The sequence below is a fragment of the Triticum aestivum genome, chromosome 5D (assembly GCF_018294505.1).
Source record: "Triticum aestivum cultivar Chinese Spring chromosome 5D, IWGSC CS RefSeq v2.1, whole genome shotgun sequence".
In the NCBI taxonomy this organism is placed as follows: domain Eukaryota; kingdom Viridiplantae; phylum Streptophyta; class Magnoliopsida; order Poales; family Poaceae; genus Triticum; species Triticum aestivum.
In genome coordinates this window covers 380,791,560-380,935,738 of record NC_057808.1, presented here as the reverse complement: position 1 = coordinate 380,935,738, position 144,179 = coordinate 380,791,560, and the positions used below count along the sequence as shown (strand labels likewise).

General features: G+C 45.2%; 4 protein-coding genes and 1 non-coding gene across 5 annotated transcripts; 1 reads left to right on the top strand and 4 right to left on the bottom strand.

The window, feature by feature from the left end:
• The first annotated feature begins 39,169 nt into the window (after nt 1–39,169).
• Nucleotides 39,170–56,213, top strand: LOC123121941 (protein PIN-LIKES 1). The gene is made up of 9 exons (XM_044542040.1): nt 39,170–39,391; nt 40,045–40,183; nt 40,352–40,431; nt 40,674–40,798; nt 42,090–42,211; nt 55,006–55,106; nt 55,254–55,306; nt 55,405–55,593; nt 55,688–56,213. The coding sequence occupies exons 2-9, from the start codon at nt 40,049–40,051 to the stop codon at nt 55,810–55,812; spliced, it is 930 nt and encodes a 309-aa protein (XP_044397975.1). The 5' UTR covers nt 39,170–39,391; nt 40,045–40,048; the 3' UTR covers nt 55,813–56,213.
• Nucleotides 43,403–43,476, bottom strand: TRNAD-GUC (transfer RNA aspartic acid (anticodon GUC)). The gene has a single exon. It is a non-coding gene; the product is annotated as a tRNA-Asp (tRNA).
• LOC123121942 (cytochrome c oxidase subunit 2) lies at nt 44,145–47,135 on the bottom strand. The gene is made up of 2 exons (XM_044542041.1): nt 46,136–47,135; nt 44,145–44,917 (listed from the first exon to the last, which is right to left on the bottom strand). The coding sequence occupies exons 1-2, from the start codon at nt 46,521–46,523 to the stop codon at nt 44,523–44,525; spliced, it is 783 nt and encodes a 260-aa protein (XP_044397976.1). The 5' UTR covers nt 46,524–47,135; the 3' UTR covers nt 44,145–44,522.
• Nucleotides 56,214–61,288: 5,075 nt separating the features above from the next.
• Nucleotides 61,289–74,602, bottom strand: LOC123120676 (uncharacterized). The gene is made up of 5 exons (XM_044540666.1): nt 74,504–74,602; nt 71,042–71,203; nt 70,907–70,960; nt 70,690–70,836; nt 61,289–61,666 (listed from the first exon to the last, which is right to left on the bottom strand). Exons 1-5 carry the CDS (start codon nt 74,600–74,602, stop codon nt 61,289–61,291), a joined length of 840 nt encoding a protein of 279 aa, XP_044396601.1.
• A 35,063-nt stretch (nt 74,603–109,665) lies between these two features.
• LOC123121940 (DNA-directed RNA polymerases II, IV and V subunit 11) lies at nt 109,666–114,177 on the bottom strand. The gene is made up of 6 exons (XM_044542039.1): nt 114,025–114,177; nt 112,795–112,885; nt 112,603–112,692; nt 112,433–112,511; nt 112,253–112,348; nt 109,666–109,911 (listed from the first exon to the last, which is right to left on the bottom strand). Exons 2-6 carry the CDS (start codon nt 112,845–112,847, stop codon nt 109,867–109,869), a joined length of 363 nt encoding a protein of 120 aa, XP_044397974.1. The 5' UTR covers nt 112,848–112,885; nt 114,025–114,177; the 3' UTR covers nt 109,666–109,866.
• Between the last annotated feature and the right edge of the window lie 30,002 nt (nt 114,178–144,179).

Genomic DNA, 144,179 nt, shown 5'->3' with positions numbered 1-144,179 from the left:
TTACTCATATAAATAGAACAACCATTATTCTCTGATTTAAATGAATAACCGTCTCGCATCAAACAAGATCCAGATATAATGTTCATGCTTAACGCTGGCACCAAATAACAATTATTCAGGTCTAAAACTAATCCCGAAGGTAGATGTAGAGGTAGCGTGCCGACCGCGATCACATCGACTTTGGAACCATTTCTCACGCGCATCGTCACCTCGTCCTTAGCCAATCTTCGCTTAATCCGTAGTCCCTGTTTCGAGTTGCAAATATTAGCAACAGAACCAGTATCAAATACCCAGGTGCTACTGCGAGCATTAGTAAGGTACACATCAATAACATGTATATCACATATACCTTTGTTCACCTTGCCATCCTTCTTATCCGCCAAATACTTGGGGTAGTTCCGCTTCCAGTGACCAGTTTGTTTGCAGTAGAAGCACTCAGTCTCAGGCTTAGGTCCAGACTTGGGTTTCTTCTCCTGAGCAGCAACTTGCTTGCTGTTCTTCTTGAAGTTCCCCTTCTTCTTCCCTTTGCCCTTTTTCTTGAAACTGGTGGTCTTGTTGACCATCAACACTTGATGCTCCTTTTTGATTTCTACCTCCGCAGCCTTTAGCATTGCGAAGAGCTCAGGAATCGTCTTATCCATCCCTTGCATGTTATAGTTCATCACGAAGCTCTTGTAGCTTGGTGGCAGTGATTGAAGAATTCTGTCAGTGACGCTATCATCCGGAAGATTAACTCCCAGTTGAATCAGGTGATTGTTATACCCAGACATTCTGAGTATATGCTCACTGACAGAACTATTCTCCTCCATCTTGCAGCTATAGAACTTATTGGAGACTTCATATCTCTCAATCCGGATATTTGCTTAAAATATTAACTTCAACTCCTGGAACATCTCATATGCTCCATGACGTTCAAAACGTCGTTGAAGTCCCGGTTCTAAGCCGTAAATCATGGCACACTGAACTATCGAGTAGTCATCAGCTTTGCTCTGCCAGACGTTCATAACATCTGGTGTTGCTCCTGCAGCAGGTCTGGCACCTAGCGGTGCTTCCAGGACGTAATTCTTTCGTGTAGCAATGATGATAATCCTCAAGTTACGGACCCAGTCCATGTAATTGCTACCATCATCTTTCAACTTTGCTTTCTCAAGGAACGCATTAAATTGAACGGAACAACAGCACGAGCCATCTATCTACAATCAACATAGACAAGCAAAATACTATCAGGTACTAAGTTCATGATAAATTTAAGTTCAATTAATCATATTACTTAAGAACTCCCACTTAGATAGACATCCCTCTAATCATATAAGTGATCACATGATCCAAATCAACTAAACCATGTCCGATCATCACGTGAGATGGAGTAGTTTTAAATGGTGAACATCACTATGTTGATCATATCTACTATATGATTCACGCTTGACCTTTCGGTCTCAGTGTTCCGAGGCCATATCTGCATATGCTAGGCTCGTCAAGTTTAACCTGAGTATTCCGCTGTGCAACTGTTTTGCACCCGTTGTATTTGAACGTAGAGCCTATCACACCCGATCATCACGTGGTGTCTCAGCACGAAGAACTTTCGCAACGGTGCATACTCAGGGAGAACACTTATACCTTGAAATTTAGTGAGAGATCATCTTATAATGCTACCGTCAATCAAAGCAAGATAAGATGCATAAAAGATAAACATCACATGCAATCAATATAAGTGATATGATATGGCCATCATCATCTTGTGCTTGTGATCTCCATCTCCGAAGCACCGTCATGATCACCATCGTCACCGGCGCGACACCTTGATCTTCATCGTAGCATCGTTGTCGTCTTGCCAACTTATGCTTCTACGACTATCGCTACCGCTTAGTGATAAAGTAAAGCATTACAGGGCGGTTGCATTGCATACAATAAAGCGACAACCATATGGCTCCTGCCAGTTGCCGATAACTCCGTTACAAAACATGATCATCTCATACAATAAAATTTAGCATCATGCCTTGACCATATCACATCACAACATGCCCTGCAAAAACAAGTTAGACGTCCTCTACTTTGTTGTTGCAAATTTTACGTGGCTGCTATGGGCTGAGCAAGAACCGTTCATACCTACGCATCAAAACCACAACGATAGTTCGTCAAGTTAGTGCTGTTTTAACCTTCTCAAGGACCGGGCGTAGCCACACTCGGTTCAACTAAAGTTGGAGAAACTGACACCCGCCAGCCACCTGTGTGCAAAGCACGTCGGTAGAACCAGTCTCGCATAAGCGTACGCGTAATGTCGGTCCGGGCCGCTTCATCCAACAATACCACCGAACCAAAGTATGACATGCTGGTAAGCAGTATGACTTGTATCGCCCACAAGGCACTTGTGTTCTACTCGTGCATATAACATCTAGGCATAAAACCTGGCTCGGATGCCACTGTTGAGGAACGTAGTTATTTCAAAAAAATTCCTACGCACACACAGGATCATGGTGATGCATAGCAACGAGGGGGGAGAGTGTTGTCCACGTACCCTCGTAGACCAAAAGCGGAAGCGTTAGCACAATGCGGTTGATGTAGACGTACGTCTTCACGATCCGACCGATCCAAGTACCGAACGTACGGCACCTCCGAGTTCAGCACACGTTCAGCTCGATGACGTCCCGCGAACTCCGATCCAGCAGAGCTTCACGAGAGAGTTTCGTCAGCACGACGGCGTGGTGGCGGTGATGATGTTGCTACTGATGCAGGGCTTCGCCTAAGCACCACTACGATATGACCGAGGTGGAATATGGTGGAGGGGGCACCACACACGGCTGGAATAGATCAACAGATCAACTTGTGTGTCTAGAGGTGCCCCCCTGCCCCCGTATATAAAGGAGCAAGAGGAGGAGGCAGCCGGCCAGGAGGAGGGCGCGCCAGGGAGGAGTCCTACTCCCATCGGGAGTAGGACTCCCTTTTTTCCTAGTTGGAGTAGGAGGGGAAAAGGAAGGGAAGGAGAGAGGGGGAAGGAAAGGGGGCGCCGCCCCCCCTCCTTGTCCAATTCGGACTAGAGGGGGAGGGGGCGCGCGGCCAGCCCTAGCCGCCCTCCTCTTCTCCACTAAGGTCCAATAGGCCCATTACTTTCCCGGGGGGGGGGGGTCCGGTAACCCCCGGTACTCCGGTAAAATCCCGATTTCACCCGGAACACTTCCGACATCCAAATATAGGCTTCCAATATATCAATCTTTATGTCTCGACCATTTCGAGACTCCTCTTCATGTCCGTGATCATATCCGGAACTCCGAACTACCTTCGGTACATCAAAACACAAAACTCATAATACCGATCGTCATCTAACTTTAAGCGTGCAGTCCCTACGGGTTCGAGAACTATGTAGACATGACCGAGACACGTCTCCCGTCAATAACCAATAGTGGAACCTGGATGCTCATATTGGCTCCTACATATTCTACGAAGATCTTTATCGGACAAACCGCATAACAACATACGTTGTTCCCTTTGTCATCGGTATGTTACTTGCCCAAGATTCGATCATCGGTATCTCAATACCTAGTTCAATCTCGTTACCGGCAAGTCTCTTTACTCGTTATGTAATACATCATCCCGCAACTAACTTATTAGTCACATTGCTTGCAAGGCTTATAGTGATGTGCATTACTGAGAGGGCCCAGAGACACCTCTCCGACAATCGGAGTGACAAATCCTAATCTCGAAATACGCCAACCCAACAAGTACCTTTGGAGACACCTGTAGAGCACCTTTATAATCACCCAGTTACGCTGTGACGTTTGGTAGCACACAAAGTGTTCCTCCGGTAAACGGGAGTTGCATAATGTCATAGTCATAGGAACATGTAAGTCATGAAGAAAGCAATAGCAGAATACTAAATGATCAAGTGCTAAGCTAACGGAATGGGTCAAGTCAATCACATCATTCTCCTAATGATGTAGTCCCGTTAATCAAATGACAACTCATGTCTATGGCTAGGAAACATAATCATCTTTGATCAACGAGCTAGTCAAGTAGAGGCATACTAGTGACACTCTGTTTGTCTATGTATTCACACAAGTATTATGTTTCCGGTTAGTACAATTCTAGCATGAATAATAAACATTTATCATGATATAAGGAAATAAATAATAACTTTATTATTGCCTCTAGGGCATATTTCCTTCAGTATGCCGATCTCACAGAGAAAGTACCTGACCGGGTATAATTCCAACCGATGAAATCCTCGCCCATCTGAAGATTTAGTGGTATTCTAAGAATTCTTTCAACATCCATAGGAGAGAACACATCACGTATAAGATTCTCATCCCGTTGTCCAGTATGCGGATCAATTAAGTCTTCAACTTTTAACAACATGGTTCCTCCTCTCGGAGAGATAACTCGTCGTGATGGACTTGAAGGAATCCATGGATCTTGCCAAATGTTCACTTTGGAACCCGTTCCAATACGCCACATACACCCCCTCTAAAAGGTTTGTATGCCTGCAACAATACTTTGCCAAGTATAGGACGAGCCCTTCTTAGGACCTGCTTTTAGAACATCACCATGAGGATAATATTTTGCACTCAGAACTTGCGCGCACAAAGAATCAGGGTTCTGGATTAGTCGCCAACATTGCTTTGCTAACATAGCAAGATTAAAGCTGTGAAGGTCCCTAAAGCCCAATTCCCCCTTTTTCTTTGGAATGCACAACTTCCACCATGCAAACTAATGCATTTTCCTTTTCTCCTCATTGTCTCCCCACCAAAAACTAGAAATTTCATCTGTGATAGCCTTGCAAACTCCCTTTGGCAATTTAAAAACAGACATAGCGTATGATGGAATTGCTTGTGCTACTGATTTCACTAGGATCTCTTTACCTTGCATGGATAGGGTTTTTTCTTTCCATCCTTTCAGCCTCTGGCAAACTCTATCAATCAAATGCTGGAAGCTATCACTTCTGTCCACACCCACCATTGTAGGGAGGCCCAGATAAGTATCTGATAGAGCCTCGATCACAATATTCAGCTCCCTGCAAATATGTTTCCTCACACCGACATCAGTATTCGGGCTGAAAAATATACTTGATTTTGCAGTACTTACTAACTATCCAGAACTACCACAATAAACATCCAACACCTTCTTAAGAGTGCTTGCATTATGGGCATCTGCTTTCATCAGTACCAATGAGTCATCAGCAAATAATAGGTGTGAAATAGAAGGTGCACTGCAGCACACCTTAATCCCCTCCAGCCCTCTAGTTTCCTCCTCATTGGCTAACATGCTAGATAGGCCTTCCGAGCATAACAAAAATAAATAGGGAGACAAGGGGTCTCCCTGTCTCAGGCCCCTGGTGGATATAAATTCATCTGTCTCTGTATTATTAAAGCTCACTCTGTAGGTGACAGAAGACACACAGTCCATAATCAGTTGTACCCATTGCACATGAAATCCCATCTTAAGCATCATTTTCTCTAGGAAACGCCACTCAACACGATCATAGGCCTTATTCATACCAAGTTTAACAGCACAAAATCCAGTAGACCCATTGGTCCTTTTTTTATTGCATGAAAGCACTCATACGCCACCAACACATTATCTGTGATCAACCTCCCAGGCACAAACGCGCTCTGTGTTGGGGAAATGACTTCTGGGAGTATTCTTTTCAATCTATTAGCAAGCATCTTTGATATAATCTTGTAAACAACATTACAAAGACTGATGGGCCTGTATTGAGTGATTACCTCCGGGCTCTCAACCTTTGGGAGAAGCACAATATTTGTTGAATTCCAACCCGTGGGGATTTTTCGGTTGTTAATTGCATCAAGAACCTCATCAGTTAGCTCTCCCCCTAATATATGCCAGAATCGCTTGAAAAAAACAGCATGGAGGCCATCCGGGCCGGGTGCCTTCATATCGCCTATTTGGAATAGTGCTTTACGCACCTCCTCCCTGGTGTACTCCGCAATAAGCATATTATTCATGTCGTTGGTAACAAGGGTCTTTACAGAATTAAGCAAGGAGGGATCAATCTCCTCTACCTCGGAAGAAAATAGCTTACTAAAAGAGCCACCAATCAATGGTTTTAAATCTTCATTGCCTTCTACCCATCCATTCGCATGATTCTTTAGCTTCTTTATTAGATTCCGCCTTCTCCTAGTAGATGCAAATTGATGGAAATATGTTGTATTCGGTCGCCACGTCTCAGCCAGCTAACTTTACCTCTTTGGGCCCAATAAATTTCATCTTGTTCAAGTAGGTTTTCAATGAATAATGCAAGCTCTTTCTGCTTCATCCGCACTTCAACAGTCGGCGGGCTTCGCATTAGATCATCTAGCTCATGCTGTGCCTTGCGAAGCCGGGCCCTGGGTTCTTTCAAAACATGTCTGTCCCAAGTATGCAGCTCTTGATGTACTGCAGCCAACTTCACGGTCGTCTGGGTAGGTAGACCGAGCAGCGAAGCTTTTTGCCATGCAGTTTTTACTATCTCTTCTACTGTCTCCTCAGACAACCAACGAGCTTCGAATTTTCTCCCATAAGTAGGTTTATTCTCTGCAACTCCTACTAGATAATTAGTATCTAGGCAGATCGGTCTATGATCAGACTTGCCCATCTCAAGGTTACTCAGACCAGCAAATGGATGAATAAGCATCCACCTCGCACATGTTACATCTCTGTCCAATCTCTCTCTAAGGCCACCACGGAACCAGGTATATTTGTCACCAACATATCCCATATCCTCAAGAGAGCAATCTGACAATGCATCCTGAAAAGCTTGCATGCGTGACTGTTGCCTTGGGGCACCCCCATCCTTTTCAGACGAGATAAGAATCTCGTTAAAGTCACCAATAACAGCCCAAGGCAGCCGAGACTGCTCATGTAGGTCCCTAAGGAGATGATAAGTGCGTGCCTTAAGGTCCCAATTAGGCTCTCCATAAAATCCGGTTAGTCTCCATTCCTCCCCGTTCTCTTCAACCACAGTATTTCTTGTGAACCTTTATAATATATTTGGATCATTTAAAATTTGTAAAAACAAAAAGGGTGTTCGACCGTTGTTTGTAGGAAGTCACATGTTTGTTTGGAAAAATTAGTGATAGTGGATGTGAGGTTAAGGGGCATGAGGTCAGCTTTGAACCCGGTGATTACGTATACCTACGAGTATCTCCTATGCGAGGCCTACAACGGTTCAAAATTAAGGGGAAGCTAGCCCCAAGATTTATTGGACCATTCTGTGTGATTGCGCGAAGAGGCACAGTAGCCTACCAGCTAGACCTACCCAAGGAGCTGTCAGACGTCCACGACGTGTTCCACGTCTCACAGTTGAGGAAATGTGTGAGTAACCCGAAAAAGCATGTATCTCATGAGAGCATTGATGTGCAACCAGATCTCACGTACAGAGAACGGCCAGTAAAGATATTGGAAGAGTCTGAAAGGAGGACCCGACAGAAAACAACTAAATTTTTCAAGGTTCAGTGGAGCAACCACTCTGAGGATGAAGCTACATGGGAAAGGGAAGACTTTCTTCAGGCAGAATACCCACATCTATTTGAGGATCAGCATAAATCTCGGGGACGAGATTTTTCCTAAGGGGGTAGGTGTTGTGACACCCAAAATTTTATTTGGCTTTTTCAAACTTTTATTTGATTTGAGGGATGTTATTTAAAATTTTCTGAAGTACTCTCCCTCTCAAAATAATTTTCTTTTGTGACAAATATTTTGTTTGGATTCACCCAAGACTTGATTGATTGGTCTTGGAGGTTTTTTATCTCATGTTGGCTCAAGGGTTTTTCATTTGGAAAAATTTCTTTTAAAAATAGCCCTATGGCATTTGGAGTGTTTATCTCCTCCTTTCAAAAATCCCTCTTGCCATGACCCAAGTGGAAATCCCCTCCCAAAAGCCTTTCCCCATCTACGGATCATGATATACTTCAAATCCAGCAGTTTGAACCTCCCCATAATTTCTCTTTCATTTATTTCTCATCAAAAATATTTTCTGCCCTCTATTCTAGCTCTTGGAGATTTACAAAGGAGCTACCCTTTCTACTTTGAGTTCTGCCTCCAAACATTTTCCCTAGCTAGTCCTTAGGGCCCTCAACCAAGATCCATGAAGATCCACTGGTCTCCAGTTCAAATATTTCAAATTGTACTTGCTGCAAGTTTGGACCTTATTTGCCAAATTTGATGAAATTCATTTGAATTCTCCTCCTAAAAATCTGAGAAAAATCAGGCAGCCTCTGGGTGCATTGAGAGGTCACCTCACCAAGTCCTAGCTCCAGAAAAAAATTCTTCATGCCAAATCATTTCGTCGAACACCTTGAGAGCACTGTTCCTGTCAAGTTCAGTCTTCAGATCAACAGTTTCAGTAAACTACTGTCATTTTCTTCAGAGCCCGATGTCGATCTCGCCAGTACCGCGGTGGCGCCTTGCTCCCTGTCCCCTCCTTCTTATCCCTGCGCCGCATGATCTCCTGGAGCTTAGCGGGCGTCGGCGACGAGCAGGCGGAGGTGCGCCACCCCGTGAGCGACGGCAGCGGCGGCTTTGCGGCTGCCAGAGAGAGGCGCAGCGTGAACGGCGCCGCCCAGTGCCGCCCAAGCCACCCGAGGCCGCCGCGTGGCCCTCCACTCCCCCGTGCACGCTGGCACCCTTCGTCGTGAACTGCTAGGCGCGGAGCGCGCTCTCTGCCGCCGCCGTGCCCGTACGGCCGCCCCGTCGAGGATCGGCGCATTATGCCAAGCCCGACCGAGGTTTAGCGGAGGAACGGCACCAGTGAACCTCCTTGATGTTGCCTGGCCACTTAAACTCCCTGCCCAACCACTGCCTCACCGTAATCGCTCGCCGGAGCAATCCCGTTCACGGCCACCCCCTCGGATCGCCTATAAATAGAGGCCCCGAGCTCGAACTCGAACCCACACCACCTCTACACATCCCCAATACCACGTCAAGCCACTGGAAGAGCCCCGAGGGAGCCTTCTTCCCCAACTCCGGCCGCCTCGACCCGCCACGGGACCCAGCTCGATTCGCTCCCGTGCGTGCACCCCTAACCCCCATCTCTTGCCAGTAGCTTCCTTATGCATCCACTCTGCCGACCCACGCTTCAATTTGGAGTTTGCAGCACCCACCGGAGTTCTCCACCATCGCCCGAACCACCGTCCGCCGGAGAAAGTGTCGCCGTCGACGTGGTGCTCTCCGACGGCCAAGTCCACCACCCACCGACGCGGAAGAACACACTGAACCTCTTGGTACCCTCCGATCTCCCTGCCTCGCCGTGGTTCGACGCCGGCGACCACCGCAGCCTTCGGGCGCCGGCGAAGTTTAAACCTGACGGGTGGACCCCCCGTCAGCCTCTCTTCTTTCTCCCCCTCGAACCGTTTTCTGTTGGTGCCTTTGGGCAAATACGCTTTCTCCTTGGGCTGGCGCCTTTTATTCCGAACCATTTTCTGTTTTCTCAGTTAAGTCCCTGGTTCTTTTCTGTTTCATCACAGATTAGTCCCTGGACTAAAACCCTTATAACTTTTTAATAAAAGATGATTTTTGATTGATTCTTTTTCTTACAATCTTGTATTTTTGTCTAGTTTTTTATAGTATTTATTTGGAAAAAAATTGGAACAATTTTTATGCACGCGATGATTTTTACGTTAGTGTACGTTTTCGCTATACCGTAGGTTCCGGAGGAGGTGACGGAGCCGCGAACTTCGCCGAGCTAGACTCCGACTTCTCCGAACCAGGCAAGCATGTTTGAACCTTCGATATGTAGGTGTTTTGCATGTTTGCTTGAATGGTTTGTGCATGGCATATGAGCATCGGTGAGTATCTCGTTGCATGTAAGGCAACTATCCGTGTGCTCCGAAGTTACTGTGATCTCTGATGAGAGATGACCTGATCATGTGGTGACATGAAAGGTAGTGAGGTGGTATTGTTGTAGCAAGCCAGCCTTACGTCATCTGTTAAACTCCGACGTTAACGTGGACTAAGTCACGTTACCGTTCTTCCCCTTTCGTGCTGCCACATGTTTTCTGCAAAGAATACGGTTTAGTAAGTTGGTAACCTCTTTCCGTGTACACACCAAATAGAGGGGCCGGGATGAGGGTTCCATGGCCCTGGATTAAAGCCAGTCATTCGGTCAGGGGCATGGGTGTTTCCGGTTGGGACCGAGAGGGGGGCACCCCTTAGAGCGCGTGTATATAAATTTGATCCCATGCTACGCGAGGTTGTAGCCTCCCCGTCTCAAGGTTTTTCTTGAACGTTGCCGAGGGTGATTCCTGGCTTCGGAATGTTGAATGGGTGTGTACTGGTTAGATGTGTTTCTCCTAAAACACCGTAAACGGAACTAGTCCCTTATGACTACTGAAATCCGTTGGCTGTGGTTAAAGTACAAACTCTGCAGAGTCAAATCCTTCCGAGTCATCGTGTCCGTGATCAAGGACCATGGCCAGTATATCCATATCTATGTCAGTCCTCGTGGTAAATCCCCGGTGAACAAGCTGAAGTGGTATACCCGTTTGAATTGTTATTCCTGTGGATGGACTAACCTTTATTTTATCTCGTACTTGAATGTTCCCGTGAAATGAATTAAATTCATGAGCTACTGAATTAATAAGTTGTGAAATATAAGCCCTTTATGTGATGTCGCTCAGACGTCCGACTGTGGCACTCTTGTTATTTACTTTTGATATAAGCCCTTTATGTGATGTCGCTCAGACGTCCGACCGTGGCACTCTTGTTATTTATTTTTGATATAAGCCCTTTATGTGATGTCGCTCAGACGTCCGACTGTGGCATGTCCGTTATTTACTTTTGATATAAGCCCTTTATGTGATGTCGCTCAGACGTCCGGCTGTGGCATTCTTGTCATTTACTTTCAATATAAGCCCTTTATGTGATGTCGCTCAGACGTCCGACCGTGGCACGCACTGTCTTTTATATTCTATTATAAGCCTTTTATGAGGTGTCGCCTTGACGCCCGACTGTGGCATTGTTATTTCATTTGTACCCTTCCGAGGAGTCATTCAGACACTCGATTGGCCTTCAGTTTTACGTTGGGATTTCGGGAGGACTACCGCCCGACTTCCTTTTTATTTCTCATGCACAGTTATATTATTATCCGAGTGCGCATTATTAATCTGTTCATATGCATCATGTTTACATTTGTTATATCTTATGTCCGAACTGTCTTGCGAGTAATTTCATAGTACTCACCTGGCTTGTTGATTTGGCCAGATGTTGACGAAGGCGATCTCATGGATGAAGAGTTTGATAGTGAGTCCGACGCCTAGAGGAGTCCCAGTCAGTCTCGTGCGATCCTGGATATTGGTCACTTGTATTATATTTCGCTTCCGCCACCCACAATAAGTATCCTCGAGCCTCACTCCGACGCTCGAAGAGTTGTTAGATTCAGGAGTCATGTCACCCACTTCGCTGTGACATTTCCACCACCGCTTTTATCGTGAGTTAGTAGTTATGCCACCCTATCCGCCTTTATGTATTATTGGCGTGCTTGTAATAAATTGTTGAGCAGTCTCCGCTCAACCTTGTATTATATTCAGTACTCCTGGTTTTTCTTCTGTGATCAAGATTTTGTCTACCAGTGAGAAGAATTCTTCTCTACTGGTCCGTAAAAGGGATCGATTTCTCAATAAATATTTTTATTGGAAAACCGGTCGTGAGAAGCTTGGTATCAGAGCCAGGCTGACTGTAGGAAGCCACTAGGTGCGATCGCTAATCGGTTATTAGCGTCTTTAGTGCTTTTTCAGCATTTTGCAAATGTAGCTATTTTCTGTTGGTCATCATAAATTTATGATTTGACTACTCAGAATTTTTGCCTACTTTTGTAGATGGCTGGCAACGACTGCGAGACTCGGGTTTTCACTAACGTGCCCGAGGGGTTTGTCAAACTCCTCGTCTCCATCACCAAGCTCGCGATCGGGCCAGCGACTCGTCCGGAGTTCACGCTTTATCAGCACAAGCTCAGCGATGACGTGTCTATGCACCAAGCCGTGGTGCAATTCAAGGGAGGACGTTCTGCGTCTCGCCACTTCCGTTTTGTGGGAAGGGCCATGCCTACGGAGAGGCATGCCATGCAGATGGCCGCCCGTGAGGCGATAGCTCGCCTTCGGGATATCCTTCCTATGATGAAGACTCATCGCTACCGCTACCTCCCATGCCATGTGCCATATACTTGTCACTATGCATTCGCCTGCCATAGGGGAGAGCGGGATGAAGCTATCGAGATGCTTGTCGAGTACCTCAAAGCTCTGGAGGAATCTTTCGACAACCTTGTGGACGATCTTGTGGTTGCCCGCATGGACTTAGTTCGGGGCGGTCCTGCCAGCAGGAAGGAGCTTCTCCACATGGCACCGCCACTGACTTATGTCTCGTCCTCAGCATCTTATTCACCGGCCATTTTGGCCACTGCTCGCCGTCTGCCTACCACTGAGGAGTTCGACCGAGTCATCGCTCCTACTCCAGTCAGAGCTGCACCGCTCGCCGCACCCGCACTACCGCCTGTCGCTCCCGCGCCATCACCTCAGCGCAGTGCTACGCGCCTGGAGCCTACGAGGGAGGAGGTGGAGGTTGAGTCTCCTGCACCGCTGGGTCTTACCCTCGGCAAGGGGAAGGAAATCTTCACCATCTCCGACTGAGTGCACCGAGTAGCCGCGCGTTGTGTCTGCATCTATGTTATGTTTTATGTACTTAAGTTTGTAGTAGTTGTGTGCGCTGCATTCCGGAGGAGTGTGCTAGTCTAAATAACATGTCAGGAATGTGTACGCACATCCTGAGTGCTGTACCATATGTTTGCGTATCGCATGTAAGATATGTGCTAAGCAGTCCTTCTCCGTGCGAAATCGTTTATGTTCTTGAAAAATCTTGAGGTCTTTTAAATTTTTGCCCTTGCAAGATTTTCCTTGTGCCACACAGCTCTTCTCATGATTTTTGCAAAATAATACCCCAGAGTGGAAAATGTCTCGTCCGTGGACTCGTCCATGCCCAATCAACCAGAAGAAGTTTATGGAACACAAACGAGCAACAACTTCACTCAGGGACAGTCTAGTCAACAAGACAGCGAAGCAGCCTTATCTCAAGTATGCCGTCTCTTCGAACAAAGCCAGCAACAGCACCAAGAGATGATGAATCACGTCATCAATATGGGAAACCACCGTGAGCCATATCAACCACACTCCAAGTTGTCTGAATTACAGAAGACTCGCCCTCCAACGTTTGCTCACACTGATAGGCCACTTGAAGCTGATGATTGGCTTCGAGACATCGAAAGAAAGCTGATTATTGCGCAGTGTTCAGATCATGAGAAGGTGCTTTATGCACCCCACTACCTCACTGGAGCAGCTGCAGCATGGTGGGAGAACTTCCTACACATGCATCCCAGTGAACACAACATCACCTGGGAGGAGTTTAAGGAAGGCTTTCGTGGGGCACACATCCCTAGGAGCATCATAAAAATCAAGAAAAGAGAATTTGATGACCTCAAGTAAAGAGGCATGTCAGTGACAGAATACAACGGTCAGTTTACCCAGCTATCTCGTTATGCCTACGATGAACATATGACTGAGAACAAAAGGATGGAAAAGTTTTTGGATGGCCTGGCGCCAGCATTAAGATGCCAACTGGTCGTACACACTTTCCCAGATTTCAAAACTCTGGTTGACAAGGCCATTACCTTGGAGAATGAGCGCCGTAGTCTGGAGGATATCCATAAGCGGAAAAGGGACAAGACGACTCTTGCTCGCAACAATCGAAGCAAGACTGAGGTTCCGAGGAATGAAGCAAGAAAATCCACGACTACTGATCTAAGGCCAACCAGGCAGTTTCATTCAAGGGACAAGGACTTCACGTACCGTCCAGGGGTCACTTGCTATGCTTGTGGTGAAGAAGGGCACTATGCCAAACAATGCCCAAAACCAAGGAACTCGGCCCCCAAGCCGAACAATGGTGGGAACAATCCAGCCCCCAAGCGCAACAATTTCAATCCCAACAACAATCACAGGAAGGGTCACCTGAACCATGTGACCAGGGAAGAAGCGCAGAATGCCCCAAACATCGTGCTCGGTATGTTCCCTGTCAACACAGTACCTGCCACGGTTTTGTTTGATTCTGGAGCTTCTCACTCGTTCATTTCGAAGAGTTTTGTTTCGCAACATGGTTTTCCGATTCTCCCTTTGGAAAAATCTATGATCATCAAGTCCCCCGGAAATAAGCAGATCGCTCAGAGTTACTGCCAAGGAGTGATCATTGAATTCAAAGGACTAAAGTTTCAGGCTGATCTCATTGTGTTGGAAAATAAAGGACTGGATGTCATCCTAGGGATGGACTAGTTGACCACCAACAAAGGATTTATTGACTGTTTCAATCGGACCGTGATTCTCACTCACCATCACGGCAAGACAATAAAAGTTACAGCTCAAGAGAGACCACGGTCACGACAACCAAAGCTGAACAAAGTGGACATTTCAGAATTGAGAAAAGTTCCAGTGGTGTGCGAGTTTCCAGACGTATTTCCTGAAGAACTACCAGGCATGCCACCAGACCGAGAGATAGAGTTCAGCATTGAACTAGCACCTGGCACCGCTCCCATCTATAAGAAACCTTATAGAATGGCACCCTCAGAGTTGGTAGAATTGAAGAAACAAATAAAGGAATTACTGGACAAAGGATTTATTCGAGCCAGCTCCTCACCTTGGGGATCGCCAGTATTATTCGCCAAGAAAAAGGATGGGACACTGAGATTGTGCATAGACTATCGAGCTCTCAATATGGTCACCATCAAAAACAAATATCCGATGCCACGGATAAATGATTTGTTTGATCAGCTCGCGCAAGCCAAGGTGTTCTCAAAAATTGATTTGAGATCGGGATATCATCAATTGAAAGTACGGACAGAAGATATCCCTAAGACAGCATTCACCTCCAGATACGGATTATATGAGTTCACAGTGATGCCTTTTGGACTGACGAACGCCCCCGCATATTTCGTCCACCTCATGAACAAAGTGTTTATGAAATTCATGGACAAATTTGTTGTGGTGTTCATTGAAGACATTCTGGTATATTCAAGGACACCAGAAGAGCATGCTGAACATCTCAGAATTGTTTTGGGAGAATTAAGGAAACATCAATTATACGCCAAATTTAGCAAATGTGAATTTTGGCTAAGGCAAGTTGGTTTCCTAGGCCATATATTAAACCAAGAAGGCGTGGCCGTAGACCCAAAAAAAGTCAAAGCCATACTTGACTGGAAACCACCAGCCAACGTGACAGATGTGCGAAGTTTCCTTGGAATGGCTGGATATTACCGGAGATTTATTGAAGGATTCTCCACTATGGCAAAACCGATGACCCAGTTGCTCAAGAAAGACAAGAAGTTTGTATGGACGGAAGCGTGCGAGAAAAGCTTCCAAGAACTCAAGAAGAAACTAACGACAGCACCAGTTTTGACCGTGCCAGACATACACAAGAGTTTTGAAGTGTATTGTGACGCATCCCGGAAGGGCCTCGGATGCGTACTGATGCAAGATGGCAAAGTTGTCGCGTATGCTTCCAGGCAACTGCGGAAGCATGAGGAAAATTATCCTACTCATGACTTGGAGCTAGCAGCCGTCATCCATGCACTCAAAGAATGGAGGCACTTTCTGTTGGGAAACCATTGTGAAATATATACGGACCATAAGAGCCTTAAATATATTTTCACGCAACCAGAGCTAAATTTACGCCAACGACGCTGGTTGGAATTGGTCAAGGACTATGATGTCGGCATTCACTATCATCCAGGGAAGGCCAATGTAGTGGCAGATGCTCTTAGTCGGAACCCCAGCCCGGGCAACGACAGTCCACAGGACTTGAGACCTGAGTTTCAGCAGGAGTTCGCTAGACTCAACATGGTGTTAGTCTCTAAGGGCACCGTATCAAATCTGGAGATACCTCCCACCCTAATGGAACAAATTAAGAAGGCTCAGCATGGACATCCCAGCATCGAAGGTATAAAGAGGAAGATGAGCCTTGGCAAGGCTTCAGAGTTCGTCACAGACAATGAAGGAATATTATGGTACGGGGACAGACTTTGCGTACCAAACATTGAGGAACTCAAGCAACAAATCCTAACCGAAAGCCACACCGCTCCATACTCGATCCACCCTGGAGGAACCAAAATGTACAAAGACATTCAGGAAAGATTTTGGTGGCACGGTATGAAAAGGGATATAGCCGCATTTATTGCTTGTTGCGATTCATGTCAGCGCATTAAAGCCGAGCATCAAAAGCCAGCAGGGCTACTCCAGCCAAACTGGATACCTGAGTAGAAATGGGATGAAATTGGAATGGACTTCATCGTCGGACTACCTCGATCGCAACGCGGAAATGACGCCATATGGGTCATCACAGATAGGCTAACCAAGGTTGCTCATTTCATTCCCGTGAAGACGACCTACTCCACTCAAAGGCTAGCCAAGCTATATCTCTCCCGTATAGTTTGTTTGCATGGAGTCCCAAAGACTATAATATCCGACCGAGGCACTCAATTTGTCTCTAAATTCTGGGATCACTTACAACAAGCTCTGGGCACGCAACTAGCATTCAGTACAGCATACCACCCTCAGACTGATGGACAAACGGAACGCGTGAACCAAATCCTAGAGGACATGCTGAGAGCCTGTGTGCTCACCTATGGATCCAGTTGGGAAGAAAGTTTGCCATATGCCGAGTTTGCTTACAACAACAGTTACCAAGCCAGCTTACAAATGGCACCCTTTGAAGCATTATACGGACGGAGGTGTCGTACCCCACTGAATTGGTCAGAAACGGGTGACAGTCGTATCTTCGGCCCAGACATGCTCAAGGAGGCCGAGGAGAAGGTTAAACAGATCAGGGACAGACTCAAGACAGCCCAAAGCCGGCAGAAGAGCTATTACGATCAGAAACATCGTGAGGTCAGCTTTGAACCCGGTGATTACATATACCTACGAGTATCTCCTATGCGAGGCCTACAACGGTTCAAAATTAAGGGGAAGCTAGCCCCAAGATTTATTGGACCATTCTATGTGATTACGCGAAGAGGCACAGTAGCCTACCAGCTAGACCTACCCAAGGAGCTGTCAGACGTCCACGACGTGTTCCACGTCTCACAGTTGAGGAAATGTGTGAGTAACCCGGAAAAGCATGTATCTCATGAGAGCATTGATGTGCAACCAGATCTCACGTATAGAGAACGGCCAGTAAAGATATTGGAAGAGTCTGAAAGGAGGACCCGACAGAAAACAACTAAATTTTTCAAGGTTCAGTGGAGCAACCACATTGAGGATGAAGCTACATGGGAAAGGGAAGACTTTCTTCAGGCAGAATACCCACATCTATTTGAGGATCAGCATAAATCTCGGGGACAAGATTTTTCCTAAGGGGGTAGGTGTTGTGACACCCAAAATTTTATTTGGCTTTTTCAAACTTTTATTTGATTTGAGGGATGTTATTTAAAATTTTCTGAAGTACTCTCCCTCTCAAAATAATTTTCTTTTGTGACAAATATTTTGTTTGGATTCACCCAAGACTTGATTGATTGGTCTTGGAGGTTTTTTATCTCATGTTGGCTCAAGGGTTTTTCATTTGGAAAAATTTCTTTTAAAAATCTTTTAAAAATAGCCCTATGGCATTTGGAGTGTTTATCTCCCCCTTTCAAAAATCCCTCTTGCCATGACCCAAGTGGAAATCCCCTCCCAAAAGCCTTTCCCCATCTATGGATCATGATATACTTCAAATCCAGCAGTTTGAACCTCCCCATAATTTCTCTTTCATTTATTTCTCATCAAAAATATTTTCTGCCCTCTATTCTAGCTCTTGGAGATTTACAAAGGAGCTACCCTTTCTACTTTGAGTTCTGCCTCCAAACCATTTTCCCTAGCTAGTCCTTAGGGCCCTCAACCAAGATCCATGAAGATCCACTGGTCTCCAGTTCAAATATTTCAAATTGTACTTGCTGCAAGTTTGGACCTTATTTGCCAAATTTGATGAAATTCATTTGAATTCTCCTCCTAAAAATCTGAGAAAAATCAGGCAGCCTCTGGGTGCATTGAGAGGTCACCTCACCAAGTCCCAGCTCCAGAAAAAAAATTCTTCATGCCAAATCATTTCGTCGAACACCTTCAGAGCACTGTTCCTGTCAAGTTCAGTCTTCAGAGCAACAGTTTCAGTAAACTACTGTCGTTTTCTTCAGAGCCCGATGTCGATCTCGCCAGTAGCGCGGTGGCGCCTTGCTCCCTGTCCCCTCCTTCTTATCCCTGCGCCGCATGATCTCCTGGAGCTTAGCGGGCGTCGGCGACGAGCAGGCGGAGGTGCGCCACCTCGTGAGCGACGGCAGCGGCGGCTTTGCGGCTGCCAGAGAGAGGCGCAGCGTGAACGGCGCCGCCCAGCGCCGCCCAAGCCACCCGAGGCCGCTGCGTGGCCCTCCACTCCCCCGTGCGCGCTACCACCCTTCGTCATGAACTGCTAGGCGCGGAGCGCGCTCTCTGCCGCCGCCGTGCCCGTACGGCCACCCCGTCGAGGATCGGCACATTACGCCAAGCCCGGCCGAGGTTTAGCGGAGGAACGGCACCAGTGAACCTCCCTGATGTTGCCTGGCCACATAAACTCCCTGCCCAACCACTGCCTCGCTGTAATCGCTCGCCGGAGCAATCCCGTTCACGGCCACCCCCTCGGATCGCCTATAAATAGAGGCCCCGAGCTCGAACTCGAACCCACACCACCTCTACACATCCCCAATACCACGCCAAGCCACTGGAAGAGCCCCGAGGGAGCCTTCTTCCCCAACTCCGGCCGCCTCGACCCGCCACGGGACCCAGCTCGATTCGCTCCCGTGCGTGCACCCCTAACCCCCATCTCTTGCCAGTAGCTTCCTTATGCATCCACTCTGCTGACCCGCGCTTCAATTTGGAGTTTGCAGCACCCACCGGAGTTCTCCACCATCGCCCGAACCACCGTTCGCCAGAGAAAGTGTCGCCGTCGACGTGGTGCTCTCCGACGGCCAAGTCCACCACCCACCGACGCGGAAGAACACACTGAACCTCTTGGTACCCTCCGATCTCCCTGCCTCGCCGTGGTTCGACGCCGGCGACCACCGCAGCCTTCGGGCGCCGGCGAAGTTTAAACCTGACGGGTGGACCCCCCCCCCCCGTCAGCCTCTCTTCTTTCTCCCCCTCGAACCGTTTTCTGTTGGCGCCTTCGAGCAAATACGCTTTCTCCTTGGGCTGGCGCCTTTTATTCCGAACCGTTTTCTGTTTTCTCAGTTAAGTCCCTGGTTCTTTTCTGTTTCATCACAGATTAGTCCCTGGACTAAAACCCTTATAACTTTTTAATAAAAGATGATTTTTGATTGATTCTTTTTTTGACAATCTTGTATTTTCGTCTAGTTTTTTATAGTATTTATTTGGAAAAAATTTGGAACAATTTTTATGCACGCGATGATTTTTACGTTAGTGTACGTTTTTGCTATACCGTAGGTTCCGGAGGAGGTGACGGAGCCGCGAACTTCGCCGAGCTAGACTCCGACTTCTCCGAACCAGGCAAGCATGTTTGAACCTTCGATATGTAGGTGTTTTGCATGTTTGCTTGAATGGTTTGTGCATGGCATATGAGCATCGGTGAGTATCTCGTTGCATGTAAGGCAACTATCCGTGTGCTCCGAAGTTACTGTGATCTCTGATGAGAGATGACCTGATCATGTGGTGACATGAAAGGTAGTGAGGTGGTATTGTTGTAGCAAGCCAGCCTTACGTCATCCGTTAAACTCCGACGTTAACGTGGACTGAGTCACGTTACCGTTCTTCCCCTTTCATGCTGCCACATGTTTTCTGCAAAGAATACGGTTTAGTAAGTTGGTAACCTCTTTCCGTGTACACACCAAATAGAGGGGCCGGGATGAGGGTTCCATGGCCCTGGATTAAAGCCAGTCATCCGGTCAGGGGGCATGGGTGTTTCCGGTTGGGACCGAGAGGGGGGCACCCCTTAGAGCGCGCGTATATAAATTTGATCCCATGCTACGCGAAGTTGTAGCCTCCCCGTCTCAAGGTTTTTCTTGAACGTTGCCGAGGGTGATTCCTGGCTTCGGAATGTTGAATGGGTGTGTACTGGTTAGATGTGTTTCTCCTAAAACACCGTAAACGGAACTAGTCCCTTATGACTACTGAAATCCGTTGGCTGTGGTTAAAGTACAAACTCTGCAGAGTCAAATCCTTCCGAGTCATCGTGTCCGTGATCAAGGACCATGGCCAGTATATCCATATCTATGTCAGTCCTCGTGGTAAATCCCCGGTGAACAAGCTGAAGTGGTATACCCGTTTGAATTGTTATTCCTGTGGATGGACTAACCTTTATTTTATCTCGTACTTGAATGTTCCCGTGAAATGAATTAAATTCATGAGCTACTGAATTAATAAGTTGTGAAATATAAGCCCTTTATGTGATGTCGCTCAGACGTCCGACTGTGGCACTCTTGTTATTTACTTTTGATATAAGCCCTTTATGTGATGTCGCTCAGACGTCCGACCGTGGCACTCTTGTTATTTATTTTTGATATAAGCCCTTTATGTGATGTCGCTCAGACGTCCGACTGTGGCATGTCCGTTATTTACTTTTGATATAAGCCCTTTATGTGATGTCGCTCAGACGTCCGACTGTGGCATTCTTGTCATTTACTTTCATTATAAGCCCTTTATGTGATGTCGCTCAGACGTCCGACTGTGGCACGCACTGTCTTTTATATTCTATTATAAGCCCTTTATGAGGTGTCACCTTGACGCCCAACTGTGGCATTGTTATTTCATTTGTACCCTTCCGAGGAGTCATTCAGACACTTGATTGGCCTTCAGTTTTACGTTGGGATTTCGGGAGGACTACCGCCCGACTTCCTTTTTATTTCTCATGCACAGTTATATTATTATCTGAGTGCGCATTATTAATCTGTTCGTATGCATCATGTTTACATTTGTTATATCTTATGTCCGAACTGTCTTGCGAGTACTTTCATAGTACTCACCTGGCTTGTTGATTTGGCCAGATGTTGACGAAGGCGATCTCATGGATGAAGAGTTTGATAGTGAGTCCGACGCCTAGAGGAGTCCCAGTCAGTCTCGTGCGATCCCGGATATTGGTCACTTGTATTATATTTCGCTTCCGCCACCCACAATAAGTATCCTCGAGCCTCACTCCGACGCTCGAAGAGTTGTTAGATTCAGGAGTCATGTCACCCACTTCGCTGTGACATTTTCACCACCACTTTTATCGTGAGTTAGTAGTTATGCCACCCTATCCGCCTTTATGTATTATTGGCGTGCTTGTAATAAATTGTTGAGCAGTCTCCGCTCAACCTTGTATTATATTCAGTACTCCTGGTTTTTCTTCTGTGATCAAGATTTTGTCTACCAGTGAGAAGAATTCTTCTCTACTGGTCCGTAAAAGGGATCGATTTCTCAATAAATATTTTTATTGGAAAACCGGTCGTGACATCATGCCATTAAATACCTACCTCTCAAGCTTAATGGGCCAGCTCGGTACTGGCTAAACAGTTTGCCAGAAAATTCTATTAGCAACTGGGAATATTTGGAAGACGCCTTTCGAGACAACTTCCAAGGAACATATGTCTGGCCACTAGATACCGATGACTTAAGTCATATTGTCCAGGAGCCCGGCGAGTCAGCCAGGGAGCTCTGGACTAGGTTCTTAGTCAAAAAGAACCAAATTGTCGACTGTCCGGATGCAGAAGCCCTCGCGGCCTTCAAACATAGCTTCCGGGATGAATGGCTAGCACGTCACCTCGGCCAGGAAGGACCGAAATCCATGACAGCCCTTACCGCTCTAATGACTCGCTTTTGTGCGGGAGAAGACAACTGGCTCACTCGTAAAATCAACAATGCCAACGACCCGGGCACTTCCAAAATCCGAGACGGCAACGGTAAGCCACGACGAACTGAACACAACAGTCACAATAATACTGAAAGATTACGCGACACAGCGGTCAACGTCGGATTTCACAATCCGAAACCCGGTCAACGGAAGAAGCCACTAAAGGCAAACCAAGATGGACCATCCACCCTCGACAGGATATTGGACCGACCTTGTCAGATTCACGGTCACCCTGATAAGCCAGCTAATCATACCAACAGAAACTGTTGGGTCCTCAAGCAGGCAAGCAAGCTTAACGCCGATCACAAGGGGAGGAGGCCACCAGGTGATAAAGACGACGGAGCGGCTCGCCAGGCGAATGATACATCTCCGTCGTATCTATAATTTTTGATTGTTCCATGCCAATATTATACAACTTTCATATACTTTTGGCAACTTTTTATACTATTTTTGGGACTAACATATTGATCTAGTGCCCAGTGCCAGTTCCTGTTTGTTGCATGTTTTTGGTTTCGCAGACTATCCATATCAAATGGAATCCAAACGGGATAAAAACGGACAGAGCTTATTTTTGGAATATTTGGAAAATTCTGGAAGAAAAATCCACGCGAGACGGTGCCCGAGGTGGCCACGAGGCAGGGGGCGCGCTCCTGACCCTCGTGGGCCACCCGTAAGGGGGTTGATGCCCTTCTTTGTCCGCAAGAAAGCTAATTTTTGGTAAAAAATCACGGCGAAGGTTTCAGCCAATCGGAGTTACGGATCTCCATATATACATGAAACAGTGAAAGGGCAGCAGATGAGAATGCAGAAATAGAGAGAAACAGAGAGATAGATCCAATCTCAGAGGGGCTCTCGCCCCTCCCACGCCATGGAGGCCAAGGACCAGAGGGGAAACCCTTCTCCCATCTAGGGAGGAGGTCAAGGAAGAAGAAGACGAAGGGGCCCCCTCTCCCCTTCTCTCCCGGTGGCGCCGGAACTCTGCCGTGGCCATCATCATCACCGCAATCTTCACCAACAACTTCACCGCCATCATCACCAACTCTTCCCCCCTCTATGCAGCGGTGTAACCTCTCTCTTACTCGCTGTAATCTCTACTTAAACATGGTGCTCAACGCTATATATTATTTCCCAATGATGTATGGCTATCCTATGATGTTTGAGTATATTCGTTTTGTCCTATGGGCTATTTGATGATCAAGATTGGTTTGAGTTGCATGTTTTATTATTGGTGCTGTCCTATGGTGCTCTCCGTGTCGCGCAAGCGTGAGGGATTCCCGCTGTAGCGTTTGCAATATGTTCATGATTTGCTTATGGTGGGTGGCGTGAGTGACAGAAGCACATACCCGAGTAAGTAGGTTGTTTGCGTATGGGATAAAGGGGACTTGATACTTTAATGCTATGGTTGGGTTTTACCTTAATAATCTTTAGTAGTTGCGGATGCTTGCTAGAGTTCCAATCATAAGTGCATATGATCCAAGTAGAGAAAGTATGTTAGCTTATGCATCTCCCTCAAATAAAATTGCAATAATGATTACTGGTCTAGTTATCGATTGCCTAGGGACAAATAACTTTCTCGTGAAAAAAAGCTCTTTACTAAAACTAACTTAGTTGTGTCTTCATCTAAACAGCCCCTAGCTTTTATTTACGTGCTCTTTATATTCTTGCAAACCTATCCAAAAACACCTACAAAGTACTTCTAGTTTCATACTTGTTCTAGGTAAAGCGAACGTCAAGCGTGCGTAGAGTTGTATCGGTGGTCGATAGAACTTGAGGGAATATTTGTTCTACCTTTAGCTCCTCGTTGGGTTCGACACTCTTACTTATAGAAAACTGTTGCGATCCCCTATACGCGTGGGTTATCAAGACCTTTTTCTGGCGCCGTTGCCGGGGAGCAATAGCGTGGGGTGAATATTCTCGTGTGTGCTTGTTTGCTTTATCACTAAGTAATTTTTATTTGATGTTCTTAGTTGTTCTCTATCTTTTTTTATGGATATGGAACACGAAATACCAAAAACAATAGGTGTACTTGCTGCTCATGGAGATGGGGAACCTCCTAAAACCCTCAATGCTGGTTATGTGAAAGATATTATGTACTACTTTGATAATCCTGAGAAAACCCGATTCAACTATGTAATGGGAGTAACGTTGGATCAACGTGAATACTTTAGGGATTATCGCTTGACTCAAAAAGGGAAACTATTATGGGATCAAATTCATATATTGAAGTGGTATGCTAGGCAACTATGCTTGAGTTATGATTATACTTGTTGCTCTAGGATGAAGGCTCCACACCTTCCCTTTTCATGCAAATTTAATGATAATAAAACCTTTGCTTCTTATGCTAATGGTATATATATGATTACTATGATGTGGAACAAATAGAAGAATTTGTTGCTTTTATGGGTGCTTATGAAATTGAATCTATGTTTAAAGAGTTTGAAGATTTTGATGATGCTGGTTATAGACCTGAAAATTTAGCTATCCTCAAATATTGCTATGAGAATTATGAATACAATTCCGATATTAATGCACTTATTGAGAAAGTCTCCGCTGTCCAAGAAGAGACTAATATTTTGCAGGAATCTATGGAAGAAGAAATTGATGAAACTGTGAGCTCATTGGATGAAAAAGATGAGGAGGAGAGCGAAGAACAAAAGGAGGAAGAGCGGATTAGCTACCCGTGCCCACCTTCTAATGAGAGTAACCCTCCAACTCATACATTGTTTAATTTCCTTCGTGCTTACCGAAGGATAATTGCTATGATCTCGTTGATTCTCTTGAAATATCCCTTTTTGATGATGCTTGCTATGCTTGTGGCCAAGATGTCAATATGAATTATGCTTATGGATATGAGCTTGCTATAGTTCCTTATGTTAAACATGAAATTGTTGCTATTGCACCCACACATGATAGTCCTATTATCTTTTTGAATTCTCCAAACTACACTATATCGGAGAAGTTTGCACTTATTAAGGATTACATTGATGGGTTGCCTTTTACCGTTGCACATGATGATTTTGATAGGTATAATATGCATGTGATTGCTGCTCCTACTTGCAATTATTATGAGAGAGGAACTATATCTCCACCTCTCTATGTTTCCAACATGATAAAATTGCAAGAAACTGTTTATACTATGCATTGGCCTTTACTAGGTGTGCATGAATTGTTATTTTATGACATGCCGATGCATAGGAAGAGATTTAGACTTCGTCATTGCGTGATATATGTTACTTTGTGCTCACTACTAAATTACAAATCAGTGTTAATTAAAATTGGCTTTGATATACCTTGGGATCTGGGTGGATCCATTATTTGAGCACTATATGCCTAGCTTAATGGCTTTAAAGAAAGCGTTGCCAGGGAGACAACCCGGAAGTTTTAGAGAGTCATTTATTTCTGTTGAGTGCTTTCATATAGTTTAAAAACAACAAAAATAAAGAGTGGAACCCAAAAAAATTTCAAAAAGGAAAGTGAAAGTGAGAAAGACAAGCATTGTTGAAGTGGGAGAGCTCCTTGAACTTTGTTCATGCTCACGGAAACTTTGTGAATCTTGATTACAGAAAATTTTCAACAAAAATAATTATCCCCTTGTACAATTCCATTGTATTATAAAAATAATGTGCCAACCCTTAGGATGTTTACAATGCTTGTTGGTTTGTACGGTGCAGGACAGAAACTTTGGCTGTAGTGCGCGATTTTTAATTTTTTACTGGAACGTAAAATGGTTCTGATTCATTTTGAACTGTCTTTCTATACAAATTATTTATTTTTCCTAATTTTTTCAGAATTTTTCAAGTATCATAAGTATGGTGAATGTTCAGATTATTACAGACTGTTCTGTTTTAGACAGATTCTGTTTTTGATGCATAGTTTGCTTGTTTTGATGAAACTATCAATTTATATCAGTGGATTAAGCCATGAAAAAGATATATTACAGTAGACACAATGCAAAAATAAAATATGAATTGGTTTGCAACAGTACTTAGAGTGGTGATTTGCTTTATTATACTAACGGATCTTACTGAGTTTTCTGTTGAAGTTTTTGTGTGGATGAAGTGTTCGATGATCGAGAAGGTTTCGATGTGAGAAGAAGGAAGAGAGGCAAGAGCTCAAGCTTGGGGATGCCCGAGGCACCCCAAGTAAATATTCAAGGAGACTCAAGTGTCTAAGCTTGGGGATGCCCCGGAAGGCATCCTCTCTTTCTTCAACAAGTATCGGTATGTTTTCGGATTCGTTTCGTTCATGCGATATGTGTAAATCTTGGAGCGTCTTTTGCATTTAGTTTTCTTTTTTCTTTTATGCACCATGCTGGTATGAGATATTCCTTGGTTGATTTATAGAATGCTCTTTGCACTTCACTTATATCTTTTGAGTATGGCTTTATAGAATGCTTCATGTGCTTCACTTATATCATTTGAAGTTTGGATTGCCTGTTTCTCTTCACTTAGACAACCGCCATTTGTAGAATGCTCTTTTGCTTCACTTATATTTGTTAGAGAGTGGGCATATCTTTTGTAGAAAGAATTAAAACTCTCTTGCTTCACTTATATCTATTTAGAGAGATGACAGGAACTGGTCATTCACATGGTTAGTCATAAAATCCTACATAAAACTTGTAGATCACTGAATATGATATGTTTGATTCCTTGCAATAGTTTTGCGATATAAAGATGGTGATATTAGAGTCATGCTAGTGGGTAGTTGTGGATTGTAGAAATACTTGTGTTGAGGTTTGTGATTCCCGTAGCATGCACGTATGGTGAACCGTTATGTAATGAAGTCGGAGCATGATTTATTTATTGATTGTCTTCCTTATGAGTGGCGGTCAGGGACGAGCGATGGTCTTTTCCTACCAATCTATCCCCCTAGGGGCATGCGTAGTAGTGCTTTGCTTAGAGGGCTAATAAACTTTTGCAATAAGTATATGAGTTCTTTATGACTAATGTGAGTCCATGGATTATACGCACTCTCACCCTTCCATCATTGCTAGCCTCTTCGGTACCGTGCATTGCCCTTTCTCACCTCGAGAGTTGGTGCAAACTTCGTCGGTGCATCCAAACCCCGTGATACGATACGCTCTGTCACACATAAACCTCATTATATCTTCCTCAAAACAGCCACCATACCTACCTATCCTGACATTTTCATAGCCATTCCGAGATATATTGCCATGCAACTTCCATCATCATCATATACATGACTTGAGCATTTATTGTCATATTGCTTTGCATGATCGTAAGATAGCTAGCATGATGTTTTCATGGCTTGTCCCTTTTTTGATGTCATTGCTACGCTAGATCATTGCACATCCCGGTACACCGCCGGAGGCATTCATATAGAGTCATATCTTTGTTCTAGTAACGAGTTGTAATATTGAGTTGTAAGTAAATAATAGTGTGATGATCATCATTATTAGAGCATTGCCCCATTCAAAAAAAAGAGAGGCCAAAGAAGCCTAAATAAAAAAAAGGGGGCCAAAGAAGCCCGCAAAAAAAGAAGAAAAAGGGGCAATGTTACTATCCTTTTACCACACTTGTGCTTCAAAGTAGCACCATGTTCTTCATATAGAGAGTTTCTTGAGTTATCACTTTCATATACTAGTGGGAATTTTCATTATAGAACTTGGCTTGTATATTCCAACGATGGGCTTCCTCAAATGCCCTAGGTCTTCATGAGCAAGCAAGTTGGATGCATACCCACTTAGTTTCAGTTTGAGCTTTCATATACTTATAGCTCTAGTGCATCTGTTGCGTGGCAATCCCTACTCCTCTCATTGACATCAATTGATGGGCATCTCCATAGCCCGTTGATTAACCGCATCGATGTGAGACTTTCTCCTTTTTGTCTTCTCCACATAACCCCCATCATCATATTCTATTCCACCTATAGTGCTATGTCCATGGCTTGTGCTTATGTATTGCGTGAGGGTTGAAAAAGCTGAAGCGCGTTAAAAAGTATGAACCAATTGCTCGGCTTGTCATCGGGGTTGTGCATGATGTGAATATTTTGTGTGGTGAAGATGGAACATAGCCAGACTATATGATTTTGTAGGGATAACTTTCTTTGGCCATGTTATTTTGAGAAGACATGATTGCTTTATTAGTAGGCTTGAAGTATTATTGTTTTTATGTAAAATGATAGACTATTGCTTTGAATCACTCGTGTCTTAATATTCATGCCATGATTAGACATATGATCAAGATTATGCTAGGTAGCATTCCACATCAAAAATTATTTTTTTATCATTTACCTACTCGAGGACGAGCATGAATTAAGCTTGGGGATGCTGATACGTCTCCGTCGTATCTATAATTTTTGATTGTTCCATGCCAATATTATACAACTTTCATATACTTTTGGCAACTTTTTATACTATTTTTGGGACTAACATATTGATCCAGTGCCCAGTGCCAGTTCCTGTTTGTTGCATGTTTTTGGTTTCGGAGAATATCCATATCAAACGGAATCCAAACGGGATAAAAACAGACGGAGCTTATTTTTGGAATATTTGGAAAATTCCGGAAGAAAAATCCACGCGAGACGGTGCCCGAGGTGGCCACGAGGCAGGGGGCGCCTGCCCCCCTGGGCGCGCCCCTGACCCTCGTGGGCCACCCGTAAGGCAGTTGATGCCCTTCTTCGGCCGCAAGTAAGCTAATTTTTGGTAAAAAATCACGGCGAAGGTTTCAGTCCAATTGGAGTTAAGGATCTCCATATATACACAAAACGGTGAAAGGGCAGCAGATGAGAATGCAGAAACAGAGAGAAACAGAGAGATAGATCCAATCTCGGAGGGGCTCTCGCCCCTCCCACGCCATGGAGGCCAAGGACCAGAGGGGAAACCCTTCTCCCATCTAGGGAGGAGGTCAAGGAAGAAGAAGACGAAGGGGCCCCCTCTCCCCTTCTCTTCCGGTGGCGCCGGAACGCTGCCGTGGCCATCATCATCACCGCAATCTCCACCAACAACTTCACGGCCATCATCACCAACTCTTCCCTCCTCTATGCAGCGGTGTAACCTCTCTCTTACCCACTGTAATCTCTACTTAAACATGGTGCTCAACGCTATATATTATTTCCCAATGATGTATGGCTATCCTATGATGTTTGAGTAGATCCGTTTTGTCCTATGGGCTATTTGATGATCAAGATTGGTTTGAGTTGCATGTTTTATTATTGGTGCTGTCCTATGGTGCTCTCCGTGTCGCGCAAGCATGAGGGATTCCCGCTGTAGGGTTTGCAATATGTTCATGATTTGCTTATGGTGGGTGGCGTGAGTGACAGAAGCACAGACCCGAGTAAGTAGGTTGTTTGCGTATGGGATAAAGGGGACTTGATACTTTAATGCTATGGTTGGGTTTTACCTTAATGATCTTTAGTAGTTGCGGATGCTTGCTAGAGTTCCAATCATAAGTGCATATGATCCAAGTAGAGAAAGTATGTTAGCTTATGCCTCTCCCTCAAATAAAATTGCAATAATGATTACCGGTCTAGTTATCGATTGCCTAGGGACAAATAACTTTCTCGTGACAAAAAGCTCTTTACTAAAACTAACTTAGTTGTGTCTTCATCTAAACAGCCCCTAGCTTTTATTTACGTGATCTTTATATTCTTGCAAACCTATCCAAAAACACCTACAAAGTACTTCTAGTTTCATACTTGTTCTAGGTAAAGCAAACGTCAAGCGTGCGTAGAGTTGTATCGGTGGTCGATAGAACTTGAGGGAATATTTGTTCTACCTTTAGCTCCTCGTTGGGTTCGACACTCTTACTTATAGAAAACTGTTGCGATCCCCTATACTTGTGGGTTATCACCGAACACTAGGGGCCAGAAACAGTTTCCCTCGGAAGTTCGATCACTCCCGGAACGGAAATAGCAGTTCGGTTTCCGCCACCCACCTAACATACTGTCAAGATTTACACCACGCGTACATCACTACGCACTCAAGATACCATGGGCATTGGCGGAAGCACAATACGGACAACCCTGCAAGCATTCCCGTAACGTTTTAATCTGTTTTTCTTATTTTTCTGTATCATCTCTTAAGAACAGGTGACCAATAGGACAGCATCTACAACGGACTCTATCAGAGTTCGGATCCTTACACTCACCTAAGGGGCTACTTCCGTTAAGGATTCCCCTCCCCGAGGACGGGCGGCGCAGACGTGCGATAGGAGGTCCAAAATAACTTTTTGTAGACCGCACTCTTTATTCCGAGCCTGTACTATGCCCTTTTTCCTCTGTTCCCGACCCCGAGCATGTCAAATAGCCGGGTTTGTGGTTTCCTATATATATATATATATATATATATATATATATATATATATATATATATATATATATATATATATATATATACATAAATTTATCATTGGCATATTGCTCCGCTCCCGGTAAACCTCGTCCGAACTAATCTTTCATACCCTTTCAACAATGAGTACGGCCCCAACGGCTGCTTTACAGATGTACCTCGGCATACCCTGCCAGGGGCTCGGTATGGGAACGAATGAGTTGCCAACAAAAGTCCGAACAGCTCTATAGCGTACTTCAGCGTTGCAAGTTTGGCCTTATATGCATCAGCTCCGAATCATTGTCTTGGGTCAATAGTTGGGTTGCCCAGCTCCTGTGCTTGCTACCCTACGTTCCGCTCTATTGGCTAGGGTAGTAAAGGGAGAACTACTGCGATTGTGCCCTGGTCTAAACCGGATGAGCACCTCAGTAGAGAAAGCCGAAAACTAACTGTCATGATGCGGCGAGAGCTGGTCAACCACTTGACGACTTCTTGGAATCCTTAGCGATTCTCCGTGTCACACGAGGGACTATTTCAGATCAAATATGTAAGGCACTATACGCCGCATACATACCAGGGGCTATGTCGTAGTCCCACCATAAAACTCCTATGGCTAAGTGAAAGTGTTAACGCCTTATAGTCCGATTGCCTGGTTCGTTGCATTATCACCTCCTTCACGGACCAAGATGTTAGATAAAGAGTGATTACATGCTTTTTCGAACACCCCCGTACTTCCTACGAGGGGGCTGAAGCCGACGACTGGAAAACTTTCAGATTATATTAAAACGGCCGCACAGGAGGAATTCGAGCTTTGAGCAAAAATATAAAATAGATCAATTATAAAATTGTCTTTTACAATTCTAATACACCTCACTCGAACATTATGTTCTTCGAGCATTGACCCTCTATCAGGCGGGCGGATTCCAGGACGTCTTCAAAATAATGCTCCGGCTCACTACGGTCCTTGCCCTTGGGCGGACTCTTCGCCGCAACATCGACGGCCTTCATCTTACCCCAGAACGTCTTGACTCGAGCAAAGGCCATCCGTGCACCTTCAATGCACGCTGATCGCTTCGCATCATTGATATGCGGCACCGCATCAACAAGACGCCGCACCAGGCCAAAGTAGCTCTTTGGAACAGGCTCATTCGGCCACAACCGGATTATGACGTTCTTCATGGCATCGCCGGATATCCTATGAAGCTCGGCCCATTGGGACATCTGTTCATTCAGCAACAGAGGGCGCTTTTATGCGCCAAATTATGACCATAAAAGCTTCTCCGTGGCATACCCCTCTCGTGCTTGGTAAAATTGCGCCGCATCGAAAGAACTCTTCGGCAAGTCCAAAAATTGAGCCGGAGAACTCCAGACCTGGTTCAGCTGAGCATAGTCCGGATCGCCAAACTTAGTCTGAAGCAAAAATGGCTTACCGTCCGCTATATCCTTAGCCTGCCGAATCTCTTCACGAGCTGCCCTAGATTCAGACCGAGCTTCACTCGCATCTCGTACGGCCTTATCAAGTTTAGCCATTTTGGCTTTATTCTCCTTCTCAAGGTATTCACAGCGGCTGGCAGTATTCTTTAATTCAAGCGCCAGTGCGGATATTTTCTCCTCATTTTGGCGCCGAGCTGCTTGTTCGGCTCTTATCTCAGCCGATGCCTTCTCGGCAGCCGCATCACTACACCGGGCCTGCTCCTTGGCCCGGGCTAGCTCCGCCCGAAGAGCTTCAACAGCGGCAGCACCATCTGCACTCATGCACATTTCATATAAAACTCTTTTCGGCGTCAGGCCTAAATAACAAACACATTGGTGTAAGGAATGCTCGAAATACATACCTTGCGAGTCGTCAAGACGCCTGTTGATCAATGCAATGTCATCTTCCGCAATATCCAGCTTTCGCTGCAGTTCAGCCACTTTCGTATTTCGGGTAGCCGCAGGAGGAGAGACCGCCTGTATTCCAAGTTAAATCAAGGCTAGTACCTGAGCACATCTTTTTGATCCTCCGATCGCTTCCTTCGGAAGGCAACCCGAGTCTCAGGGGCTACTGCATATACAACAGGTGCATTCTGTCAATATTATTCAATTGGCAAAACTACATCAAAAACCTCAAAACCTCTTAGAAGGCTCGAGAAGGCCTCGTTCAATCCGCTCTTCGCGGATAGAACCCTTTCGACCACCGTAACCATCAAGGCACAATGCTCCTCTGAAATGGACGCTTGTCGCAGCATGTCCGTCAGCATTTCCGGCGCTCCGGGGTCTTCGGAAACCGCCACCGAAGTACGGCATTCCTTCGAAGGAATCTATTTACTCGCCTCCAGAATCGTCTCCGGCTGTAAACCGGACGGTTCGGGGCCGTCATTCTTGATTCCCGAACCCTGAGTGACAGAGGCACCACCTTCGGGTAACGCCTTCTTCGTTTCCTGCACTACTTGACGATCGGGAGGAGCCCTTCGGGACAACACCTCGGTATCATCCCCCCTGTTGGGCGAGGAGGCCAGAGAAGACGTGTCACTCTCCATCATCTTCGGAAGAAGGTCTCCCGAGGAGGAGGACGATTGAGAAACACCAGGCGTTAACCTGCGTGGATGTACATATGTCGCATGATTACTTCACTAATAGGAAAAGAATGAGGTACGTTTAAAAGTGCCCCAGCTTCACTTATGGTTTGGCCAGAGGTTCGTCCTCGTCATAAAGCCCTACGGCAGCATCGCTCGCCCGGCCCGAGCCCCCCGACGATGGCATTTTTCCTCTCTTGGAAGGCTTCCCCTCCTGATCTTCGGAAGCGGCCCTCTTTTTGCCATGGAGGGCTTCCTCTGCACCTTTGCCCTTAGACAAAGGGGTTTCGGTTTCCCCGAACACAGCGTCTAATTCATCCTCAGGGCGGGTATCACCTCTGGGCTCCCTGCTCTCGCCCCCCTCTGCGGACACTTGGTACGGTGTCGGAATCAGCATTCTCGTCAGCAGGGCGGTCGCAGAGTCTTCGGGAAGGGGCGCCGGACACCAGATTAACACCGCTTTCTTTATCCAGTCCTGTATAGGGACGGATTGTTCAGTTTCTTGTCAAGAGATGCTTGAATGGAAGGTGTTCGGAGATATAATACTTACCGCAGTGTCCGGATGATTGTAGTCAAGGCCAACGTCTTCGGTGGTGTCCGGCCATTGCTCTCTTTCCCCGAAATACAATTTCCATATTCCTTCGTGCGTGGTGCCGAAGAAGTTTTGAAGAGTCCGCCGCCCTTCTGGACTAAACTCCCACATACGGAGAGGCCGCCGCTGACATGGCAGGGTCCGGCGGACTAGCATTACTTGGAAGAGGTTGACAAGATCGATGCCCTTCTCGGTAAGGCTTCGGATGCGACTTTGCAGCGTCTGCACTTCATTGCCGGATCCCCAGTCCAATCCCTTATTGATCCATGAAGCAAGCTGAATTGGAGGGCCGGGTCGGAACGCAGGCGTAGCCGCCCACTTGGAGCCTCACGGCTCGTTGATGTAAAACCACCCCTGCTGCCATAGGTCGGAAGACTTGGCGAAAGATCCGTCAAACCAAACCGCGCTGGCAAGCCTGCCTATTATGACGCTGCCACACTCTGCCTGCTCCTCCTCTATCACCCGCGGCCTCACGTCAAAGGTCTTGAGCCACAAACCAAAGTGCGGAGGAGTCCGGAGGAAGGCCTCACACGTGACGATAAATGTCGAGATGAGGAGAATAGAGTCCGGGGCCAGATCGTGAAAATCTAGCCCATAGTAGAACATGAGCCCCCGGACGAAGGGGTTAAGCACGAGCCCTAACCCGTGGAGGAAGTGGGACACAAATATTACCCTCTCGCCGGATTTGGGGGTAGGAATAACTTGCCCCTTTGCAGGAAGCCGATGAAGGATTTCTGGGGTCAGATACCTCGCCGCGCGGAGCTTTGCGATATCCTCCTCTGTGACAGAAGAAGCCACCCACCGGCCTGGATGGCTGGATCCGGACATGATTGGGGCTGGTGGAGATTGGAACCCGAGGGTTAGAACTCGAGGTGGAAGGGGTTGAGGAAGAAACAAGCGCAAAAGAAAAAGACGAGACTGGGTCCCTATATAAAGACCCCAAATACTGAGCGTCTCCACCTGGGTCTCGAAACTTACCTATCCCCAAAGAGTTGTGCCCAGGGGACGGTTGGGCTACCCACGCCTGCATTAATGAAAATCCCGTGAATAAAGGGGACACAATCTCTGCCTTGACAAGACGTGCCAGTAAAACCGCGCCCCGAGACGTGGGGCGACGTGCTAGCCAACGGTTGCAAATAGTAACCGGGCAGGCGTGATACGATGTCATAAACAGTTATCAGCAAATTGGACTAATGGAATATTGTATTCTTTGCAATTATATGCACGGGTCCGGATATACTCACTACATCCGAAGACTATTCTGGAGTTCGGAAGGAGGGAACCCGCCTTGCAATGCCGAAGACAAATCTGCGCACCGGACTCCTCGTCATTGAAGCCAGGTTTAGGGGCTACTGAGGGAGTCCTGGACTAAGGGGTCCTCGGGCGTCCGGCCTATTATCCTTTGGGCCGGACTGATGGGTTGTGAAGACATGAAAACTGAAGACTGTACCTGTTTCTGGATTGGACTCTACTTGGCGTGGAAGACAAGCTTGGCAACCGACTATGTAGATTCTCTCTGATGTAACCGACTCCATGTAAACCTAGATCTCTCCGGTGTCTATATAAACCGGAGAGCGTAGTCCGGATAGAGATATGGACATTACCATAGTCATACAGGCTAGACTTCTAGGGTTTAGCCATTACGATCTCGTGGTAGATCAACTCTTGTAACACTCATATTCATCAAGATCAATCAAGCAGGAAGTAGGGTATTACCTCCATAGAGAGGGCCCGAACCTGGGTAAACATCGTGTCCCCCGTCTCCTATTACCATCGACCCTAGACGCACAGTTCGGGACCCCCTACCCGAGATCCGCCGGTTTTGACATCGACAAAAGGTTCCCTCAAATTCTCACTACTAGTTGCTAAACGCACAATCAATGGTGGGGGTTAGCGAATTTCATCTTCCTCGTTTTCAATAAGCATAGTATGAAATTCGTCGTGGTGGTTTCTGTAAAAAAGAAAAGGCATGGTACTTATATTTGTCTTGAAGAAGCACAGTATGAAACCTGTTATGGTATGATAGGTCGAAGTTTCAAGAAATGCTAAATCAAATTCTACATGGTATTATGGATGTATACTAAACGTGTGCAAAGTTTGATGGTGAAATAGGTTAGCGTGTGAGCTACACAAAAAAAGACTGATGTGTGGATTTTTAGTGTGAACAGTGTGTGTATTGTTCATTCTTTAAAAATCATGAAAAGGTGTGATTTGATCAAACTTTACATTGTTTGACTCAATGCTTGGATGTTGCATGGATGACCTCAATCAATTTTAAATGGACTTGAGTCTTATTTTGTGATGATCCCTCTCGGATCATTGTGGGACATGACACACGATCAAAGCTAGTGTACTGCATTAGAGTTAATGTTGATCAAATATCTGCACCATGTGGATGTGATAATTAGATTTTATCAAGTGCAGTGTCGATATTTGCATCAGCTTATTGTATGAATTGGATTTCTATTACTTAATACAAGACTACTAGTTTTTAAAAATAGCCACTCGTGCCTACCAAATAGCATATTTGTAGACAGGGGTTTGGGGATGAGTGGGGCTGGGAAATGAAGGGGAATTGAGGGGATCAGAGATGTGAGGGGGGCTTCTTAGGGCTTGTTCGGTTGGAAGGAAGGGGTTTGGAGTAGATTAAATCCCGCAAAATAAATCCCCTACAGGTTAAAATCCCCCTCAATCCCCTCCAATCCTCTTCAAGAGAGGCTTAACTCAACAATGCCTTAGGCCCTGAAATCCCCTTGTATCAAACAAGGCCTTATGACAGTTTCATAATCCCCGTCACCCATAGGCTTTAGAGAGAAAGTAGTCCTTGAAGCGGCTAATGTCAAGGCCACAAGGGGATTGCTGGCAGTCGGCATGCCCCAATTATTGGTGCATTATTTTCTTGCTTGGGAATACATCACAACATGCAACAAGCAGCCCGCCTCTACATTTGTTTGTATTTTTTGTTGGACCAAGTCTCTCCACATGGAGATGTGTTGGCAACCTAACTCCAGCCCATAAGTCTATCACAATGTGAGTCGTTGATCTCAATTGCATCCAATGATCGTGATTGATTCCTGGTGAAGGAGGAAGAAGAAAACCCTAGCCACTTCACCTTTGTATGGTGGTGGTTGGTTGGCTGCACTATGAGATTGTGTGTAAGAGAGAGCACACAAAGAACAGCTCAACATGTGAGAAGAGAGGGAGAAAAGGAGAGGTGATTTTATCTAGAATTGCTACATGTGACTAGACAATGTTCAAGCTAGTGATTGAAAGCTTATACGTATTTGGATTGGCAGAAAAATTTGATGGGCTCGTTTACTTTGAGTATGTCGACGTGGATAGCTATTTTAAGAATTGAATCAGTGAAGCATCTGATTTGAGAGTGGTTCTTGTCAGTTCAGACTACTGCAGTTTCAACAGAATAGTTTTGGGAGACGGACATATTGGGTAGGGGTCGCTCGGTGGTTGCCGACAGAACGACCACTACCGTCGTGCCGTTGCCGTCGCTCCTCTATCGGGGCTGGCTTAACCTTGTCAATGACAGCACAGAAGTCTTCATGCATATATCCTAAGGACCAACACCTAGAGTCGCAGTTGTCGTCGTTGAACCCTTGAATAGATCCGAAGCAACTGACACCAAACGCGCGCGCTTGATGAGTAGTAAAATTGAAAAAAAAAGTCAAAGCATGTGTGAAGTTTCTTTTATGTCACAAGTTTTAATTGTGTGTAAATTTTCATGATAAAATGACATTCAAGGTGCTGTAAAAAAGGTCGGATATCAAAAGTTACTCCCTCCGTTCTAAAATAAGTGTCTCAACTTTAGTATTATAACTTTATACTAAAGTTAGTATAAATTTGAAACACTTAGTTTAAGATAGAGAGTATTTTTTAAAGCTTTATAGAGCAGAATAGTTTCCTGACACACTACAGAAGCACAGAGGACATGCTGAAAGTTTAGAAAAACGTTGAAAACCCACGAGACCTAGCAAAAGTGTGTGCGGCGACATTCAGACCATGATCATCGTTTCTTCCAAGAAACATTCAGACTTTGGTGAACGTGTGAAGATGAGGGATATGCAGTTCGGATTCCCCAATGATTCGCCGATGGCCCCCATACTGCGATGCGAGGAGGGAGCACGTACGACCCGTCGACACATCACCTCTTTTTTTTTTCCTTGCGGGGGATCGACACATCACCTCTGCATCCGGCAGCTTAGGACTGAGCCCAACTCCACCGCACGACCCTAAATCTATATCCATTTTGTCCGGATTCGGATTTTGTCCGTATGAGGTAGAAATAGGAAGAACAAACGCCCGATAGATGCCGGACAAACTCGCTGCACCCAACGTTGCTACCCCATTTTCACTCCATTTCACCAGTTGTCTGTCCTCGTCATTTCTTCGAACACCTACCAGGCATAGCGAACTTGACGCCGCCGCGGCCGCTCCTGCTCATGCACGCCCTCGCTCCCGTCGCGACCGCATGCCCGCCGTCGCGCCCGACGCCTCACCGTGCTTGTGCCCTCGCTCCCGCCGCGCCCGCGCGCACGCCTCGCCGCATCTGCCGTGTCCGACCGTGCCCTGCCGCGACCCGCCGCGTCTGTCCGGCAGCTCGTCGCTCCTGCGCCTGCCTCTCCTCGCCGACTCCCGCCGAGCGCCCGCGTGGGGCGCCGCGGCCACGGATTGCTAGCGCAGGCGGCCATGCAGGATCTCCACACCGTGGGACACGGCTGACCCCCCGTCGACGCGCCAACAAACGCGGCACGCCCACGCGCCGGTCAGCTCCCACGCGAGGTGGGCAGAGCAGAGAGAGGGCATGCAGGGGGCGAGGAGCGCCTGCGCGGCGGGCCGGGCTCGGCGACGGAGGTGGCTCCATGGGGGGCTGCTACTCCGCCTACGCCTGCTCGCGGAAGCTGTGCGGCCGCCTCGGCAACCTCTCCTTCGTCCTCCCTCGCCTGCTCCCGCCGAGCGCCGCCGCTCCTGGTCCGGCGGAAGTGGGGCCGCGTGCTCGGCGCCGCCGCGCGCAGGGAGTGGGAGACGGAGCTGGCGGCCAGAGCGCCCGCAGCTCCGTGCTCTCGTGCCCGCAGCGCCATGCGTCGTGGTGGTGGGTGTGCGTGGTGGGCTGGTACAGAAAAGGAGAGAGTGACAGGTGGGGTCGAGGGCGGACACAGACTGACGACGAGGACACGAAGATGTCCGCTTTCGGTCCGCTTTGGCTCCAAACCGAGAGCAATTTTGGTCTGGAAATGGGGCAAAAGCGGACACAAACCGAACGAAACGTCCGTATGCTCCCATGCGTTGGATTGTCCATTTTATCCTAAATGGACACAAACAGACGATTTGGGTCACGCGCTGGAGTTGGCCTGAGGTGCGGCGATGGCGTTGGCGCGCGCGCTCGAAGTCTGAAAAGACACTCACCTCTGAAGTTTCTGATCGCTGCATCAACACGGCACGCAGTGCCCATCCGACGCGAGGTTTTGAAGATCGCCGCGCCAACACGGACCGACCCACGCCGCGCCGGCATGGCCGGTTACAGCGCACTTTGGCACGGCCACATCCCCATAAGGGCACGATTTTTTCTGTGCCAAACAGATGGTGACTGACTGCAATGGCCGTCGGTTGAAGCCGAGAGGAGCGTTGAAGGTAAGCTGGCCGATCCAACGGCCTTCGGCGAGGGAGCATGACTTGACTTCTAGGAGCAGTGGTGAGTGAGTGGGTGCGCGCGTGTGTGGTGTTACGTTTGCACGTGGTCCGTCTTTTTAGTGCAAAAAACAAATGGCATGCATGCATGCCATGCACCGGTCCGGTCCGGCCTCTACTGGTTTGGCCCGGCCCCCGTGTCCCAGACCGGCCGGCGCGGCGCACACCCCCACGCTCGGGCCACGGGACCAATCATCAAAAGATCGAGAGAAGCAAAAGGCGCCCACGGAACCAACCAAAGCCGCCCCGCCCGCCCGCCACGACCAAGCAGCAAGCAGAGAGGGAGAGAGATCGGCTCCGGCCGCGCGCGCTCTCCTCGGCTCGTCGTCGTCCCCCCTAATTCCTCTTCTTCCCGTCAGAGGCGGCGGCGGCACCGCCACCGCCGACAAGGTACGTCCACGGCACCGCATGCGCACCACGCCGCCTCATCCATCCGAATCTCGGCCCCGATACGCGCAAAAGAGCACCGCATCCGCATGGGCTACTCGTTTTGATCTCGCGCTTTTCGGGGACCTCGGATGCATGCATCCACGCACTGTAGTTGATGTTGATCCACACCGTGGGGTTGGGTTGGGGGCTACTCTGGTAGCAGTGGGCAGTGGCACCGTCCAAGCATCCCCAACTTCACCACAGAGTTTTGATGCATTTTCTTTCCATTTCATCTCATGTTTTTCCTGCGGTTTTTTTTGTTTTTTTATGGGAACCTGACTTGGTTTGTTGCAGCCTCCCATGATGAGGAAAATATTTATCCTTCTTAGAATTGTATATAAACTTTCTTATTCCTAGTTACTCTCTCTGTCCCATAATATAAGAACGTTTTTGACACTAGTGTAGTATCAAAAACGTTTCTTATATTATGGGACGGAGGGAGTATATCTTTTTTCATGAACTCTTCCGCTCCTGTCCGGTGCATATTTTCTTTTCTTTTCTTTTCTATCTATCCTCTGTTGTTTGTTCAGGCGCCATTTACCGCATTTCTGCTTGGTATGGCAAAAAAGGAAAAACCTCAACGGAGTGCTTATAATGGCATTTCTTGGTGCCAGAATAATGGGGCTCCTGGAGCTCTTCATCACGGCATGCATGCCCGTCCTCAACATGCTCCTGGTTACTGGTGTTGGATCATTCTTGGCAACGGACTCCGTTGGGATACTGGGGAAAGAAGCAAGGAAACACCTAAACTATGTGAGTGCTGCTAGTGATTCTCACCTAACAACGAATCGATTCAGAAAACTTTGTGTTTTCTATCATGTCCCTGTCATATTCGGTTTATTTTACTTTTTCTTGCGAAAGATATTCCGTTTATTTTACTAACCCGTCCACTTCTTTCCTGAACCAATTTTGTTCCTGCAGGTAGTATTTTATGTATTCAATCCAGCTCTTATCGCAACCTATCTGGCCAAAACGATCACCATGGAAAGCATGGCCAGATTGTGAGTCACACGCTTCTTCATTTAACCTGTTGGGCAATCTTCATTGATTGTCAGTATCATGCATAATGAACTCTTTTTTCCTCAGTAAATAAATAAATAGATATTCCCTCCGATCCATACTGTGCTAAATCAGCGACAATTAATATGGATTGGAGGGAGTAACTCTTTTTAGAAAATAATTTTGATTGTGCTATTAGATGAGGAGAAGTAAACCTTTTGGCTATTTATGATCCATGATACAGGTGGTTCATGCCGGTGAATGTGTTCTTCACTTTCATCTTCGGGTTGATCTTCGGTTGGATCGTCATAAAAGTCACCGGGGCTCCCCTGAAGTTAAGGGGCCTCATTTTGGGTTGCTGTTCTGCTGGTACCTCTATCTTTTCATCTGAATCGTCAGAAAAACAGTAAATTCGCTCTCTATTTTAGACAAACTTCGTACAGTGCTTTCACACGTTTATTTCGCGGTACAGTGCACGTATTTATTTTACGGTAGGCTGGGCCTGGACAGATGCACTGCATTTACCTTGAATGAAAAGCTCACTGCTCCGTGAAGGAGTGCTGTTCCGATGCTTTTGGTTCAGACTAGTTCAGCATGCAAAAAAATCTTCTCAAAATCTTATGACTGAAATATGGAAAATAAACATCAGATTTTCGATCCACCTATTCTCTTAAATCCTAGTGTCAGAAGTCAGTCCAAATATGCTAGTAAAAATACACAAATACTAGACAGCAACAAGGTATAGTGTTGCTGTACAAAAAGCCATCAGCTACTGAATTTGTAACACCTGTAGAATCTCAAGTGGGCCAGTACTGATTCAGAAGATCTTGGAAGTGCAGCAAAAGCACAGCACGCAGTTAGTCCCTCTCAGTCCTTCTCATAATCTAACCTTATCTCCAGCTGGTACAGATAAGGTGTACTTCCCAGCATGCAAAAGGTGTAGCCATAGTACTGATTGACTGGCTGATAACCACATCTACCCACCTTTCACCATTCCATGAAGCAAAGATGGAGTGTTAGACAGTGATTCAAAGATCCTGGTAATATATATCGGAAAATCTACCGCACAACCATGATAAGGGTTAAGACCTGCTCTGTCCAGTTTTTTCTCCTATAAATCCTAGTATTAGAAGCCAATCACCAGATTATCAGTTATCACTAGGGTATCACTATTAAGCACATTGTTCATCACCAAGGCAGTAACCATTGGCAAGCAAAAATCTCAAGTGGTCCGGTACTGATTCCGAAGATCTTCAAAATGCAACAGAACCACCCACGTGCCTCTGTGCATTGATCGATGCAGGGGCCGGGCAGGGGTACACCCCCTTTCCGAAGAAAAGAAAAGCACCCACGCAGTTAGCGTCTAAGTCAGACTAAGGGTTTTTCTCATAATGTTCCAGCTACCACTGATAAGGTGTACTTCCCAGCAGGGAAGGGGGTGTAGCCATAGTACTGAGTGAATGACTGATAACCACATCTACAAACCTGCTAAGAAATTTCAATTATTGGTTAGATAGATATTTGGAGTTACCTTGGTGAACTGATCGAAGTTGGGCAGCTCCACCTTGAGTAGAAGTGTACAATTCCTCCTCGTTTTGTTTCTTTTTTCTACGCCGATAGTTGGTCGAAAATCTTTGCTTGACTTGGTTGGTGGATACAGGCAATCTGGGCAACATTTTCCTCATCATCATACCAGCTCTCTGCAAAGAGAAGGGGAGCCCGTTCGGCGCACCTGATGTTTGTCAGACTTATGGACTAGCGTATTCGTCACTCTCATTGGCTGTAAGACTATTACACACTGTTTTTTCAGTACATTTGTCCACATCAGGCTGGTAGGGACATTTGTTGTGGTGTTCTAGGAAAATGAACCATATTGCCCCTAGTTGTGTTAATCGAGCTATGCTCTTCTTCAACGCTCCGCGCCTTCAAAAAAGTAGTTTTGTTGCTTGCGCTTTAATTTAGGAGTTTCAACTTAACTAGCATATGTGCATTTGGGTTGTTGGCATATGTCGGCTACATACTGGATGCTTTTCCATCATTGTTCGACTTGCACAGAAACAATGGGTCCCTTCTGGTTTCTTTTTCTCCCTCCAAGTTTGTTCTTCACTGTAATGTGTGTCAACTCAACAAGAGTGAGCACACCCTTCCTGCTGGTCTTCTTCAACCTTTGTCTGTTCCATTACAACCTGGGTCTTCTATTTCAATGGATTTTCTTGAGGCACTCCCCAAGTTTTATGGTTATAGCTCAATACTTGTGGTCGTGGACCGTTTCACTGGCTCATTTCATTCCTCTATCTCACCCTTTTAGCTGTATACCCTATCTTGTATCCAGTAGTAAGTCTACTCTTCTTACCCCCTCTCCTCTACCTTTTGTGGCCCATCTATTAGCTTTTTGACCATCTTTGAGTCATAGCGAGACGGCTCTATCTCTTTTCACAAGTACAGCCGTAAGTACAGTTGCGGGCGTCAACGATCAGCAGTACTGAGCTACGGAAAGTCTATCGAATTATAGCTACGGAAAGTCTATTGAAAGGACCTAATCAAAGGCTACTACAGCTATAACTGACCCGCCTATGGAATCTATTGGCTCGGCTGAACCGACATGAAATGAAAGAGAGGAAGGCGGAAGCTATTGGCAAATAGAGGGGGGATGTTCTCCGTGTCTTTTAGCCCTCACTAGATGACAACTTGCTTACTTTTCACTTCTTCTTAAGCTTGGCAGACTAGTTCCTGACTGACTTGATAGTGCGATGAGCTTACTTGCTCTAGTTCTATCCTCAGGATTTACTTACCTGAGTACCTAGCACCGAGGATCGATGTAATTTACTTTCAAAAAGATGCTGTTGATGCTAACACGCATATAAATAGATGTTCCCCACTGCTTGCTCCTCTTACCCGAATGGGGTTATATGCCTTAGTGAAACTCAGGGTAAAGTGGCAGAGGTATGACCTCGGGAAGAAAGAAAGATCGGGCGGGGAAAACGGGGTTCGAACCCGCGACTTCTGGCGTGACAGACCAGCACTCTAACCAACTGAGCTATTTCCCCCTTTCGTAACTACTGTCGATTCAACAGTCACCTACCGGTTACCTTTGTAACTATACCAAAGTAGCTGTACAACAGAATGCCCTTCGCCTTTAGTACTTTTCTTATATATATTATGTTATATACTAAATGTGTCAAAGCAATAGAACTTATTGAAAAAAAAAACAAGCCCATCTTTCTCAAAAAGGAAGAGAGGGTGCGCCCCCCCAGAGAGAACCCCATTCTTTCAAGAAAGTTCTAATTAATTATGTAGAAAAAGAAATAAGGAAAATAGGAGTAAGCGAGTAGGGTCAACAAGATTCTAAACGAATACCACAAGTGACGGAACCGACGATGATGAAGAGATAAGGGGCGAAGGATATTTTTTCTATTATTCCAATTCTTATTTATTGATTATCTAATTTATTTAGATCCATATTCATTTGCATTTGCAAATACAAACTCTCTTTCATTTTCTTTTTACTTTTGCGCTAAGGATAAGGGAACTGAGAAAAAAAGAGCTGGCTTGGCTGGTACATCAAGCATATGACATATTGCTTGTTCGGTGTGGTACACATATCTGTCAATGTCAATCAAGTAAGAAAATGCATTCCCACTGTCTGAGGAAAAGGTGAAGAATTGCAATTTATTGAGCTTGTAAGGCCCGTTGAAGTCCCCGAGAAAGGGTATAAATAGGGCTATAAGTAGGCCGTTTGCTATTGCAATAAGGGCTGCTCGCCTTTCCTTTTGACGGCTTGGCTTCCTATCGCTCCTATGTAGTGGTCGGCCTTAAAAGGAGTCTTCCTACCATACCATCATGCATGCCTATGTTATAGTGCGTTAAGCTTCGCCAGAAGCAAGCAAGATGATGAAGCGAAGCTTCGTAGACAAGGCTCGTTCCGTGCTTGACTTACGAGCTCGTGTAGTAAGGCCTCACCCTACTTCAATAAGGGCTTATGCACTCCACTCGTAAACGAGCGTTAGAGCTTTTTGAGCGAGCGAGCGAAGCCTTCCTGGAGCTTCCCCCTTCCCTCACCCGAGAATTGCATTTCCGCTTCAGCTTCCCCGGTTTAGTTGGTTTGGAGGATTAATTGATTGGATACCCAATCCGCATAATCTTTCAAAGTCACTGCTTCTACGACGATAGGCGTAAAGGCATGATTAGTTCCACGAATCTCACTGCACTGACCATAGTAAACTCCTTCTCGTTGTACCGAGATGGAGGTAAGATTTGAACGACCAGGTACAGCATCACATTTGACACCTGAGGAAGGTACAGCCCAACTATGAGGTACATCAGCGGGTGTTACAATCATACGTAGATGAGTTTTGGCTGGTACAACCACTCTATTGTCAACTTCTAATAAACGTGATTGACCCAATTCTGGATCATCTTCTGGAATCGTATAACTGTCAAAAGTGAGTGACTGTTCATCGGAACTGTTATAGTCCGAATACTCATAAGGTTGGGTCGACGCCCGCCTCCCCCCAAACTTGACTTGCAAGTTTCCCCGCAAAAAGCTCTCCACGCCTACTCTTATTTATAAAGAGCACTATTCTTCTTTAGTTAGGTAGTTCTCCCCCCTCTATGAGACCGTAAGACCCCGGTGGAATCGAAGGCCCGCTTACTAATAGGCAAGAGGGGACCCTTTCTCGCCCAGCCCTACCTACATCAGTGAAGCTGGAACCGAGGAAGACAATGTTCAACACACATGAGACAAAATGAAGGTATGGGACGGCCAGTTCACCACGGAAAGGGATGCTAGTCGGCTTTGGCGAAGTTGTAGGCCCCAATAGATCAGATCTCAAGAGTGATTCCTCACCTATCCTGCCAGGGGCCAAGTCGAAGGCTCGAGTATAGATTCCCTATGCTCATGTGAACGGCCGGCCCGTAGATCTAAAAGGATCCATAAAAAAGACCGGAAAGTATGTCGAAAAAAAACTCGTTCATGAGACCTCGAATTCCCACGTTCCAGCCTGCATTATGCCAGCAGGTCCCACCCCCAATTTCTTGAGTCACCCTTATCTAAAAAAAAAGGACGGAGTCTATCTAGATCATAGGATCACTGTATTCAGAGGTCAATTCTCTTTCTTTGACCTCCCACCGTTCACGACATCCCTTGCTTCTCGCAAGAACGGCTCCTCGGTGGAGGAGTAGAAGCGCTGGTCCCCTTCGGTCAAGTGCTTGTGCGTGCTCTTACCTACCGTAGGACCTCCGTCCCCGAAGCGAAGAAGGAGGAGCAGGAACAACAGGTTGTCCTCTCTTGGCCCAGTAGTTCCGCAACTACTACCGTGGTTGTTGCCAACGGGGATCCCCCATTCCGAAAGGTAACGGGACCAGCCCTTAGGTCCAAAGTTGTATGCCACTGCTGTGGTGCCGATAGATTCACTACTGAAGCCCCGTTATCGGACATTGCAGGCTTAGCATCTATTTTTCGTATATCGCTCCACCACACCGAGAAGAGGTATGTGTACCTCCAGCAATAACAAGAATGGAACCATAGGCTCCTATGCTGGGAGCATTTCGGGGTATAGGTCTAACCACCTCAACTCCCCGTTTCTGGCATGCTATAGTTCTTTTAGTCTCTCGACGACGGGAATGGGAGATGACCGGTAAGCCAGATGCTTCGCGAACCACCGGTACATTTCGTTGCACTTAAATCACCCTCGTTAAGAGGCGCACTCCGATACCATTGATGTCCAATAGCTTTGATAGTAATGGCTGGATCTACTAATACCCCGTCCATTGAGTATAACAGAGCAAACGATGGTATAGCAATGAACAAAAGAATGACACTTGGAAATATGGTCCGAATAATTTCGATAGTAGTTCCATGAACAATCCTTTGTGGGATTGGATTAGTTTGCTCGTTGAAATGCCATAAAGCGCGAACCAACATCCGTGATACGAAAACCAAAATAAGAATGAGGAAGAAAAAGATATCGTGATGTAAGTCAATGATTCCTTGCATCATAGGTGTTGCTGCGTCTTGAGATCCTAATTGCCATGGTTCCGCAGCATCACAAAGAGCGATTGTGAGGAATCGACATGATAATGAACGAAGAATCATTGGAATTTCCCATCTTTTTCAGCTCTGCTCCCGAAAAGAGAAAGGAAAGGAGACTGATCTTGACGTCGGCGTTGGTTTTTCCAACGAAACATTCTTTCACGAACTTTAATGACAAAATGCTAGTTGCCTCGTAACGCATACACTGGAGGTCCCATCGACGAAGACTACTTACTATACGCGTTTTCTGAAGAGCAACAACGGAAAAAAAATAGGTGAACCTGGATACCATACTATTAAAGAGAAAGATACAGACTAACAAGAAATCAAGGACCTCGTGAGTACTACTTAGTCGGCCTCATCAATTAGTCATGCCAATGAGATATCAAGCCCTCGATTCCAACGGGGCTACGGACAAGAAAGGTCCTTTCGAGATTCTATTTCCCCTTGGGTCTATCAAGCTGAACAGTTCGTGGGGATATAAGAAGATCACACTTAGACAACTGTCTACACTACCTCTTTAATGATCCGGATTCCATGACGCATAATTCATCTGTCCATATATATTCCTAATTTCATATTCATCACCATTTCAAATCGGGCAAGGAGAAGTCGTCGTGTTGGTTCTAGGATGGAATGATCTTTTGATCCAAAGATGCCGGTGCTAAAACCTCTTGTGTCTCTTTTAATAGGACCGCGAAGGCAAGAGCATTGAGGAAGCAAGGATTCTCCCATAACTAATTAATGCGGGAAAAAAACAAGATTTCACTGAAAAAAGGTGCCTAACCCCGGGATTTTTCGATACTTTTCTTGAAATTGACTGGATTTGGAAGAAAATGCACTCAACCTAACAAATCCTGATCAATTCAAGTGGTTAGTTTAAGGGGGTACATGGGGCTGACGCCGAAGGAGATAGGAATGAAGTAGGGCGGGCAGCTACCCAGAGATTGGAATGCCCTATCGACAGGGAATGCTGGTACCACCTACGGTGCTTGATAGTCTTCAATCCAGACGGTCTCGAGAGTACCTTGACCCATAGCATAGGGCTTGATGTGGCTTTGGGGCTTCCCAAAAGGTAATAGAATAGGTAGTTCAGGCACCATCATCAATATGTTGCTGCTATTGAATCCGGTTTTGAATCAAGCAGCAAGAGTCCGACCTCAGGGTCCACCATAGAAAGGCATTCCTCAGTCCCAGAATAGCATGCATACGGGAGCCATATTCCAATCATGTGAGCAGACTTCTTCGATAAGCAAGCAGCTGTTCGCGTAGGCCCGGATACAGAGGAAAGGGAGGGGAAGGTATAGAAATCTATCAAAAGAGCACCTTAACGGCGATGCCTGGAAGGAGTCCCTCTTATTTCAGTATATAGGACTTCTTGTCCGCGGGACCTAACTAACTACCCGATCGATGGAAAATAAGGGCAAGTCAATACCAGATCGCACTCAACAAAGTAAAACGGGATGAATTCAATCGCCAAGACCTGCCACTGGCTGATTCCATAAGCACAGAAAGAAGGGTTTACGAATAAAAAAAAAGCTGCTCATTAGGGTCTCTTTTCATATCCGGCTATGTGAAAACCCACGTACTCTTCTCTGAAACAGCCTACCTACCTTTTGCTTTTTCAGATAAGTAAATAAGCGGACCTCCTTTCCGGAGATCAAGTTTCTACTGGACTAACCACGGGTCTTGATCACAAAGTTCTAAGGTCAATTCTCTAATGAGAACAGACTCTGTCCACAAGGGCCATCAAGCCAACTATATGGAAGGACCCAGTCCCACATTCCCGCTCGTGTTCCGTTTTCCTTGTGGTTCCCGTAGTCGAAGCAGCTTAAAGAAGGTCAGGTTTGGAACTCGTGAGGGATGTTTCGTTGCATGTGGATCTTCCGCGCCTACTTTGTCCTAAATTTGGTCACCCATGCACTTTTCTAGTTAGGGCTCGACTGGGTCCTTTGATAATATAGGTAAGTCGGGCTTCTTTTTAAGCAATATCATGACTAGAATCTTGAGAGGATGACTACGTCCTTGAAGCTACAAAGTCCAACGAATGTTGAATCGACGCATGACGAAAACAAGGAAAAAGAAAAGGTGACTTCCGTTGACCAAGGAAATCGAAATGTATGTGCCGGTAGAACAAAGATACCATTAGGTGATAAATTGATGCTGCCTGCACGCACAGATTCAGGAGATGACAATTTTAGCTTCAATATGAGATGCCAATGATGCATTCAAAAAGGAATGAGTGCTGCCCGAGTCGACCAAGAAAAGAGGGTAACATCCAAATTATGGACTACTGAGCAAGCTAACTGAATGGAACGGAGTGCAGGAGATTTCTGATTAGCTTCAGCGGAGAGGACCCTTAGATCCGAAGCAGAGTCATCATGGTCCTGTAACATAGAATAGCCTGCAGCAGTACTCCGCGATAATTCCGCCATTTCCTGAACAACATGGAGTTGAACAGTAGCTTTACACTGACAATCCTTCGCCCAGCGCTCACCACAACCAATCCAGAGAACCTTCGCGCGCCGATAAGCCTTCAGTCTATCATAAGAAGAATACTTGAAACTTACACTTAGACACTTGAGTAACCAATCAAATCGTACATCTTGTGGCATGCTCACCAATATTGACGTAAAGTGAGGTGATCAGGGTTGATGCTGTGATGCGAAGGGAAGGGGCCACTCAATTCAATTCAATGTCGTAATCCGACCTGGCTTCTCCTGTCCGCACTTGGGACAGATTGATACTCGTTTTTTGCTGGATTTGAACTTGCTTAAAAAGAAAGGACTCAGCTTCCGCAAAAGTGATCGATGGAGAAGCTCAAAAGTCTCAATCCACCACTAGCTATCATTCAAGTTTGCACTTTTCGAGCTCATCCTTACCTTTGCGCTTTAGCTGCTTGTTCCCACTAACCCATTTCATTTTCTTAGCTGGATCCTTCATAAAGTATCTCTTATCGCTTGTCCAGAGCCTGGATGTCAACCTTAGCCAGAGCCTGTATCTCATCAGTCTCCATCTGAGCCTCAATCGTGAACTGAAGATGACGCGCGGTCAGCGAGGAATGAATTCGAAAACCCGTACTTGGAGCATTATTGCACTTGGGATAAAGTAGATGTCGAAACAGCTTCTTCTTCAAGTTCGCTATCGTGAGGGATGTCTATGATAATATGCTCACTGCATATGAGTTAGTTCATTCCATGAGGTCGAGGAAAGGTTGAAACCATTTTAGAGCTAGGCGGGGTCTCTCAGATGCAGACTAACCCATTTCGACGTGAAGCATCGCATCGGCTTGTGATCCTAAATCTAGTGATTGATTATTGACTTGTCAAGGGCAGGTTGGTGTCTTAATGTGGAGGAATTCCGTACCTAAGATAAGAAGTTTCATTTCATGCCTACCGTAGTCCCTATTTTATTGGGCATAGTCCCCCTTACCTACTCCCGAGAGTAGAAAATCAACATTTATGTCGTTCTTAATAAGAAAGAGATGCTCGGGTAGCAAAGTTGCCTACCATTAGGTATTGTTTGAGCCCGTAACTTCCATTAGGAGAGGCATCCTCGCTCAGTTTCAACTGGTGGTTACTTAAGTTTCTTTTCTCTGCCGGATTGCGTTTCAAATTCAGACTTGTCTTTGTTAAACAACGCTTTCGGGTTGCCTAGACCAGAGAATTCAAGAAATAGAGACGCGCATTGCCTAATTGGTAGTTTATTTCCCACCATAGCTTTACTCAAGTGGAAATCCTTTGAATCGAACAAAAAGTTCGTAACCGCTAGGCTGCATCGTCCCCTTCAACCAGAATCATCTAGATTACAGATTTCATAACTGCATTTTGCAAGAAGAGAGTGCCTCCCATTCTCTGGAGTAACGATAATAATAACACTCCACGTCGCCTTCAGGCTTGGATCCATGCCTTGCATCTTCTTCTTTCTCAGAAAAGAACTCAGATCGTTCAGATTCTTTGCCAGGAGAGTCCCCGGCTTTCGAGCCCTACTCGTGGGAGTTGCTTTATCCATCATTGCTATTGGCATCTTGGCGTTAAACAATTCGTTTATATAAACACTTTTGACATAGCAGAATCCTTCTCAGGTTGATTTGTGTGCCACTCGTCATCAGACAGTGAAACGTCCGGTCTAGCCCTTAGCTGAGGGATCTTCACTCCTGTCCTGCCATCCATATCCGTGCCCACCCGAACCATGGGAAAGAAAGTTTGTCAGAAATTACTTGTACTTGAGGGCAATGATAAAGTGAAGAAAATTATAGAAACAATGAAATGAAGCTATGGCTCGAACTATTGGAGAAGCCACCATAGAATATATCCATGAGCTTCTCAAGCACTTCTTCTTCCAATTACTTTGTGACGATTTCAAGGAAAAGTGAATGATTTCAATCAAGAAAAGAATCATATGCTCGATCCGTCGTAACAAGAGGGATAAGAAAGTCTCAACTCCAACCGCGGGAGCATTTACTATTTGGAAGTGTGCGAACGTAGCTGGTGGATCGGGGAAACAGGAAATCCTTGTGGTAATGCCGTGGGAATAGGAGTTGTTAGAGCGAGGTATTGCAATGAAACAGATTGTTCAATAGATTTCTTCATTGCTAAGGGTAAATGGCATTTTCATGGTCAAAATTCCAGAGAGGAGTTCCGAGCTTCAAGGATGCCGGATCGCACCATTCATAAGAGAAACCCTTGGGTGCCCGATGAGGCACAAAACAGATAACCAGACTGTGCCCTGGGCAAGGAAATAACCATGGCAAGCCACGAAAGGAATGAATAAGCTCCCTCCGGGCTCTCCCTTCGGAGTTTCACGCCAGTGGAACTCACAAAAGCAGCGCAGCTAATGAATCAATGAATCCGTGGGCAAATCGTTGTGTCCATACATTTGATGTGCCTTTTGAAAGTCGCATTTGTTTTCAACAATCGGAAATGGGAATATTCCATTCCATGGCATAGTTCTCAATGTTAGTAAACGGAGTGCGTTATCAACTCAATAATAAATCTCCCCTACACCGTAACCGGATTACATTCATTCAAGTTGGCAATCCCCTGATCTTTGCTTCCGGTGTGCGATCCGAATTGACATATAATGACCGTAGTTAGCAGGCAATGGCCAAGGTCAGTGCATCTCGAACTAGTGGGTCACTATATCTAAACTATCTAATACAACTATGGAATGCGCTTTGAATTGCACTTCTGCTCGTAACCACTACGAACCGGAAAGGAAGGAAGCAGCTTTAGAGGAGGGATGCCGTCAAACAAAGGATTTTTTATATGCTAAAGATACCGGTTCAATATGTCATTTCCGAAACCGAGGACCACACCGCTGGGAGGACAACTCAAGCACCAAAGACAAAGGTATCGCTCGTAAAAGTGATTTTCATCGTAGTACTCGCTCTAGCGTTAGGTTCAATGCAGCGTGTAAATACCTCTAGCCCTAGGGAAGGGGGCGTGCCGTTCCCAATGGTGGAATTGCTTCTTGTCTGCTTTGCCGAGGAGAGCGCTCGCTACCCGATCCCCCTAAGCTAATGTAGTTCCCAGGTTGCCTACTAGATACCGTTTACGGCTATATCCGTGTAGGAAGCCGAGGAAAGAGATAATTGATAGTTGCCAAAACCACGTAAAAGAAATGAGATTGAACATATTTCAATTCAACAAATTCTGATTGTTTCATTATCAAATGCAAGGGATGTGGGACCAGGTTCTATTATTGGAGTTAAGCGGTGTAGGAGCCGTGCCGTTCCTGTGTATTAGCTCGTTGTTAGCAGCCCCGAAGGGCGTAAAGGGGGTAAAAGATTTCTCGGAAGCAGCTCTTCGCCTGTGGGAACTTGCTCTTTTCTTTTGTTTTAAAATGCAACCTATGCTGAAACAGCCGAATAAAAACCAAAAAGTAAAGAGGTGGATCAGTTGATCCTTTTCTCGATTGAATGCGCTTTCTATCTATCTATACCGGTACCAGGAAAAGCAGAATAAGCAGTTGAGCACCAAGAAATTCCTGTTTCAAGTAAGTACGAAGGGGCAAGAGAGACTGTCATAATATTACTATGGGAGACGGATCCTGTTAAGTCAGTACGAATGTGATACGAAAAATCCTCTTCCATTCTTTCCGGCTGGGCAACATGACTGATGGGAATGTTCGCTACTGCTTCGGCGTCCATCTCATACATATGTTCTCTGACCACCTCCATATTCCACGGCCTGGTTGCAGCATGGATAAGATCCGACACAAACATAGGTGGATCATTGGACCGCGGGCACAGCGGCGTCATAACATCTTGTTTCTCAAGAGTACGTAGCAATCGGTCCTTCTTGGAGTTCAACAAAATGAACAGTAGCTAAATTGGAACTAAGGTGACCGATCATCCACCGGTGGGTAGAAATATGAATGTTGACTAGGGTCCCCTGTGCTCATTTGATTCTGAGTCGGCAGCATATCAAGCTCCTAGCCCCGCCTTAACAACCCTCATAGTGTTATGTCCCCCGATCGATAGCTTAATACATTTCAGTATTTGGCTTGCTTTCTTCATTTTCCTTGCGTAGGTAGAAACCTTTCTGGGTGTGTCAGCACACCAAATTATATGACTATATTCAATATGCCCTGATGTCCATAGTACCGTACTCAGACGACCCTACCCTTCCAGAATAGTAGGATTACATTCATCGTTCCAGCTGTAAACACAGTTTCTAGTTTGACTGAATGAGAGTCATGCAATAGGCATCAGTAGGGAGTGCGAAAGCAAAAGCTAAGTGATCGGACTAACACAGAGTGCATTTCTCCCGGGTAAGCTTATGTTCCTGATATCTGATACCTATGTTTGCTCCTTATTTTATTAATAATTGATCCAATTTATACGAAAAATACGTAGGTTGAAGAAGTTATCAAGAAAAATGATTGGGATCTTTCAATATGCTATTCTTGATATCATGTTTTTTATTCTTGATCCTATCAAGTATGGATTCTAGATTGTTAGTTGGAGCATCCTGACCAGTCTAGTTTATTGTGATATGATCCTGAGGGACTCTTCAAATACATGTAGGGAGTCACACAGGTCTCCGACATATCAAATTGTATCTGGATTTGAGTCAGAGCATTTCCTCTGATTCCTAGCTCAGAAATCTTTGCTTTATTTACTAAAGATTGGAGCACACAAGCGCACACGCAGTAATCTGATTGAGAAAATGGATAGTTGCTGCCATCGATATTAAAGAGTCTGTCTAGTGCCAAAAAGGTCCTTCCAAGGCCTGAGCTATCAAATTCATGTGATACACACTTTGCTCTCTGCGGATCACACTCAGCTTACTACAACTGAGGGTAGGATTGGTTGCACAACGCATGCTATCCATTTGTTATTGGTGATAGGAAGATGGCTCAATCATTGAACTAGCATTGAACAACCTACTTCAGAAAAAACTTAGAGTTAACCATCTAGTGCGAAAGTGCTAGTTTCCCCCTCCCAGAGGTGAGAAGGGAGATATGAGCGTGGCGGTATCTTTTCCTCTTTTGATAGAAGCCCACATGCCCACTCTTCTATCCCACCTATCCACATGGGGTATCAGTGGCCTCGTGATCTCCATGAACAGAGATCACTACACAAAAACAACTATATGAAAAACTTGCTTGCTTCTTCGAATCTCGAAATAACAGAACATATAGAAAGTGTTTCTGTGATTTTTCCATTCTCTTCGGGGAACCTATAGAAAGATTATCAGACGGCTTTCATTCCCTTCAGGGGGGGGTGTTCCTTCAGAGCAGTCCATATCATCAGATGAACTCCCTGATGAATCAGTTGATGAATCATCAGTTAGCTCATCATAATCCGTGTCGAGATCCGATGAATCAGTTGATGAATCATCAGATGAACTCCCTGATGAATCAGTTGATGAATCATCAGATGAACTCCCTGATGAATCAGTTGATGAATCATCACTCTCCACCACATTTTCATGATCTGGAAAAGGGGGCTGCCCCTGCCAGAATTCTGCAGCTCCCGGGGGGAGAACGTTTAAATCAAAAGGAAGAACAAGGGCGAGTAAATGATGGAGACTAAAAAAACGATTTAAGGTGGCATTGTCCACGGAGAAACCACCCCAAAGCCAAGTCACTATGGTATCTCCTACTACTGGTATGGCGCTAGCTAAGCTTGTAATTACTGTTGCTCCCCAAAAGCTCATCTGACCCCAAGGTGGTACGTATCCTATAAAAGCTGTCACAATCATTAATAGGAATATTCCTATTCTGCCGAGTATTCCATTCATTTTCATCATAATACTATGCTTCCTTGCCCGTGTGGAACATGTGTGAGCATTATGTTTTTCCAACAAGTGATCCGACTGGAAGAAGTGTTATATGAGGACTTCGAGATCAAATAGAGAATCTGTCTCTCCATTCCTCGTGAGCCACTTATTTCTCCGAAATCAGAGATCAGAGTGATTTTCCTCCTTTTTCCCAAATAGTCGACGGTCTTACAAGGAGAAATCAGAGATCAGAGCCACTTATTACATTGCAATAGACTATTAGAATATAAGCATGACTGATTTGTATCCTTTCGTAGATTGTCGGGTTTATAATTGGAGGAACACCTCTTATTAGAAATGCTCTGATCGGCGACGATGCCCCTCTTCGTGTCCTTCGTGAGTCCGGTGAACTAATTGGGTAACACATCGGCCTTCTTTCTTTTATCTTGTATAAACATAATTCATGCTGCTGTAACTTGTAAACATTGATATTGTTGGTCATGCAGATGAGTTCTATTGTTTCATTCCACATATGTAACCATTTTTTGTCTGTTTTCCTTCACAGCGGAGCAGCCGTTCCATCCGTCACGTTGATCATGGGAGGGAACCTCATCACAGGTAACCTCACCCTGCCCACACTGAAACAACAGCATGCCAATGACCCCTCAAGAAACACTTGAACCTTAGACTGAAACACGGAGCACTAATTCCTGCAGGGTTACGCGGAACGGCGAGTGTCCCGCCGTCGGTGATCGCCGGCGTCGTGCTTGTCAGGTTTGTGCTGCTGCCTCTGGTGGGCACCGCGCTGGTGAAGGCCGCGGTCCGCTACGGCGTCATCCGGCCAGACCCGCTGTACCAGTTCGTCCTCCTGCTGCAGTACGCCGTCCCGCCCGCCATGAACATCGGTCAGACATCTGTTGGTGGCATAGCATGCAGTTCTCGTTTTCCCCGATTGCTTGACTGATGATTGGCGCGTGCGGCTGTCATCATCATCTGCAGGGACGATCACGCAGCTGTTCGGCGTGGGGGAGAGCGAGTGCTCGGTGATCTTCGTGTGGGTGTACGCGCTCGCCTCGGTGGCCGTCACCATGTGGTCCGCGTTTTTCATGTGGACGCTCTCGTGACCGAGTCTCTCCCGCGCCGCGTACGTACGACGGAGTACAATGGAAGGCCGGCGAGGCGAGCTAAGAGCTGTATCCGTTCCGTCATGTCTCAAGTGTTACGGTGAACGGTGGCCGACAGGCATCGCCGGCGGGCTCGAGTGGGCGAGGCGACCGACGGCTTGGAGAGTGTCATTAGGTGGGGCAGAGATCGCCTGGCCCATGGAGAAGCATGTCCCGTACTATGTAGACATTAGGAGTGTGTTTGGTTTAAGAACGAAGTGGAACGAAATATCATGGTTCCATTCCACCAGAATGGGTCCGTTCCATCCTTTTGTTCGGTAGAAGCAAGTCCAAGGAGTGAAATGATTACATATTGGTGTTTGGTTTGAGAGATGGAGTGAAATGGAATTTGATTTCTCACCCTCCTAGGCTTGATTTGATATCTTGCTCGAGGAGTGTGGCTTCAGGGTTAGATCTTGCATTGATCTCGGTAAAAAAATCTCACGCTCGCCCTAGACCTGATCTGACATCGGGCCTGGGAAAGCGGCTCATGTTGCTCCTGAGCTTGGAGTGAGACCAAGCCCGAGAAGCTTAGCTCGGCGCGAAGATTCGTAGTGTACTCCATGTTGTCGAATCTTACGATCCGGCTTTCGAGCAAAGGACTCGACCTGGCCGAGGTGGCCAGTCGAGTTGGCAACAAGGGTGACACCGCCGAAAATGAACATCTGCCCAGGTGAGAAATCATCTAGTAGGACCTGCATGAATCACCACTGTCAAAGCTAAATCTAGCAGATCCCTCGATAGGGTATCCTAAGCTAGATGTCTTCGTACAATGGTAACAGGGACACAGGGTTTTACCCAGCTTCAGGCTCTCCCGAGGAGATAATACTCTACGTGCTGCTTGTGTTTTCTTGCATTGGGTGTGTATAAAGGACAAACCACCGAGAGATTGTAACATTGTCTATCTACGAGCCTAGACCCCTGTTTATATAGCGTACTGGGGACCCTAGGTTTACATGGATCCTAGTCGGTTAGGTATTAGGAGTCAGAATCCTCCATAAACCCAGCGTCTTGTCTTGTACTCCAAGCTTTCTCAATCTTTCTATGATACGCCATGGGCCTCCCAAAGTGGCCCGGGACGAAACTGACAAGGGGTCCTCAACCTAGCCCACCAGGCCGGGAGTCGACGTGGTGAGAGACCCCATAGCCGGGACACCGTCATACCCCGAAAAAGGGACGAGTGTAAGAGAACGCAACATCAGCATTGTCATTGACATCATGTTTTGCAGATAATTTTGAGAAAACGTCTTCAAATGGTTCGTTGGCTTCTTGGTTGCAGTTGGGATAATATACTTTGTTTTGGTGGATGATCAACACCATCGACTGTTTATTCGGCGTATATTTCGAGCTGAGCCATTCAGCTACCCTTTGAGCTTGACGCTTCCCTGACGTTCGTACAAAGCTGGCGAATGCTTGGGCTGCCGAAGAACATTCGCACGACTCGAACAACCACCAGATGCTTGTTATGTGCATCGCCTTCTAATCGGCTCATGATCCGGGTATCGCCTGTGCGAACGAGCGCCTGCTGTATGTCTGTCTGGCCTTCTTCAATGCTGGTTGGTGGAGTTCGTGTGCGGTTGGGTTTACTTGGAGCACCTTCTTCGAGACTGGGTGGGGCAATTATCATTTCTCCATACAATCATATTCAATTGGTCCAATTTATGCGCGGCAAGAAAGCAACAGAAATATTTCACCTGACTTTCCGGCTGCATTTGATTTAAAATTTTGAAAACATAGTAGAAATAATAGACAACTCATATTATCCAAGGGGCACCTTCCTTTCTGGAAACTCATCTCAAAAGAATATCTAGCTTAGGCCTACCTGGTCTGGGGTAATTTGGGAATGGGCAACCAACCGGGAAGCCACCGTTTACGAAAATTAACACGTCTTGTGCACAGAAACTAACAATAGGCCGTAAAAACTGCAACGGGAACACACACACACACACACAAAATCAACTATAGTGCACACACAAAAAGCAGAAAAGCATCCACAAATAAATCAAGCGAGCAAACCTTGACACAGTAAGCGCGAATGACGAGGATGTACATTCCAGCCAACCGTGTGTTCCCGGACACTACCAACGCAGGGAGCGGCAGAACGCAGGGCAAGGGCAACAGGCAGGAGACGAGGGGGCCCAGGCATGATTGTGTGTTGGAAACGACCCGCTCAAACGTTATTCGCCCTCAAAGCTGAGGGCATCTACAATGCAGGCGCTTACGATGGACGCCAGGGTTTGATTCCTGGTAGTTTCGCTTTAATCCCGTTCGATCTCAAAATTTAGGCTGGCATCGACGCCAAACCAGTCGTCGAGCGCTTCGTTTCTTTTTTTCCACGCTAGCCCCTTTTTGCAGCAGCGAAAGCAAATTGGAGCGTTAAAAAAATCAGCAAATCCAATTGGAGCGCCCGTGGAAGGCTCCCTGCGTTGGAAACTCAGACTCTTGTAGCGATGCTATGGGTTAAATATTAAAAAATAATCTATATTCGCCGCACCTTCTTCATAGACTGGGTAGGATAGTTACCATTTTGCCGTACAATCATATTCAATTTATGCGGGCAAAAAAATAGCAAAAATAGTGTGCCTTACTTTCCGGGCATTTTATGTTTACGCCAAGGGTGCAATGGGTCATCTATTTTCTAATCAGTGCATGATCCGGGCACAACTTGTGATGTATGAATGACCAGGGGCGGAGTCAGGATTTGAGTATAAGGGGGGCGAAGAGGCCAATACCAAGCAATCGTATATAAAACATATATAAAAGGCGATTATAGACGTCTTTTAGATATATCACCAGCATCAAATTGCAATGACATATATTTCATAATTCAAAAGAAAATGACACTTTTATTAGTATAAATATAATTCTAGATATAACTATATAAATTGTAGTAAGCAATGTAACAATAACATTACCTAGTAATTTGCATAGTCTAGTTGTATGTTGGATATACCTTCAGATTTGAGTGCGGGAATCTGCACCCGGGCTCAGCTGCACCCGCACTCACGGAAAAAATCAAAACAAATACAAAAAATTCCAAAAAAAAATTGTATGGTAGATAATTAGATGCGTGAGGTTCGCTGCAAAATTCAACTCGTTTGGACATTTGAGCAAGTCTGTGCAAAAAAGACAAAATCGGGGTCTGTGAAAAAGTTTACTGTTCACAAACTGTTTTGACCCGATTTGTCTTTTTTGCCGAGGCTTACTCAGATATCCAAATGAGTTGAAATTTGGAGCGGACCTCACGCATCAAATTATCTACCACACAAATTTTTTTTGGATTTTTTTGAATTTTTCTAGTATTTTTTTTAAAATTTTTTGCTGACCAGGTGCAGCTGAGCCCGGGCTCTAGGATGAATTATCCTTCAGATTTGGTCTTGCTATGACAATATGAGCTGTGGGACTGAATAGTATAGGATTTGATACTGACCGAGAAGCAACAACTGCTTCATTGGGATGAGCCGGTGATGACGGTTGAAGGAGACGCAAGAACAAAAGGGTAGAGCTTCCTTATGTGGCTGATGGCAACGCCGCAACGCCCTAGCGCACACAGGCGATCGATCCCGAAATCAAAACAGAAATACTAACAATCAGACGAAGGTTTAGATTCAGAAAAAAGAAATTACTGCTAATAGCTAGTATTATTGATATATACTACTAGTCTACTACCTGCTTGTATCCATAGGCTGGCCTCCCGGTGCCTAGCTGTATAGCGTCGTGGTGAGCGACGGCGGCGGGGGCGGCCGTCTACAGTCAGGCGCACGTAGAACGTAAAGAGGATCGATTGATTGATCTGATCGATAGCATTAGGGCTAGGACCTGGCCTCGACTAGCAAAACAATTACACGCATGAGACAGGCCACGATCGTACATGGGCTACTGGGCTTATTTGATGCGTACTAATTACAGGATAAATCAGCTGGGCCATCCTTAATCAAATCATTAATGGGCCATTAGCACACGTAATACACTGCGTATACCAGCCCCCCCCCCCCCCCCCTCCCCGCCTCCGCCCCTGTGTATGACCATCTAAACTTTTTTTAATGTGGCGTGCTCGTATTAGAAAGGGTGTAACAGATCATCATTGTAGGTGAGGGTGTAGTAGGCAGTAATAGTCCCATTTAACCTCACGGTTATTTTCACAATTCAAAAATGAAGAAAAGCCGGAGCATGAAGAAGAAAAATAAGGGTCCATTCACCTGTTCAAGCAAATAACTTGTGTGTCGCCAAAGAAAGCCATAGTATCATCGTTATCTGTCATTAGTCAAAAGCAATATGAACATAATCATCTGCATACAATTCAGGACAACATCCTTCAAATCGCTCACCTAACTTTTTGGTTGCATTTGATTTTTGCCATTTTACAGATCATTCATAAAACATGCTATTCATAGGATGCGTGCCTTCTTGGTTGCAATTTGTCTTTGCGCCAAGGGTGCAACGGGTCATCTGGTTTCATAGAAGACGATGGTCAGTAGACTATTTTTGAGTGATAACATGGTTGCATGTGTATCTAGCTCGGGTGTCAAGCTAGTTGTCACAGCCCTAGAATTGCTTGTAACTAGTTGCATTAAAGCATTCATGCATCATGTTAAATTTCAGTGAAACTTGGAATGGGGATGACCAAACCCTAGCACCAAATTAATTCAAACAGGATCAACCTAAAATAAATCTCAATGATTCCAAAGTGCCCTTCAAAAATGTTCATGATTTATGGGTTGTGGAAAGGGGAAATGTTTGACCTTTGGATAGAAAATGTCTTCGATGATACTTTGGCGAAAGGTATTATAGATCCTACGCTTTTGGTCATCAGTTCTCCAACTAACTTTTTGAGAGACTACTTGACGATGGTACTATACATCCTTGTGGGACATTGTTTTTTGCCTCATATTTATGGAAAACAAAAGGAAACAAAACAAGTGGATGGGGGTCTTGTAGTTGCTTAGATACCAGTAAATAGTTTGCAAAATTTTCAAGTTCAATTTTTCTAATTTTTTTACCTCCCCACCCAGTGGTAGAGTCTACAAATCCTCAAAAGGTGTTTTACTTTGTCGTTATTGATAAGCTTCCTCTTGACGATATTTTCTAAAATAGCATTACCAAGATATTTAGCCTTATTTTTGGTGGCTAATTTTAGTTGCACTCTATTTACCATTTAAGCTGCTAACAAAAAGATGCTCTCTTATTCTACTTGGAAGTTATTAAATATATATAATTTAGTTATCCAATGGTTGTATTTTATCTTCCAATAGTTTGAAGTTTGATTAACACATACGTATGTAGCCAAAACCCAATTATCCAAAAAAAACTTGAGACTAAATTGGGATAGCTGACCTCAGCACCAAATGAGATGGGCATGCAAAAATAAACAAGTGAGGGACGTTGTTTGGCCATTAAGAACATTATTATTTATGACATGCGAAACACACATTTGCTTTCAACCAACACAACCACTTGGTCCACCATAGTGAAAATGGTACCCCTTGTTGATACCAGGAAGGAAATCAGTTTCTGTGTAACAATCCGGCTTGTCAACTAAAGGGGTCATATTAACTGTAATTGGTTCGAAAGCGCGACCTTTGGAGTCGTAGTTCTTAACATGCTTGAAGTACGCAGTTGTCTTGTCGTCATCCTTCTCATCAGGAAAGTGACCACTACCCATTGGAGGACCATGAGTACTATTTAAGTAATTGACAAATCCGGTCAATGCTTGTATACGCGGTGTTCCGGAACAAAGTTGCACTGGAAAATAACCCAAGAACGACGGGGTTTGCAAATCGTGACGGTACACCACCCAATCTCCGGATTTGGGATCCTGTAGTCGATGAGAGATGATGTCCATTTTCGTGCAAATGGAAAGTAGAAACATGTTGTAGTTAGCAAGAATCTCGCCTGAAGTAAAAAAAAATAGTTCCTTAACTTGTTCCTATAGTAGTAAAGCACCATACCATATTATTGTGGAGGCATTTATGCGAATTAACCCATAACCATATTTTGCATTCATAAAATCAAACACTATTGATTTTAGTTGTCGGAGAAAATAGCAGCACACTATTAGCCACCCATGTATGTTCATGTTGGAAATATGCCCTAGAGGCAATAATAAAATGGTTATTATTATATTTCCTTGTTCATGATAATTGTCTATTGTTCTTGCTATAATTGTGTTATCCGGAAATCATAATACATGTGTGAATACATAGACCACAACATGTCCCTAGTGAGCCTCTAGTTGACTAGCTCGTTGATCAACAGATAGTCATGGTTTCCTGACTATGGACATTGGATGTCATTGATAACGGGATCACATCATTAGGAGAATGATGTGATGGACAAGACCCAATCCTAAGCATAGCACAAGATCGTGTAGTTCGTTTGCTAGAGCTTTTCCAAATGTCAAGTATCATTTCCTTAGACCATGAGATTGTGCAACTCCCGGATACCATAGGAGTGCTTTGGGTGTGCCAAACGTCACAACGTAACTGGGTGGCTATAAAGGTGCACTACGGGTATCTCCGAAAGTGTCTGTTGGGTTGGCACGAATCGAGACTGGGATTTGTCACTCCGTATGACGGAGAGGTATCTCTGGGCCCACTCGGTAATGCATCATCATAATGAGCTCAATGTGACCAAGTGTTTGGTCATGAGATCATGCATTACGGTACGAGTAAAGTGACTTGCCGGTAACGAGATTGAACAAGGTATTGGGATACCGACGATCGAATCTCGGGCAAGTAACGTACCGATTGACAAAGGGAATTGTATACGGGATTGATTGAATCCTCGACATCGTGGTTCATCCGATGAGATCATCGTGGAACATGTGGGAGCCAACATGGGTATCCAGATCCCGCTGTTGGTTATTGACCGGAGAGTCGTCTCGGTCATGTCTGCATGTCTCCCGAACCCTTAGGGTCTACACACTTAAGGTTCGGTGACGCTAGGGTTGTATAGATATTAGTATGCGGAAATCCGAAAGTTGTTCGGAGTCCCGGATGAGATCCCGGACGTCACGAGGAGTTCCGGAGGTGAAGAATTGTATATAAGAAGTCCAGTTTCGGCCACCGGGAAAGTTTCGGGGGTCACCGGGACCACCGGAAGGGACCCGGGGGTCCACCGGGTGGGGCCACCTATCCCGGAGGGCCCCATGGGCTGAAGTGGGAGGGGAACCAGCCCCTGTTGGGCTGGTGCGCCCCCCTTGGGCCTCCCCCTACGCCTAGGGTCGGAAACCCTAGGGGTGGGGGCGCCCCACTTGGCTTGGGGGGCAAGCCACCCCCTTGGCCGCCGCCCCCCCTTGGAGATTGGATCTCCTAGGGCCGGCGCCCCCCCAGGGGCCCTATATAAAGAGGGGGGAGGAAGGGCAGCCGCACCCAAGCCCCTGGCGCCTCCCTCTCCCTCCCGTGACACCTCTCCCTCTCGCTGAGCTTGGCGAAGCCCTGCCGAGATCCCCGCTGCTTCCACCACCACGCCGTCGTGCTACTGGATCTCCATCAACCTCTCCCTCCCCCTTGCTGGATCAAGAAGGAGGAGACGTCTTCCCCAACCGTACGTGTGTTGAACGCGGAGGTGCCGTCCGTTCAGCGCTCGGTCATCGGTGATTTGGATCACGACGAGTACGACTCCATCAACCCCGTTCACTTGAACGCTTCCGCTCGCGATCTACAAGGGTATGTAGATGCACTCTTTTCCCTCTCGTTGCTAGAAGACTCCATAGATTGTTCTTGGTGATGCGTAGAAATTTTTTAATTTCTGCAACGATCTCCAACAGTGGTATCAGAGCTAGGTCTATGCGTAGTTTCTATGCACGAGTAGAACACAAACTTGTTGTGGGCGTAGATGTTGTCAATTTTCTTGCCACTACTAGTCTTATCTTGTTTCGGCGGCATCGTGGGATGAAGCGGCCCGGACTGACCTTACACGTACGCTTACGTGAGTCAGGTTCCACCGACTAACATGCACTAGTTGCATAAGGTGGCTAGCGGGTGTCTGTCTCTCCCACTTTAGTCGAATCGGATTCGATGAAAAGGGTCCTTATGAAGGGTAAATAGAAGTTGGCATATCACGTTGTGGTTTTACGTAGGTAAGAAACGTTCTTTCTAGAAACCTATAGAAGCCACGTAAAAACATGCAACAACAATTAGAGGACGTCTAACTTGTTTTTGCAGCATATGCCTTCTGATGTGATATGGCCAAAAGGATGTGATGAATGAAATATATGTGATGTATGAGATTGATCATGTTCTTGTAATAGGAATCACGACTTGCATGTCGATGAGTATGACAACCGGCAGGAGCCATAGGAGTTGTCTTAATTTATTTATGACCTGCGTGTCAACATATAACGTCATGTAAATTACTTTACTTTATTGCTAAACCGTTAGCCATAGTAGTAGAAGTAATAAATGACGAGACAACTTCATGAAGACACGATGATGGAGATCATGGTGTCATGCCGGTGACGACGATGATCATGGCGCCCCGAAGATGGAGATCAAAAGGAGCAAAATGATATTGGCCATATCATGTCACTATTTGATTGCATGTGATGTTTATCATGTTATGCATCTTATTTGCTTAGAACGACGGTAGTAAGTAAGATGATCCCTTATAATAATTTCAAGAAAGTGTTCCCCCTAACTGTGCACCGTTGCGAAGGTTCGTTGTTTCGAAGCACCACGTGATGATCGGGTGTGATAGATTCTAACGTTCGAATACAACGGGTGTAAGCCAGATTTACACACGCAATACACTTAGGTTGACTTGACGAGCCTAGCATGTACAGACATGGCCTCGAAACACGAAAGACCGAAAGGTCGAGCATGAGTCGTATAGAAGATACGATCAACATGAAGATGTTCACCGATGTTGACTAGTCCGTCTCACGTGATGATCGGACACGGCCTAGTTGACTCGGATCATGTTTCACTTAGATGACTAGAGGGATGTCTATCTAAGTGGGAGTTCATTGAATAATTTGATTAGATGAACTTAATTATCATGAACTTAGTCTAAAATCTTTACAATATGTCTTGTAGATCAAATGGCCCACGCTAATGTTGCCCTCAACTTCAACGCGTTCCTAGAGAAAACCAAGCTGAAAGATGATGGCAGCAACTATACGGACTGGGTCCGGAACCTGAGGATCATCCTCATAGCTGCCAAGAAAGATTATGTCCTAGAAGCACCGCTAGGTGACGCACCCATCCCAGAGAACCAAGACGTTATGAATGCTTGGCAGCAGCGTGCTGATGATTACTCCCTCGTTCAGTGCGGCATGCTTTACAGCTTAGAACCGGGGCTCCAAAAGCGTTTTGAGCAACACGGAGCATATGAGATGTTCGAAGAGCTGAAAATGGTTTTCCAAGCTCATGCCCGGGTCGAGAGATATGAAGTCTCCGACAAGTTCTTCAGTTGTAAGATGGAGGAAAATAGTTCTGTCAGTGAGCACATACTCAAAATGTCTGGGTTACACAACCGCTTGACTCAACTGGGAGTTAATCTCCCGAATGACGCGGTCATTGACAGAATCCTTCAATCGCTTCCACCGAGCTACAAGAGCTTTGTGATGAACTTCAATATGCAGGGGATGGAAAAGACCATTCCTGAGGTATATTCAATGCTGAAATCAGCGGAGGTGGAGATCAAAAAGGAACATCAAGTGTTGATGGTGAATAAAACCACTAAGTTCAAGAAAGGCAAGGGTAAGAAGAACTTCAAGAAGGACGGCAAGGGAGTTGCCGCGCCCGGTAAGCCAGTTGCCAGGAAGAAGCCAAAGAATGGACCCAAGCCTGAGACTGAGTGCTTTTATTGCAAGGGAAGTGGTCACTGGAAGCGGAACTGCCCCAAGTACTTAGCGGACAAGAAGGCCGGCAACACCAAAGGTATATGTGATATACATGTTATTGATGTGTACCTTACCAGCACTCGTAGTAGCTCCTGGGTATTTGATACCGGTGCAGTTGCTCATATTTGTAACTCAAAGCAGGAGCTGTGGAATAAACGGAGACTGGCAAAGGACGAGGTGACGATGCGCGTCGGGAATGGTTCCAAGGTCGATGTGATCGCCGTCGGCACGCTACCTCTACATTTACCTACGGGATTAGTTTTAAACCTCAATAATTGTTATTTAGTGCCAGCTGTGAGCATGAACATTGTATCTGGATCTCGTTTAATGCGAGATGGCTACTCATTTAAATCCGAGAATAATGGTTGTTCTATTTATATGAGAGATATGTTTTATGGTCATGCCCCGCTGGTCAATGGTTTATTCTTAATGAATCTCGAACGTGATGTTACACATATTCATAGTGTGAATACCAAAAGATGTAAAGTTGATAATGATAGTCCCACATACTTGTGGCACTGCCGCCTTGGTCACATTGGTGTCAAGTGCATGAACAAGCTCCATGCTGATGGACTTTTAGAGTCTCTCGATTATGAATCATTTGACACATGCGAACCATGCCTCATGGGCAAAATGACCAAGACTCCGTTCTCCGGAACAATGGAGCGAGCAACCAACTTATTAGAAATCATACATACTGATGTGTGCGGTCCAATGAGTGTTGAGGCTCGCGGAGGCTATCGTTATGTTCTCACTCTCACTGATGACTTCAGTAGATATGGGTATGTCTACCTAATGAAACACAAGTCTGAGACCTTTGAAAAGTTCAAGGAATTTCAGAGTGAGGTTGAGAATCAACGTGACAGGAAAATAAAATTCTTACGATCAGATCGTGGAGGGGAATAGTTGAGTCACGAATTTGGTACACACTTAAGGAAATGTGGAATAGTTTCACAACTCACGCCGCCTGGAACACGTCAGCGAAATGGTGTGTCCGAACGTCGTAATCGCACTCTATTGGATATGGTGCGATCTATGATGTCTCTTACCGATCTACAGCTCTCATTTTGGGGCTATGCTTTAGAGACTGCCGCATTCACTTTAAAAAGGGCTCCGTCGAAATCCGTTGAGACGACACCGTATGAATTATGGTTTGGGAAGAAACCTAAGCTGTCGTTTTTAAAAGTTTGGGGATGCGATGCTTATGTCAAGAAACTTCAACCTGAAAAGCTCGAACCCAAGTCGGAAAAATGCGTCTTCATAGGATACCCTAAGGAAACCATTGGGTATACCTTCTACCTCAGATCCGAAGGCAAGATCTTTGTTGCCAAGAACGGGTCCTTTCTGGAAAAAGAGTTTCTCTCGAAAGAAGTAAGTGGGAGGAAAGTGGAACTTGATGAAGTACTACCTCTTGAACCGGAAAGTAGCGCAGCTCAGGAAGATGTTCCTGTGGTGCCTGCACTGACTAGAGAGGAAGCTAATGATGATGATCAAGGTACTTCGGATCAAGTTACTACTGAACTTCGTAGGTCCACGAGGACACGTTCCACACCAGAGTGGTATGGCAACCCTGTCCTGGAAATCATGTTGTTAGACAACGGTGAACCTTCGAACTATGAAGAAGCAATGGCGGGCCCAGATTCCGACAAATGGCTAGAAGCCATGAAATCCGAGATAGGATCCATGCATGAAAACGAAGTATGGACTTTGACTGACTTGCCCGATGATCGGCGAGCCATAGAAAATAAATGGATCTTTAAGAAGAAGACAGACGCGGATGGTAATGTGACCATCTATAAGGCTCGACTTGTCGCTAAGGGTTATCGACAAGTTCAAGGGGTTGACTACGATGAGACTTTCTCACCCGTAGCGAAGCTGAAGTCCGTCCGAATCATGTTAGCAATTGCCGCATTCTATGATTATGAGATATGGCAAATGGACGTCAAAACGGCATTCCTTAACGGCTTTCTTAAGGAAGAATTGTATATGATGCAGCCGGAAGGTTTTGTCGATCCTAAGAATGCTAACAAGGTATGCAAGCTCCAGCGCTCCATCTATGGGCTGGTGCAAGCATCTCGGAGTTGGAACATTCGATTTGATGAGATGATCAAAGCGTTTGGGTTTACACAGACTTATGGAGAAGCCTGTGTTTACAAGAAAGTGAGTGGGAGCTCTGTAGCATTTCTCATATTATATGTGGATGACATACTGTTGATGGGAAATGATATAGAATTCTTGGGAAGCATAAAGGCCTACTTGAACAAGTGTTTTTCAATGAAGGACCTTGGAGAAGCTGCTTATATATTAGGCATCAAGATCTATAGAGATAGATCAAGACGCCTCATTGGTCTTTCACAAAGTACGTACCTTGACAAGATATTGAAGAAGTTCAATATGGATCAGTCCAAGAAGGGGTTCTTGCCTGTATTGCAAGGTGTGCAATTGAGCACGGCTCAATGCCCGACCACGGCAGAAGATAGAGAAAAGATGAGTGTCGTCCCCTATGCCTCGGCCATAGGGTCTATTATGTATGCCATGTTGTGTACCAGACCTGATGTAAACCTTGCCGTAAGTTTGGTAGGAAGGTACCAAAGTAATCCCGGCATGGAACACTGGACAGCGGTCAAGAATATCCTGAAGTACCTGAAGAGGACTAAGGATATGTTTCTCGTTTATGGAGGTGACGAAGAGCTCGTCGTAAAGGGTTACGTCGATGCTAGCTTCGACACAGATCTGGATGACTCTAAGTCACAAACCGGATACGTGTATATTTTGAATGGTGGGGCAGTAAGCTGGTGCAGTTGCAAGCAAAGCGTTGTGGCGGGATCTACATGTGAAGCGGAATACATGGCGGCCTCAGAGGCAGCACAAGAAGCAATCTGGGTGAAGGAGTTCATTACCGACCTAGGAGTTATTCCCAATGCGTCGGGCCCGATGACTCTCTTCTGTGACAACACTGGAGCTATTGCCCTTGCCAAGGAGCCCAGGTTTCACAGGAAGACCAGGCATATCAAGCGTCGCTTCAACTCCATTCGTGAAAATGTTCAAAATGGAGACATAGATATTTGTAAAGTACATACGGACCTGAATGTAGCAGATCCGTTGACTAAACCTCTCCCTAGAGCAAAACATGATCAACACCAGAACTCTATGGGTGTTCGATTCATCACAATGTAACTAGATTATTGACTCTAGTGCAAGTGGGAGACTGTTGGAAATATGCCCTAGAGGCAATAATAAAATGGTTATTATTATATTTCCTTGTTCATGATAATTGTCTATTGTTCATGCTATAATTGTGTTATCCGGAAATCGTAATACATGTGTGAATACATAGACCACAACATGTCCCTAGTGAGCCTCTAGTTGACTAGCTCGTTGATCAACAGATAGTCATGGTTTCCTGACTATGGACATTGGATGTCATTGATAACGGGATCACATCATTAGGAGAATGATGTGATGGACAAGACCCAATCCTAAGCATAGCACAAGATCGTGTAGTTCGTTTGCTAGAGCTTTTCCAAATGTCAAGTATCATTTCCTTAGACCATGAGATTGTGCAACTCCCGGATACCATAGGAGTGCTTTGGGTGTGCCAAACGTCACAACGTAACTGGGTGGCTATAAAGGTGCACTACGGGTATCTCCGAAAGTGTCTGTTGGGTTGGCACGAATCGAGACTGGGATTTGTCACTCCGTATGACGGAGAGGTATCTCTGGGCCCACTCGGTAATGCATCATCATAATGAGCTCAATGTGACCAAGTGTTTGGTCACGGGATCATGCATTACGGTACGAGTAAAGTGACTTGCCGGTAACGAGATTGAACAAGGTATTGGGATACCGACGATCGAATCTCGGGCAAGTAACGTACCGATTGACAAAGGGAATTGTATACGGGATTGATTGAATCCTCGACATCGTGGTTCATCCGATGAGATCATCGTGGAACATGTGGGAGCCAACATGGGTATCCAGATCCCGCTGTTGGTTATTGACCGGAGAGTCGTCTCGGTCATGTCTGCATGTCTCCCGAACCCGTAGGGTCTACACACTTAAGGTTCGGTGACGCTAGGGTTGTAGAGATATTAGTATGCGGAAATCCGAAAGTTGTTCGGAGTCCCGGATGAGATCCCGGACGTCACGAGGAGTTCCGGAATGGTCCGGAGGTGAAGAATTGTATATAGGAAGTCCAGTTTCGGCCACCGGGAAAGTTTCGGGGGTCACCGGGACCACCGGAAGGGTCCCGGGGGGTCCACCGGGTGGGGCCACCTATCCCGGAGGGCCCCATGAGCTGAAGTGGGAGGGAAACCAGCCCCTATTGGGCTGGTGCGCCCCCCTTGGGCCTCCCCCTGCGCCTAGGGTTGGAAACCCTAGGGGTGGGGGGCGCCCCACTTGGCTTGGGGGGCAAGCCACCCCCTTGGCCGCCGCCCCCCCTTGGAGATTGGATCTCCTAGGGCCGGCGCCCCCCAGGGGCCCTATATAAAGAGGGGGAGGGAGGGCAGCCGCACCCAAGCCCCTGGCACCTCCCTCTCCCTCCCGTGACACCTCTCCCTCTCGCTGAGCTTGGCGAAGCCCTGCCGAGATCCCCGCTGCTTCCACCACCACACCGTCGTGCTGCTGGATCTCCATCAACCTCTCCCTCCCCCTTGCTGGATCAAGAAGGAGGAGACGTCTTCCCCAACCGTACGCGTGTCGAACGCGGAGGTGCCGTCCATTCGGCGCTCGGTCATCGGTGATTTGGATCACGACGAGTACGACTCCATCAACCCCGTTCACTTGAACGCTTCCGCTCGCGATCTACAAGGGTATGTAGATGCACTCTTTTCCCTCTCGTTGCTAGAAGACTCCATAGATTGTTCTTGGTGATGCGTAGAAATTTTTTAATTTCTGCAACGATCTCCAACAGTTCAAATGTAATCATGTATCGGTATGTTCAGATTTAATCATGTACTGGTATATTAGTATTTAAACCGGGATAAAGGGTGCACCTTATTAAGACTAAGCCTAACATAGTGGTCATACTCGCCATAACTTGATGGAGGAGTAACCGCTTGCCCAGGCACTAGTGCAACTCCACTTGCAGGAACAAATCCTTTGCACCGCAAGTTGTAGCAGCCCGCTGATTTAAAGTCCTTCTGGAAAATGGTTGGCCTACACTTAGATTGATACCTATATGTTTTATTAAACGTTTAAGTTTACACTTACCGTCCAATATGTGAAGAAACGGACATCTCTGTTATGATACAAAGAAGGGGATACCTACAAGCCAAAGCATAATTTGAAGTATCAGTTTATTGGGTAGTCCTGGTCGAGTTACGATGATGAGTGTTATGTTTATACATGAAATCCGGCTTCAATTAAGTTGTAGTGTCCTCCATCTTGACAATAAATTTGTATGGATGCTCCGGAGTCTTGAGAGTATTCTTGATTTGGTGAACCCCATGTACTAATTCCAGCTCGAAGGCCATAGAATCCTCCTGGTCTAGTGCGCCACATAGCATACTATGAATAATAAGGTGTATATCAAATTAGTGAATACTAAAAAATATTGTACAGTGCAAACAAGATTAGCATAACAAATGTGAGTGCATTTTCTTGGAGTTGGTATGAGGTCTTATGGCGTGGATATCCTCGTGCTCATTTGGATGCTATCTAGATTTTCCTGACATCTTGTCCAGTAGGTTACTCCTAATTTGGCTTGCCTGACATGGTGTAAGGTCAGTGCAACGGGAACTCTTGGTGGCGGTGCACTACTTTTTTTTTGGAACTCATGGTCGGTCGGATGGTGTGGCTCGGGTGCTTTTCAAGGATGTAAGTGCCTTCTCTCCTCTTTGTGGAGGAATAAAGTTGGATCTGACTATCACATATAGAGGTGCATGGTATTCTGCCATATTTTTGTCACGTCAAGTCACCAGTAAACCATGTCCTAGGTTCCTTTTCAAGCTAGTTGGTTGTCGGTGTTTTCGTGGCATATTTTGTTTGTAGTGTCCATCACTTCATATCCAATATACATTGGGATTCAAGGTTAATTCATTTAGGTGTATGTCTTTGTATATGGTAGTTTTTCTTTTGAATGTTTGTATGGGAGACCCATACAGTATAAATATGAGCGTCGGGATTTGAAACCTGGTGGGTGGAGTCGTACCCCCCCCTCCCCCAACTCCACCACCGTACGAAGAGATGGTTCTCCTCGTGTTTGATATTCATCCGGTTCTCTCCTAATTAATTATTAAGGAAATATGTTCTTAATAATATGCATACATTTTTCGTCTATAGAGAAATGGATTTTGAGTAAGCATACAAGATTGCTAAACCAGGTGTCGAGATAAATGATTTTTGAAATATGCACCTTGTCTCCCTCACTAATGACCAAAATTTAGCTTCACCGGCTAGGACTTAGGTAGGTCATCATGCATGTGGATTTCTATTGTTGTTTCTCCGGCATTTAAGTACATGCGCTTGCTTGGCTTCGAAAAAACCCAGAGAGAGAGGGAAGGAGAGAGAGGGAAGGAGAGGGGAGAGAGAGAGAGAGTACATGAGAAATAATATTGCCTCCTCCATCTTGATTTTTGACAAACGGAAAAGGCATATGCCTGAAAAGAGTGGTGTTCTGTAAAAAAAATGTTAGTTCTTCGCTAGTAGCATAATTGTTGCATCAAGCTCATAGACTACTAGTATTTCTTTTGACACCAAATGTCCTAATTGATAATCTAGCACATGATTAATAGAGAATAGTACCAACTCGCTACAAATAATATTGATCATCAGGATGAAATCATCAAGTAGGATAGGGTGAATAAATAAGGAACATAACAAGACTATGCATCGAAGGCTAAAACTACACTTTATTTACCTTCTTATTCATTTGTAAATTGCCACCTACATCTGTCGATTCAGCCAAAGTGATGCAGTAAGGCGTGAACGAAAAGCACAAAAAGATTGATGTAACAACATAACCACAACCCATGGGTACAAGGAAATGTGTTATTTCAGTGAAACTCGAAATCGAGTGCTTCCTTACTTAGATGGATGTTATGTGAAGAATGTGATATATATACATATATATAGAGAGAGTATATCCACATTTTGTATAAAATCTTTGGACTACATATGCAGATTCACTCAACATTTAGTGAAAGATATTGGGTGGTCTATCTTCTTTTGATATGGATATAGATCAATTGTCCCATGATTCTTCACTAATAATGTGTTGCATTACATTTGTTTCATGATCAAGTAGTCGGCGGAACTAGCAACAACTTGGATACAACTTTTTTGATAGGAAACCACTTATGTAAATCAAGCATTATTTTGATTTTTTTTAATGTAGCTACTAACTCAGATTTCAACCTTCCAAATCATGAAATTATTTGGACTATCTAATGTAGCAAATAACTTGTAATCTTAATGACTGATGATATAATTTTTCCTTTTTTCGAGGATAGTTTGTTTCAAAATGTTCGTTTGATCATTCTAATAAAAGAAATAAATATGTGTGCCAACAAGATGAGAAGTTCCTCTAAAAAACAAGATGCAAAATTGCTTCCGTGATTCTTGTAGAACTTCACGCACTAGTCGGTTCATCCAAAATCTCAAGCTGATGAAGAAAGATGGACTATGAATTTATACATCAACACACTCCCCCTCACGTGTTGTAACACCCCAAAATTTTGACCTTGTTTTATTAATTAAAATTTTGCCAGGAAATTTAATTTTTATTTTCTGGATTTATCTTTTGGTTGCAGAACCTCCCTTTTCTTGGATATTGTGGAGTTTTCCCCCAAGTGAGAACTTTCCAAAAATATTATTGGACTTGTATACCCTCTCAAGAAAACATTTCTTTTATCAGTGGAATTATTTATATAATAATTATTTTTTTCTGAGCCTTATTTTTTTTGAAATGATTTTTATAAGTTTTAGAGGCTCCTTTGCACTACAACCCTTTTATAGATTCATTTAAAAATTTCACCAAAACTTGGGCATGACATTTGGTGTTCCTAAATCACTTTTATGCAAAAACCTCTCTTAATCAATTGTGAATTTTGAGCTTTACCCCAGGTTTTCAAATCTGGTCCAGTTTGTGAATTGCACTACAACCTATTTAAATATTTCTTTAAAATTTCACCAAAATTTGGAGATGTTAGTAGGAGTATATAATTCAACTATATGCATTAACCCACTGGTGTTCTTTGAAAAATTTGAGCAAAACATCCTCTTTTGCTCTCTGGCTTAGTTTGGTATTTTCTACTGAAACCATATTTTAACTTGCCCTTTTTCCCTTGATTCTTTCTCCTGCTTATAGTCCTCCCTGCAAAACCCTTAAGTCCAGGAGAATAGACCCATTGGAGTATTTTTGGTCCATGAAACTATGCCCTTTACTTTCTGTCCAGAATTGGTTTTCTCAAAAACTTGCACTAACAAGTTTTTGTTTTTGACAAACTAACCTTACCACCCTCACCTACATCTAAAGAGACTTTGATCTGGAGACTTTGGCCAGCAGAAGAGATGCCTAGATGCCCTTGGCATTTCATCAAGCAGGTTAAGGGCATGGCCAGTTTTGGCATGCTTTTAGACTTGCATTAGGAAGTTGCTCTAATGGCCTTACCAGCATGTCTATTAGCTCTCACCTAATCATCAGCCTAGTTCTGTTTAGTTACAGGGGCATCAGAGAGGCCTAGAATGCCTTGGCATTTTGCCGAACGCCTCGCGTGCATGCTCTGGACGCGCCCAGAGCGCACATTTTGCACGCGCGCGCACCGAGCCGCCGCGTCTCGTTGTCGCCCTCCCCGCGCCCGTGCTGACCCTTGGCCACTCGCAGCCATCGCACCCGACCCCTCCCTCGCCGCAGAGCCGCCCCGGCCACCGCCTGGCACCCCACAGAGCCACCGTCAGGTCGGCCATGGCGGCTAGCTGACGGCCGCAGCAGGCCCCGGCCGTGGCAGCACCGCCCGAGCCACTCCAGCGTGCTAGCTGCCCTCTGGAACAGCTCAAGCTCATCCGCGAGCTCGTTTGCTAGCGCACGTCGCCGCCACGTCGCCCTGCAGCTACAGAACGGCGGTTCACCGTCGATCCTATCCACGGCCGCCGTCGGAACCGACCTCAACTGCTATAAAAGGGACCCCGAGCTCCTCCAAGACCCCAGGCAACCTCAAGCCATCCCCCTAGGGCTCCCTTAGCCGGCAATCGATGGGGAGAGGCCTTCTTCCTCGTCTCCGGCCGTTTCGGTCGCCGCCACACTCCGGTGCCGTGCGTCGTGAGCTGAGCCTCCCCTGCCCTTCCAGCACCGCCGTTAGACTCTCCTAGACCGTGCGGAGCCACCCAACGCCTCAGCCTCGACCGGAAACCACCGGAGCCCAAACCCCCCAATTGCTCCCGAAACGTCGTCCGCCGCGAAGCTCGCCGCCGGCGACTCCCTGCGTCCCCGCCAGCCTTTCGACCACGGGGAGGACAGCCCTGGACTGGCGGATCCATCCCTGCCCTTGGGGCCCCGTGGGGAGCCGCCGTTCGCCGGGGTCGATCGCCAGAGCCCCGCCTCAGCTCAGACAGAGGAGGAAGGAGGCGGGCGACTGGTCAAACCTGACCAGTGGGCCCCCTGGACCCACTGTCAGTGACCACGGGCCGGTCCACGCTGGCGTAAGTGGAGGCGTAAAACTCAAAGTACGTCTCCTGCGTGTATCTATTCGAAACGTTTTTCCTCTTTTTCTGTTTTATTTTAAAAATAGAGTTTTGACTAAACTTTGACTGGCTATAACTTTTTAAATATAAGTCCAAATGACTTGATTCTTTTTTTGTTGTTTCTCAAATTCTGTCTAGTTTATTTTCATATTTATTTGAAAATTTTCCAGACACCTTTTTTGTACTGTTTTAAAATTATGTGTTAATTTAAATTTACTCAAAATAGGATTTTGGAGAGAGAAGAAAACTTTGAAAAAAAAATTGGGATGCACCCTGCCTCTCCACAACTTGAAGGCAAGCATTCTGAACCCTGGCATAATATTATGTGTGTTGTTTGATACGGTTACAACACCACCTTAACACAAAGTATTCATTATTTTATGTGATGATATGATCATACTCATGAGTGCATAATGAATGTTCCTTGCTGTTGGAATTTGATATGCTTGTGATAGTAATCACCCTTGTATGCCTTTCATGCCTACCGGAAGGAATCCGGGAAAGCCTCTGTCTTGGGTAGACACGAGCTTGTCTCCAGTCTCCGTCGAGACGGTTCTGTCCGGTATGTCATAGTAAGGTATGATGAGTGGGGATTCTGTCTGTTGGTTGAAACACATTTGCTATGCTAATCATGCAGGGAATACTTAAACCTCCTGAGTCGGCCGTAGATCGAGTCTTGTTCCAGTAACCCCCATACTTGTTTCGTACTACCACTTGTCCCTGCCATAGGTAGGGTACGGTTCAGTAAGTTGTCAACCCCTTACCTAGCACACACCGTACAGAGAGGCCATGGTGGAAGATACCGGAGGCATCCGGTAGGCATGCCACCTGGTCCGGGGGCATGGGTATTTCGGTTGTAGCCGAAGGGGTAGCTCCCCTAGTTTGCGCGCGGTATAAATTTTGTGATCCCATGCTAAGTCGAGGTTGTAGCCTCCCCACTTAGAGTTTCGCTTAACGGGTGTCGTGGGTGATTCCAGACACCGGTAAGTTAGGCTGGTGTGTGCGGTTAGGTGTGTTTTCAATTTAAAAGACCGTAGACGGAATTAGTCCCGATGGACTAAAGAAATCCATTACCCGTGGGTAAAGAGTACACCCTCTGCAGTGATTATACATCTATTCGAATAGCCGTGTCCATGGGTAAGGACTACAGTCTGGGATGGGTCAAGTGTCGGTCTTAGTGTCGGTCTTCGGAGGAAAAATTGCTAAACCAGAACATGGATCATGACTTGTGACTCATGATGATTATGATCGCTATTATTATGGACTAACCATTTACATTATTTGAATTATTGAGTATCCCTGGGACGGCTCTACCTCCTGGATATTCACTGTGATCATTCTCTTATAAGCCCTTTATGTGGTGTCGCTCAGACGCCCGACTGTGGCATGCTTGTTATTTAAATTATTTATAAGCCCTTTATGTGGTGTCGCTCAGACGCCCGACTGTGGCATGCTTGTTATTTAAATTATTTATAAGCCCTTTATGTGGTGTCGCACAGACGCCCGACTGTGGCATGCTTGTTATTTCTATTATTTATAAGCCCTTTATGTGGTGTCGCATAGACGCCCGACCGTGGCATGCTTGTTATTTCTTTTATTTATAAGCCCTTTATGTGGTGTCGCTCAGACGCCCGACTGAGGCATGATTTATCTTATTATCCTTTCGAGGCGTCGCTTCAGACACCCGATCGGTGCATTCTATTTCTACTCCCATATTGCATATTCATGTTTTATATGAATAACCTGCTTGCGTGCATCATGATTTTTATTTCGTGACTGACGTTGTGATCATAGAATATTTCGGAGCATGATTACCTTTGTTATGTTATACCTGTGTTCATAATGTTTGCGAGTACATTCAAAAGTACTCACTGGCTTGTCCCTGGCTATTGTCTTGGCCAGATTTCTTGCATGGAGAAGAGCGTTGCGATGACAGCCCCGGAACCCATGCAAAGGTGATAGCAGCCTCGCGAAGATAGGAGTTATCCTGGTCAGCTGTTCCTGTGGGAAATGGAGTCCCATAGACGCAGATGAACCACAAACCGCTTCGCCATCAACCACTAGAAACCAATTGTTGTACTCATAGGCCACAATGGTCTTGTACTACATATCTTGTACTTTGCTTGGAATTTCTGTATCAAGTTGGTGCCTCATCAGCTAACAGAAATCCTGGGGCTGGTGAGCACAAGGATCATTTTCTAGGAAAATATATCCCGAAAACTCGGTCCTGATAACCTTGGTATCAGAGCCAGGCTGACCATTGGCTAATCCTATCTTAGCCAGGTCAATAAACCTAGGTTAGCCGACCCACCAGACCTTAACCTAACCCCGGCCAAGCTTCCCGTGTAAGATAGCCACACAGTGACCCCGACGCTTTTGACAGTCGGTGCCCAACCTATCATCCTAGCCTGTCGATCACGCGCCAGTTACCGACACCTAATTTGTCTCATTCGCAAGCGTGCGAAGGAAGACTCCGTTCCCTTTTCTATAAAAAGGGCACGCTAGCCTCAACACAGCACAGCACAGCCTCTTCCCCCAACTCGAGGCATAATGCCTGGCCCTATTGTGCACAATGAGACCACAGCCACCAACCTTGGAGGTTTTGTGACCGTGCTCGCAAACCTCACCCGCCGTGCCTATGCATTAGAAGAGCCCCCAGAATATGTTGTGTACCAAGGATCCATGAGCGGTGAGAGCCGTCAATTCTGGGCCACTGTACACATCTATGGTAGGGGTTTATCGCCAGAACGCCCCTACAGGTTCACTGGAAGGACAACTTCCTTTGAGCCACAAGCCATCCAGCTAGCAGCTCGAGAGGCTATAGTTCAACTCCGACAATTGTCGCCCAGAGTTAACTGTCGCTCGTTCTACTACTACCCTAGCCGTGACGGGTATGGTAGGCCGCCCCAGGTTGCCAACGGAGATCACGAGACGGATCCTGCATTGTTGCATCTGGTGCGCTATGTGAGTGCACTAGAGGAACTGTTCGATCAGATCACCCTTGATCTGATCGCAGCTCGTGGAGAACTGGTTCGCCGAGCCCCGGCAAGAAGAGAAGATGAGCCCGACGCCAACAACCCAGTCGTGCTGTTCGGACAACCGATCGAGTCCTTGAGGACTTCCCCAGCCATCGGCCAAAATGCTTTGGTGTCCCCAGAAGTGCTTCGTCGCCTTTTGGGAACACGCTCCAACGGGATTGTGGCCAACAACCCCCGCGATGGTCATCATCGCTACCCCGACCCTGCAGCCCCTCAACCTCATCCAGCTAATCCCGACGGTGAAACCCGTGGAGAAGCCTCGACGTCCACAAGGCAAGCCCGCTTAGATATTAACGAAGTAGACTAAGTCACTCGAGTAGTACCGAGCCTTAGTATTTCTACGCCTTGTAATTGTGTGATCCTGTATCACCATAATTAAATGCTGTCTGCTTGTGCGCCCCTATTTTTGAATAGTAGCCATGCATAAGTACGTCGGCGTACAGTTGCATTTTTAAATTCCGGGCGCAGCTACCAAAACCACCCCGACGACACCCACAGTAATGCGTCACTTTGTGAGATATGTATATCTGTAGCTTTGACCCCGACCCCCATAAGAGCAGAACCGACAAACTAGTTACCTTTCACCGCGATAAATGACCCCGCCCAGATGCTATATAAAAGGCCACCTCGTGACCTTGCCAAGTATCCCTCATCTGGTGCACAACTTTCACAGCCATTTCTTGCCATGCCGAGCCCTAGTTTTATCTGAGAACCCCAGATGCCACCCCAGGTAGTTTTGTCAAAATATTGTGGGACTTTACCTGCAGTACCATGAGTGCCATCCATCCACCCCAGTACGAGTTGCTCAAATCGAGGATCACCCCATCCACCTCGAAATATTGGGCAGTGGTGCACATCCCTCCCACAAACCCAAACCAAGACCCAACGGAAGTCTCCTTTGTGGGGAAATCTATGCCGACTCCGCAAATGGCCATAGAAGCTGCTGCATACGAAGCACTTGCTCGCCTTCGATTCGCGGTGCCCTATGCCAGCGAACGGGGGTATTATTATTTCCCGAGCCGTGCGGCACCCGGAGAAGTAGCATCTTTCCCCAGTGGACGAATTGAGAGAGACCCAGTACTGGCCAACCTTGCACAGTATGTTATCGCTCAAGAGCGTTTAACTCAGCGGGTAATGGGTTATCTCCAGAGCCTCGCTGATTTAAATCCTCAGATCGCTATTGGCAGACCACTGAGGCCCGACCAGGAGAGACGCATTCATCGGCTAGTCAATCCGCTTCCCCCGATAGAAGAGGAGTGTGCCCCAGTACCAGAGACGTTTTCTCAGGACCCTATCCATTTACCATTGTAGACGTCACAGCTATGTTCATTGTCTCAGCATTTATTTCTGTGTCGCAACTCATGCGTGGTATCCTAAAATTGTGCGATGGATTAAATTTTTAGTTTCAATTAATGTGAGTGGTTTTTTTCTTACTGCTGTTAATTTTTATTAACCGTTTTCACTCTCGGTAATTCTGAAGTGAGATTTTTCCCGGAATCGTTGCGGCATATATCTCTTCACGACGTAGATTTTTATTCACGCAGCACCACAGCAGACTCACAACCGCAACCACTCGACCTCGTGCACTAATTGCTAACGCACATACACATGTTACACCTAACTGATCACCTCTAAAGGAGAGGTTAGTGGGTAATCACTCGGGTACAAGCTGCCTCCAACACACTGACAACAGTTAGCGCCCGACACCGCACTTAATTCTCATGATCACCGCCACCGCGAAGGGCTAACACTCGAGCGGCAGCATCACGACGATCATCGAGGATCATCACGCACAGGAGCACGGAGAACCCCAGCAACGCCGCCAACCCTCCGCACATCAGGACCACGTACCAGTCCGGCATCACCTCCGCCATTAGAGCCTCGTCTCGAGCTCCTGCAAACAGAAATGGAGGAGAAGGAAGGAGAAGGAGAAGCGAGGCCAGGTGTGAGGAAGAAGAAAGGAGCACCGCGATCATTTTATAGCTCGAGATCGGTGTACGGTGGGCGAGGTCCACCAGCGCCGCTCGTCGCTCGATCGCCGGTGTTCGGAGGCGAATCCGCGAGCAGTGCCGACAGTGCACTGGCCCGCGAGGTGAGTGCACGCTGCACCAGCAGCTAGCACGCCGCGCACTACCGCAGTACGGCCTAGATGCCCTACGCGCTAGACGTCGCCGGTGGAGAAAGCGCGGGAAAGCACGCGGGAGAGAGGAAGAGGAGAGAGCCAGAGGTAGAAGAAGAGGCCGACAGTGGGCCCCGGGTCCACCTGTCAGCCAGAGGGAGCACTGTGCTCTCGGGTACGACCAGCGTATTTTAGAAATTTAGAATTTATTCTAAATTTACTATATCCAACGTAGAAATCTCTCGTCTTCCCCAAACCATGGATTTTTCCCACACAGCGCCAGTATACCACACTATAGTTTTACACCACTTATTGACCTCTCACTGTAGATACATTTTATTGCATAAGTAGGATGATTTTTTTGGTAAGAGCAATGTTTGTTCAAAACAGCTTTTAGCAAATCTCGAGGACGAGATTTTTCTTAAGGGGGGTAGTGTTGTAACACCCCAAAATTTTGACCTTGTTTTATTAATTAAAATTTTGCCAGGAAATTTAATTTTTATTTTCTGGATTTATCTTTTGATTTCAGAACCTCTCTTTTCTTTGATATTGTGGAGTTTTTCCCCCAAGTGAGAACTTTCCAAAAATATTATTGGACTTGTATACCCTCTCAAGAAAACATTTCTTTTATCAGTGGAATTATTTATATAATTTTTTTTTCTGAGCCTTATTTCTTTTGAAAGTGATTTTTATAAGTGTTAGAGGCTCCTTTGCACTACAACCCTTTTACAGATTCATTTAAAAATTTCACCAAAATTTGGGGATGACATTTGGTGTTCCTAAATAACTTTTATGCAAAAACCTCTCTTAATCAATTGTGAATTTTGAGCTTTACCCCAGGTTTTCAAATCTGGTCCAGATTGTGAATTGCACTACAACCTATTTAAATATTTCTTTAAAATTTCAACCAAAATTTGGAGATGTTAGTAGGAGTATATAATTCAACTATATGCATTAACCCACTGGTGTTCTTTGAAAAATTTGAGCAAAACATCCTCTTTTGCTCTCTGGCTCAGTTTGGTATTTTCTACTGCAACCATATTTTAACTTGCCCTTTTTCCCTTGATTCTTTCTCCTGCTTATAGTCCTCCCTGCAAAACCCTTAAGTCCAGGAGAATGGACCCATTGGAGTATTTTTGGTCCATGAAACTATGCCCTTTACTTTCTGTCCAGAATTGGTTTTCTCAAAAACTTGCACTAACAAGTTTTTGTTTTTGACAAACTAAGCTTGCCACCCTCACCTACATCTAAAGAGACTTTAATCTGGAGACTTTGGCCAGCAGAAGAGATGCCTAGATGCCCTTGGCATTTCATCAAGCAGGTTAAGGGCATGGCCAGTTTTGGCATGCTTTTAGACTTGCATTAGGAAGTTGCTCTAATGGCCTTACCAGCATGTCTATTAGCTCTCACCTAATCATCAGCCTAGTTCTGTTTAGTTACAGGGGCATCAGAGAGGCCTAGAATGCCTTGGCATTTTGCCGAACGCCTGGCGTGCATGCTTTGGACGCGCCCAGAGCGCACATTTTGCACGCGCGCGCACCGAGCCGCCGCGTCTCGTTGTCGCCCTCCCCGCGCCCGTGCTGACCCTTGGCCACTCGCAGCCATCGCACCCGACCCCTCCCTCGCCGCAGAGCCGCCCCGGCCACCGCCTGGCACCCCACAGAGCCACCGTCAGGTCGGCCATGGCGGCTAGCTGACGGCCGCAGCAGGCCCCGGCCGTGGCAGCACCGCCCGAGCCACTCAAGCGCGCCAGCTGCCCTCTGGAACAGCTCGAGCTCATCCGCGAGCTCGTTTGCTAGCGCACGTCGCCGCCACGTCGCCCTGCAGCTACAGAACGGCGGTTCACCATCGATCCTATCCACGGCCGCCGTCGGAACCGACCTCAACCGCTATAAAAGGGACCCCGAGCTCCTCCAAGACCCCAGGCAACCTCAAGCCATCCCCCTAGGGCTCCCATGCTGGTAATCGATGGGGAGAGGCCTTCTTCCTCGTCTCCGGCCGGTTCGGTCGCCGCCACACTCCGGTGCCGTGCGTCGTGAGCTGAGCCTCCCCTGCCCTTCCAGCACCGCCATTAGACTCTCCTAGACCGTGCGGAGCCACCCAACGCCTCAGCCTCGACCGGAAACCACCGGAGCCCAAACCCCCAATTGCTCCCGAAACGCCGTCCGCCGCGAAGCTCGCCGCCGGCGACTCCCTGCGTCCCCGCCAGCCTTTCGACCACGGGGAGGACCGCCCTGGACTGGCGGATCCATCCCTGCCCTCGGGGCCCCGTGGGGAGCCGCCGTTCGCCGGCGTCGATCGCCGGAGCCCCGCCTCTGCTCAGACAGAGGAGGAAGGAGGCGGGCGACTGGTCAAACCTGACCAGTGGGCCCAAGGGACCCACTGTCAGTGACCACGAGCCGGTCCACGCTGGATTAAGTGGAAGCGTAAACCCAGAAGTACGTCTCCTCTTCGAAACGTTTTTCCTTTTTCTGTTTTTTTAAAACAGAGTTTTGACTAAACTTTGACTGGCTATAACTTTTTAAATATAAGTCCAAATGACTTGATTCTTTTTTTGTTGTTTCTCAAATTCTGTCTAGTTTATTTTCATATTTATTTGAAAAATTTCCAGACACCTTTTTTGTACTTTTTTAAAATATGTGTTAATTTAAATTTCCTCAAAATAGGATTTTGGAGAGAGAAGAAAACTTTCAAAAAGTTTTTGGGATGCACCCTGCCTCTCCACAACTTGAAGGCAAGCATTCTGAACCCTGGCATAATATTATGTGTGTTGTTTGATACGGTTACAACACCACCTTAACACAAAGTATTCATTATTTTATGTGATGATATGATCATACTCATGAGTGCATAATGAATGTTCCTTGCTGTTGGAATTTGATATGCTTGTGATAGTAATCACCCTTGTATGCCTTTCATGCCTACCGGAAGGAATCCGGGAAAGCCTCTGTCTTGGGTAGACACGAGCTTGTCTCCAGTCTCCGTCGAGACGGTTGTGTCCGGTATGGCATAGTAAGGTATGATGAGTGGGGATTCTGTCTGTTGGTTGAAACACATTTGCTATGCTAATCATGCAGGGAATACTTAAACCTCCTGAGTCGGCCGTAGATCGAGTCTTGTTCCAGTAACCCCCATACTTGTTTCGTACTACCACTTGTCCCTGCCATAGGTAGGGTACGGTTCAGTAAGTTGTCAACCCCTTACCTAGCACACACCGTACAGAGAGGCCATGGTGGAAGATACCGGAGGCATCCGGTAGGCATGCCACCTGGTCCGGGGGCATGGGTGTTTCGGTTGTAGCCGAAGGGGTAGCTCCCCTAGTTTGCGCGCGGTATAAATTTTGTGATCCCATGCTAAGTCGAGGTTGTAGCCTCCCCACTTAGAGTTTCGCTTAACGGGTGTCATGGGTGATTCCAGACACCGGTAAGTTAGGCTGGTGTGTGCGGTTAGGTGTGTTTTCAATTAAAAGGCCGTAGACGGAATTAGTCCCGATGGACTAAAGAAATCCGTTACCCCTGGGTAAAGAGTACTCCCTCTGTAGAGATTATACATCTATTCGAATAGCCGTGTCCATGGGTAAGGACTACAGTCTGGGATGGGTCAAGTGTCGGTCTTAGTGTCGGTCTTCGGAGGAAAAATTGCTAAACCAGAACATGGATCATGACTTGTGACTCATGATGATTATGATCGCTATTATTATGGACTAACCATTTACATTATTTGAATTATTGAGTATCCCTGGGACGGCTCTACCTCCTGGATATTCACTGTGATCATTCTCTTATAAGCCCTTTATGTGGCGTCGCTCAGACGCCCGACTGTGGCATGCTTGTTATTTAAATTATTTATAAGCCCTTTATGTGGTGTCGCTCAGACGCCCGACTGTGGCATGCTTGTTATTTAAATTATTTATAAGCCCTTTATGTGGTGTCGCTCAGACGCCCGACTGTGGCATGCTTGTTATTTAAATTATTTATAAGCCCTTTATGTGGTGTCGCACAGACGCCCGACTGTGGCATGCTTGTTATTTCTATTATTTATAAGCCCTTTATGTGGTGTCGCATAGACGCCCGACTGTGGCATGCTTGTTATTTCTTTTATTTATAAGCCCTTTATGTGGTGTCGCTCAGACGCCCGACTGAGGCATGATTTATCTTATTATCCTTTCGAGGCGTCGCTTCAGACACCCGATCGGTGCATTCTATTTCTACTCCCTGATTGCATATTCATGTTTATATAAATAACCTGCTTGCGTGCATCATGGATTTTTATTTCGTGACTGACGTTGTGATCATAGAATATTTCAGAGCATGATTATCCTTGTTATGTTATACCTGTGTTCATAATGTTTGCGAGTACATTCAAAAGTACTCACTGGCTTGTCCCTGGCTATTGTCTTGGCCAGATTTCGTGCAAGGAGAGGAGCGTTGCGATGACAGCCCCGGAACCCATGCAAAGGTGATAGTAGCCTCGCGAAGATAGGAGTTATCCTGGTCAGCTGTTCCTGTGGGAAATGGAGTCCCATAGACGCAGATGAACCACAAACCGCTTGTGCCATCAACCACTAGAAACCAATTGTTGTACTCATAGGCCACAATGGTCTTGTACTACATATCTTGTACTTTGCTTGAAATTTCTGTATCAAGTTGATGCCTCATCAGCTAACAGAAATCCTGGGGCTGGTGAGCACAAGGATCATTTTCTGGGAAAATATATCCCGAAAACCCGGTCCTGACACGTGTGGCTCTCGGTTCCGATACCATGTAAACTGCATGCACCAATCAGTTCACCCAAAAGCTTAAGCTGATGGAGAAAGATGGGCTTTGCATTTATACGTCAACAATTCTGATCCATGCCTAGTTTTATTTAGGGGAATCTGATCTAGGCCTAGTAAGGACACAAGATCTTGGCCCCGGCACTGGGCCGTTGCTCACGCCTGCGCTAGGTCAGCTGAGCAAATAAAGTCCGGCCACGATACGAACAGTCTGTTAAGAGCATTTCCAATAGAAGATGCAAATTTTAAGATGTAAAATACATCTCCAAAAATGATTTTTACATCTCCAAGAAAGGGGCAACTCCAATAGATGATGCAAAACGGAGATGTAAAATTGCAACTCCAATAGGTGATGCAAAATGAAGATGTAAAAACTAGTGGGCGGCGGCTGAATCGGGGCGGCGCCGATGCGGACGGCGGCGGTGCGGTGCGATTCGGGGCGACGAAGAAGGAACATCAAAGGGGCGGCAGGGGTGGCGAATCGGTGCTGCCGCGGTGCAAATCGGGGCAGCGAAGTAGCGGCTGAAGGAAATATGCCCTAGAGGCAATAATAAAGTTGTTATTTATATTTCCTTATATCATGATAAATATTTATTATTCATGCTAAAATTGTATTAACCAGAAACTTAGTACATGTGTGAATACATAGACAAAATAGAGTGTCCCTGGTATGCCTCTACTTGACTAGCTCGTTAATTAAAGATGGTTAAGTTTCCTGACCATAGACATGTGTTGTCATTTGATGAATGGGATCACATCATTAGAGAATGATGTGATGGACAAGACCCATCCGTTAGCTTAGCATTATGATCGTTTAGTTTTATTGCTATTGCTTTCTTCAGGACTTATACATATTCCTATGACTATGAGATTATGCAACTCCCGAATACAGGAGGAACACCATGTGTGCTATCAAACGTCACAACGTAACTAGGTGATTATAAATATGCTCTACAGGTGTCTCCTAAGGTGTTTGTCGGGTTGGCATAGATCAAGATTAGGATTTGTCACTCCGTGTATCGGAGAGGTATCTCTGGGCGCTCTCGGTAATGCACATCACTATAAGCCTTGCAAGCAATGTGACTAATGAGTTAGTTATGGGATGATGCATTACGGAACGAGTAAAGAGACTTGCCGGTAATGAGATTGAACTAGGTATGATGATACCGACGATCGAATCTCAGGCAAATAACATACCGATGACAAAGGGAATAACGTATGTTGTTATGCGGTTTGACCGATAAAGATCTTCGTAGAATATGTAGGAGCCAATATGAGCATCCAGGTTCCACTATTTGTTATTGACCGGAGATGTGTCTCGGTCATGTCTACATAGTTCTCGAACCCGTAAGGTCTGCATGCTTAACGTTCGATGACGATTTGTATTATGAGTTATGTGTTTTGGTGAACGAAGTTTGTTCAGAGTCCCGGATGATATCACGGACATGACGAGGAGTCTCGAAATGGTCGAGAGGTAAAGATTCATATATTGGAAGGTTATATTCGGACATCGAAATGGTTCCGAGTGATTCAGGTATTTTTCCGGAGTACCGAGGGGTTACCGGAACCCCCCGGGGAAGTGTTGGGCCAATATGGGCCTAAGGGAGAGAGAGGGAAGCCCGTGGGGGGTTGCTACCTCTTGAGCACTACGTTGGTTTTCCCTTGAAGAGGAAAGGGTGATGCAGCAAAGTAGCGTAAGTATTTCCCTCAGTTTTTGAGAACCAAGGTATCAATCCAGTAGCAGGCCACACACGAGTCCCTTGCACCTACACAAACAAATAAATCCTCGCAACCAACGCAATAAAGGGGTTGGCAATCCCTTCACAATCACTTACGAGAGTGAGATCTGATAGATATGATAAGATAATATTTTTGGTAATTTTTATGATAAATATGCAAAGTAAAGAAAGTAAAATAAAAACGGCGCCAGAAATAACTTGTTGTCGGGAGATTAAATATGATGGAAAATAGACCCGGGGGCCATAGGTTTCACTAGAGGCTTCTCTCGAGAGCATAAGTATTACGGTGGGTGAACAAATTACTGTTGAGCAATTGACAGAATTGAGCATAGTTATGAGAATATCTAGGTATGATCATGTATATAGGCATCACGTCCGAGACAAGTAGACCGACTCCTGCCTGCATCTACTACTATTACTCCACACATCGACCGCTATCCAGCATGCATCTAGAGTATTAAGTTCATAAGAACAGAGTAACGCTTTAAGCAAGATGACATGATGTAGAGGGATAAACTCATGCAATATGATATAAACCCCATCTTGTTATCCTCGATGGCAACAATACAATACGTGCCTTGCTGCCCCTACTGTCACTGGGAAAGGACACCGCAAGATTGAACCCAAAGCTAAGCACTTCTCCCATTGCAAGAAATATCAATCTAGTAGGCCAAACCAAACTGATAATTCGAAGAGACTTGCAAAGATAACCAATCATACATAAAAGAATTCAGAGAAGATTCAAATATTGTTCATAGATAAACTTGATCATAAACCCACAATTCATTGGTCTCAACAAACACACCGCAAAAGAAGATTACATCGAATAGATCTCCACAAGAGAGGGGGAGAACATTGTATTGAGATCCAAAAAGAGAGAAGAAGCCATCTAGCTAATAACTATGGACCCGAAGGTCTGAGGTAAACTACTCACACATCATCGGAGAGGCTATGGTGTTGATGTAGAAGCCCTCCGTGATTGATGCCTCCTGTGGCGGAGCTCTGGAAAAGGCCCCAAGATGGGATCTCATGGGTACAGAAGGTTGCGGCGGTGGAATTAGGTTTTTGGCTCCGTATCTGGTAGTTTGGGGGTACGTAGGTATATATAGGAGGAAGAAGTACGTCGGTGGAGCAACATGGGGCCCACGAGGGTGGAGGGCGCGCCCCCCTACCTCGTGCCCTCCTGGTTGATGTCTTGACGTAGGGTCCACGTCCTCTGGATCACGTTCGTTCCGAAAATCACGTTCCCGAAGGTTTCATTCCGTTTGGACTCCGTTTGATATTCTTTTACTGCGAAACTCTGAAATTGGCAAAAAAAATAGCAATTCTGGGCTGGGCCTCCGGTTAATAGGTTAGTCCCAAAAATAATATAAAAGTGTATAATAAAGCCCATTAATGTCCAAAACAGAATATAATATAGCATGGAACAATAAAAAATTATAGATACGTTGGAGACGTATCAAGCATCCCCAAGCTTAATTCCTGCTCGTCCTCGAGTAGGTAAATGATAAAAACAGAATTTTTGATGTGGAATGCTACTTGGCATAATTTCAATGTAATTCTTCTTAATTGTGGTATGAATATTCAGATCCGAAAGATTCAAGACAAAAGTTTAATATTGACATAAAAATAATAATACTTCAAGCATACTAACTAAGCAGTTGTGTCTTCTCAAAATAACATGGCCAAAGAAAGTTATCCCTACAAAATCATATAGTCTGGCTATGCTCTATCTTCACCACACAAAGTATTTAAATCATGCACAACCCCGATGACAAGCCAAGCAGTTGTTTCATACTTTTGGTGTTCTCAAACTTTTTCAATCTTCACGCAATACATGAGCGTGAGCCATGGACATAGCACTATATGTGGAATAGAATGGTGGTTGTGGAGAAGACAAAAAAGGGAGAATATAGTCTCACATCAACTAGGTGTATCAACGGGCTATGGAGATGCCCATTAATAGATATCAATGTGAGTGAGTAGGGATTGCCATGCAACGGATGCACTTAGAACTATAAGTGTATGAAAGCTCAACAAAAGGAACTAAGTGGGTGTGCATCCAACTCGCTTGCTCACGAAGACCTAGGGCATTTTGAGGAAGCCCATCATTGGAATATACAAGCCAAGTTCTATAATGAAAAATTTCCCACTAGTATATGAAAGTGATATCATAGGAGACTTTCTATCATGAAGATCATGGTGCTACTTTGAAGCACAAGTGTGGTAAAAGTATAGTAGCATTGTCCCTTCTCTCTTTTTCTCGCATTAATTTTTTGGGGCCTTTTCTCTCTTTTTTTATGGCCTTTTTTTCGTCCGGAGTCTCATCCCGACTTGTGGGGGAATCATAGTCTCCATCATCCTTTCCTCACTTGGTACAATGCTCTAAAAATGATGATCATCACACTTTTATTTACTTACAACTCAATAATTACAACTCAATACTTAGAACAAAATATGACTCTATGTGAATGCCTCCGGCGGTGTACCGGGATATGCAATGAATCAAGAGTGACATGTATGAAAGAATTATGAACGGTGGCTTTGCCACAAATACGATGTCAACTACATGATCATGTGAAGCAATATGACAATGATGGAGCGTGTCATAATAAACGAAACGGTGGTAAGTTGCATGGCAATATATCTCGGAATGGCTATGGAAATGCCATGATAGGTAGGTATGGTGGCTGTTTTGAGGAAGGTATATGGTGGGTGTATGATACCGGCGAAAAGTGCGCGGTATTAGAGAGGCTAGCAATAGTGGAAGGAGGAAAAGTGCGTATAATCCATGGACTCAACATTAGTCATAAAGAACTCATATACTTATTGCAAAAATCTACAAGTTATCAAAGCAAAGTATTACGCGCATGCTCCTAGGGGGATAGATTGGTAGGAAAAGACCATCGCTCGTCCCCGACTGCCACTCATAAGGAAGACAATCAATAAATAAATCATGCTCCGACTTCATCACATAACGGTTCACCATACGTGCATGCTACGGGAATCACAAACTTAACACAATTATTTCTCAAATTCACAACTACTCAACTAGCATGACTCTAATATCACCATCTTCATATCTCAAAACAATTGTCTAGTATCAAATTTCTCATAGTATTCAACACACTCATAAGATTTTTTTTACTAATCTTGAATGCCTATTATAATTAAAGCAAATTACCATGCTGTTTTGTAGGACTCTCAAAATAATCTAAGTGAAGCATGAGAGAACAATAGTTTCTATAAAACTAATCCACCACCGTGCTCTAAAAGATATAAGTGAAGTACTAGAGCAAAAACTATATAACTCAAAAGATATAAGTGAAGCACATAGAGTATTCTAACAATTTCCGAATCATGTGTGTCTCTCTCAAAAGGTGTGTACAGCAAAGATGATTGTGGTAAACTAAAAATCAAAGACTCAAATAATACAAGACGCTCCAAGCAAAAAACATATCATGTGGTGAATAAAAATATAGCTCCAAGTAAAGTTACCGATGGAAGTAGACGAAAGAGGGGATGCCTTCCGGGGCATCCCCAAGCTTTGGCTTTTTGGTGTCCTTAGATTATCTTGGGGTGCCATGGGCATCCTCAAGCTTAGGATCTTGCCACTCCTTGTTCCATAATCCATTAAATCTTTTACCCAAAACTTGAAAACTTCACAACACGAAACTTAACAGAAAATCTCGTGAGCTCCGTTAGCGAAAGAAAACAAAACACCACTTTAAGGTACTGTAATGAACTCATTATTTATTTATACTGGTGTTATACATACTGTATTCCAACTTCTCTATGGTTTATAAACTATTTTACTAGCCATAGATTCATCAAAATAAGCAAACAACACACGAAAAACAGAATCTGTCAAAAACAGAACAGTCTGTAGTAATCTGTAACTAACGCAAACTTCTGGAACTCCAAAAATTCAGAAATAATAGGACGACCTATAAAATTTGTTTATTGATCAGCAGCAATTGGAATCAATATTTTATCAGGTTCTGGTGATTTTTAACAATTATTTTCGTGAACAGAAAGTTTCTGCAATTTTCAGCAAGATCAAATAACTATCATCCAAGAAGATCCTATAGGTTAAACTTGGCACAAACACTAATTAAAACATAAAAACACATCTAACCAGAGGCTAGAACAAATATTTATTCCTAAACAGAAGCAAAAAGCAAAAAACTAAAAATAAAATTGGGTTGCCTCCCAACAAGCGCTATCGTTTAACGCCCCTAGCTAGGCATAATAGCGAGGATAGATCTAGGTATTGCCATAATAATAGGATAGATCATTAAAACTCATTTCATATTCTCTACGTTCAGCAGCGAGTTTTCTTTGAGGCAAGCAAAAGTAATCGAAAGGGCTAAATTTAATGGGACAAAAGTCCCCAAGATCAACTTTAGGAGGTATAGGTTCCTCCTTCGGCCCTTCGTATTGCACAACCAATTCATCATTATAAGCATTCTTTTGACAGAACTTTGTGAGCCTATACTCGAGAGAGTATCCTAGCTCATTATTTTGAATAGCAAAATCATTATTAATTTCAGAAATTCTATCAATTAGAACATTGGTAGGAACCTTTTTTCGGAGGTTCTCATTAAAAGCAACATAGTCTAGAGATTGAAACGCATTATTTCCTCTTGATCAAATAAGATAGTTTCTATGGAAGGACGGCCAGGGTCTACCCTATAATGCTCAAAGATTTCTTTGGCCTCTTTTATTATAAGTCTGAACTCATGAGCCAAAAAGATAGTAGCGGCACGCTTAACAGAAGAATGCTCAATATTAGAAAATTCTAGGAAAATCCTTTGTATGCAAGGGTGCATGTCCATAAATTGCCTTTCAAGTTCAACTACAAGAATGGCAATAGCGTCCGCAAGACTACTAGTTCTATGAAGAATAGAACTGCCCATAGAAGGCAAAGCACCGGCACAAGTAAAGAAATCTTGAATAACCCCTTTTCCAATAATATTACCACTACCAATTCGGAATTTTTTTGTATGCAAAATAGGGGGTTCTTCAGCAGGAGCATCAGAATTTTCCATATTATTACTATTGTCCAAATCGACAATAGTTTCCCTAATTTTAGACATAACGGCAGAAAGTGCAAGGAGCAAAAAGAAAGAGGGAGGCAAACGGAAAAGCGAGGGCGAATGAAACGGCAAGGGTGAAGTGGGGGAGAGGAAAACGAGAGGCAAATGGCAAATAATGTAATGCGGGAGATAAGGGTTTGTGATGGGTACTTGGTATGTTGACTTTTGCGTAGACTCCCTGGCAACGGCGCCAGAAATCCTTCTTGCTACCTCTTGAGCACTGCGTTGGTTTTCCCTTGAAGAGGAAAGGGTGATGCAGCAAAGTAGCGTAAGTATTTCCCTCAGTTTTTGAGAACCAAGGTATCAATCCAGTAGGAGGCCACACACGAGTCCCTTGCACCTACACAAACAAATAAATCCTCGCAACCAACGCAATAAAGGGGTTGTCAATCCCTTCACGGTCACTTACGAGAGTGAGATCTGATAGATATGATAAGATAATATTTTTGGTATTTTTTATGATAAAGATGCAAAGTAAAGAAAGTAAAATAAAAACGGCGCCAGAAATAACTTATTGTCGGGAGATTAAATATGATGGAAAATAGACCCGGGGGCCATAGGTTTCACTAGAGGCTTATCTCGAGAGCATAAGTATTACGGTGGGTGAACAAATTACTGTTGAGCAATTGACAGAATTGAGCATAGTTATGAGAATATCTAGGTATGATCATGTATATAGGCATCACGTCCGAGACAAGTAGACCGACTCCTGCCTGCATCTACTACTATTACTCCACACATCGACCGCTATCCAGCATGCATCTAGAGTATTAAGTTCATAAGAACATAGTAACGCTTTAAGCAAGATGACATGATGTAGAGGGATAAACTCATGCAATATGATATAAACCCCATCTTGTTATCCTCGATGGCAACAATACAATACATGCCTTGCTGCCCCTACTGTCACTAGGAAAGGACACCGCAAGATTGAACCCAAAGCTAAGCACTTCTCCCATTGCAAGAAAGATCAATCTAGTAGGCCAAACCAAACTGATAATTCAAAGAGACTTGCAAAGATAACCAATCATACATAAAAGAATTCAGAGAAGATTCAAATATTGTTCATAGATAAACTTGATCATAAACCCACAATTCATCGGTCTCAACAAACACACCGCAAAAGAAGATTACATCGAATAGATCTCCGCAAGAGAGGGGGAGAACATTGTATTGAGATCCAAAAAGAGAGAAGAAGCCATCTAGCTAATAACTATGGACCCGAAGGTCTGAGGTAAACTACTCACACATCATCGGAGAGGCTATGGTGTTGATGTAGAAGCCCTCCGTGATCGATGCCTCCTCCGGCGGAGCTCCGGAAAAGGCCCCAAGATGGGATCTCACGGGTACAGAAGGTTGCGGCGGTGCTCCGTATCTGGTAGTTTGGGGGTACGTAGGTATATATAGGAGGAAGAAGTACGTCGGTGGAGCAACGTGGGGCCCATGAGGGTGGAGGGCGCGCCCCCTACCTCGTGCCCTCCTGGTTGATGTCTTGACGTAGGGTCCAAGACCTCTGGATCACGTTCGTTCCAAAAATCACGTTCCCGAACGTTTCATTCCGTTTGGACTCCGTTTGATATTCTTTTTCTACGAAACTCTGAAATAGGCAAAAAAACAGCAATTATGGGCTGGGCCTCCGGTTAATAGGTTAGTCCTAAAAATAATATAAAAGTGTATAATAAAGCCCATTAATGTCCAAAACAGAATATAATATAGCATGGAACAATAAAAAATTATAGATATGTTGGAGACGTAGCAGGGGTGGCCGCGCGCCCCCCTCCTAGGGAGTCTGAATAGGACAAGGAGGAGGGGCGGTGCCCCCCTTCCCTTTCCCTCTCCCTCTCCTTCCTATTCCCTCTGGTGGAGAAAGGAAAAGGGGGGGCGAATCCTACTTGGACTAGGAGTCCAAGTAGGACTCCCCCCATGGCGCGCCCCTCCTAGCCGCCGGCCTCTCTCCCCGTCCTATATATACGTGGGCAGGGGGCACCCCAAAGGGCACCAAGATTTCTCTTAGCCGTGTGCGGTGCCCCCCTCCACAGTTTACTCCTCCGGTCATAGCGTCGTAGTGCTTAGGCGAAGCCCTGCGCGGATCACATCACCATCACCGTCGCCACGCCGTCGTGTTGACGGAACTCTCCCTCGTCTCTCTACTGAATCAAGAGTTTGAGGGACATCATCGAGCTGAACGTGTGCTGAACACGAAGGTGCCGTACGTTCGGTACTTGGATCAGTTGGATCGTGAAGACGTTCGTCTACATCAACCGCGTTAACATAATGCTTCCGCTTTCAGTCTACGAGGGTACGTGGACACACTCTCCCCTCTCATTGCTATGCATCTCCTAGATTGATCTTGCGTGATTGTAGGAAATTTTTTTAATTGCATGCTACGTTCCCCAACAGTGGCATCCGAGCCAGGTCTATGCGTAGATGATATGCACGAGTAGAACACAAAGAGTTGTGGGCGATAATAGTCATACTGCTTACCACCAACGTCTTACTTTGATTCGGCGGTATTGTTGGATGAAGCAGCCCGGACCGATATTACATGATTGCGTTCATGAGACTGGTTCTATGGACGTGCTTCGCACACAGGTGGCTGGCGGGTGTTTGTTTCTCCAACTTCAGTCGAATCGAGTTTGACTATGGCCGGTCCTTGTTGAAGGTTAAAACAACACACTTGACAAAAAATCATTGTGGTTTTGATGCGTAGGTAAGAACGGTTCTTGCTAGAAGCCCGTAGCAGCTACGTAAAACTTGGAACAACAAAGTAGAGGACGTCTAACTTGTTTTTGCAGAGCATGTTGTGATGTGATATGGTCAAGACGTGATGAGATATAAATTGTTGTATGAGATGATCGTGTTTTGTAGAAGTTATCGGCAACAGGCAGGAGCCTTATGGTTGTCGCTTTATTGTATGAAATGCAATCGCCATGTAATTGCTTTACTTTATCACTAAGCGGTAGCGATAGTCGTAGAAGCAATAGTTGGCGAGACGACAAAGATGCTATGATGGAGATCAAGGTGTCAAGCCGATGATGAGGGAGATCATGACGGTGCTTTGGACATGGAGATCAAAGGCATAAGATGATGATGACCATATCATGTCACATATTTTTGGTTGCATGTGATGTTTATCTTTTATGCATCTTATTTTGCTTAGTGCGGCGGTAGCATTATAAGATGATCCCTCACTAAATTTCAAGGTATAAGTGTTCTCCCTGAGTATGCACCGTTGCTACAGTTCGTCGTGCCGAGACACCACGTGATGATCGGGTGTGATAAGCTCTACGTTCACATACAACGGGTGCAAACCAGTTTTGCACATGCAGAATACTCGGGTTAAGCTTGACGAGCCTAGCATATGTAGATATGGCCTCGGAACACTGAGACCGAAAGGTTGAACGTGAATCATATAGTAGATATGATCAACATAGGGATGTTCAACATTGAAAACTACTCCATCTCACGTGATGATCGGACATGGTTTAGTTGATATGGATCACGTGATCATTTAGATGACTAGAGGGATGTCTATCTAAGTGGGAGTTCTTATGTAATATGATTAATTGAACTTAATTTATCATGAACTTAGTACCTGATAGTTTCTGCATATCTATATTGTTGTAGATCAATGGCCCGTGCTACCGTTCCCTTGAATTTTAATGCGTTCCTAGAGAAAGCTAAGTTGAAAGATGATGGTAGCAACTATACGGACTGGGTCCGTAACTTGAGGATTATCCTCATTGTTGCACAGAAGAATTACATCCTGGAAGCACCGCTAGGTGCAAGCCCAGCTACAGGAGCAACTCCGGACATTATGAACGTCTGGCAGAGCAAAGCTGATGACTACTCAATAGTTCAGTGTGCCATGCTTTACGGCTTAGAATCGGGACTTCAAAGACGTTTTGAACGTCATGGAGCATATGAGATGTTCCAGGAGTTGAAGTTAATATTTCAAGCAAATGCCCGAGTTGAGAGATATGAAATCTCCAACAAGTTCTATAGCTGCAAGATGGAGGAGAATAGTTCTGTCAGTGAACATATACTCAAAATGTCTGGGTATCATAACCATTTGACTCAGCTGGGAGTTAATCTTCCTAATGATAGTGTCATTGATAGAGTTCTTCAATCACTGCCACCAAGCTATAAAGGCTTCGTGATGAACTATAATATGCAAGGGATGGAAAAGACAATTCCCGAGCTCTTCGCGATGCTAAAGGCTGCGGAGGTAGAAATCAAGAAGGAGCATCAAGTGTTGATGGTTAACAAGACCACTAGTTTCAAGAAAAAAGGGCAAATGGAAGAAGGGGAACTTCAAGAAGAACAGCAAGCAAGTTGCTGCTCAAGGGAAGAAGCCCAAGTCTGGACCTAAGCCTGAAACTGAGTGCTTCTACTGCAAAGGGACTGGTCACTGGAAGCGGAACTGCCCCAAGTATTTGGCGGATAAGAAGGATGGCAAAGTGAAAGGTATATTTGATATACATGTTATTGATGTGTACCTTACTAATGCTCGCAGTAGTGCCTGGGTATTTGATACTGAGACCGAAAGGTCGAGCGTGAATCATATAGTAGATATGATCAACATAGTGATGTTCACCATTGAAAACTACTCCATCTCACGTGATGATCGGACATGGTTTAGTTGATTTGGATCACTTGATCACTTAGATGATTAGAGGGATGTCTATCTAAGTGGGAGTTCTTAAGTAATATGATTAATTGAACTTTAATTTATCATGAACTTAGTACCTGATAGTATTTTGCATGTCTATGTTGTTGTAGATCAATGGCCCGTGCTACTGTTCCTTTGAATTTTAATGCGTTCCTAGAGAAATCTAAGTTGAAAGATGATGGTAGCAACTACACGGACTGGGTCCATAACTTGAGGATTATCCTCATTGCTGCACAGAAGAATTACGTCCTGGAAGCACCGCTAGGTGCAAGACCCGCTGCAGGAGCAACGCCGGACGTTATGAACGCCTGGCAGAGCAAAGCCGATGACTACTCGATAGTTCAGTGTGCCATGCTTTATGGCTTAGAACCGGGACTTCAACAACGTTTTGAACGTCATGGAGCATATGAGATGTTCCAGGAGTTGAAGTTAATATTTCAAGCAAATGCCTGGATTGAGAGATATGAAGTCTCCAATAAGTTCTACAGCTGCAAAATGGAGGAGAATAGTTCTGTCAGTGAACACATACTCAAAATGTCTGGGTACCACAATCACTTGACTCAATTGGGAGTTAATCTTTCGGTTGATAGTGTCATTGACAGAGTTCTTCAATCACTGCCACCGAGCTACAAAAGCTTCATGATGAACTATAATATGCAAGGGATGGATAAGACAACTCCTTAGCTCTTCGGGATGCTAAAGGCTGTGGAGGTAGAAATCAAGAAGGAGCATCAAGTGCTGATGGTCAACAAGACCACTAGTTTCAAGAAAAAGGGCAAAGTGAAGAAGGGGAACTTCAAGAAGAACAGCAAGCAAGTTGCTGCTCAAGTAAAGAAGCCCAAGTCTGGACCTAAGCCTGAAACTGAGTGCTTCTACTGTAAAGGGACTGGTCACTGGAAGCGGAACTGCCCCAAGTATTTGGCGGATAAGAAGGATGGCAAAGTGAAAAGGTATATTCATGTTATTGATGTGTACCTTACTAGAGCTCGCAGTAGCGCCTGGGTATTTGATACTGGTTCTGTTGCTAATATTTGCAACTCGACATGGACTATGGATTAAACGAAGACTGGCTAATGACGAGGTGACGATGCGCGTGGGAAATGGTTCCAAAGTCGATGTGATCGTCGTCGGCACGCTACCTCTACATCTACCTTCGGGATTAGTTTTAGACTTGAATAATTGTTATTTGGTGCCAGCGTTAAGCATGAACATTATATCTGGATCTTGTTTGATGCGAGACGGCTATCCATTTAAATCAGAGAATAATGGTTGTTCTATTTATATGAGTAATATCTTTTATGTCATGCACCCTTTATGAGTGGTCTATTTTTGTTGAATCTCGATAGTAGTGATACACATATTCATAATATTGAAGCCAAAAGATGCAAAGTTAATAATGATAGTGCAACTTATTTGTGCCACTGCCGTTTAGGTCATATTGGTGTAAAGCGCATGAAGAAACTCCATGCTGATGGGCTTTTGGAATCACTTGATTATGAATCACTTGATGCTTGCAAACCATGCCTCATGGGCAAGATGACTAAGACTCCATTCTCCGAAACAATGGAGCGAGCAACTAACTTATTGGGAATAATACATACTGATGTATGCGGTCCGTTGAGTGTTGAGGCTCGCGGTGGGTATCGTTATTTTCTAACCTTCACAAATGATTTGAGCAGATATGGGTATATCTACTTAATGAAACATAAGTCTGAAACATTTGAAAAGTTCAAAGAATTTCAGAGTGAAGTGGAAAATCATCGTAACAAGAAAATAAAGTTTCTACGATCCGATCGTGGAGGTGAATATTTGAGTTATGAGTTTTGTCTTCATTTGAAACAATGTGGAATAGTTTCACAACTCACGCCACCTGGAACACCACAGCGTAATGGTGTGTCCGAATGTCGTAACCGTACTTTATTAGATATATGGTGCGATATATGATGTCTCTTACCGATTTACCACTGTCGTTGGGGTTATGCTTTAGAGACGGCTGCATTCACGTTAAATAGGCACCATCTAAATCCGTTGAGATGACACCATATGAACTGTGGTTTGGCAAGAAACCTAAGCTGTCATTTCTTAAAGTTTGGGGCTGCGATGCTTATGTGAAAAAGCTTCAACCTGATAAGCTCCAACCCAAATCGGAGAAATGCGTCTTCGTAGGATACCCAAAGGAGACTGTTGGGTACACCTTCTATCACGGATCCGAAGGCAAGATATTCGTTGCTAAGAATGGATCCTTTCTAGAGAAGGAGTTTCTCTGGGAAGGAGTGGGAGGAAAGTGGAAATTGATGAGGTAATTGTACCTTCTCCCGAATTGGAAAGTAGTTCAACACAGAAATCAGTTCCAGTGATGCATACACCTTTGTGCGATGCAATAGTCGCAAACGGCGTGTTGTATGAAAACCGTCAAAAATGGATTATTCTTGGTCCGTTTTACGATCCATCTTGGTGAGATATATGCCTCTCTGGCCCGCCGACTGAAAGTGTGTGGGGGGGGGTTGCTACATCGCACTTTGCTAGGTGAACCTCGGTTGGGGGGCATGCATTCATAGCTTAATTAGGATTCCCTTCGTGGCGACACGAGGGGGGTGGGGGCTGCTAGCTACTTCGCACTTTGCTAGGTGAACCTCGGTTGGGGGGAGGGGGGCATGCTCATAGCTTAGGATTCCCTTCGTGCCGACACGAGGGGGGCTGCTAGCTACTTCGCACTTTGCTAGGTGAACCTCGGTTGGGAGGGGCATGTGCATTCATAGCTTAGGATTCCCTTCGTGCCGACACGAGGGAGGGGTGGCTGCTAGCTACTTCGCACTTTGCTAGGGTGAACCTCGGTTGGGGGGAGGGCATGCATTCATAGCTTAGGATTCCCTTCGTGCCGACACAAGGGAGGGGGTCTGCTAGCTACTTTGCACTTTGCTAGGTGAACCTCGGTTGGGGGGGCATGTGCATTCATAGCTTAGGATTCCCTTCGTGCCGACACGAGGGAGGGGTGGCTGCTAGCTACTTCGCACTTTGATAGGTGAACCTCAGTTGGGGGGGAGGGGGCATGCATTCATAGCTTAGGATTCCCTTCATGCCGACACGAGGGGGGGATGGGGGCAAGCAATACCGTGCGCTTTGCGAGAGAGGTGCCACATCGAAGTTGCATTTGGTATTTGAAAATGAAACCACCCTTTTGATACATAAATTTGGTCCACATGCAAGTGTGTTCGTGTTCTGACCCTCTCCCGCGTCATTTTTTGCCAAATTTATGAACATTAGACAAGTCGGATGACACAACAGACACAGTTCACTCAAACTAACCGTGTGCCACACCGGTGCACCTGTCATGCACACATCCGCACAGTACATTGGGCTCCATGAGGCTCCCCCTCTCAAAAATATCTGCCCGCCTCGAGGGTTTTTCTGTTTCATAACACACGGTTGTTATCTCCGGACCGTGTGCAATGTTTCTTGTTCCCAATCCCGCCTGCAGCCCTAGAAAATATCTGCCCCCCTCGAGGGTTTTTCTGTTTCATAACACACGGTTGTTATCTCCAGACCGTGTGCGATGCACTATCATCAAAATTTTCAATAGCCGGGCATTTCACTCCCGTGTAGTAAAATTTTCAGTACCTGCGTCATTTCCTCAAACACCCCCCCCCCACACACACACACACACACCAAAACCTCCTCGGGCGTGCGCGCGCGCACACACACACACCCTCCCTCGCTCGAAACCCTAGCAAAATCCCCGCCGCCGCAAGGCCTCCATTGTCAACATATGCCGGTTTGCCCGTGCAGCTTACCCACCGATCTCCATACCCAGGTCGCCCTGAGTTTCTTAGATGACGCCTGCAAAATGCCCCCTTTCCCACAGATCCCCATCCCCATCCCCCACTCCAGAGCGTCGCAGCCTAAGCCCGGCTACGCTTCCCGTGGAGCTCGAGGAGCGACTGGCCCAAAAGAGGTGTATAGCCGTCTCTTCGCCCGACGTCGCCGAGGAAGCTGACGACCATTACTGGCGGCAGGCACTCAAGCAGTGGCCTAGAGTATGCGGGCATGTCTTGTCCGCCGGCTACGACATCAAGGTCATCGACAGCGACGCCCTGAGGCAGGTTGTGTCACAGGTTAAGTGGCCCACCCCCAACCCCTCGGGTTCAACCGTCGTCGATCTCATCCATGGCCCCGCCGCTGATCTCCTCTGGCTCGTTGTCAACAATTTGCCATTCTGCATCGCCATCGAGCCCCTTTTGTCATTTTTGAAGGACACGTTCTGCGATGCTGGCTTGGGATCCACAGCTTCCAAGTCAGGCCTCATCGACGGCGACCACGAGGAGGGCACCCTCTCCGGCTCTTCCAAGGGGAAAGAGCCCATCTGCTCTTCTAAGGGGAAAGAGCCCATCTACTCTTCCAAGGGGAAAGCGCCCGTCTGCGACATCAGGGAGGGCACCCTACAGCCGTGCTCTTCCAAGGGGAAGGAGCCCATCTGCGACAACATGGAGCGCATCCAGGGTCTGTGCTCTTCCCACGGGAACGAGCCCATCCGTGACAAGTGAGGAAACCCATGATTTGTTTTGCCGTGCCTCTTCACAGGGGGAAACCCATGATTTGTTTTGTCGAGTCCCTTTTGTAGTGTAGTGAGAATATGTCCAGTTTTAATTGCTATATCTGGTTGTTTGCAGTATGCCTTGTTTATTTCAGTTGTTCACAATGTGATGCTCTATATGTGCAATTATTTACTGGGCAGTACATTTCATCAATCCAGTTTTAAACATACCGATAGGAATGCATATATTTTCTTGCTGTTAAGCCTGTTATAGCTAGCATATGCCTCTTTTAAAGTGTTTTGATTGTTCGGTTGTTTCTAGTTAGCATATGTTCAGTTTCAAATTCTATCTTTGGTTGTTCGTAGTATGCCTTGCTTATTCCAGTTATTCACAACGTGATGTTCTATATGTGCAAGTATGAACTGTGCAGTTCAATTTCATCAGTACCAGTTTCAACAATACCACTATGAATGACTACATTTGGTTGCTGCATCTTGTAGTTAACACGCCTTTCCATTTTTATTTAACCATAACCAGTGTACTTAGACCAGCACAATACCGGTTTGAATGACCCTGTTTGCTTGTTGTTAAATGTTTGGCATGTTGCAGTTAGCACACTTTTCCACTTGTTTTACTTAGTAGCGTGCTTAAACCTGCACACTGAAGCTATCTTTTGGAGACTATTTTGTCTGCCATGTGTAATTTTGGTTGATGTTTAGCCTGTTGTGCTTAACATGCTTCTTGATGTACCTACACAGGACAATTTTGGGAACGACTGTTGTTTTCCATCGAGGTTAGTTTCATCCCATGGCTTATATCTGCTCACTGTTCAGGATATCGGTAGCTGCTACCATATAGGCCGGCGGCTGATAAGGGACTAATCGGTGAATCGGACTTTTAACTGAATATATCTGCAACCCATTTTTCCATAGGTTAACTAGGGCCATATGTAATATAACTGAGGCTACATAGCAACATGCACTGTACTTAATGTCTAAATATGCAATCCTAGGCTACATAGCAACAAGGAAGAGTGTTACATTAATGTTCTAATGATGTCTAGATATACGTAGAAGAGCAGCAGCAGCAACAGCAACAACATAGCCTTGTTTGAATACTCAACTTAGCTAGAGGTTAGAGTTAGTTTCTAGCTCATTACTAACCCTGAACTAACTCCATCCAAAGAGTTGTTTGGATGGCAGGGTTAGATTGACAATAAATGCACTAGGAGAACTAGCTCCAATTAGCACCTCTTGGGTTGGATACTAGTTTTTTTGGGTGGGTTATAGATGCAACTAGCTCAAACTAGCCCTCATGTTTAGATATACTTTAGGGCTATTTGAGCCCGAACTAGCTCAAACTAACTGTAACCCGTGGATACAGCAGCAGATAATTTGTAAGAATGAACTAAACTCCTTCCGGCCCATAATATAATATGTTAATTCATCTAATATGTGAGTATATTGGATGTTATAAGATATTCCCTTCGTTCCTAAATATTTATCTTTTTAGAGATTTCAAATGGACTACCACATACGGATGTATATAGACATATTATAAAAGAGTGTTGTACTACATCATTGTGCAATTGTTGTTTAGCTTCTAATATTAACTTGGTGCTTTTAGGTACATATGTCATTGGTAAAGATCCGCGTTTCGATCCTTTCTGTGTATGGGGCAATGAGATATCGATGAAGCAGCATCAAGTGAGGAAGCTGATAAAGATTGTTAGTAAAATGGGTCCAAAGATGGCAATTAAACTATCTGTTTACACTTTATCCAAGACAACATCGAACTGCAGGATGGTAAGTAAGAACTCTGCAGCCTTCTTTTTACTGCCCATAATGAGTTGTGTTAGATGACAATGTCTGAATCTTTTTCCTTTGCAGTGGTTGCCAAAGCAGTTTACTCAAGATTACCTCTCAAACTACATGATTGGTGGGCATGCAAAGGTTAAAGTATTTCTACCAGAACACGATGATTATCTAGATGTTCATGAAGACCGTGAAGGATGGGCGGTCGGCCATCACAAGGGGTTGGACTAGAGTCGTGCGTGCCTTCTGCATGGAGGAGGGCACAATATGGGCATTCCGCTTCACCTTGTTCAGCAACCAGAATATATTTCGCCTCTTTCTTTACCGTCTTTAATAGTACAATTATACAACTGTGGTTCATCATTCTTTATTTGGTTCTTATGTAATTCTTGAACATATGTACCTATGAATCGAATAATGCATTGGTTGTTTGAACCTGATGGATATGAATAAAGTTGTAGCATACATTCAAATTCAAATCCAAATCCTGTACAATTTGGAAAAGCAGCAATTAAATTACGGTGAAATTACGCTCTCCGGGTTGTTACGGCACACACGGTTGGTAAAACACAAACGCTTGCGATATGCACCATAATCGAAGACGGTTCACAGAGAGGAAACGTGTGCAAGCATGCACACAGTTGTCGTTTGCAAAGCGTGTGCGATGTCAGACAATATCACAAACGGTGAGGGCAAACTAAACGTTTGTGTTAGTTGCCTTATCGTACACGATTCACAACCATGAACTGTTTCTGATGAAGTATGCATCGTAAACGTTGCACCAGAGAATAGCGTGTGCGATAGTTGTCCTGTACGACGATGTTACGACGGTCCGACGTTTCGTAATCCTGTCCGTCACTCGTATGATGATTAGCTAATCTTCTTAACGGTGAACCATTTGTGATGGGCCGCGCATCATACACGTTCTATAATAGTGAACCGTTTGTGATGGGCCGCGCATCGTAAACGTAGCACCACAGAATACCGACTGCGATGGCAATGCGAGCATAAATGAGTAGGAGTACTGTAGGGGCCCTATCCCCGACGGTTTCTGGGTCGTGTGGGAAGGACCCCCTTATCGCCCACACTCACTTGGCGACGGTTCCAAATGCCGTCGCGGAAAGGGGTTTTAAACCGTTTGTTTAGGACCGACACGCACCAGTGTAATGATGATGATCATGAAACTTCAGATACTACTGAACCTCGTAGGTCAACCAGAGTACGCTCCGCACCAGAGTGGTACGATAATCCTGTTCTGGAAGTGATGTTACTAGACCATGACGAACCTACGAACTATGAGGAAGCGATGATGAGCCCAGATTCCGCGAAATGGCTTGAGGCCATGAAATCTGAGATGGGATCCATCTATGAGAACAAAGTGTGGACTTTGGTTGACTTGCCCGATTATCGGCAAGCCATAGAGAATAAATGAATCTTCAAGAAGAAGACTGACGCTGACGGTAATGTTACTGTCTACAAAGTTCGACTTGTTGCGAAAGGTTTTCGACAAGTTCAAGGAGTTGACTACGATGAGACCTTCTCACCCGTAGCTATGCTTAAGTCTGTCCGAATCATGTTAACAATTGCCGCATTTTATGATTATGAAATTTGGCAAATGGATGTCAAAACTGCATTCCTTAATGGATATCTTAAAGAAGAGCTGTATATGATGCAACCAGAAGGTTTTGTCGATTCTAAAAGTGCTGACAAAGTGTGCAAGCTCCAGCGATCCATTTATGGACTGGTGCAAGCATCTCGGAGTTGGAATGTACGCTTTGATAGTGTGATCAAAGCATATGGTTTTATACAGACTTTTGGAGAAGCCTGTATTTACAAGAAAGTGAGTGGGAGCTCTGTAGCATTTCTGATATTATATGTGGATGACATATTGTTGATTGGAAATGACATAGAATTTCTGGATAGCATAAAGGGATACTTGAATAAGAATTTTTCAATGAAAGACCTCGGTGAAGCTGCTTATATATTGGGCATCAAGATCTATAGAGATAGATCAAGACGCTTAATTGGACTTTCACAAAGCACATACCTTGATAAAGTTTTGAAGAAGTTCAAAATGGATCAGTCAAAGAAAGGGTTCTTGCCTGTGTTACAAGGTGTGAAGTTGAGTCAGACTCAATGCCCGACCACTGCAGAAGATAGAGAGAAAATGAAAGTCATTCCCTATGCCTCAGCCATAGGTTCTATCATGTATGCAATGTTGTGTACCAAACCTGATGTGTGCCTTGCTATAAGTTTAGCAGGGAGGTACCAAAGTAATCCAGGAGTGGATCACTGGACAGCGGTCAAGAACATCCTGAAATACCTGAAAAGGACTAAGGATATGTTTCTCGTTTATGGAGGTGACATAGAGCTTGTCGTAAATGGTTACGTCGATGCAAGCTTTGACACTGATCCGGATGACTCTAAGTCACAAACCGGATACGTATTATATTGAATGGTGGAGCTGTCAGTTGGTGCAGTTCCAAGCAGAGCGTCGTGGCGGGATCTACGTGTGAAGCAGAGTACATAGCTGCTTCGGAAGCAGCAAATGAAGGAGTTCAGATCCGATCTAGGCGTAATACCTAGTGCATCGGGTCCAATGAAAATCTTTTTTGACAATACTGGAGCAATTGCCTTGGCGAAGGAATCCAGATTTCACAAGAGAACCAAACACATCAAGAGACGCTTCAATTCCATCCGCGATCAAGTCAAGGAGGGGGACACCGAGATTTGCAAAATACATACGGATCTGAATGTTGCAGACCCGTTGAGTAAGCCTCTTCCACGAATAAAACATAATCAGCACCAAGACTCCATGGGTGTTAGAATCATTACTATGTAATCTAGATTATTGACTCTAGTGCAAGTGGGAGACTGAAGGAAATATGCCCTAGAGGCAATAATTAAGTTGTTATTTATATTTCCTTATATCATGATAAATGTTTATTATTCATGCTAGAATTGTATTAACCAAAAACTTAGTATATGTGTGAATACATAGACAAAACAGAGTGTCCCTAGTATGCCTCTACTTGACTAGCTCGTTAATCAAAGATGGTTAAGTTTCCTGACCATAGACATGTGTTGTCATTTGATGAACGGGATCACATCATTAGAGAATGATGTGATGGACAAGACCCATCCGTTAGCTTAGCATTATGATCGCTTAGTTTTATTGCTATTGCTTTCTTCATGACTTATACATATTCCTATGACTATGAGATTATGCAACTCCGGAATACCAGAGGAACACCTTGTGTGCTATCAAACGTCACAACGTAACTGGGTGATTATAAAGATGCTCTATAGGTGTTTCCAAAGGTGTTTGTTGGGTTGGCATAGATCAAGATTATAATTTGTCACTTCGTGTAAAGGAGAGGTATTTCTAAGCCCTCTCGGTAATGCACATCACTATAAGCCTTGCAAGCAATGTGACTAATGAGTTAGTTACGGGATGATGCATTACGGAACGAGTAGAGAGACTTGCCGGTAACGAGATTGAACTAGATATGATGATTCAGGGTGAACACGGTCCGGGCCGGTCCGGTCCCGGTCTGAGCCGTCGTTTGGACCGGCCGCCGGCGGTCCGGACCGGACCGGACCGAGCATCACAGCGGTCCTGATTTCTGGGACTGGACCGGCGGCGGCTAAGCCCGAGCCGGACCGAGCGGACCGGCCAACGACCACCGGCGGCGGCTTGCACGGGTGCAGCGGCGAGGTGTGCGACGTGCGCTGGTGCTGTGACAAGGTGAGCGACATGCGAGAGCGCCGGCGGCAAGATGGGCGAGGTGTGCGCTGGGCGGCGCGCCTGTTACCCACGAACCTGCAGATATTTGTTCATTAGCAGTTTTCCCTATTGCATGCAAGTAATGTAGAACGAGTATGCGGCCAAGATTTTCTGTTTGTGGGCCTTGCCGTGATTAGAGGATCAAACCTTGTCGAGTTCTTCCTCAAATGGCGCCGTGAGTTTCGGATCAAATCGTGATTCCGTCGTATTTTTTGTTTCCATCTCGACTGCATAAAAAAGGAAACTGCAACGTGGGGTGATGGCCCGTGATTATAGGAATTGGGCGCTATTACATCTACTCCTTGCCTTTCAAAAATACTTGCCTGATTAGTTGGATGCGAAAATCACGGTTGAGCTTTTCTCCCACAATCAAAAAATCACGACCGATCGATTGTTGCTCCCAGATGGTGGCTTGCGTTACGTTCGTGCTGTGCTGAAACGGGTGCCATGGTTGCTCTTCCAAGAAAACTGTATTTTCTGACGAAACTGAAGAAAACTGTATTGTCTGACGAAACTGAATTCTAACAGCTTACTGCTACATCTGACGAAACTGTATTTTGTGAAACTTCGACAACAGTTGTAAACTGGCATGATCGACGGCGGCCAGACGTAGAGGAGGCAGTCTACTACGGGCAGGTGAAGACGGCGACGGTCGACGACGACGGGAAGGTGCAGCGCTCCCTACGCTGCTCCTCCACTACTCCTTTCGCGCAGGTCGCCGCTGGAACAGGACCGGACCGAAGATTTCTCGGGCCTGATTCTTGAGCTCGGACCGACCAAGTATTTTACCGAGCCAGGACCGTTCGGTCCGGTCCTTCGCGGGCCGCGAGCCGGGCCAAAAGTCCGCTCGCCACGTCCAGCCTGAATGATGATACCAACGATCGAATTTCGGGCAAATAACATACCGATGACAAAGAAAATAACGTATGTTGTTATGCAGTTTGACCGATAAAGATCTTCGTAGAATATGTAGGAGTCAATATGAGCATCCAGGTTCCGCTATTGGTTATTGACCAGAGATGTGTCTCGGTCATGTCTACATAGTTCTCGAACCCGTAGGGTCCGCACGCTTAACGTTCGATGACGATTTGTATTATGAGTTATGTGTTTTGGTGACCGAAGTTTGTTCGGAGTCCCGGATGAGATCACGGACATGACGAGGAGTCTCGAAATGGTCGAGATGTAAAGATTCATATATTGGAAGGTTATATTCGGACATCCGAATGGTTCCGAGTGATTCGGGTATTTCTCCGGAGTACCGAGGGGTTACCGGAACCCCCCGGGGAAGTGTTTGGCCAACATGGACCTAAAGGAGAGAGAGGGAAGCTCGCGGGGGTGGCCGCGCGCCCCCTTCCCTTTCCCTCTCCCTCTCCTTCCTATTCCCTCCGGTGGAGAAAGGAAAAGGGGGGGCGAATCCTACTTGGACTAGGAGTCCAAGTAGGACTCTCCACATGGCGCGCCCCTCCTGGCCGCCGGCCTCTCTCCCCCCTCCTGTATATACGTGGGCAGGGGCACCCCAAAGGACACCAAGATTTCTCTTAGCCATGTGCAGTGCCCCCCTCCACAATTTACTCCTCCGGTCATAGCGTCGTAGTGCTTAGGCGAAGCCCTGCACGGATCACATCACCATCACCGTCGCCACGTCGTCGTGCTGACGGAACTCTCCCTCGACCCTCTACTGGATCAAGAGTTCAAGGGACGTCATCGAGCTGAACGTGTGCTGAACACGGAGGTGCCGTACGTTCGGTACTTGGATCGGTTGGATCGTGAAGACGTTCGACTACATCAACCGCGTTAACATAACGCTTCCGCTTTCGGTCTACGAGGGTACGTGGACACACTCTCCCCTCTCGTTGCTATGCATCTCCTAGATAGATCTTGCGTGATCGTAGGAAATTTTTTTAATTGCATGCTACGTTCCGCAACAACGGTGGCTGCGCAAATCGGGGCGGCGGAGCAGCGCCGATTCAAGGCGGAGAGAGGAGGAGGAACGGCGTAGGGGCGGCGGAGGAGGTGGAGGAGGGCCTCTTTGGCCGGAGGAGGAAGTCACGGCCGTCGGCGACAGGCAATCGCCCGTCGCAGCCGCGTCTGGCTTCGAAATTTTGGCCGGCTGAGGTTGGTTCGCCGCCGGGTTGCGCCCCCGCGCCATTTGCCGCTTCATGCCTCCACCGCGTGACTTGGCAGCCCGCTGCTTCTTCGCAGGCAGCTCCCGCGCGACAGCGCCCGACCGAGATGGGGCAAATCCAAGGCGGCGACATGGGGGCAGAGGCCAAATTGGGGACCGTGGTCGCGCCGACGACGGCTGCGGTGAGATGGATCAGACCAGCGACAACAGAGGACGCGTGGGGTCATCGGCGGCGGCCGCGCAAAAGCAAAATGGCAATTGGGCGGTTGGCGCGCGACCGCTGCTTTTACATCTCCCATACGTCGAGATGCAAATTTGCACCGTGAGATGTTGTATTTTACAACTTCAGGAGGCAGAGAGATAAACTTTTTGCATCTACATCTGTTGGAGAGGGGTTTTTCGGCCTCAAAGATGTAAAAGTTAGTTATTTTTTACATCTACATCATCTATTGTAAAAGTTAGTTATTTTTTACATCTACATCATCTATTGGAGATGCTCTAAGTCGGTTACAATACATCAGCATTAGATTCACTCGGTATGAAATGATCCAAGGTCTGGTCCGTGCCTTCTACGGAACCTGTCAAAGGCGAGCAATTCAACTAGCAGGCTTATCAAGTGCCAACACATGTTTAACAACCGTGCAATCATACGCAATCCGCACATGAAGAGGTTCTACGAGTTCAGAGGATCATCGACAATCCTTGAGTAATTTTTTTTCTACCGCAGTTCAGACATCAGATATAATTACTAGCAAGGAAGGTTTCACGTCAGCATCCAGAACACCCTTGGCCTAGTAGCCCTGCTTCATCCTTTCCTCGAATCGGGTCTTCTCATCCTGGAAACACAAAGCTCAAAAGATCAGTGGCATATATATCTCGTAATGTGTTCATATGCATCCGCAGTAATTAAATGAAGTGGAACATATCCAGGAGATCAATTTGGAGGATGGCTGACACTGTCGTAAAGAGCATCAGAATACCGGCACTGGTGGTTTACTATAACTCTGGTAGTTTACTATAGCTAACAAGAAACCCAAGAGATGTCAGGCAATCATCATATTTTAACTAACATCTTAACTCCTCTTGTTGGCGAGGCAAGGAATTTCTAAATCCAAATCCAACGAATATGGAGGCATCCCATATGAAGGTTCTACCCATGCTTCCCTTCACAAAGAAAACATGTACCAGGAATGAACTACAGCAGCAGAACACCCTGTGCAATTGAATTAGGCAGTCCTATAGGCAGTTCAATTATATGTGGGCCTTATTCTGTGTTAAAGTGGTTGACAAGTCGGATAAGAAAGATTTATAAACATATAAAGTTTTGCTTGTCAGTGGAAACATATATAGTCTACTAATGATGCAAACTTTGCTGAAGATACAAACAAAAGGAGCAAATCACATCTAGCCTACTATCCTTAAGTGTCCCCTAACATAGATATATACCCTTCTCGAGTCGCACAATGTGAAGTCATCAGTCATCACTACCGAATAAATACACTAGCCATTGTTGCCCTTACTTAGCAGCCATCATATATTTTGAAAGAAAAATCTCCTCCAAAAGTGACAACTGTTTGAATCGGAAATGGAATGGCCATGTCAGAGACTATTAAAGCACTCAACTCAGACACTTTTCCAGATTTAAATCCTTCAGAATGACACGGTTCTATAAAACTAACAGTAATTTAAGAAAGTTTCCATTATACTACCTCCATTCCTAAATATAAGTCTTTTTAGAGATTCCAATGCGGACTACATACAGAGCAAAATGAGTGAATCTACACTCTAAAATATGTCTATATACATCTGTATGTAGTTTTTATTGAAATCTCTAAAAAGACTTATATTTAGGAACGGAGGAAGTATATGTATTATTCCTTGTTTTATGCCACCATCAAAAACAACCTGGAAGGTAGTGCAATCACGCGCAAACTGACAAATTGTCTCTATTTAGCAAAACACTAAGTTAGAAAAGGTGAAGCAACCTGGGAAACTAAAGATGATACTACTAATGTTCATGGAAAGGACTATGTACCTCCAGGAGCAGCATAAAAAGTTCTACAACGTGTGTGAGCTAAAGGTACAGCTTCAGCCATAACAAATACTTGAAATTATTTAACAGACTTAGAAGGTGGCCTATTGTTCTCATTACAAAAGAAGAAAATATAGTACTGGCAATGAAAGAACTTGTAATCTTTTACAGAAGCAATTTTCAATAATTCTGACATGTCCAAGTCATGATTGCTATTTGTGTTATTACACAGCAAAGAACAAAGTACCAGCATGCTGTCGATTGTTGTGTGATCAAGAGGTTAGCTTGGAGCAAGACAATTGCAACCAAAGTATTCAGGGAATTTCAAGACCCGCAACCTTAGTTTCATATTCTGTAAGGTTCAACTTTCAAACAGGTTAATTTTATGCTTAGTGGCAGTGTATGTAGCAAGTAAATTGACGGCCTAAAGAGCGATGCACATGAAAACAGCATGATGTTGTATAGGAAGCTTAGTGTAAAGGAACATTATTCGCCCAAAACATGTGTACTTATTTCTGAATGGTTGTTCCATGTCTAGAAGCTACAGTAAACAGTTAAATCAATGCCAAAAAACATTAAAGATCAATAGGGACTTGTGACGTATTATAAAATTAACAGTATCTATGAAATAAGAATACGTCATTCAGCTATATTTAGTTTTCCTTCCTTCCAAGGAGTAGTTGGTTGGGAGATGTTTGCACTATTTAATTTGTGTTTTGCTTCCAAGACTACTGATTTGATGAGAGAAAGTAGAAACTAAAAGCAACACATTTGCTTGGACGTTATTTCAAAGAAAGTGCAATAAAACAAATTATGCTGTACTAACCCTACTCAAATGTATTGGCCTGTACCAAACATCAAAACAAGCATTAAATGGCAGCATATATCACAGTTATCTCGGTACAACAGCATGAAAAATAAAGTACGCTCATATCCTCAACTTTGTTGTGTAAAAATCAACATAAACTAACTCAATCCACAAATCTCAAATCAAGCTATCAAAGAACTGGCCATGAAAATGCAAATTTAATAGCAGGAGGCATTAGCTTTTATACAGGCCCACACTATACAATGTCATATTGGACTAAGGCACACCATAGGCCATCAGGAATAACCAACTATTGAGCTATGCACAAGAAACAGACCTCAAAAGCTTGCTTCAGGTTCTCAAGCTCCTTGTCTAGATCATTGATTGCCTGGGTATATGCCTGAGTTGGGGAGGATTGGCTTGCAGTATGGATCTGGCAACATAATAAAACTAAAACATGAGACTAGCAAACTCTAATCCAACGAAGGAACAGAACAAACATAAATATGCACCCTACCCTAACAATGATCTTGTACTGAAGGGGGTGAGGGAGCTTATAGCCAGCAAAGTGAACATTTGGGTCCCTGTGCAGCTGCCTGCAGAATCTCATAGATATGGAAGAAAATTAGAAGGTATGAACTGATGAACATAACCAAGGACAAAACGGCACACAGTTTCTCCACTCACATGCGGAGGATGTTCCCGATGGTGTGGTCCTCACGTTCAATAGTGAAAGATGCAGCATTCATGATCTTTGTATCCTTCTCAAATGATACCCTGCATTACATAATAGGAAGGATTGCATCCATAATCTTTAAGTGATTTGAAGTATTTTCTAGAAAAATGTTGGAAAAAGGTGTGGAGGTAGAGTAGACTCACTTCTTCGTGCCCTCAGGCACGACGAAGCGCTCATAGCGGTCAGGGGCATTCATCTCCGATCAACACTTGGCTCCTCCTTCCTCTGAAATTACTGCAAGCATGAAGAATCGGACCATAAAGCTCCATTTCACAAGTCAGATTGCCTCCTGAACTGAAATTCAGAACCCCATATCCTTAGAAGTGAAGCAGAACAAGCATCAAATCAGATCTTCAAAAATGATTCCTTCACCTACGGAACGGATAAACTACACACATGTATGAACCCCTACCTATCTTGCTAGACATTGACAAGGTGTCAAAAGGTAGACGTGGTGTACTGTAAGATGAACACGAAATCAACCGACCACTGAGTAAAATCCCCAAAACGAAAATAAATCCAAGCAACAGAAACAGGACGAAGAACTCATTGACCATTGCGCGGGGCGGACCAAACATTTGGGGGATGGAGGTTCAGCTAAACCACCACCAAATTTTGGGAAATTAATTAACTGGTTTTAGGGCCCTAAATCCGCAACAAACTGGACGGATCAGAGAAATATTTGGAGAGGTTTCCCGGAGAAAGTGAGAGACCATAAGAACCTGCACAATCAAGGTCATCAAAAGCTGTTGTACGCAATCAAGGAAGCAAGAACCTGCACATGAGCTCAATTGACATCGAGCTGCAACCCAGTCATGATTTTTTTAACAAAAGCCATTTCTCTGGATATTTTCTCAGCACGCATACAAGTGCCCATACAATTAAACAGACATATCAGTGGAACTATAACAATACTTCAGTTGGAAACAATAGATGATTCAGAAGACATAGGAAGCAAGGTGATTCCTCTTTGCCTGCGATTACATAGCGAGGCAAAGCAAAAGAACAACCTAAATCCCTCTCTGAAACACACCATGGCTGACTTAACAGGAACACTAGGTGAGAGACGGGGTGGCCCTAGGGTTTCACAGGTTCGCAGGGAGGGGAAGGGGAGGGGATGGGAGTAGACAAATTTCCTGGGGGGAGAAAACCAGGCTTCCGGCGGACGATGCCGGCGGGCGGCGGCGGTTACGGGCCGCGCGGGGATAATCCCCTACAAACCCCTAGTATCAAAAGAGGCGTAACAGTCCAGGCAGGCTAGGGTTCGCCACGAACCAGAGGAACGGAGGCCCAGATGGACTGCTCTAATCCACGTCATTGCAGTAGAGCCGGGGGGTGGGGGCAGGAGTCGAGAGGGAGAGGGACGAGTTTACCTCGAGGCGCACTTCGGCGGCGGCGTTCCGAGGAAGACGATGAAGACCTGCGGCGGTCTGGGTAAGGTTAGAGAGTAGTACTAGCGGGGGCTCTCTTTTTTTCCGAGTGAGAAACTAGCGGGGAGCTTTATTTTTCTTCTCTTTTTTTAGGTTTATTTAGGCAATCTTTTTTTAGTGATGAAATGAAACTAGCGGGGAGCTTTTTTTCTTTTTCTAACGCTTCGTTTGGATGCCTCCATTGAGAGCCTCTGAATTGCATTGGATCCAATATCAAATCAACCTTTGTATTGCAATGGGCTCCAATACCGACACAGATGTTTGGATGTACAAAATACCGCAAGTTGGAATTAAATAAGCTAGCAATACCAGTTACGTTTGGATGCCATACAATGGAATTGACGGTTTGCATGAGCTACCCCATGAACGGAACCGACCGAGCGGCGGTGAGGAGCACAGGACGCAGTCATCCCCGACGGTCAGCCGACCATCGGCGACCGGGCCGGAGCGACGCCGGCGAGCGTGATGGGCCAAGCCCGTGCAGGCTCAGCTCCTCGTGTATGGGGAACTCCGGTGGTCGTGGGATCCAGAGCAGAGGACGTCCACGCCGGCGAGCACGAGGGCCAATCGAGCAGAAGAGGGGCGGGGGACGGCGGTCAGGGAGGACGACCAGGCGTGGCTAAGGACGGCGGGGCACAGCGGCTGGGGATGAGGGTGGGTCCGGTCGGGGAGGAAGGCACCTACGCCACCGTCGGACTCCATGGCGGGGCGGGGCTCAGGGGGCGGCGAGCAGGAGCGGGGGAACAGGGGAGGAAGGCACCTGCGCTGCCGCCGGACTCCGTGGTGGTGGCCGCCACCACCGGCCTCTGCTAGGTCACCGCGGTCGGCCTCTCTTATCCCCTTCTTTTTTCTGGTCGCTCAAACAGGTATGTTTTTGCGGGTAGGCTGATTTCAGCGCGATTCGGAGCGGGACGGCTCCGTATTGTGGGCAGGCACTTCGCGTGGGATGTAATTCAGCCAGCGTTTTCATTCCATTATAGCCTGCCAATTCTTGTCCAACCAAACACATGAATTGAAAGAATACCAATTCAGATTCCAGGCCTTCAATGGGAACATCAAAACGCAGTGTAAGTGAAAACTAGCGGGGAGCTCTGTTCAGCGCGTGGCGCGCTTTGCAAGTCGCAGCGAACAATCGCGCACCTCATATGTCCGTCGTCGGCCAGCCCATTGAACAGTTTTTACAATGGGCGATGATAGGCGTGATACGTCTCCAACATATCTATAATTTATGAAGTATTCATGCTATTATATTATCTGTTTTGGATGTTTATGGGCTTTACTAAACACTTTTATATTATTTTTGGGGACTAACCTATTAACCGGAGGCCCAGCCCAAATTGCTGTTTTCTTGCCTATTCCAGTGTTTCGAAGAGAAGGAATATCAAACGGAGTCCGAACGGAATGAAACCTTCGGGAGAGTTATTTTTGGAACGGAAGCAATCCAGGAGACTTGGAGTAGACGTCAGGGAAGCTTCGAGGAAGCCACGAGGCAGGGAGGCACGCCCCCCACCCTCGTGGGCCCCTCGTGGCTCCCCTGACCGACTTCTTTCGCCTATATATATCCATATACCCTAAAAACATCAAGGAACAGAATAGATCGGGAGTTCCGCCGCCGCAAGCCTCTGTAGCCACCGAAAACCAATCGGGGCCCTGTTCCGGCACCCTGCCGGAGGGGGAATCCCTCACCGGTGGCCATCTTCATCATCCCGGCGCTCTCCATGACGAGGAGGGAGTAGTTCACCCTCGGGGCTGAGGGTATGTACCAATAGCTATGTGTTTGCTCTCTCTCTCTCTCTCTCGTGTTCTTGATTCGGCACGATCTTAATGTATCGCGAGCTTTGCTATTATAGTTGGATCTTATGATGTTTCACCCCCTCTACTCTCTTGTAATGGATTGAGTTTTCCCTTTGAAGTTATCTTATCGGATTGAGTCTTTAAGGATTTGAGAACACTTGATGTATGTCTTGCATGTGCTTATCTGTGGTGACAATGGGATATCACGTGATCCACTTGATGTATGTTTTGGTGATCAACTTGCGAGTTTCGTGAACTTATGCATAGGGGTTGGCACATGTTTTCGTCTTGACTCTCCAGTAGAAATTTTGGGGCACTCTTTGAAGTTCTTTGAGTTAGTTGAATAGATGAATCTAAGATTGTGTGATGCATATCGTATAATCATACCCACGGATACTTGAGGTGACATTGGAGTATCTAGGTGACATTAGGGTTTTGGTTGATTTGTGTCTTAAGGTGTTATTCTAGTACGAACTCTTGAATAGATCGATCGAAAGAATAACTTTGAGGTGGTTTCGTACCCTACCATAATCTCTTCGTTTGTTCTCCACTATTAGTGACTTTGGAGTGACTCTTTATTGCATGTTGAGGGATAGTTATATGATCAAATTATGTTATTATTGTTGAGAGAACTTGCACTAGTGAAAGTATGAACCCTAGGCCTTGTTTCAACGCATTGCAATACCGTTTGCGCTCACTTTTACCACTTGCTACCTTGCTGTTTTTATATTTTCAGATTACAAAAACCTATATCTACCATACATATTGCACTTGTATCACCATCTCTTTGCCGAACTAGTGCACCTATACAATTTATCATTGTATTGGGTGTGTTGGGGACACAAGAGACTCTTTGTTATTTGGTTGCATGGTTGTTTGAGAGAGACCATCTTCAACCTATGCCTCTCACAGATTGATAAACCTTAGGTCATCCACTTGAGGGAAATTTGCTACTGTCCTACAAACCTCTGCACTTGGAGGCCCAACAACATCTACAAGAAGAAGGTTGCGTAGTAGACATCAAGCTCTTTTCTGGCGTCGTTGCCAGGGAGGTGAGTGCTTGAAGGTATATCTTTAGATCTTGCAATCGAATATTTTTGTTTCTTGTTTTATCACTAGTTTAGTTTATAAAATAAAACTACAAAAAAATGGAATTAAGGTTGCCTCATATGCTTCATCTTTTTAATGTCTTTCGTGAGAATGACGGGAAGGAAAATTGTGCTCAAGTACTAGAAGAAGAATTACATAGAATGCTTGGCATAAAATATGTGAATGATGAGCATGATTGCAATATTGCTAGTATGAATTCTTTGAATACCCATGATGCTAATGATATGCAAAGCCACAAGCTTGGGGATGCTATGTTTGATGAAGATGATATGTTTTGTCCCCCAAGTTTTGAGGAGCAAATTTATTATGATGAAAGCATGCCTCCTATTTATGATGATTATTGTGGTGACACGTATGCTATAAAGAATAAAGATAACCATGAAACTTGTCATCATGATTCTAATTTTCAATTGGATTATGCCTCACATGATAGTTATTTTGTTGAGTTTGCTCCCACTACTATTGATGAGAATAAATTTGCTTATGAGGAGAGTAATAAAATTTCTATGCAAGTAGATCATGTAAAGAATGCTTTATTTGTGGTTATATTGTTGAATTCATTCATGATGCTACTGAAAATTATTATGAGGGAGGAATATATGCTTGTAGGAATTGCAATAATATCAAGTTTCCTCTCTATGTGTTAAAAGTTTTGAAGTTATGCTTGTTTTGCCTTCCTATGCTAGTTGATTATTGTTCCCATAAGTTGTTTGCTCACAAAATCCCTATGCATAGGAAGTGGGTTAGACTTAAATGTGATTCCCATGTGTTTCATGATGCTCTCTTTATGTTTCAATTCTTATCTTTTATGTGAGCATCATTGAAACCATCATGCCTAGCTAGGGGCGTTAAACGATAGCGCTTGTTGGGAGGCAACCCAATTTTTTGTTCCTTGCTTTTTGTTCCCGTTTAGTAATAAATAAATCATCTAGCCTCTGGTTAGATGTGGTTTTATGTTTTAATTAGTGTTTGTGCCAAGTAAGACCTATAGGATCTTCTTGGATGATAATTATTTGATCTTGCTGAGAAGACAGAAACTTTCTGCTCACGAAAACAATTGTTAAAAATCACCAGAAAGTGATAAAATACTGATTCTAATTGCAGTAGATCAATAATCAAATTATCTAGGCCGTCCTATTTTGGCATATTTTTCTGAGTTCCAGAAGTTTGCGTTTGATGCAGATTACTACAGACTGTTCTGTTTTTTGACAGATTCTGTTTTCTATGTGTTGTTTGCTTATTTTGATGAATTATGAGTAGTATCGGAGGGTATAAACCATAGATAAGTTGGAATACAGTAGATATTACACCAATATGAATTTAGAATGAGTTCACAACAATACCTAAGTGGTGATTTATTTTCTTATACTAACGGAGCTTACGAGTTTTCTGTTAAGTTTTCTGTTGTTAGTTTTCAAGTTTTGGGTAAAGATTCGATGGACTATGGAATAGGGAGTAGCAAGAGCCTAAGCTTGGGGATGCCCCGGATGGCATCCCCTCTTTCGTCTTCGTTCATCGGTAACTTTACTTGGAGCTATATTTTTATTCACCACATGATATGTGTTTTGCTTGGAGCGTCATTTTATTTTGTTAGTATTTGCTTGCTGTTATTTAGAATAATGTTTTGCTTCTCTATTTTGAATAAAAATGTCAAGGATAGCCTTTACCATGCTTATTTTGCAAGTATACATGTTGCTGTTTCAAAACAGAAAGTTTACCGTTGTTGCAAAAATTCCCTAGAAAAGTCAGAATATGATAAAATGTTGAAACTTTTTTGCATAATAAGCTCTGATAAATTTTCTACAGTGTGGTAGAATTTCATAATGTTTGGAGTTAGGGAAGTATGATGAATCTTGCATTCTTTACAGACTGTACTGTTTTGGCAGATTGTTGTTATGTTTGCATTGTTTGCATATGTTTGCTTGTTTAATGATTCTATTTGAGGATAGGAGTATTAAATATGCAGAGGCATTTAGTATGCAATGTTGAATAATAATTTTAGTGATTTGTTACAGTAGAAAATGATAAGGTTTTTGCATTGGTTTATACTAACTTATCTCACGAGTTCTTGTTGAGTTTGGTGTGGATGAAGCTTTCGAGATTTAGGAAACCGTGATATGAGAGGAATTAAGGAGACACAAAAGCTCAAGCTTGGGATGCCCAAGGCACCCCAAGATAATATTTCAAGAAGTCTCAAGCATCTAAGCTTGGGGATGCCCCGGTAGGCATCCCACCTTTCTTCTTCAACAATTATCGGTTAGTATCGGTTGAGCCTAAGTTTTTGCTTCTTCACATGATGAGTGCTATCCTTGAAATGTCGTTTTATTTTGTTTTGCTTGCTGTATGAATAAAATATCCCAAGATATGAAATTCTTAAATGAGAGAGAGTCTTCACATAGCTACATAATTATTTAACTACTCATTGATCTTCACTTATATCTTTTTAGAGTAGTTTGTCATTTACTTGTGTGCTTCACTTATATCCTATGAGTAAATGGTTGAATGAGTTGAATATCATAAATCTGAAATTATATATGTTTCATATGCTTATCCCATGGGGAGTAATGACTTCACATATAAGAGGTAGAGGTGGTAAATTTATTTAAGGTTAGCAAACATTGTATTGGTCACTTGAACAATTCATGAAAGAATATTGAAGGAAGAGAGATTTCACATATAAATATACTATCTTGGACATCTTCTATTATTGTGAGCCCTATTAATTATTTTCAAACCTGAGAAAATTAGTTGAAGTTGGACAAGGAAGACAACATAATGAGTTATGCTTGGGTATATTTGTATAGAAGTTATATTGTTATGGATCCTCTAACATGTGGTGCTTGCTATTTAGAATCCTTTGCTAGCCAAAATATCTGTACTAAGCGGGAATACTGCTTGTGCATCCAAATTCCTTGAACCAAGTTTCTTCCATGAGTGTCCATCATATCTACCTATATGCGGTATTTACCTACCGTTCCAAGTAAATTTGCATGTGCCAAACTCTAAACCTTCAAATAATAATCTGTTTTGTATGCCCGAATCGCTCATGTAGCGACTAGGGGCTGTCAGTATCTTCCATGCTAGGTGGGTTATTCTCACGATGAGTGGACTCCGCTCATCATTCACGAGAAAATGGCTGGTAACTGGGATGCCCAGTCCTATGATCTAAAGATCAAAAACAAAATTGCAAATAATTTAAACAAAACTCCCCCAGGATTGTTGATAGTTGGACGACACCCGTTGTTTCGGACAAGACGTGGAGTGTGATTGTTGGTGGAGGGGAAGTAAAAACTTTACCATTCTGTTTGGGAACCACCTATAATGTATCTAGTATGGAAGATATTGGGAACTCTTGGTCGTTATGTTGACAATGAAAGCATACCTCTCAAAATTATTTTCATCTCTGTTTTAGCTTCGAGCTCTGGAACCTTTGCAAATCCCTGCTTCCCTCTGCGAAGGGCCTATCTTTTACTTTTATGCAAGAGTCAGTAGTATTCCTCCTCATTCCAACCTACTTTTTAGTTGGCAAGCATCATGTGGTGGAGAAAGATCTAAGCATATATGGCCATTCAAATATATTTGATCATGAATTATTATTGTTGACAATTATCTATATGATAAATAAGTTGGGAGGCAAAACATTAAGCCCCTATCTTTCTCTGTGTTCGATGGATGCTATTTGTTCTAAAAATATGCTTTGAGTGGTAGAAATCATGGAAGACTATATGATAGTTGAGTATGTGGGATTTGCTAAATCAAAGCTCTTACATAGACCCTTCCTGAAAATAAGATGAATTGCAATTGTTTGATGACTGAGAACATAGTTTGTTAGTTTTCAAGAAAGTTTCGAAGAAAAGGAATATCAAACGGAGTCCGAACGGAATGAAACCTTTGGGAGAGTTATTTTTGGAACGGAAGCAATCCAGGAGACTTGGAGTAGACGTCAGGGAAGCTTCGAGGAAGCCACGAAGCAGGGAGGCGCGCCCTACCCCCTGGGCGCGCCTCCCACCCTCGTGGGCCCCTCGTGGCTCCCCTGACCGACTTCTTTCGCCTATGTATATACATATACCCTAAAAACATCAAGGAATATAATTGATCGGGAGTTCCGCCGCCGCAAGCCTCTGTAGCCACCGAAAATCAATCGGGACCCTGTTCCGGCACCCTGCCGGAGGGGGAATCCCTCACCGGTGGCCATCTTCATCATCCCGGCGCTCTCCATGACAAGGAGGGAGTAGTTCACCCTCGGGACTGAGAGTATGTACCAGTAGCTATGTGTTTGATCTCTCTCTCTCATGTTCTTGATTCAGCACGATCTTAATGTATCGCGAGCTTTGTTATTATAGTTGGATCTTATGATGTTTCTCCCCCTCTACTCTCTTGTAATGGATTGAGTTTTCCCTTTGAAGTTATCTTATCGGACTGAGTCTTTAAGGATTTGAGAACACTTGATGTATGTCTTGCATGTGCTTATCTATGGTGACAATGGGATATCACGTGATCCACTTGATGTATGTTTTGGTGATCAACTTGCGAGTTTCTTGAACTTATGCATAGGGGTTGGCACACGTTTTCGTCTTGACTCTCCGGTAGAAACTTTGGGGCACTCTTTGAAGTTCTTTGAGTTGGTTGAATAGATGAATCTGAGATTGTGTGATGCATATCGTATAATCATACCCACGGATACTTGAGGTGGCATTGGAGTATCTAGGTGACATTAGGGTTTTGGTTGATTTGTGTCTTAAGGTGTTATTCTAGTACGAACTCTTGAATAGATCGATGCGAAAGAATAACTTTGAGGTGGTTTCGTACCCTACCATAATCTCTTCGTTTGTTCTCCGCTATTAGTGACTTTGGAGTGACTCTTTATTGCATGTTGAGGGATAGTTATATGATCCAATTATGTTATTATTGTTGATAGAACTTGCACTAGTGAAAGTATGAACCCTAGGCCTTGTTTCAATGCATTGCAATATCGTTTGCGCTCACTTTTACCACTTGCTACGTTGCTTTTTTTATATTTTCAGATTACAAAAACCTATATCTACCATCCATATTGCACTTGTATCACCATCTCTTCGCCGAACTAGTGCACCTATACAATTTATCATTGTATTGGGTGTGTTGGGGACACAAGAGACTCTTTGTTATTTGGTTGCAGGGTTGTTTGAGAGATACCATCTTCAACCTACGCCTCCCACGGATTGATAAACCTTAGGTCATCCACTTGAGGGAAATTTGCTATTGTCCTACAAACCTCTGCACTTGGAAGCCCAACAACGTCTACAAGAAGAAAGTTGCGTAGTAGACATCAAGGCGCCGGTGCGCCGGATCAATTTTGAGCCGGTCGCATGCGGGTCGTACGATTCTGTCTCTGTCAGCCGTCGGATCGCTCCACCTCGCTTCGTCCTCCTTCTGCATAGGAAAAACAGAAGGCTGCAACGAGCAACGCCGCACCCCCGTCAAAACCCGCATGAGCAGCGGAGAGCTTGAAGCGCTGACGGGATTCGACGCCGCCGTCGCCGCTCGTTGTTGTCGCTCGCCATTGCTCGTCTTTGCCGCTCACCGTTGCCGCTCATTGTTGTCGCTCGTCGTTGCTCGTCATTGCCGCTCGCCGTTGATGCTCTCGCCGGTTGCAACACCTGCGCCCACTAGTTCGCTCCTCCCAATGCAGCAAGGGTGGGGGCGCCAGTTCCAGCTGTTGGGGAATGTAGTAATAATTTAAAATTTTCCTACGTGTCACCAAGATCAATCTAGGAGATGCTAGCAACGAGAGAGAGGGAGTGCATCTTCATACCCTTGAAGATCGCTAAGCGGAAGCGTTACAAGAACGCGGTTGATGGAGTCGTACTCACGGTGATTCAAATCGCGGAAGATCCAATCTAGCGCCGAACGGACGGCGCCTCCGCGTTCAACACACGTACAACCTGGGGACGTCTCCTCCTTCTTGATCCAGCAAGGGGAGAGGAGAAGTTGAGGGAAAGCTCCGGCAGCACGACGGCGTGCTGGTGGTGGAGCTCGTGGTTCTCCGGCAGGGCTTCGCCAAGCACTATGGAGGAGGAGGAGGTGTTGGAGGAGGAGAGGGCTGCGCCAGGGGAAGAGGTGCGGCTACCCTCTCTCTCCCTCACTATATATAGGGTAAAGGGGGGAGGAGGAGGCGCCCTAGGGGAGGGGCGGCGGCCACAGGGAAAACCCTAGATGGATTTGGGTGCCCCCACCCCTAGGAAACTTGACCCCCAAGCCGGGAGGGGTGGCTGCCCTAGGGGAGGCGCCCCCACCTCTCCACGTTACGTGAGATGGGGTGGGAGGGGCGCACAGCTCCTTAGTGGGCTGATGTGCCCCCTCCCCTTGGCCCATAAGGCCCCCCAACGCTTGTCGGGGCCTCCGAAACCCCTTTTAGACACGCTGGTCGTCACCCGGTACCCCCGGAACAATTCTGGAGTTCCTCGTCACGTCTGGGATCTCATCCGGGACTCCGAACAACCTTCGGTAACCACATACTATTTCCCATAACAACTGTAGCATCACCGAACCTTAAGTGTGTAGACCCTACGGGTTCGGGAACCATGCAGACATGACCAAGACGTTCTCCGGCCAATAACCAACAGCGGGATTTGGATACCCATGTTGGCTCCCACATGTTCCACGATGATCTCATCGGATGAACCACGATGTCGGGGATTCAATCAATCCCGTATTCAATTCCCTTTGTCCATCGGTATGTTACTTGCCTGAGATTCGATCGTCGGTATCCCCATACCTCGTTCAATCTCGTTACCGGCAAGTCTCTTTACTCGTTCCGTAACGCATGATCCCATGGCTAACTCCTTAGTCACATTGACCTCATTATGATGATGCATTACCGAGTGGGCCTAGAGATACCTCTCCGTCATACGGAGTGACAAATCCCAGTCTTGATTCATGCCAACTCAACAGATACTTTCGGAGCTACCAGTAGTGCACCTTTATAGTCACCCAGTTACGTTGTGACGTTTGATACACCCAAAGCATTCCTACGGTATCCGGGAGTCGCACAATCTCATGGTCTAAGTAAATGATACTTGACATTAGAAAAGCTTTAGCAAACGAACTACACGATCTTGTGCTATGCTTAGGATTGGGTCTTGTCCATCACATCATTCTCCCAATGATGTGATCCCGTTATCAATGACATCCAATGTCCATGGCCAGGAAACCATGACCATCTATTGATCAATGAGCTAGTCAACTAGAGGCTTACTAGGGACATGTTGTGGTCTATGTATTCACACATGTATTACGGTTTCCGGCCAATACAATTATAGCATGAACAATAGACAATTATCATGAACAAGGAAATATAATAATAACCATTTTATTATTGCCTCTAGGGCATATTTCCAACAGTCTCCCACTTGCACTAGAGTCAATAATCTAGTTCACATCGTCATGTGATCAACACTCATAGTTCACATCGCCATGTGACTAACACCCAAGAGTTTACTAGAGTCAATAATCTAGTTCACATCGCCATGTGATTAACACCCAAGAGTTTACTAGAGTCAGTAATCTAGTTCACATCACCATGTGATTAGCACTCAATGAGTTCTAGGGTTTGATCATGATATGCTTACGAGAGAGGTTTTAGTCAACGGGTCTGCAACATTCAGATTCGTGTGTTCTTCGCAAATCTCTATTTCATATTGTAGATGTGGCTACTATGCTCCACTTGGAGCTATTCCAAATGGTTGCTCCACTATACGTATCCGATTTGCTACTCAGAGTCATCCGGATAGGTGTTAAAGTTTGCATCGACGTAACCCTTTATGCCGAACTCTTCATCACCTCCATAATTGAGAAACATTTCCTTATTCCCAAGGACAATTTTGACCGCTGACCAATGACCACTCCTGGATCACTATTATACCCCCTTGCCAGACACATGGCAAGGCATATCGTATAGAGCCTATGGCTAATGCATAGGGAACGACTTTCGTCCTTTCTCTTTCTTCTGCCGTGGTCGAGCTTCAAGTCTTAACTTCACACCTTACAACTCAGGCAAGAACTCCTTCTTTGACTGATCCATCTTGAACTCCTTCAAGATCATGTCAAGGTATGTGCTCTGTGAAAGTCTTATCAGGCGTCTTGATCTATCTCTATAGATCTTGATACCCAACATGTAAGCAGTTTTACACATGTCTTCCTTTGAAAAACTCCATTCAAACAACCCTTTATGCTTTCCAGAAATTCTACATCACGATCAACAATATGTCATCCACATATACTTGTCAAAATGTTGTAGTGCTCCCACTCACTTTCTTGCAAACTTTGTATAAACCCAAATGCTTTGATCACCTCATCAAAGCGTATGTTCCAACTCCGAGATGCTTGCTCCAGTCCATAGAAGGATCGCTGGAGTTTGCATACCTTTTAGCATCCTTAGGATCGACAAAACCTTTTGGTTGTATCACATACAGCCTTTCCTCACGGAAACCGTCAAGGCAACTTTGTTTTGACATCCATCTGCCAGATTTCGTAAATGAAAATGCAGCAACTGCTAACATAATTCTAACAGACTTTAGCATCGCTATGATTGAGAGAGTCTCATCATAGTCAACCCCTTGAACTTGTCGGAAACTTCTTTGAGACAAGTCGAGCTTCACAAATGGTGATATTACCAACAGCGCCTGTCTTCTTCTTAAAGATCCAATTATTCTCAATGGCTTCCCGATCATCAGGCAAGTCCACCAAAGTCCATACTTTGTTCTCATACATGGATCCTATCTCGGATTTCATGGCTCCTAGACATTTGCTGGAATCCGGGCCCACCATCGCTTCTCCATAGCTCATAGGTTCATCGTTGTCCAACAATCATGACCTTTAAGACAGGGTTATGTTGGGGAACGTAGTAATAATTCAAAATTTTCCTACGTGTCACCAAGATCAATCTAGGAGATGCTAGCAACGAGAGAGAGGGAGTGCATCTTCATACCCTTGAAGATCACTAAGCGGAAGCGTTACAAGAACGCGGTTGATGGAGTCATACTCGCGGCGATTCAAATCGCGGAAGATCTGATCTAGCGCCGAACGGATGGCACCTCCGCGTTCAACACACGTACAGCCCGGGGACGTCTCCTCCTTCTTGATCCAGCAAGGGGAGAGGAGAAGTTGAGGGAAAGCTCCGGCAGCACGACGGCGTGGTGGTGGTGGAGCTCGTGGTTCTCCAGCAGGGCTTCGCCAAGCACTATGGAGGAGGAGGAGGTGTTGGAGGAGGAGAGTTCTGCGCCAGGGAAGGGGTTGAAGGAAATATGCCCTAGAGGCAATAATAAAGTTATTATTTATTTCCTCATATCATGATAAATGTTTATTATTCATGCTAGAATTGTATTAACCGGAAACATAATACATGTGTGAATACATAGACAAACATAGTGTCACCAGTATGCCTCTACTTGACTAGCTCGTTGATCAAAGATGGTTGAGTTTCCGAGCCATAGACATGAGTTGTCATTTGATTAACGGGATCACATCATTAGGAGAATGATGTGATTGACTTGACCCATTCCGTTAGCTTAGCACTTGATCGTTTAGTTTACTGCTATTGCTTTCTTCATGACTTATACATGTTCCTGTTACTATGAGATTATGCAACTCCCGATTACCGGAGGAACACTTTGTGTGCTACCAAACGTCACAACGTAACTGGGTGATTATAAAGGTGCTCTACAGGTGTCTCCGATGGTACTTATTGAGTTGGCATAGATCGAGATTAGGATTTGTCACTCCGATTGTCGGAGAGGTATCTCTGGGCCCTCTCGGTAATGCACATCACAATAAAGCCTTGCAAGCAATGTCACTAATGAGTTAGTTGCATAATGATGCATTACGGAACGAGTAAAGAGACTTGCCGGTAACGAGATTGAGCTTGGTATTGAGATACCGACGATCGAATCTCGGGCAAGTAACATACCGATGACAAAGGGAACAACGTATGTTGTTATGCGGTTTGACCGATAAAGATCTTCGTAGAATATGTAGGAACCAATATGACCATCTAGGTTCCGCTGTTGGTTATTGACCGGTAACGTGTCTCTGTCATGTCTACGTAGTTCTTGAACCCGTAGGGTCCGCACGCTTAAAGTTCTGTGACGATCAGTATTATGAGTTTATATGTTTTGATGTACCGAAGGTAGTTCGGAGTCCCGGATATGATCACGGACATGACGAGGAGTCTCGAAATGGTCGAGACATAAAGATTGATATATTGGAAGCCTACATTTGGACATCGGAAGAGTTCCGGGTGAAATCGGGATTTTACCGGAGTGGCGGAGGGGTTACCGGAACCCCCCGGGGGTTAATGGGCCTTGTTGGGCCCTAGTGGAGAGCGAGAGGGGCTGGGCAGGGCAGGCCGCGCGCCTCTTTCCCCTCTGGTCCGAATTGGACTAGGAAGGGGGCGCGGCGCCCCCCTTTCCTTCTCCTTCTCCCCCTTCCTTTCCCCCTCCTAGTAGGAGTAGGAAAGAGGGGAGTCCTACTCCTACTAGGAGGAGGACTCCTCCTCCTGGCGCGCCCTACAGGGCCGGCCGGCTTCCCCCCCTTGCTCCTTTATATACGGGGGCAGGGGGCACCCTAGAACACATAAGTTGATCATTGATCTCTCCCAGCCGTGTGCGGTGCCCCCTCCACCATAATCCACCTCGGTCATATCGTAGCGGTTCTTAGGCGAAGCCCTGCAACGGTAGCTTCATCAACATCGTCACCGCGCCGTCGTGCTGACGAAACTCTCCCTCGAGCTCTACTGGATCGTGAGTTCGCGGGACATCACCGAGCTGAACTTGTGCTGAACGCGGAGGTGCCGTACGTTCGGTACTGAGGATCGGTCGATCGTGAAGACGTACGACTACATCAACCGCGTTGTCATAACGCTTCCGCTTAATGGTCTACAAGGGTACGTGGACGCCATTCTCCCCTCTCGTTGCTATGCATCACCATGATCTTGCGTGTGCGTAGGATTTTTTTTTGAAATTACTACGTTCCCCGACAGCGGCATAAGAACCAGGTTTATGCGTAGATGTTATATGCACGAGTAGAACACAAGTGAGTTGTGGGCGATACAAGTCATACTACATACCAGCATGTCATACTTTGGTTCGGCGGTAGTGTTGGATGAAGCGGCCCGGACCGACATTACGCGTACGCTTACGCGAGACTGGTTCTACCGACGTGCTTTGCACACAGGTGGCTGGCGGGTGTCAGTTTCTCCAACTTTAGTTGAACCGAGTGTGACTACGCCCAGTCCTTGAGAAGGTTAAAACAACACTAACTTGACGAACTATCGTTGTGGTTTTGATGCGTAGGTAAAAACGGTTCTTGCTCAGCCCGTAGCAGCCACGTAAAACTTGCAACAACAAAGTAGAGGACGTCTAACTTGTTTTTGCAGGGCATGTTGTGATGTGATATGGTCAAGACATGATGCTATATTTTATTGTATGAGATGATCATGTTTTGTAACGGAGTTATCGGCAACTGGCAGGAGCCATATGGTTGTCGCTTTATTGTATGCAATGCAATCGCCCTGTAATTGCTTTACTTTATCACTAAGCGGTAGCGATAGTCGTAGAAGCAATAGTTGGCGAGACGACAACGATGCTACGATGGAGATCAAGGTGTCGCGCCAGTGACGATGGTGATCATGACGGTGCTTTGGAGATGGAGATCAAAGGCACAAGATGATGATGGCCATATCATATCACTTATATTGATTGCATGTCATGTTTATCCTTTATGCATCTTATTCTGCTTTGTTTGACGGTAGCATTATAAGATGATCTCTCACTAAATTTCAAGGTAAAAGTGTTCTCCCTGAGTATGCACCGTTGCCAAAGTTCATCGTGCCGAGACACCACGTGATGATCGGGTGTGATAAGCTCAACGTTCATCTACAACGGGTGTAAGACAGTTTTGCACACGCAGAATACTCGGGTTAAACTTGACGAGCCTAGCATATGCAGATATGGCCTCGGAACACTGAGACCGAAAGGTCGAGTGTGAATCATATTGTAGATATGATCAACATAGTGATGTTCACCATTGAAAACTACTCCATCTCACGTGATGATCGGTTATGGTTTAGTTGATATGGATCACGTGATCACTTAGATGATTAGAGGGATGTCTATCTAAGTGGGAGTTCTTAAGTAATATGATTAATTGAACTTAAATTTATCATGAACTTAGTACCTGATAGTATTTTGCTTGTCTATGTTGTTGTAGATAGATGGCCCGTGCTGTTGTTCCGTTGAATTTTAATGCGTTCCTTGAGAAAGCAAAGTTGAAAGATGATGGTAGCAATTACACGGACTGGGTCCTTAACTTGAGGATTATCCTCATTGCTGCACAGAAGAATTACGTCCTGGAAGCACTGCTAGGTGTACCACCTGCGCCGGCAACTGCAGACATTGTGAATGCCTGGCAGTCGCGTGTTGATGACTACTCGATAGTTCAGTGTGCCATGCTTTACGGCTTAGAACCGAGACTTCAACGACGTTTTGAACGTCATGGAGCATATGAGATGTTTCAGGAGTTGAAGTTAATATTTCAAGAAAATGCCCGGATTGAGAGATATGAAGTCTCCAATACGTTCTACAACTGCAAAATGGAGGAGAATAGTTCTGTCAGTGAACATATACTCAGAATGTCTGGGTACTGCAATCACTTGATTCAACTGGGAGTTAATCTTCCGGATGATAGTGTTATTGACAGAATTCTTCAATCACTGCCATCAAGCTACAAGAGCTTCGTGATGAACTATAATATGCAAGGGATGGATATGACAATTCCCGAGCTCTTCGCAATGCTCAAGGCTGCGGAGGTAGAAATCAAGAAGGAGCATCAAGTGTTGATGGTCAACAAGACCACCAGTTTCAAGAAAAAGGGTAAAGGGAAGAAGAAGGGGAACTTCAAGAGAACGACAAACAAGTTGTTGCTCAGGAGAAGAAACCCAAGTCTAGACCTAAGCCTGAGATTGAGTGCTTCTCCTACAAACAGACTGGTCACTGGAAGCGGAACTGCCCCAAGTATTTGGCGGATAAGAAGGATGGCAAGGTGAACAAAGGTATATGTGATATACATGTTATTGATGTGTACCTTACTAGAGCTCGCAGTAGCACCTGGGTATTTGATACTGGTTCTGTTGCTAATATTTGCAACTCGAAACATGGACTATGGATTAAGCGAAGACTGGCTAATGACGAGGTGACGATGCGCATAGGAAATGGTTCCAAAGTCGATGTGATCGTCGTCGGCACGCTACCTCTACATCTACCTTCGGGATTAGTTTTAGACTTGAATAATTGTTATTTGGTGCCAGCGTTAAGCATGAACATTATATCTGGATCTTGTTTGATGCAAGCCAGTTATTCATTTAAATCTGAGAATAATGGTTGTTCTATTTATATGAGTAATATCTTTTATGGTCTATTTGTGATGAATCTCGATAGTAGTGATACACATATTCATAATGTTGAAGCCAAAAGATGCAGAGTTGATAATGATAGTGCAACTTATTTGTGGCACTGCCGTTTGGGTCATATTGGTGTAAAACGCATGAAGAAACTCCATACTGATGGACTTCTGGAATCACTTGGTACTTGCGAACCATGCCTCATGGGCAAGATGACTAAAACGCCGTTCTCCGGAACAATGGAGCGAGCAATGGATTTGTTGGAAATCATACATACTGATGTATGTGGTCCAATGAATATTGAGGCTCGCAGCGGGTATCGTTATTTTCTCACCTTCACAGATGATTTGAGCAGATATGGGTATATCTTAATGAAGTCTGAAACATTTGAAAAGTTCAAAGAATTTCAGAGTGATGTGGAAAATCATCGTAACAAGAAAATAAAGTTTCTACGATCTGATCGTGGAGGAGAATATTTGAGTTACGAGTTTGGTCTACATTTGAAACAATGCGGAATAGTTTCGCAACTCACGCCACCCAGAACACCACAACGTAATGGTGTGTTCGAACGTCGTAATCGTACTTTACTAGATATGGTGCGATCTATGATGTCTCTTACTGATTTACCGCTATCATTTTGGGGTTATGCTTTAGAGACGACTGCATTCACGTTAAATAGGGCACCATCGAAATCCGTTGAGACGACGCCTTATGAACTGTGGTTTGGCAAGAAACCAAAGTTGTCATTTCTTAAAGTTTGGGGTTGTGATGCTTATGTGAAAAAGCTTCAACCTGATAAGCTCGAACCCAAATCAGAGAAATGTGTCTTCATAGGATACCCAAAGGAAACTGTTGGGTACACCTTCTATCACAGATCCGAAGGCAAAACATTCATTGCTAAGAATGGATCCTTTCTAGAGAAGGAGTTTCTCTCGAAAGAAGTGAGTGGGAGGAAAGTAGAACTTGATGAGGTAACTGTACCTGCTCCCTTATTGGAAAGTAGTTCATCACAGAAATCAGTTCTTGTGACACCTACACCAATTAGTGAGGAAGCTAATGATGTTGATCATGAAACTTCAGAACCTCGTAGGTCAACCAGATTAAGATCCGCACCAGAGTGGTACGGTAATCCTATTCTGGAGGTCATGTTACTTGACCAAGGCGAACCTACAAACTATGAAGAAGCGATGGTGAGCCCAGATTCTGCAAAATGGCTTGAGGCCATGAAATCTAAGATGGGATCCATGTGTGAGAACAAAGTGTGGACTTTGGTTGACTTGCCCGATGATCGGCAAGCCATAGAGAATAAATGGATCTTCAAGAAGAAGACTGACACTGACGGTAATTTTATTGTCTACAAAGCTCAACTTGTTGCGAAAGGTTTTCGACAAGTTCAAGGAGTTGACTACGATGAGACTTTCTCACCCGTAGCGATGCTTAAGTCTATCTGAATTATGTTAGCAATTGCTGCATTTTATGATTATGAAATTTGGAAAATGGATGTCAAAACTGCATTCCTGAATGGATTTCTGGAAGAAGAGTTGTATATGATGCAACCGGAAGGTTTTGTCGATCCAAAGGGAGCTAACAAAGTGTGCAAGCTCCAGCGATCCATTTATGGACTGGTGCAAGCCTCTCGGAGTTGGAACAAACGTTCTGATAGTGTGATCAAAGCATATGGGTTTATACAGACTTTTGGAGAAGCCTGTATTTACAAGAAAGTGAGTGGGAGCTCTGTAGCATTTCTAATATTATATGTGGATGACATATTGTTGATTGGAAATGATATAGAATTTCTGGATAGCATAAAAGGATACTTGAATAAGAGTTTTCCAATGAAAAACCTCGGTGAAGCTGCTTATATATTGGGCATCAAGATCTATAGAGATAGATCAAGACGCTTAATTGGAATTTCACAAAGCACATACCTTGATAAAGTGTTGAAGAAGTTTAAAATGAATCAAGCAAAGAAAGGGTTCTTGCCTGTGTTACAAGGTGTGAAGTTGAGTCAGACTCAATGCCCGACCATTGCAGAAGATAGAGAGAAAATGAAAAGTGTTCCCTATGCTTTAGCCATAGGCTCTATCATGTATGCAATGCTGTGTACTAGACCTGATGTGTGCCTTGCAATTAGCTTAGCAGGGAGGTACCAAAGTAATCCAGGAGTGGATCACTGGACAGCGGTCAAGAACATCCTGAAATACCTGAAAAGGACTAAGGATATGTTTCTCGTTTATGGAGGTGACAAAGAGCTCGTCGTAAATGGTTACGTCGATGCAAGCTTTGACACTGATCCGGACGATTCTAAATCGCAAACCGGATACGTGTTTACATTGAACGGTGGAGCTGTCAGTTGGTGCAGTTCTAAACAAAGCGTCGTGGCGGGATCTACGTGTGAAGCGGAGTACATAGCTGCTTCGGAAGCAGCAAATGAAGGAGTCTGGATGAAGGAGTTCATATCCGATCTAGGTGTCATACCTAGTGCATCGGGTCCAATGAAAATCTTTTGTGACAATACTGGTGCAATTGCCTTGGCAAAGGAATCCAGATTTCACAAGAGGACCAAGCACATCAAGAGACGCTTCAATTCCATCCGGGATCAAGTCCAGGTGGGAGACATAGAGATTTGCAAGATACATACGGATCTGAATGTTGCAGACCCGTTGACTAAGCCTCTTCCACGAGCAAAACATGATCAACACCAAGACTCCATGGGTGTTAGAATCATTACTGTGTAATCTAGATTATTGACTCTAGTGCAAGTGGGAGACTGAAGGAAATATACCCTAGAGGCAATAATAAAGTTATTATTTATTTCCTCATATCATGATAAATGTTTATTATTCATGCTAGAATTGTATTAACTGGAAACATAATACATGTGTGAATACATAGACAAACATAGTGTCACTAGTATGCCTCTACTTGACTAGCTCGTTGATCAAAGATGGTTGAGTTTCCTAGCCATAGACATGAGTTGTCATTTGATTAACGGGATCACATCATTAGAAGAATGATGTGATTGACTTGACCCATTCCGTTAGCTTAGCACTTGATCGTTTAGTTTACTGCTATTGCTTTCTTCATGACTTATACATGTTCCTGTTACTATGAGATTATGCAACTCCCGATTACCGGAGGAACACTTTGTGTGCTACCAAACGTCACAACGTAACTGGGTGATTATAAAGGTGCTCTACAGGTGTCTCCGATGGTACTTGTTAAGTTGGCATAGATCGAGATTAGGATTTGTCACTCCGATTGTCAGAGAGGTATCTTTGGGCCCTCTCGGTAATGCACATCACAATAAAGCCTTGCAAGCAATGTGACTAATGAGTTAGTTGCGGAATGATGCATTACGGAACGAGTAAAGAGACTTCCCGGTAGCGAGATTGAGCTAGGTATTGAGATACCGACGATCGAATCTCGGGCAAGTAACATACCGATGACAAAGCGAACAACGTATGTTGTTATGCGGTTTAATCGATAAAGATCTTTGTAGAATATGTAGGAACCAATATGAGCATCCAGGTTCCGCTGTTGGTTATTGATCGATAACGTGTCTCTGTCATGTCTACATAGTTCTCGAACCCGTAGGGTCCGCACGCTTAAAGTTCTGTGACGATCGGTATTATGAGTTTATATGTTTTGATGTACCGAAGGTAGTTTGGAGTCCCGGATATGATCACGGACATGACGAGGAGTCTCGAAATGGTCAAGACATAAAGATTGATATATTGGAAGCCTACATTTGGACATCGGAAGAGTTCCGGGTGAAATCGGGATTTTACCGGAGTGCCGGAGGGGTTACCGGAACCCCCAGGGGGTTAATGGGCCTTGTTGGGCCCTAGTGGAGAGAGAGAGAGGCCGTCCAGGGCAGGCCGCGCGCCACATCCCCCTCTGCTCCGAAGTGGACTAGGAAGGGGGGGTGCCCCCTTTCCTTCTCCTTCCCCCTTCCTTTCCCCTCCTAGTAGGAGTAGGAAAGAGGGGAGTCCTACTCCTACTAGGAGGAGGACTCCTCCTCCTGGCGCGCCCAATAGGGCCGGCCGGCCTCCCCCCTTGCTCCTTTATATACGGGGGCAGGGGGCACCCTAGAACACACAAGTTGATCATTGATCTCTCCCAGCCGTGTGCCACCATAATCCACCTCGGTCATATCGTAGCGGTGCTTAGGCGAAGCCCTGCGACGGTAGCTTCATCAACATCGTCACCACGCCGTCGTGCTGACGAAACTCTCCCTCGATCTCTACTAGATCATGAGTTCGCGGGACGTCACCGAGCTGAACGTGTGCTGAACGCGGAGGTGCCGTACGTTCGGTACTGAGGATCGGTCGATCGTGAAGACGTACGACTACATCAACCGCGTTATCATAACGCTTCCGCTTAACAGTCTACGAGGGTACTTGGACGACACTCTCCCCTCTCGTTGCTATGCATCACCATGATCTTGCGTGTGCGTAGGATTTTTTTTTAAATTACTACGTTCCCCAACAGGGGTGTGGCTGCCCTCTCTCTCCCTCACTATACTAGTAGAATGCCCGTGCGTTGCCACGGGCTTTTCAAATATTTTACGGGAGTTATGTAAACAATTATTTTGTACAATTTCACATGTAGAGAAAAGATAGCATGACCACAATCGGATAAGAGTTTAAGCCACTTCCCTTCCAATGTAAATTGATAACAAAAAGGCAATTTGACAATGCATACTATATAGAATGATGATCCAATTAAAAATCGGTTACAAATTAAGATCTATTTGATGCGCTTAAGAAATTCTCGCACAATATCAGAAATGTTGACTTTATTAAAAACTCGCTTGCCGTTATTCTTCCTCCAAATGTTTGCCTTCTTTCTTCATCCGTTGATCCAACCACCTCTACTACACCCCACCCGAGAGCATATACATCCCGAGCACCCCAAACCGCCCTTATATGCCTGGTTGCATGGCTCGGTTACTAACGGGTCAAAAAAACGATGCTGACCGATGCCTCATAACAACCCTATATGCCTGGGCAGTCCCGCATCCATCATATCCAACCCAAATCTGGGAAAAATATAGGGAGGCCCGGGCGCACCCAGACGTGTACACCACATCAGCCCAGTCCATGTTGTCCCACACCGACTCCACTCTGTCCCACTAAAATCTCCACCCGGAACAGAGCCTATCTCCACTTCACTTTCGATCCACACTCCATTGATTCCCCTCCACTCCACGTCCACCCCCTGTCCTTCCTAATGTCGAGCATCAGCGGTATTGGAGGCGACAGATCTGGCAAAGAGGACGACTGGGACGCCTTCATTCTTGAGACGGAGAGCGACATGGGCGGCAGCTCGGGCTCAACTCCATCACCTGTTACGCATCAATGTTATGAACATGTGTAACACTACGACCGAGATTCAATAAACCATTCACATTGGGTGCATGACCATAGAAGGTATTATTCATGTAAACAGAATAACCATTATTCTTCGTCTCAAATGAATAACTGTATCGCAATAAACATGATCTAATCATGTTCATGCTCAATGCAGACACCAATGCAAACAACATTTATCTGAGTTCAACATTAATCCCGAAGGTAGAGGGAGCATGCGATGGTGATCATATCATCCTTGGAAACACTTCCAACACATATCGTCACCTCGCCCTTAGCTAGTCTCCGTTTATTCCGTAGCTTTTGTTTCGAGTTACCAATATTAGCAACTGAACCAGTATGTAATACCCATGTGCTACTAGGAGTACTACTAAGGTACACATCAATAACACGTATATCAAATATACTTTTGTTGAAGTTGCCAGCCTTCTTATCTACCAAGTATTTGAGGCAGTTCCGCTACCAGTGACCATTCCCCTAATAGAAGCACTTCGTCTCGGGTTTGGGTTCTTGGGTTTCTTCACTGGAGCAGCAACTGGCTTGCCATTCGTGAAGTTTCCCTTCTTGCCCTTGCCCTTGCCCTTCTTTGAAACTAGTGGTCTTGTTAACCATCAACACTTGATGCTCCTTCTTGACTTCTACCTTTACGGCCTTAAGCACGACGAACAGCTCCGGGATCAACTTCCCTTGCATGTTATAGTTCATCACGAAGCTCTAGTTAGCTTGGTGATAGTGACTGGAGAACTCCGTCAATCACTTCTCTTATCTGGAAGATTAACTCCCACTTGATTCAAGCGATTGAAGTACCCAGACATTCTGAGCACATGCTCACTGGCTGAGCTATTCTCCTCCATCTTGTAGGCAAAGATCTTGTCAGAGGTCTCAAACCTCTCAACACGGGCATGAGCCTGAAATACCAATTTCAGCTCTTGGAACATCTCATATGTTCCATGGCATTCAAAACGCTTTTGGAGCCCCGACTCTAAGCCGCAAAGCATGGCGCACTAAACTATGAGGTAGTCATCAGAACGTGTCTGCCAGATGTTCACAACATCCATGGACGACGCCAAATGGGTTGGCACACCTAGCGGTGCATCAAGGATAGAAGCCTTCTGTGTAGCAGTGAGGACAATCCTGAGACTACGGCCCTAGTCCACACAATTGCTTACAATATCTTTCAACTAAGTCTTTCTCTCAGAACGTATTAAAACAAGGAGCTAAAGCGCGAGCTATTAAACCACAACATAATTTGCAAAGACAATTTAGACTAGGTTCATGATAATTAAGTTCATCTAATCAAATTATTCAATGAACTCCCACTCAGATAAACATCCCTCTAGTCATCTAAGTGATACATGATCCGAATCGACTAGGCCGTGTCCGATCATCACGTGAGACGGACTAGTCATCAACGGTGAACATCTCCATGTTCATCGTATCTACTATACGACTCATGTTCGACCTTTCGGTCTCTTGTGTTCCGAGGCCATGTCTGTACATGCTAGGCTCGTCAAGTCAACCTAAGTGTTTCGCATGTGTAAATCTAGCTTACACCCGTTGTATGCGAATGTTAGAATCTATCACACCCGATCATCGCGTGGTGCTTCGAAACAACGATCCTTCGCAACGGCGCACAGTTAGGGGGAACACTTCCTTGAAATTTTGGGAGGGATCATCTTATTTATGCTACCGTCGTTCTAAGCAAATAAGATGCAAACATGATAAACATCACATGCAATTCATAAAGTGACATGATATGGCCAATATCATCTTGCGCCTTTGATCTCCATCTTCGAGGCGCGGCATGATCACCATCGTCACCGGCATGACACCATGATCTCCATCATCATGATCTCCATCATCGTGTCTTCATGAAGTTGTCTCGCCAACTATTACTTCTACTACTATGGCTAACGGTTAGCAATAAAGCAAAGTAATTACATGGCGTTTACATTGACTCGCGGGTCATAAAATAAATTAAGACAACTCCTATGGCTCCTGCCGGTTGTCATACTCATCGACATGCAAGTCGTGATTCCTATTACAAGAACATGATCAATCTCATACATCACATATATAATTCATCACATCCTTTTGGCCATATCACATCACATGGCATACCCTGCAAAAACAAGTTAGACGTCCTCTAATTGTTGTTGCATGTTTTACGTGGCTGCTATGGGTTTCTAGCAAGAACGTTTCTTACCTACGCAAAAGCCACAATGGTGATATGCCAATTGCTATTTACCCTTCATAAGGACCCTCTTCATCGAATCCGATCCGACTAAAGTGGGAGAGACAGACACCCGCTAGCCACCTTATGCAACAAGTGCATGTCAGTCGGTGGAACCTGTCTCACGTAAGCGTACGTGTAAGGTCGGTCCGGGCCGCATCATCCCACAATACCGCCGAATCAAGATAAGACTAGTAACAGTAAGCAAATTGAAAAAATCATCACCCATAACTACTTGTGTTCTACTCGTGCATAGAATCTACGCATAGACCTAGCTCATGATGCCACTGTCGGGGAACGTAGTAATAATTCAAAATTTTCCTACGTGTCAGCAAGATCAATCTAGGAGATGCTAGCAACGAGAGAGAGGGAGTGCATCTTCATACCCTTGAAGATCGCTAAGCGGAAGCATTACAAGAACGCGGTTGATGGAGTCGTACTCGCGGCAATTCAAATCGCGGATGATCCGATCTAGCGCCGGACGGACGGCGCCTCTGCGTTCAACACACGTACAGCCCGGGGACGTCTCCTCCTTCTTGATCCAGCAAGGGGAGAGGAGAAGTTGAGGGAAAGCTCCGGCAGCACGACGGCGTGGTGGTGGTGGAGCTCGTGGTTCTCCGGCAGGGCTTCGCCAAGCACTATGGAGGAGGAGGAGGTGTTGGAGGAGGAGAGGGCTGTGCCAGGGGAAGGGGTGCGGCTGTCCTCTCTCTCCCTCACTATATATAGGGGAAAGGGGGAAGGAGGAGGCGCCCTAGGGGAGGGGCGGCGACCACAGGGGAAACCCTAGATGGATTTGGGTGCCCCCACCCCTAGGAAACTTGCCCCCAAGCCGGGAGGGGTGGCTGCCCTAGGGGAGGCACCCCCACCTCTCCACGTTACGTGAGATGGGGTGGGTGTTGGGGAACGTAGTAATTTCAAAAAAATTCCTACGCACACGCAGGATCATGGTGATGCATAGCAACGAGAGGGGAGTGTTGTCTACATACCCTCGTAGACCGTAAGCGGAAGCGTTATATCAACACGGTTGATGTAGTCGTACGTCTTCATGATCCGACCGATCCAAGTACCGAAAGCACGGCACCTCCGAGTTCTGCACACGTTCGGCTCGGTGACGTCCTCGCCTTCTCGATCCAGCAAGAGGGGCGAAGTAGTAGATGAGTTCCGGCAGCACGGCGGCGTGGTGACGGTGTTGGTGAAGAACAATCTTCGCAGGGCTTCGCCTAAGCACTACGAAAACTATGACGGAGGATAAACTAGAGGAGACGGGGTTACCGGCACACGGCTTGGTGTTTCTTGATGTCTCTTGGGTGCTAGCCCTACCCCTCTATTTATATGTTGAGCCTTGGGGTCGAAACTTGGAGTAAAAGCCTCCACAAAGTCGGTTTCACCCAAAAGGCAAGAGTCCTTCTCGGACTCCAGGGCCAGATGCCAGGGTTCCCGGCGTCTGGACCCAGACGCCAGGGACCCTGGCGTCTGCCCCCTGGACACTGCAAAACTTCCTTTTGCGCTTTCCAAAAACCTCGCGGGCTTCCCCCTTTGGCCTAGATAAAGTGTTCTCGTGCCCAAACATTTCGAGAAACATCCGGAACCCCTTCCGATGAATTCCGGAACCCTTCCGGAGTCTAAACACTATTATCCCATATATCAATCTTTATCTTCGGACCATTCCGGAGTTCCTCGTCATGTCCGTGATCTTATCCGGAACTCCAAACAACATTCGGTTACCAACATACATAACTCATAAATACTATATCGTCAATGAACATTAAGCGTGCGGACCCTACGGGTTCGAGAACTATGTAGACATGACCGAGACACCTCTCTGGTCAATAACCAATAGCGGAACCTGGATGCCCATATTGGCTCGTACATATTCTATGAAGATCTTTATCGGTCAGACCGCATAACAACATACGTTGTTCCCTTTGTCATCGGTATGTTACTTGCCCAAGATTCGATCGTCGGTATCTCAATACCTAGTTCAATCTCATTACCGACAAGTCTCTTTACTCGTTCTGTAATACATCATCCCGCAACTAACTCATTAGTTACAATGCTTGCAAGGCTTATAGTGATGTGCATTACCGAGTGGCCCCAGAGATACCTCTCCGACAATCGGAGTGACAAATCCTAATCTCGAAATACGCCAACCCAACAAGTACCTTCGGAGACACCTGTAGAGCACCTTTATAATCACCCAGTTACGTTGTGACGTTTGGTAGCACACAAAGTGTTCCTCCGGTAAACGGGAGTTGCATAATCTCATAGTCATAGGAACATGTATAAGTCATGAAGAAAGCAATAGCAACATACTAAACGATCAAGTGCTAAGCTAACGGAATGGGTCAAGTCAATCACATCATTCTCCTAATGATGTGATCCCGTTAATCAAATGACAACTCATGTCTATGGCTAGGAAACATAACCATCTTTGATCAACGAGCTAGTCAAGTAGAGGCATACTAGTGACACTCTGCTTGTCTATGTATTCACACATGTATTATGTTTCCGGTTAATACAATTCTAGCATGAATAATAAACATTTATCATGATATAAGGAAATAAATAATAACTTTATTATTGCCTCTAGGGCATATTTCCTTCAGTGGGAGGGGCGCACAGCTCCTTAGTGGGCTGATGTGCCCCCTCCCCTTGGCCCATAAGGCCCCCCAACGCTTGCCGGGGCCTCTGAAACCCCTTTCGGACACGCTGGTCGTCACCCGGTACCCCCGGAACAATTCCGGAGTTCCTCGTCACGTCTGGGATCTCATCCGGGACTCCGAACAACCTTCAGTAACCACATACTATTTCCCATAACAACTATAGCGTCACCGAACCTAAAGTGTGTAGACCCTACGGGTTCGGTAACCATGCAGACATGACCGAGACGTTCTCCGGCCAATAACCAACAGCGGGATCTGGATACCCATGTTGGCTCCCACATGTTCCATGATGATCTCATCGGATGAACCACGATGTCGGGGATTCAATCAATCCCGTATTCAATTCCCTTTGTCCAACGGTATGTTACTTGCCCGAGATTCGATCGTCGGTATCCCCATACCTCGTTCAATATCGTTACCGACAAGTCTCTTTACTTGTTCCGTAACGCATGATCCCATGGCTAATTCCTTAGTCACATTGAGCTCATTATGATGATGCATTACCGAGTGGGCCCAGAGATACCTCTCCGTCATACGGAGTGACAAATCCCAGTCTTGATTCGTGCCAACTCAACAGATACTTTCGGAGCTACCTGTAGTGCACCTTTATAGTCACCCAGTTACGTTGTGACGTTTGATACACCCAAAGAATTCCTACGGTATCTGGGAGTTGCACAATCTCATGGTCTAAGAAAATGATACTTGACATTAGAAAAGCTTTAGCAAACGAACTACACGATCTTGTGCTATGCTTAGGATTGGGTCTTGTCCATCACATCATTCTCCCAATGATGTGATCCCGTTATCAACGAGCTAGTCAACTAGAGGCCAGGCCAGGAAACCATGACATCATTCTTCCAATGTCCATGGCCAGGAAACCATGACCATCTATTGATCAACGAGCTAGACAACTAGAGGCTTACTAGGGACATGTTGTGGTCTATGTATTCACACATGTATTACGGTTTCCGGTCAATAAAACTATAGCATGAACAATAGACAATTATCATGAACAAGGAAATATAATAATAACCATTTTATTATTGCCTCTAGGGCATATTTCCAACACCAGCATCCGCCGCAGCATCATTGATGCATAGAAAACGTCGTGTGCACCAACGGCTCGCCGTTGCAGCTTTTTTTTCGCCGGTCTCTGGTTGAAGCTTTTCAAACATATGGTTGAAGTTTTTGTGTCAACGGTTGCAGCTTTTTGCGTTTCGCTGTCGCCAGTTGAAGCTTTTTTCATCACCGGTTGCGGCTTCCGCGATTGCATGGTGGGCGGCCCTCGATTCCTGTCATCTCCGGTTGAAGCTTTCCACAATGTTGGTTGTAGCATTATCGATCATCAGTTGCAACTTTTTAAATGTTACGCATCGACCGACCCACTTTCTCGTCGCCGGTCGTAGCTTTTCTCGTCGCCAGATGCAACAACGTCGTCTCTGGTCATAGCTTTTCTCGTCGTCGGTTGCAACATCGCCGTCTCTGGTCATAGCTTTTCGTCTCCAACACCAGTGGCATCGGATGCGGCAGAGCAGGGGATTTGTTGAGGAGGTGGCGTGGGAGGCGGCGGACTGCTCGCCAGAGGAGAAACAGTGAGGAAACGGGAAAAGGGATCGGCCCCATCCTGACGGGAAGGGGAGGCCGGCGACTCCATGACGGCCGGCGAACGAGATCCGACAGGGGAGGCACGCCGTCTTGGAGGAACATCGCGGTTCTGCCCGGAGGCGCTCTGCGAGGCGGTGGGCCAAGGCTGCAGTCGCCATGAATGAGATGCGATGCTTTTTTCTTAAATAAAGAAGGAGAGAGATGAATACCCGTGCGTGGGAGAAGACGACCGGCCGAAGCGTTCGGCCGGCGCGTCGAACGCAAGGCTTTTCATTTTACAATTCGGCGATTGTAAATGGCGGCTGCTACCAATCAGTCGGTTGATAACCGTTGAAGATAAACTGCCCTATCCACGGGTCGGGCATATCATTATGGAGGCTCTAGTGCGATTGAGGCACAATAATCATTAAAATAGTAACATATATCCTTCAATAATATACATCATATATCATGAAAATATAAAAGTATGAACATAAAAACATAATTTTAGTTGCAAATAAAGTCTCAATACACCATCTATATGTGATTATGTGATGCAAATAATGATATAATGTACTCAACTATAAGTAACTATTGAATATATACAACCTGGTGAAGTGCGCCGAGGAGGGGGGGGGGGCATATGTCCCCTGTCCTTGTTGATTATTTGTTCTGCAAATTAGTTTTGTGGTAATTTATTTAAATATGTATATATATTGGGCCCTTATTTAACATGGGCTCTAGGCCGCCACACCTTTTGCCATGGCCTAGGGCCGGCCCTGCCTATCCGCCGTACAAATCCCCAAGCGCAACATTTGTCATGTTGCAAACGATTGGTTGCAGCATGGGCCTATAGGCACGTTGTAACAGTTAGAAAATGTTGGCCGACAGAGGAGTGTTTGTAATGTGAGCACAACTGAGTTCCTTTTACAAACCTTTGAATGCAACATGTGTCATATTGTAAATGATGGGTTGCATTTTAGCTGGCACGGCTCAAATTGGACGGCTATTGGGCACGAGATCAAACGGCTTTTGAGGCGGCTGAACCAATCCGAGCGTTAACTGGTCGAGGCGTAGCTCATGTCATATTCTAAGCGTACATAATTGAAACAAATACTGATAAAAGGGAACAAATACTAATTCATTGCAAAACAAATCGGCTCAAAAAATTTCTCAACATATTTGAACATAATATTTTCTTGCAGAAAACAGGACAGTTTATTTTTTGAAATGAAAAACATGACAAAGTTAACAATAGCTGATTATGTGTGATGGAAGTAACATAGGCTGATGGCTAGTCTGCAAGCGACAGGAACGCTAGGCTTATGATGCAAAGCAGCAGCATGAACAAACAGCACGCGCGCATGAAAAAAAAATAGCGGGAGTCCCGGACCATAGCCCGCGAAGGGACACATGGTTGGATTACAATTTACAAGCCATTTCCATTGTAAATACTACTGCTACAAAAGGCTGGGCTTGCCGGTTTCGAGCCGGATTTTTTCCAAAAAACGGCAACTGTTGCACGTTTCTGGATTTTAAAAAATAAATAAAAATATGCTTGTGAATTAAAAATATATCTAACAACATTTTAAAATGTTAATAAAATTTAAAAAATTGTTCATGAATTCAAAACAAATGCTGATTCAGAAAATTTTAGCGAATTGAAAAATGTTCATGAATTTGAAAAAATATCCATGGATTTTAAAAAAAGTTCCACAAATTCAAAAAATGTTCATAAATTTGGAAAAAAGGTTATGAATTTTAAAAATGTTCATGAATTTGGAAACATGTTCCTGAATTTGAAAAGTGTTTGTAATTTCAAAGAATGCTCATAATTTTTTTTTAAATCCCAAATTAAAAAAAGGAAAAAAAAGAGACAGAGAGAAAAATACCGATCCAGGGGA

Bases quoted from the DNA above. Each gene is read 5' to 3' on its own strand.
- LOC123121941 (XM_044542040.1), top strand. From the start codon at position 40,049: ATGGGGCTCCTGGAGCTCTTCATCACGGCATGCATGCCCGTCCTCAAC. The intron at 40,799-42,089 runs GTACCTCTATCT...TGGTGGATACAG, and splicing joins TTTGGGTTGCTGTTCTGCTG to GCAATCTGGGCAACATTTTC. The intron at 42,212-55,005 runs GTAAGACTATTA...ATCCTTTCGTAG, and splicing joins ATTCGTCACTCTCATTGGCT to ATTGTCGGGTTTATAATTGG.
- LOC123121942 (XM_044542041.1), bottom strand. From the start codon at position 46,523: ATGATTCTTCGTTCATTATCATGTCGATTCCTCACAATCGCTCTTTGT. The intron at 44,918-46,135 runs GTGCGCCTCTTA...CGTCGACCCAAC, and splicing joins TGGACATCAATGGTATCGGA to CTTATGAGTATTCGGACTAT.
- LOC123120676 (XM_044540666.1), bottom strand. From the start codon at position 74,602: ATGGCCGACCTGACGGTGGCTCTGTGGGGTGCCAGGCGGTGGCCGGGG. The intron at 71,204-74,503 runs GTCAGCACGGGC...TATTATTCATAG, and splicing joins ATGGCTGCGAGTGGCCAAGG to TATGCTATGTGGCGCACTAG. The intron at 70,837-70,906 runs GTAAGTGTAAAC...ACCATTTTCCAG, and splicing joins GTTTCTTCACATATTGGACG to AAGGACTTTAAATCAGCGGG.
- LOC123121940 (XM_044542039.1), bottom strand. From the start codon at position 112,847: ATGAATGCCCCTGACCGCTATGAGCGCTTCGTCGTGCCTGAGGGCACG. The intron at 112,349-112,432 runs GTAGGGTGCATA...TTATGTTGCCAG, and splicing joins AGTACAAGATCATTGTTAGG to ATCCATACTGCAAGCCAATC. The intron at 109,912-112,252 runs GTCTGTTTCTTG...TTGTGTTTCCAG, and splicing joins ACCTGAAGCAAGCTTTTGAG to GATGAGAAGACCCGATTCGA.